The following is a 144179-nucleotide window of genomic DNA, read 5'->3' on the forward strand; positions in this document are numbered from 1 at the left end:
ACCATAGCCAAAGCAGCCATAGGCATTGCAGCCGCAGCCATATACGTAGCCATAGCACCCATAGCCAAGCCATAGCAGCCTTAGCCATAGCCACAGCAGCTATAGCCATACCCACAGCCATAGCAGCCATAGCCATAGCCATAGCAGTCATAGCCATGGCCATAGTAGCCATTGCCATAGCCATAGCAGCCACAGCCATAGCCATAGCAGCCAAAGCCATTGCCATAGCAGCCATACCCATAGCCATAGCCATAGCAGCCATAACCATAGCCATAGCAGACATAGCCGAAGCCATAGCCATAGCCATAGCAGCCATAGCCATAGCCATTGCCATATCAGCCATTGCCATAGCCACAGCAGCCATACCCATAGCCATAGCCATTGCAGCCATAGCCATAGTCTTAGCCATCATAGCTATTTCTATAGCAGCCATAGCGATAGCCACAGCCATAGCAGCCATAGACATAGCCATAGCCACAGCAGCCAATGCAGCTATAGCCGTAGCCAATGCAGCCATAGCTATAGCCACAGCAGCCTTAGCCATAGCCATAGCCATTGCAGCCATAGACATTTTCATACCCATAGCAGCCACAGCAGTAGCCATAGCGATAGCCATAGCAGCCATTGGCATAGCCATAGCAGCCATGGCCATAGTCATAGCATACATAGCCATAGCAGCCATAGCCATAGCCATAGCAGCCATAGCCATAGCAGCCATAGCCATAGCAGCAATGGCCATAGCAGCCATAGCCATAGCCATGGCAGCCAAAGCCATAGCCATAGCCATAGTAGCCATAGCAGCCATAGCCATAACAGCCATAGCCATGGCCATAGCCATAGAAGCCATAGCCATAGCAGCCATGGCCATTGCCATAGCCATAGCAGCCATAGCCATAGCCATAGCCATAGCAGCTATAGCCATAGCCAAACCAGTCACGGCAATAGCCATAGCACGCGTAGCCATTGTCATGGCGGCTATAGCCATAGCCATAGCAGCCATAGCCATAGCAGACGCAGCGATAGCCATAGCCATAGCAGACGTAGACATAGCCATAGCAGCCATAGCCATAGCAATAGCCATAGCAGCCAGAGCCATAGCCATAGCCATAGCAGTCCTCGCGGTAGCCGTAGCAGCCATAGCCAAAGCCATAGCAGCCATAGCCATTGCCATAGCAGCCATAGCCATAGCCATAGCAGACATATCCATAGCCATAGCAGCCATAGCCATAGCCAGAGCAGCCATAGCCATAGCCATAGCAGCAGTAACCACAGCCATAGCAGCCATAGCCATAGCCACAGCAGCCATAGCCATAGCAGCCACAGCCATTGTCATACCGATAGCAGCCAGAGCAATAGCAGCCATAGCCATAGCACTAGCAGCCATAGCCATAGCAGCCATAGCCATAGCCATAGCAGTCAAAGCCATGGCCATAGTAGCCATTGCCATAGCCATAGCAGCCATACCCATAGCCATAGCCACATCAGCAATAGCCAAAGCCATAGCAGCCATAGCCATAGCCATAGCCATAGCAGCCATAGCCATTGCCATACCTGCCGTAGCTATATCCATAGCACGCATAGTCATAGCCATAGCTGCCATAGCTATATCCACAGCAGCCATAGCCAGAGCCACAGCCATAGCAGCCATAGACATAGCCATAGCCACAGCAGCCAATGCAGCTATAGCACTGGCGAAAGCAGCCATAGCCATAGCCATAGCAGCCATAGCCATAGCAGCCGCAGCTATAGCCATAGCCAAAGCACCCATAGCCATAGCCATAGCAGCCATAGCCATAGCCATAGCAGCCATAGATATTTTCATAGCCATAGCAGCCATAGCAGTATCCATAGCGATAGCCATAGCAGCCATGGGCATAGCCATAGCAGCCATGGCCATAGCCGTAGCATATATAGCCATAGCAGCCATAGCCATAGCCATAGCAACCATAGCCATAGCAGCCATAGGCATAGCAGCAATGGCCATAGAAGCCATAGCCATAGACATAGCAGCCAACGCCATAGCCATAGCCATAGTAGCCATAGCAGCCACAGCCATAGCAGCCATAGCCATAGCAGCCATGGCCATTGCCATAGCCATAGCAGCCATAGCCATTGCCATAGCCATAGCAGCTATAGCCATAGCCAAACCAGTCACGGCCATAGCCATAGCACGCGTAGCCATTGTCATGGCGGCTATAGCCATAGCCATAGCAGCCATAGCCATAGCAGACGCAGCGATAGCCATAGCCATAGCAGACGTAGACATAGCCATAGCAGCCATAGCCATAGCAATAGCCATAGCAGCCAGAGCCATAGGCATAGCCATAGCAGTCCTCGCGGTAGCCGTAGCAGCCATAGCCAAAGCCATAGCAGCCATAGCCATAGCCATAGCAGCCATAGCCATAGCCATAGCAGACATAGCCATAGCCATAGCAGCCATATCCATAGCCATAGCAATAGCAGCCATAACCATAGCCAAACAAGTCACGGCCATAGCAATAGCACGCGTAGCCATTGTCATGGCGGCTATAGCCATAGCCATAGCAGCCATAGCCATAAGAGACGCAGCGATAGCCATAGCCATAGCAGACGTAGACACAGCCATAGCAGCCATAGCCATAGCAATAGCCATAGCAGACATAGCCATAGCCATAGCCATAGCAGTCATCGCGGTAGCCGTAGCAGCCATAGCCATAGCCATAGCAGCCATAGCCATGGCCATACCAGACCTAGCCGTAGCCATAGCAGCCATAACCATAGCCAAAGCAGCCATAGCCATTGCAGCCGCAGCCATAGCCATAGCCATAGCAGCCATTGCCTTAGGCATGGCGGCCCTAGCAGACATAGCCGTATCCATAGCCATTGCCATAGCAGCCATAGCAATAGCCATAGCAGCCATAGCCATAACCATAGCCATAGCAGCCATAGCCATAGCAATAGCCATAGTAGCCATAGCAGCCATAGCCATAGCAGCCAGTGCCATAGCCATAGCAGCCATAGCCATAGCCATAGCAGCCATAGCCATAGCCATAGCCATAGCAGTCATCGCGGTAGCCGTAGCAGCCATAGCCAAAGCCATAGCAGCCATAGCCATAGCCATAGCAGCCATAGCCATAGCAGCCATAGCCATAGCCATAGCAGCCATAGCCATAGCCATAGCCATAGCAGTCATCGCGGTAGCCGTAGCAGCCATAGCCAAAGCCATAGCAGCCATAGACATAGACATAGCCACAGCAGCCAATCCAGCTATACCCATAGCCAAAGCAGCCAGAGCCACAGCCATAGCAGCCATAGACATAGTCATAGCCACAGCAGCCAATGCAGCTATAGCCGTAGCCAATGCAGCCATAGCCATAGCCACAGCAGCCTTAGCCATAGCCATAGCCATAGCAGTCATAGCGAGAGCCACAGCAGCCGTAGCTATTTCTATAGCATCCATAGCGATAGCCACAGCCATAGCAGCCATAGACATAGACATAGCCACAGCAGCCAATCCAGCTATAGCCATAGCCAAAGCAGCCAGAGCCATAGCCATAGCAGCCATAGACATAGCCATAGCCATAGCAGCCATAGCCATAGCCATAGCAGCCATAGCCATAGCCATAGCGATATCCATAGCAGACATAGGCATGGCAGCCTTAGCCATTGCCATAGCCATAGCATACATAGCCATAGCAGCCATAGCCATAGCCATAGCAGCCATAGCCATAGCCATAGCAGCCATAGTAGACATAGCCAAAGCCACAGCAGCCATAGCCATAGCCATAGCAGTCGTAGCCATAGCCGTAGCAGCCATATCCATAGCCATAGCCATAGCAGCCATAACCATAGCCAAAGCAGCCATAGACATTGCAGCCGCAGCCATAGCCATAGCCATAGCAGCCATAGCCAAAGCAATAGCCATAGCAGCCAGAGCCATAGGCATAGCCATAGCAGTCCTCGCGGTAGCCGTAGCAGCCATAGCCAAAGCCATAGCAGCCATAGCCATAGCCATAGCAGCCATAGCCATAGCCATAGCAGACATAGCCATAGCCATAGCAGCCATATCCATAGCCATAGCAATAGCAGCCATAACCATAGCCAAACAAGTCACGGCCATAGCAATAGCACGCGTAGCCATTGTCATGGCGGCTATAGCCATAGCCATAGCAGCCATAGCCATAAGAGACGCAGCGATAGCCATAGCCATAGCAGACGTAGACATAGCCATAGCAGCCATAGCCATAGCAATAGCCATAGCAGACATAGCCATAGCCATAGCCATAGCAGTCATCGCGGTAGCCGTAGCAGCCATAGCCATAGCCATAGCAGCCATAGCCATGGCCATACCAGACCTAGCCGTAGCCATAGCAGCCATATCCATAGCCATAGCCATAGCAGCCATGGCCATAGCCATAGCAGCCATAGTAGCCATAGCCAAAGCCACAGCAGCCATAGCCATAGCCATAGCAGTCATAGCCATAGCCATAGCAGCCATATCCATAGCCATAGCAGTAGCAGCCATAACCATAGCCAAAGCAGCCATAGCCATTGCAGCCGCAGCCATAGCCATAGCCATAGCAGCCATTGCCTTAGCCATGGCGGCCCTAGCAGACATAGCCGTATCCATAGCCATTGCCATAGCAGCCATAGCAATAGCCATAGCAGCCATAGCCATAACCATAGCCATAGCAGCCATAGCCATAGCAATAGCCATAGTAGCCATAGCAGCCATAGCCATAGCAGCCAGTGCCATAGCCATAGCAGCCATAGCCATAGCCATAGCAGCCATAGCCATAGCCATAGCCATAGCAGTCATCGCGGTAGCCGTAGCAGCCATAGCCAAAGCCATAGCAGACATAGCCATAGCCATAGCGATATCCATAGCAGCCATAGGCATGGCCATAGCAGCCATAGCCATAACCATAGCCATAGCAGCTATAGCCATAGCCATTGCAGCCATAGACATTTTCATACCCACAGTAGCCATAGCAGTAGCCATAGCGATAGCCATAGCAGCCATAGGCATAGCCATAGCAGCCATGGCCATAGTCATAGCATACATAGCCATAGCAGCCATAGCCATAGCCATAGCAGCCATAGCCATAGCAGCCATAGCCATAGCAGCAATGGCCATAGCAGCCATAGCCATAGCCATGGCAGCCAAAGCCATAGCCATAGCCATAGTAGCCATAGCAGCCATAGCCATAGCAGCCATAGCCATAGCCATAGCCATAGAAGCCATAGCCATAGCAGCCATGGCCATTGCCATAGCCATAGCAGCCATAGCCATAGCCATAGCCATAGCAGCTATAGCCATAGCCAAACCAGTCACGGCCATAGCCATAGCACGCGCAGCCATTGTCATGGCGGCTATAGCCATAGCCATAGCAGCCATAGCCATAGCAGACGCAGCGATAGCCATAGCCATAGCAGACGTAGACATAGCCATAGCAGCCATAGCCATAGCAATAGCCATAGCAGCCAGAGCCATAGCCATAGCCATAGCAGTCCTCGCGGTAGCCGTAGCAGCCATAGCCAAAGCCATAGCAGCCATAGCCATAGCCATAGCAGCCATAGCCATAGCCATAGCAGACATATCCATAGCCATAGCAGCCATAGCCATAGCCAGAGCAGCCATAGCCATAGCCATAGCAGCAGTAACCACAGCCATAGCAGCCATAGCCATAGCCACAGCAGCCATAGCCATAGCAGCCACAGCCATTGTCATACCGATAGCAGCCAGAGCAATAGCAGCCATAGCCATAGCACTAGCAGCCATAGCCATAGCAGCCATAGCCATAGCCATAGCAGTCAAAGCCATGGCCATAGTAGCCATTGCCATAGCCATAGCAGCCATACCCATAGCCATAGCCACATCAGCAATAGCCAAAGCCATAGCAGCCATAGCCATAGCCATAGCCATAGCAGCCATAGCCATTGCCATACCTGCCGTAGCTATATCCATAGCACGCATAGTCATAGCCATAGCTGCCATAGCTATATCCATAGCAGCCATAGCCAGAGCCACAGCCATAGCAGCCATAGACATAGCCATAGCCACAGCAGCCAATGCAGCTATAGCACTGGCGAAAGCAGCCATAGCCATAGCCATAGCAGCCATAGCCATAGCAGCCGCAGCTATAGCCATAGCCAAAGCACCCATAGCCATAGCCATAGCAGCCATAGCCATAGCCATAGCAGCCATAGATATTTTCATAGCCATAGCAGCCATAGCAGTATCCATAGCGATAGCCATAGCAGCCATGGGCATAGCCATAGCAGCCATGGCCATAGCCATAGCATATATAGCCGTAGCAGCCATAGCCATAGCCATAGCAACCATAGCCATAGCAGCCATAGGCATAGCAGCAATGGCCATAGAAGCCATAGCCATAGACATAGCAGCCAAAGCCATAGCCATAGCCATAGTAGCCATAGCAGCCACAGCCATAGCAGCCATAGCCATAGCCATAGCCATAGAAGCCATAGCCATAACCATAGCCATAGCAGCCATAGCCATAGCAATAGCCATAGTAGCCATAGCAGCCATAGCCATAGCAGCCATAGCCATAGCAATAGCCATAGCAGCCAGAGACATAGGCATAGCCATAGCAGTCCTCGCGGTAGCCGTAGCAACCATAGCCAAAGCCATAGCAGCCATAGCCATAGCCATAGCAGCCATAGCCATAGCCATAGCAGACATAGCCATAGCCATAGCAGCCATATCCATAGCCATAGCAATAGCAGTCATAACCATAGCCAAACAAGTCACGGCCATAGCAATAGCACGCGTAGCCATTGTCATGGCGGTTATAGCCATAGCCATAGCAGCCATAGCCATAAGAGACGCAGCGATAGCCATAGCCATAGCAGACGTAGACATAGCCATAGCAGCCATAGCCATAGCAATAGCCATAGCAGACATAGCCATAGCCATAGCCATAGCAGTCATCGCGGTAGCCGTAGCAGCCATAGCCATAGCCATAGCAGCCATAGCCATGGCCTTACCAGACCTAGCCGTAGCCATAGCAGCCATATCCATAGCCATAGCCATAGCAGCCATGGCCATAGCCATAGCAGCCATAGTAGCCATAGCCAAAGCCACAGCAGCCATAGCCATAGCCATAGCAGTCATAGCCATAGCCATAGCAGCCATATCCATAGCCATAGCAATAGCAGCCATAACCATAGCAAAAGCAGCCATAGCCATTGCAGCCGCAGCCATAGCCATAGCCATAGCAGCCATTGCCTTAGCCATGGCGGCCCTAGCAGACATAGCCGTATCCATAGCCATTGCCATAGCAGCCATAGCAATAGCCATAGCAGTCATAGCCATAGGCATAGCCATAGCAGTCCTCGCGGTAGCCGTAGCAACCATAGCCAAAGCCATAGCAGCCATAGCCATAGCCATAGCAGCCATAGCCATAGCCATAGCAGACATAGCCATAGCCATAGCAGCCATATCCATAGCCATAGCAATAGCAGCCATAACCATAGCCAAACAAGTCACGGCCATAGCAATAGCACGCGTAGCCATTGTCATGGCGGCTATAGCCATAGCCATAGCAGCCATAGCCATAAGAGACGCAGCGATAGCCATAGCCATAGCAGACGTAGACATAGCCATAGCAGCCATAGCCATAGCAATAGCCATAGCAGACATAGCCATAGCCATAGCCATAGCAGTCATCGCGGTAGCCGTAGCAGCCATAGCCATAGCCATAGCAGCCATAGCCATGGCCATACCAGACCTAGCCGTAGCCATAGCAGCCATATCCATAGCCATAGCCATAGCAGCCATGGCCATAGCCATAGCAGCCATAGTAGCCATAGCCAAAGCCACAGCAGCCATAGCCATAGCCATAGCAGTCATAGCCATAGCCATAGCAGCCATATCCATAGCCATAGCCATAGCAGCCATAACCATAGCAAAAGCAGCCATAGCCATTGCAGCCGCAGCCATAGCCATAGCCATAGCAGCCATAGCCAAAGCAATAGCCATAGCAGCCAGAGCCATAGGCATAGCCATAGCAGTCCTCGCGGTAGCCGTAGCAGCCATAGCCAAAGCCATAGCAGCCATAGCCATAGCCATAGCAGCCATAGCCATAGCCATAGCAGACATAGCCATAGCCATAGCAGCCATATCCATAGCCATAGCAATAGCAGCCATAACCATAGCCAAACAAGTCACGGCCATAGCAATAGCATGCGTAGCCATTGTCATGGCGGCTATAGCCATAGCCATAGCAGCCATAGCCATAAGAGACGCAGCGATAGCCATAGCCATAGCAGACGTAGACATAGCCATAGCAGCCATAGCCATAGCAATAGCCATAGCAGACATAGCCATAGCCATAGCCATAGCAGTCATCGCGGTAGCCGTAGCAGCCATAGCCATAGCCATAGCAGCCATAGCCATGGCCATACCAGACCTAGCCGTAGCCATAGCAGCCATATCCATAGCCATAGCCATAGCAGCCATGGCCATAGCCATAGCAGCCATAGTAGCCATAGCCAAAGCCACAGCAGCCATAGCCATAGCCATAGCAGTCATAGCCATAGCCATAGCAGCCATATCCATAGCCATAGCAATAGCAGCCATAACCATAGCCAAAGCAGCCATAGCCATTGCAGCCGCAGCCATAGCCATAGCCATAGCAGCCATTGCCTTAGCCATGGCGGCCCTAGCAGACATAGCCGTATCCATAGCCATTGCCATAGCAGCCATAGCAATAGCCATAGCAATAGCCATAGCAGCCATAGCCATAACCATAGCCATAGCAGCCATAGCCATAGCAATAACCATAGTAGCCATAGCAGCCATAGCCATAGCAGCCAGTGCCATAGCCATAGCAGCCATAGCCATAGCCATAGCAGCCATAGCCATAGCCATAGCCATAGCAGTCTTCGCGGTAGCCGTAGCAGCCATAGCCAAAGCCATAGCAGACATAGCCATGGCCATAGCGATATCCATAGCAGCCATAGGCATGGCCATAGCAGCCATAGCCATAACCATAGCCATAGCAGCTATAGCCATAGCCATTGCAGCCATAGACATTTTCATACCCACAGCAGCCATAGCAGTAGCCATAGCGATAGCCATAGCAGCCATAGGCATAGCCATAGCAGCCATGGCCATAGTCATAGCATACATAGCCATAGCAGCCATAGCCATAGCCATAGCAGCCATAGCCATAGCAGCCATAGCCATAGCAGCAATGGCCATAGCAGCCATAGCCATAGCCATGGCAGCCAAAGCCATAGCCATAGCCATAGTAGCCATAGCAGCCATAGCCATAGCAGCCATAGCCATAGCCATAGCCATAGAAGCCATAGCCATAGCAGCCATGGCCATTGCCATAGCCATAGCAGCCATAGCCATAGCCATAGCCATAGCAGCTATAGCCATAGCCAAACCAGTCACGGCCATAGCCATAGCACGCGCAGCCATTGTCATGGCGGCTATAGCCATAGCCATAGCAGCCATAGCCATAGCAGACGCAGCGATAGCCATAGCCATAGCAGACGTAGACATAGCCATAGCAGCCATAGCCATAGCAATAGCCATAGCAGCCAGAGCCATAGGCATAGCCATAGCAGTCCTCGCGGTAGCCGTAGCAACCATAGCCAAAGCCATAGCAGCCATAGCCATAGCCATAGCAGCCATAGCCATAGCCATAGCAGACATAGCCATAGCCATAGCAGCCATATCCATAGCCATAGCAATAGCAGTCATAACCATAGCCAAACAAGTCACGGCCATAGCAATAGCACGCGTAGCCATTGTCATGGCGGCTATAGCCATAGCCATAGCAGCCATAGCCATAAGAGACGCAGCGATAGCCATAGCCATAGCAGACGTAGACATAGCCATAGCAGCCATAGCCATAGCAATAGCCATAGCAGACATAGCCATAGCCATAGCCATAGCAGTCATCGCGGTAGCCGTAGCAGCCATAGCCATAGCCATAGCAGCCATAGCCATGGCCATACCAGACCTAGCCGTAGCCATAGCAGCCATATCCATAGCCATAGCCATAGCAGCCATGGCCATAGCCATAGCAGCCATAGTAGCCATAGCCAAAGCCACAGCAGCCATAGCCATAGCCATAGCAGTCATAGTCATAGCCATAGCAGCCATATCCATAGCCATAGCAATAGCAGCCATAACCATAGCAAAAGCAGCCATAGCCATTGCAGCCGCAGCCATAGCCATAGCCATAGCAGCCATTGCCTTAGCCATGGCGGCCCTAGCAGACATAGCCGTATCCATAGCCATTGCCATAGCAGCCATAGCAATAGCCATAGCAGTCATAGCCATAGGCATAGCCATAGCAGTCCTCGCGGTAGCCGTAGCAACCATAGCCAAAGCCATAGCAGCCATAGCCATAGCCATAGCAGCCATAGCCATAGCCATAGCAGACATAGCCATAGCCATAGCAGCCATATCCATAGCCATAGCAATAGCAGCCATAACCATAGACAAACAAGTCACGGCCATAGCAATAGCACGCGTAGCCATTGTCATGGCGGCTATAGCCATAGCCATAGCAGCCATAGCCATAAGAGACGCAGCGATAGCCATAGCCATAGCAGACGTAGACATAGCCATAGCAGCCATAGCCATAGCAATAGCCATAGCAGACATAGCCATAGCCATAGCCATAGCAGTCATCGCGGCAGCCGTAGCAGCCATAGCCATAGCCATAGCAGCCATAGCCATGGCCATACCAGACCTAGCCGTAGCCATAGCAGCCATATCCATAGCCATAGCCATAGCAGCCATGGCCATAGCCATAGCAGCCATAGTAGCCATAGCCAAAGCCACAGCAGCCATAGCCATAGCCATAGCAGTCATAGCCATAGCCATAGCAGCCATATCCATAGCCATAGCAATAGCAGCCATAACCATAGCAAAAGCAGCCATAGCCATTGCAGCCGCAGCCATAGCCATAGCCATAGCAGCCATTGCCTTAGCCATGGCGGCCCTAGCAGACATAGCCGTATCCATAGCCATTGCCATAGCAGCCATAGCAATAGCCATAGCAGCCATAGCCATAACCATAGCCATAACAGCCATAGCCATAGCAATAGCCATAGTAGCCATAGCAGCCATAGCCATAGCAGCCAGTGCCATAGCCATAGCAGCCATAGCCATAGCCATAGCAGCCATAGCCATAGCCATAGCCATAGCAGTCATCGCGGTAGCCGTAGCAGCCATAGCCAAAGCCATAGCAGCCATAGCCATAGCCATAGCAGCCATAGCCATGGCCATACCAGACATAGCCGCATCCATAGCAGCCATATCCATAGCCATAGCCATAGCAGCCATAGCCATAGCCATAGCAGCCATAGTAGCCATAGCCAAAGCCACAGCAGCCATAGCCATAGCCATAGCAGTCGTAGCCATAGCCGTAGCAGCCATGTCCATAGCCATAGCCATAGCAGCCATAACCATAGCCAAAGCAGCCATAGGCATTGCAGCCGCAGCCATATACGTAGCCATAGCACCCATAGCCAAGCCATAGCAGCCTTAGCCATAGCCACAGCAGCTATAGCCATACCCACAGCCATAGCAGCCATAGCCATAGCCATAGCAGTCATAGCCATGGCCATAGTAGCCATTGCCATAGCCATAGCAGCCACAGTCATAGCCATGGCCATAGTAGCCATTGCCATAGCCATAGCAGCCACAGCCATAGCCATAGCAGCCAAAGCCATTGCCATAGCAGCCATACCCATAGCCATAGCCATAGCAGCCATAACCATAGCCATAGCAGACATAGCCGAAGCCATAGCCATAGCCATAGCAGCCATAGCCATAGCCATTGCCATATCAGCCATTGCCATAGCCACAGCAGCCATACCCATAGCCATAGCCATTGCAGCCATAGCCATAGTCTTAGCCATCATAGCTATTTCTATAGCAGCCATAGCGATAGCCACAGCCATAGCAGCCATAGACATAGCCATAGCCACAGCAGCCAATGCAGCTATAGCCGTAGCCAATGCAGCCATAGCTATAGCCACAGCAGCCTTAGCCATAGCCATAGCCATTGCAGCCATAGACATTTTCATACCCATAGCAGCCACAGCAGTAGCCATAGCGATAGCCATAGCAGCCATTGGCATAGCCATAGCAGCCATGGCCATAGTCATAGCATACATAGCCATAGCAGCCATAGCCATAGCCATAGCAGCCATAGCCATAGCAGCCATAGCCATAGCAGCAATGGCCATAGCAGCCATAGCCATAGCCATGGCAGCCAAAGCCATAGCCATAGCCATAGTAGCCATAGCAGCCATAGCCATAACAGCCATAGCCATGGCCATAGCCATAGAAGCCATAGCCATAGCAGCCATGGCCATTGCCATAGCCATAGCAGCCATAGCCATAGCCATAGCCATAGCAGCTATAGCCATAGCCAAACCAGTCACGGCAATAGCCATAGCACGCGTAGCCATTGTCATGGCGGCTAGAGCCATAGCCATAGCAGCCATAGCCATAGCAGACGCAGCGATAGCCATAGCCATAGCAGACGTAGACATAGCCATAGCAGCCATAGCCATAGCAATAGCCATAGCAGCCAGAGCCATAGCCATAGCCATAGCAGTCCTCGCGGTAGCCGTAGCAGCCATAGCCAAAGCCATAGCAGCCATAGCCATTGCCATAGCAGCCATAGCCATAGCCATAGCAGACATATCCATAGCCATAGCAGCCATAGCCATAGCCAGAGCAGCCATAGCCATAGCCATAGCAGCAGTAACCACAGCCATAGCAGCCATAGCCATAGCCACAGCAGCCATAGCCATAGCAGCCACAGCCATTGTCATACCGATAGCAGCCAGAGCAATAGCAGCCATAGCCATAGCACTAGCAGCCATAGCCATAGCAGCCATAGCCATAGCCATAGCAGTCAAAGCCATGGCCATAGTAGCCATTGCCATAGCCATAGCAGCCATACCCATAGCCATAGCCACATCAGCAATAGCCAAAGCCATAGCAGCCATAGCCATAGCCATAGCCATAGCAGCCATAGCCATTGCCATACCTGCCGTAGCTATATCCATAGCACGCATAGTCATAGCCATAGCTGCCATAGCTATATCCACAGCAGCCATAGCCAGAGCCACAGCCATAGCAGCCATAGACATAGCCATAGCCACAGCAGCCAATGCAGCTATAGCACTGGCGAAAGCAGCCATAGCCATAGCCATAGCAGCCATAGCCATAGCAGCCGCAGCTATAGCCATAGCCAAAGCACCCATAGCCATAGCCATAGCAGCCATAGCCATAGCCATAGCAGCCATAGATATTTTCATAGCCATAGCAGCCATAGCAGTATCCATAGCGATAGCCATAGCAGCCATGGGCATAGCCATAGCAGCCATGGCCATAGCCGTAGCATATATAGCCATAGCAGCCATAGCCATAGCCATAGCAACCATAGCCATAGCAGCCATAGGCATAGCAGCAATGGCCATAGAAGCCATAGCCATAGACATAGCAGCCAACGCCATAGCCATAGCCATAGTAGCCATAGCAGCCACAGCCATAGCAGCCATAGCCATAGCAGCCATGGCCATTGCCATAGCCATAGCAGCCATAGCCATTGCCATAGCCATAGCAGCTATAGCCATAGCCAAACCAGTCACGGCCATAGCCATAGCACGCGTAGCCATTGTCATGGCGGCTATAGCCATAGCCATAGCAGCCATAGCCATAGCAGACGCAGCGATAGCCATAGCCATAGCAGACGTAGACATAGCCATAGCAGCCATAGCCATAGCAATAGCCATAGCAGCCAGAGCCATAGGCATAGCCATAGCAGTCCTCGCGGTAGCCGTAGCAGCCATAGCCAAAGCCATAGCAGCCATAGCCATAGCCATAGCAGCCATAGCCATAGCCATAGCAGACATAGCCATAGCCATAGCAGCCATATGCATAGCCATAGCAATAGCAGCCATAACCATAGCCAAACAAGTCACGGCCATAGCAATAGCACGCGTAGCCATTGTCATGGCGGCTATAGCCATAGCCATAGCAGCCATAGCCATAAGAGACGCAGCGATAGCCATAGCCATAGCAGACGTAGACACAGCCATAGCAGCCATAGCCATAGCAATAGCCATAGCAGACATAGCCATAGCCATAGCCATAGCAGTCATCGCGGTAGCCGTAGCAGCCATAGCCATAGCCATAGCAGCCATAGCCATGGCCATACCAGACCTAGCCGTAGCCATAGCAGCCATAACCATAGCCAAAGCAGCCATAGCCATTGCAGCCGCAGCCATAGCCATAGCCATAGCAGCCATTGCCTTAGGCATGGCGGCCCTAGCAGACATAGCCGTATCCATAGCCATTGCCATAGCAGCCATAGCAATAGCCATAGCAGCCATAGCCATAACCATAGCCATAGCAGCCATAGCCATAGCAATAGCCATAGTAGCCATAGCAGCCATAGCCATAGCAGCCAGTGCCATAGCCATAGCAGCCATAGCCATAGCCATAGCAGCCATAGCCATAGCCATAGCCATAGCAGTCATCGCGGTAGCCGTAGCAGCCATAGCCAAAGCCATAGCAGCCATAGCCATAGCCATAGCAGCCATAGCCATAGCAGCCATAGCCATAGCCATAGCAGCCATAGCCATAGCCATAGCCATAGCAGTCATCGCGGTAGCCGTAGCAGCCATAGCCAAAGCCATAGCAGCCATAGACATAGACATAGCCACAGCAGCCAATCCAGCTATACCCATAGCCAAAGCAGCCAGAGCCACAGCCATAGCAGCCATAGACATAGTCATAGCCACAGCAGCCAATGCAGCTATAGCCGTAGCCAATGCAGCCATAGCCATAGCCACAGCAGCCTTAGCCATAGCCATAGCCATAGCAGTCATAGCGAGAGCCACAGCAGCCGTAGCTATTTCTATAGCATCCATAGCGATAGCCACAGCCATAGCAGCCATAGACATAGACATAGCCACAGCAGCCAATCCAGCTATAGCCATAGCCAAAGCAGCCAGAGCCATAGCCATAGCAGCCATAGACATAGCCATAGCCATAGCAGCCATAGCCATAGCCATAGCAGCCATAGCCATAGCCATAGCGATATCCATAGCAGACATAGGCATGGCAGCCTTAGCCATTGCCATAGCCATAGCATACATAGCCATAGCAGCCATAGCCATAGCCATAGCAGCCATAGCCATAGCCATAGCAGCCATAGTAGACATAGCCAAAGCCACAGCAGCCATAGCCATAGCCATAGCAGTCGTAGCCATAGCCGTAGCAGCCATATCCATAGCCATAGCCATAGCAGCCATAACCATAGCCAAAGCAGCCATAGACATTGCAGCCGCAGCCATAGCCATAGCCATAGCAGCCATAGCCAAAGCAATAGCCATAGCAGCCAGAGCCATAGGCATAGCCATAGCAGTCCTCGCGGTAGCCGTAGCAGCCATAGCCAAAGCCATAGCAGCCATAGCCATAGCCATAGCAGCCATAGCCATAGCCATAGCAGACATAGCCATAGCCATAGCAGCCATATCCATAGCCATAGCAATAGCAGCCATAACCATAGCCAAACAAGTCACGGCCATAGCAATAGCACGCGTAGCCATTGTCATGGCGGCTATAGCCATAGCCATAGCAGCCATAGCCATAAGAGACGCAGCGATAGCCATAGCCATAGCAGACGTAGACATAGCCATAGCAGCCATAGCCATAGCAATAGCCATAGCAGACATAGCCATAGCCATAGCCATAGCAGTCATCGCGGTAGCCGTAGCAGCCATAGCCATAGCCATAGCAGCCATAGCCATGGCCATACCAGACCTAGCCGTAGCCATAGCAGCCATATCCATAGCCATAGCCATAGCAGCCATGGCCATAGCCATAGCAGCCATAGTAGCCATAGCCAAAGCCACAGCAGCCATAGCCATAGCCATAGCAGTCATAGCCATAGCCATAGCAGCCATATCCATAGCCATAGCAGTAGCAGCCATAACCATAGCCAAAGCAGCCATAGCCATTGCAGCCGCAGCCATAGCCATAGCCATAGCAGCCATTGCCTTAGCCATGGCGGCCCTAGCAGACATAGCCGTATCCATAGCCATTGCCATAGCAGCCATAGCAATAGCCATAGCAGCCATAGCCATAACCATAGCCATAGCAGCCATAGCCATAGCAATAGCCATAGTAGCCATAGCAGCCATAGCCATAGCAGCCAGTGCCATAGCCATAGCAGCCATAGCCATAGCCATAGCAGCCATAGCCATAGCCATAGCCATAGCAGTCATCGCGGTAGCCGTAGCAGCCATAGCCAAAGCCATAGCAGACATAGCCATAGCCATAGCGATATCCATAGCAGCCATAGGCATGGCCATAGCAGCCATAGCCATAACCATAGCCATAGCAGCTATAGCCATAGCCATTGCAGCCATAGACATTTTCATACCCACAGTAGCCATAGCAGTAGCCATAGCGATAGCCATAGCAGCCATAGGCATAGCCATAGCAGCCATGGCCATAGTCATAGCATACATAGCCATAGCAGCCATAGCCATAGCCATAGCAGCCATAGCCATAGCAGCCATAGCCATAGCAGCAATGGCCATAGCAGCCATAGCCATAGCCATGGCAGCCAAAGCCATAGCCATAGCCATGGCAGCCAAAGCCATAGCCATAGCCATAGTAGCCATAGCAGCCATAGCCATAGCAGCCATAGCCATAGCCATAGCCATAGAAGCCATAGCCATAGCAGCCATGGCCATTGCCATAGCCATAGCAGCCATAGCCATAGCCATAGCCATAGCAGCTATAGCCATAGCCAAACCAGTCACGGCCATAGCCATAGCACGCGCAGCCATTGTCATGGCGGCTATAGCCATAGCCATAGCAGCCATAGCCATAGCAGACGCAGCGATAGCCATAGCCACAGCAGACGTAGACATAGCCATAGCAGCCATAGCCATAGCAATAGCCATAGCAGCCAGAGCCATAGCCATAGCCATAGCAGTCCTCGCGGTAGCCGTAGCAGCCATAGCCAAAGCCATAGCAGCCATAGCCATAGCCATAGCAGCCATAGCCATAGCCATAGCAGACATATCCATAGCCATAGCAGCCATAGCCATAGCCAGAGCAGCCATAGCCATAGCCATAGCAGCAGTAACCACAGCCATAGCAGCCATAGCCATAGCCACAGCAGCCATAGCCATAGCAGCCACAGCCATTGTCATACCGATAGCAGCCAGAGCAATAGCAGCCATAGCCATAGCACTAGCAGCCATAGCCATAGCAGCCATAGCCATAGCCATAGCAGTCAAAGCCATGGCCATAGTAGCCATTGCCATAGCCATAGCAGCCATACCCATAGCCATAGCCACATCAGCAATAGCCAAAGCCATAGCAGCCATAGCCATAGCCATAGCCATAGCAGCCATAGCCATTGCCATACCTGCCGTAGCTATATCCATAGCACGCATAGTCATAGCCATAGCTGCCATAGCTATATCCATAGCAGCCATAGCCAGAGCCACAGCCATAGCAGCCATAGACATAGCCATAGCCACAGCAGCCAATGCAGCTATAGCACTGGCGAAAGCAGCCATAGCCATAGCCATAGCAGCCATAGCCATAGCAGCCGCAGCTATAGCCATAGCCAAAGCACCCATAGCCATAGCCATAGCAGCCATAGCCATAGCCATAGCAGCCATAGATATTTTCATAGCCATAGCAGCCATAGCAGTATCCATAGCGATAGCCATAGCAGCCATGGGCATAGCCATAGCAGCCATGGCCATAGCCATAGCATATATAGCCGTAGCAGCCATAGCCATAGCCATAGCAACCATAGCCATAGCAGCCATAGGCATAGCAGCAATGGCCATAGAAGCCATAGCCATAGACATAGCAGCCAAAGCCATAGCCATAGCCATAGTAGCCATAGCAGCCACAGCCATAGCAGCCATAGCCATAGCCATAGCCATAGAAGCCATAGCCATAACCATAGCCATAGCAGCCATAGCCATAGCAATAGCCATAGTAGCCATAGCAGCCATAGCCATAGCAGCCAGTGCCATACCCATAGCAGCCATAGCCATAGCCATAGCAGCCATAGCCATAGCCATAGCCATAGCAGTCATCGCGGTAGCCGTAGCAGCCATAGCCAAAGCCATAGCAGCCATAGCCATAGCCATAGCAGCCATAGCCATGGCCATACCAGACATAGCCGCATCCATAGCAGCCATATCCATAGCCATAGCCATAGCAGCCATAGCCATAGCCATAGCAGCCATAGTAGCCATAGCCAAAGCCACAGCAGCCATAGCCATAGCCATAGCAGTCGTAGCCATAGCCGTAGCAGCCATATCCATAGCCATAGCCATAGCAGCCATAACCATAGCCAAAGCAGCCATAGCCATTGCAGCCGCAGCCATATACGTAGCCATAGCAGCCATAGCCAAGCCATAGCAGCCTTAGCCATAGCCACAGCAGCTATAGCCATACCCACAGCCATAGCAGCCATAGCCATAGCCATAGCAGTCATAGCCATGGCCATAGTAGCCATTGCCATAGCCATAGCAGCCACAGCCATAGCCATAGCAGCCAAAGCCATTGCCATAGCAGCCATACCCATAGCCATAGCCATAGCAGCCATAACCATAGCCATAGCAGACATAGCCGAAGCCATAGCCATAGCCATAGCAGCCATAGCCATAGCCATTGCCATATCAGCCATTGCCATAGCCACAGCAGCCATACCCATAGCCATAGCCACAGCAGCCCATGCAGCTATAGCCGTAGCCAATGCAGCCATAGCCATAGCCACAGCAGCCTTAGCCATAGCCATAGCCATTGCAGCCATAGCAGCCATAGCCATAGCAGCCAGTGCCATACCCATAGCAGCCATAGCCATAGCCATAGCAGCCATAGCCATAGCCATAGCCATAGCAGTCATCGCGGTAGCCGTAGCAGCCATAGCCAAAGCCATAGCAGCCATAGCCATAGCCATAGCAGCCATAGCCATGGCCATACCAGACATAGCCGCATCCATAGCAGCCATATCCATAGCCATAGCCATAGCAGCCATAGCCATAGCCATAGCAGCCATAGTAGCCATAGCCAAAGCCACAGCAGCCATAGCCATAGCCATAGCAGTCGTAGCCATAGCCGTAGCAGCCATATCCATAGCCATAGCCATAGCAGCCATAACCATAGCCAAAGCAGCCATAGCCATTGCAGCCGCAGCCATATACGTAGCCATAGCAGCCATAGCCATAGCAGCCAGTGCCATACCCATAGCAGCCATAGCCATAGCCATAGCAGCCATAGCCATAGCCATAGCCATAGCAGTCATCGCGGTAGCCGTAGCAGCCATAGCCAAAGCCATAGCAGCCATAGCCATAGCCATAGCAGCCATAGCCATGGCCATACCAGACATAGCCGCATCCATAGCAGCCATATCCATAGCCATAGCCATAGCAGCCATAGCCATAGCCATAGCAGCCATAGTAGCCATATCCAAAGCCACAGCAGCCATAGCCATAGCCATAGCAGTCGTAGCCATAGCCGTAGCAGCCATATCCATAGCCATAGCCATAGCAGCCATAACCATAGCCAAAGCAGCCATAGCCATTGCAGCCGCAGCCATATACGTAGCCATAGCAGCCATAGCCAAGCCATAGCAGCCTTAGCCATAGCCACAGCAGCTATAGCCATACCCACAGCCATAGCAGCCATAGCCATAGCCATAGCAGTCATAGCCATGGCCATAGTAGCCATTGCCATAGCCATAGCAGCCACAGCCATAGCCATAGCAGCCAAAGCCATGCCATAGCAGCCATACCCATAGCCATAGTCATAGCAGCCATAACCATAGCCATAGCAGACATAGCCGAAGCCATAGCCATAGCCATAGCAGCCATAGCCATAGCCATTGCCATATCAGCCATTGCCATAGCCACAGCAGCCATACCCATAGCCATAGCCACAGCAGCCCATGCAGCTATAGCCGTAGCCAATGCAGCCATAGCCATAGCCACAGCAGCCTTAGCCATAGCCATAGCCATTGCAGCCATAGCAGCCATAGCCATAGCAGCCAGTGCCATACCCATAGCAGCCATAGCCATAGCCATAGCAGCCATAGCCATAGCCATAGCCATAGCAGTCATCGCGGTAGCCGTAGCAGCCATAGCCAAAGCCATAGCAGCCATAGCCATAGCCATAGCAGCCATAGCCATGGCCATACCAGACATAGCCGCATCCATAGCAGCCATATCCATAGCCATAGCCATAGCAGCCATAGCCATAGCCATAGCAGCCATAGTAGCCATAGCCAAAGCCACAGCAGCCATAGCCATAGCCATAGCAGTCGTAGCCATAGCCGTAGCAGCCATATCCATAGCCATAGCCATAGCAGCCATAACCATAGCCAAAGCAGCCATAGCCATTGCAGCCGCAGCCATATACGTAGCCATAGCAGCCATAGCCAAGCCATAGCAGCCTTAGCCATAGCCACAGCAGCTATAGCCATACCCACAGCCATAGCAGCCATAGCCATAGCCATAGCAGTCATAGCCATGGCCATAGTAGCCATTGCCATAGCCATAGCAGCCATAGCCATAGCCATAGCAGCCATAGCCATAGCAGCAATGGCCATAGCAGCCATAGCCATAGCCATGGCAGCCAAAGCCATAGCCATATCCATAGTAGCCATAGCAGCCATAGCCATAACAGCCATAGCCATGGCCATAGCCATAGAAGCCATAGCCATAGCAGCCATGGCCATTGCCATAGCCATAGCAGCCATAGCCATAGCCATAGCCATAGCAGCTATAGCCATAGCCAAACCAGTCACGGCAATAGCCATAGCACGCGTAGCAATTGTCATGGCGGCTATAGCCATAGCCATAGCAGCCATAGCCATAGCAGACGCAGCGATAGCCATAGCCATAGCAGACGTAGACATAGCCATAGCAGCCATAGCCATAGCAATAGCCATAGCAGCCAGAGCCATAGCCATAGCCATAGCAGTCCTCGCGGTAGCCGTAGCAGCCATAGCCAAAGCCATAGCAGCCATAGCCATAGCCATAGCAGCCATAGCCATAGCCATAGCAGACATATCCATAGCCATAGCAGCCATAGCCATAGCCAGAGCAGCCATAGCCATAGCCATAGCAGCAGTAACCACAGCCATAGCAGCCATAGCCATAGCCACAGCAGCCATAGCCATAGCAGCCACAGCCATTGTCATACCGATAGCAGCCAGAGCAATAGCAGCCATAGCCATAGCACTAGCAGCCATAGCCATAGCAGCCATAGCCATAGCCATAGCAGTCAAAGCCATGGCCATAGTAGCCATTGCCATAGCCATAGCAGCCATACCCATAGCCATAGCCACATCAGCAATAGCCAAAGCCATAGCAGCCATAGCCATAGCCATAGCCATAGCAGCCATAGCCATTGCCATACCTGCCGTAGCTATATCCATAGCACGCATAGTCATAGCCATAGCTGCCATAGCTATATCCATAGCAGCCATAGCCAGAGCCACAGCCATAGCAGCCATAGACATAGCCATAGCCACAGCAGCCAATGCAGCTATAGCACTGGCGAAAGCAGCCATAGCCATAGCCATAGCAGCCATAGCCATAGCAGCCGCAGCTATAGCCATAGCCAAAGCACCCGTAGCCATAGCCATAGCAGCCATAGCCATAGCCATAGCAGCCATAGATATTTTCATAGCCATAGCAGCCATAGCAGTATCCATAGCGATAGCCATAGCAGCCATGGGCATAGCCATAGCAGCCATGGCCATAGCCATAGCATATATAGCCGTAGCAGCCATAGCCATAGCCATAGCAACCATAGCCATAGCAGCCATAGGCATAGCAGCAATGGCCATAGAAGCCATAGCCATAGACATAGCAGCCAAAGCCATAGCCATAGCCATAGTAGCCATAGCAGCCACAGCCATAGCAGCCATAGCCATAGCCATAGCCATAGAAGCCATAGCCATAGCAGCCATGGCCATTGCCATAGCCATTGCAGCCATAGCCATAGCCATAGCCATAGCCAAACCAGTCACGGCCATAGCCATAGCACGCGTAGCCATTGTCATGGCGGCTATAGCCATAGCCATAGCAGCCATAGCCATAGCAGACGCAGCGATAGCCATAGCCATAGCAGACGTAGACATAGCCATAGCAGCCATAGCCATAGCAATAGCCATAGCAGCCAGAGCCATAGCCATAGCCATAGCAGTCCTCGCGGTAGCCGTAGCAGCCATAGCCAAAGCCATAGCAGCCATAGCCATAGCCATAGCAGCCATAGCCATAGCCATAGCCATAGAAGCCATAGCCATAGCAGCCATGGCCATTGCCATAGCCATAGCAGCCATAGCCATTGCCATAGCCATAGCAGCTATAGCCATAGCCAAACCAGTCACGGCCATAGCCATAGCACGCGTAGCCATTGTCATGGCGGCTATAGCCATAGCCATAGCGGCCATAGCCATAGCAGACATAGCCATAGCCATAGCCATAGCAGCCATAGCCTTAGCCATAGCTGCCATAGCTATATCCATAGCAGGCATAGCCATAGCCATAGCTGCCATAGCTATATCCATAGCAGCCATAGCCAGAGCCACAGCCATAGCAGCCATAGACATAGCCATAGACACAGCAGCCAATGCTGCTATAGCCATAGCCAAAGCACACATAGCCATAGCCATAGCAGCCATAGCTATAGCCATAGCCATAGCAGCCATAGCCATAGCCACAGCAGCCATAGCCATAGCCATAGCCATAGCAGCCATAGCCATAGCCATAGCCACTGCAGTCATAGCCATAGCCATGACCATAGCCATATCAGCGATTGCAATAGCCACAGCAGCCATACCCATAGCCATAGCCATTGCAGCCATAGCCATAGCCTTAGCCGCCATAGCTAATTCTATAGCAGACATAGCGATAGCCACAGCCATACCAGCCATATACATAGCCATAGCCACAGCAGCCAATGCAGCTACAGCCATAGCCAAAGCAGCCATAGCCATAGCCATAGCAGCCATAGCCATAGCAGCCATAGCCATAGCCATAGCAGCTGTATCCATAGCCATAGTAGCCATAGTCATAGCCATAGCAGCCATAGTAGACATAGCCATAGCCACATCAGAGATAGCCATAGCCATAGCAGCCGTAGCCATAGTCATAGCCATATCAGCCATAGCCACAGCCACAGCAGCAGTAGCTATAGTCATAGCCATAGCAGCCATAGCCCTAGCCATAGCCGCCATAGCTATTTCCATTGCAGCCGAGCCATAGCCACAGCCATAGCAGCTATACACATAGCCATAGCCACAGCAGCCAATGTAGCTATAGCCATAGCCATAGCAGCCATAGCAGTAGCCATAGCGACAGCCATAGCAGCCATAGGCATAGCCATAGCAGCCATGGGCATAGCTGTAGCATACATAGCCATAGCACCCATAGCCATAGCCATAGCAACCATAGCCATAGCAGCCATAGCCATAGCAGCAATGGCCATAGCAGCCATAGCCATAGCCCTAGCAGCCACAGCCATAACCGTAGCCATAGCAGCCATAGCCATAGCAATAGCCATAGCAGACATAGCGGTAGCGATAGCCATAAAAGCCATAGCCATAGCAGCCGCAGCCATAGCCATAGCCATAGCAGCCATAGCCATAGCCATAGCCATATCAGCAATTGCAATAGCCACAGCAGCCGTACCCATAGCCAAAGCCATTGCAGCCATAGCCATAGCCATAGCCGCCATAGCTAATTCTATAGCAGACATAGCGATAGCCACAGCCATACCAGCCATATACATAGCTATAGCCACAGCAGCCAATGCAGCTACAGCCATAGCCAAAGCAGCCATAGCCATAGCCATAGCAGCCATAGCCATAGCAGCCATAGCCATAGCCATAGCAGCCGTATCCATAGCCATAGTAGCCATAGTCATAGCCATAGCAGCCATAGTAGACATAGCCATAGCCACAGCAGACATAGCCATAGCCATAGCAGCCGTAGCCATAGCCATAGCCATATCAGCCATAGCCACAGCCACAGCAGCAATAGCCATAGTCATAGCCATAGCAGCCATAGCCCTAGCCATAGCCGCCATAGCTATTTCCATAGCAGACGAGCCATAGCCACAGCCATAGCAGCTATACACATAGCCATAGCCACAGCAGCCAATGTAGCTATAGCCATAGCCATAGCAGCCATAGCAGTAGCCATAGCGACAGCCATAGCAGCCATAGGCATAGCCATAGCAGCCATGGCCATAGCCATAGCATACATAGCCATAGCAGCCATAGCCATAGCCATAGCAACCATAGCCATAGCAGCCATAGCCATAGCCATAGCCATAGCAGCTATTGCCATAGCCAAACCAGTCACGGCCATAGCAATAGCACGCGTAGCCATTGTCATGGCGGCCATAGCCATAGCCATAGCAGCCATAGCCATAGGAGACGCAGCGATAGCCATAGCCATAGCAGACGTAGACATAGCAGCCATAGCCATAGCCATAGCAGCCATGGCCATAGCCATAGCAGCCATAGCCTTAGCCATAGCCATATCAGCCATAGACATAGCCATAGCCATAGCAGCCAATGCAGCTATAGCCATAGCGATATCCGCCATAGTTATTTCCATAGAAGCCATAGCCATAACCACAGCCATAGCAGCCATAGACATAGCCATAGCCACAGCAGCCAATGCAGCTATAGCCATAGCCATAGCAGCCATAGCCATAGCCATAGCCATAGCAGCCATAGCCATAGCAGCCATAGCCATAGCCATAGCAGCCATACCCATAGCAGCCATAGCCATAGCCATAGCAATCATTGCCATAGCCATAGCAGCCATAGCCATAGCCATAGCCATAGCAGCCATAGCCATAGCCATAGCTACCATAGCTACTTCCATTGCAGCCATAGCCATAGCCACAGCCATAGCAGCCATAGACATAGACATAGCCACATCAGCCAATGCAGCTATAGCCATAGACAAAGCAGCCAGAGCCACAGCCATAGCAGCCATAGACATAGCCATAGCCACAGCAGCCAATGCAGCTATAGCCATAGCCAATGCAGCCATAGCCATAGCAGCCATATCCATAGCCATAGCCATAGCAGCCATAGCCATAGCCATAGCAGCCATACCCATAGCAGCCATAGCCATAGCCATAGCAATCATTGCCATAGCCATAGCAGCCATAGCCATAGCCATAGCCATAGCAGCCATAGCCATAGCCATAGCTACCATAGCTACTTCCATTGCAGCCATAGCCATAGCCACAGCCATAGCAGCCATAGACATAGACATAGCCACATCAGCCAATGCAGCTATAGCCATAGACAAAGCAGCCAGAGCCACAGCCATAGCAGCCATAGACATAGCCATAGCCACAGCAGCCAATGCAGCTATAGCCATAGCCAATGCAGCCATAGCCATAGCAGCCATATCCATAGCCATAGCCATAGCAGCCATAACCATAGCCAAAGCAGCCATAGCCATTGCAGCCGCAGCCATAGCCATAGCCATAGCAGCCATTGCCTTAGCCATGGTGGCCCTAGCAGCCATAGCCGTAGCCATAGCCATTGCCATAGCAGCCATAGCAATAGCCATAGCAGCCATGGCCATAGCCATAGCAGCCATAGCCTTAGCCATAGCCATATCAGCAATAGCCACAGCCACAGCAGCCATAGCCATAGCCATAGCCATAGCAGCTATAGCCATAGCCATAGCCGCCATAGATATTTCCTTAGCAGCCATAGCCATAGCCACAGCCATAGCAGCCATAGCCATAACCATGGCCATAGCAGCCATAGCCATGGTCATAGCCATAGCAGCCATAGCTGTAGCCATAGCGGTAGCCATAGCAGCCATAGCCATAGCCATAGCAGCCATAACCATAGCAGCCACAGCCATCGCCATAGCCATAGCATACATAGCCATAGCAGCCATAGCCATAGCCATAGCAGCCATAGCCATTGCAGCCATAGCCATAGCCACAGCAGCTATAGCCATACCCACAGCCATAGCAGCCATAGCCATAGCCGTAGCAGTCATAGCCATGGCCATAGTAGCCATTGCCATAGCCATAGAAGCCATAGCCATAGCCATAGCAGCCAAAGCCATTGCCATAGCAGCCATACCCATAGCCATAGTCATAGCAGCCATAACCATAGCCATAGCAGACATAGCCGAAGCCATAGCCATAGCCATAGCAGCCATAGCCACAGCCATTGCCATATCAGCCATTGCCATAACCACAGCAGCCATACCCATAGCCATAGCCATTGCAGCCATAGCCATAGCCTTAGCCGCCATAGCTATTTCTATAGCAGCCATAGCGATAGCCACAGCCATAGCAGCCATAGACATAGACATAGCCACAGCAGCCAATCCAGCTATAGCCATAGCCAAAGCAGCCATAGCCATAGCCATAGCAGCCATAGCCATAGCTGCCATAGCCATAGCCATAGCAGCCGTATCGATAGCCATAGTAGCCTCAGTCATAGCCATAGCAGCCATAGTAGACATAGCCATAGCAATAGCAGACATAGCCATAGCCATAGCAGCCATAGCCGCTGCCATAGCAGCCAAAGCCATAGCCATAGCCATAGTAGCCGTAGCAGCCATGGCCATAGCCATAGCCATAGCAGCAATAGCCATAGCCGTAGCCATAGCAGCCATAGACATAGCCATAGCCATAGCAGCCATAGCCATCGCCATAGCCATAGCCATAGCAGCCACAGCCAAAGCCATAGCAGCCATAGCCATAGCAGCCACAGACGTAGCCATAGCCATAGCAGACATAGCTATAGCCATAGCAGCTATTGCCATAACCATAGCATCAGCATCCATAGCCATAGCCATAGCAGTCATAACCATAGCCATAGTAGCCATTGCCATAGCCATAGCAGACATAGCCATAGCTATAGCCATATCAGCCATAGTCAAAGCCATAGCAGCCATAGCCATAGCCATAGCCATAGCAGCCATAGCCATAGCCACAGCCATAGCAGCCATTGCCATAGCCATGGTGGCCATAGCAGCCATAGCCGTAGCCATAGCAACCGTAGCCATAGCAGCCATAGCCATAGCCATAGCCATAATTAGCCATAGCCATTGCCATAGCCATAACCATAGCAGCCATAGCCATAGCAGCCAGTGCCATAGCCATAGCAGCCATAGCCATAGCCATAGCCATAGCAGCCATAGCCATAGCAATAGCCATAGCAGTCATAGCCGTAGCGATAGCCATAAAAGCCATAGCCATAGCAGCCGCAGCCATAGCCATAGCCATAGCAGCCATAGCCAAGCCATAGCCATATCGGCCATAACCATAGCCATAGCAGCCATAGCCATAGCCATAGCAGCCATAGCCATGGTCATAGCCATAGCAGCCATAGTTGTAGCCATAGCGGTAGCCATAGCAGCCATAGCCATAGCCATAGCAGCCATAACCATAGCAGCCACAGCCATTGCCATAGCCATAGGGCACAAAGCCATAGCAGCCATAGCCATAGCCATAGCAGCCATAGCCTTAGCCATAGCCATATCAGCAATAGCCACAGCCACAGCAGCCATAGCCATAGCCATAGCCATAGCAGCTATAGCCATAGCCATAGCCGCCATAGATATTTCCTTAGCAGCCATAGCCATAGCCACAGCCATAGCAGCCATAGCCATAGGAATAGCCATAGCAGTCATAGCCATAGCGATAGCCATAAAAGCCATAGCCATAGAAGCCATAGCCATAGCAGCCATAGCCATTGCCATAGCCATAGCAGCCATAGCCATAGCGGCCATAGCCATAGCCATAGCAGCCATAGCCATAGCCATAGCCATAGCAGCCATAGCCATAGCGATAGCCATAAAAGCCATAGCGATAGAAGCCATAGGCATAGCAGCCGTAGCCATAGCCATAGCCATAGCCATAGCAGTCATAGCCATAGCGATAGCCATAGAAGCCAATGCCATAGAAGCCACAGCCATAGCAGCCGTAGCCATTGCCATAGCCATAGCAGCCATAGCCACAGCAGCCATAGCCATAGCCATAGCAGCTATAACCATAGCAGCCATAGCCTTTGCCATAGCCATAGCATACATAGCCATAGCAGCCATAGCCATAGCCATAGCAGCCATAGCCATAGCAGCCACAGCCATAGCCACAGCAGCTATAGCCATACCCACAGCCATAGCAGCCATAGCCATAGCCATAGCAGTCATAGCCACGGCCATAGTAGCCATTGCCATAGCCATAGCAGACATAGCCATAGCCATAGCAGCCAAAGCCATAGCCATAGCAGCGATACGCATAGCCATAGTCATAGCAGCCATAACCATAGCTATAGCAGACATAGCCGTCGCCATAGCCATAGGCATAGCAGCCATAGCCATAGCCATAGCCATATCTGCCATTGCAATAGCCTCAGCAGCCATACCCATAGCCATAGCCATTGCAGCCATAGCCATAGCCTTAGCCGCCATAGCTATTTCTATAGCAGACATAGAGATAGCCACAGCCATAGCAGCCATATACATAGCCATAGCCACAGCAGCCAATGCAGCTACAGCCATAGCCAAAGCAGCCATAGCCATAGCCATAGCAGCCATAGCCATAGCTGCCATAGCCATAGCCATAGCAGCTGTATCGATAGCCATAGTAGCCTCAGTCATAGCCATAGCAGCCATAGTAGACATAGCCATAGCAATAGCAGACATAGCCATAGCAATAGCCATAGCAGTCATAGCCGTAGCGATAGCCATAAAAGCCATAGCCATAGCAGCCGCAGCCATAGCCATAGCCATAGCAGCAATAGCCATAGCCGTAGCCATAGCAGCCATAGACATAGCCATAGCCATAGCAGCCATAGCCATCGCCATATCCATAGCCATAGCAGCCACAGCCAAAGCCATAGCAGCCATAGGCATAGACATAGCCACAGCAGCCAATCCAGCAATAGCCATAGCCAAAGCAGCCAGAACCACAGCCATAGCAGCCATAGACATAGCCACAGCAGTCTTAGCCATAGCCACAGCCACAGCAGCCATAGCCATAGTCATAGCCATAGCAGCTATAGCCCTAGCCATAGCCGCCATAGCTATTTCCATAGCAGCCGAGCCATAGCCACAGCCATAGCAGCTATAGACATAGCCATAGCCACAGCAGCCAATGCAGCTATAGCCATAGCCATAGCAGCCATAACCAAGCCATAGCAGCCTTAGCCTTAGACATAGCCATAGAAGCCATAGCCATAGCCATAGCAGTCATAGCCGTAGCGATAGCCATAAAAGCCATAGCCATAGCAGCCGCAGCCATAGCCATAGCCATAGCAGCCATAGCCAAGCCATAGCCATATCGGCCATAACCATAGCCATAGCAGCCATAGCCATAGCCATAGCAGCCATAGCCATGGTCATAGCCATAGCAGCCATAGCTGTAGCCATAGCGGTAGCCATAGCAGCCATAGCCATAGCCATAATAGCCATAACCATAGCAGCCACAGCCATTGCCATAGCCATAGGGAACATAGCCATAGCAGCCATAGCCATAGCCATAGCAGCCGTAGCCATAGCCACAGCAGCTACAGCCATACCCACAGCCATAGCAGCCATAGCCATAGCCATAGCCGTCATAGCCATGGCCATAGTAGCCATTGCCATAGCCATAGCAGCCATAGACAAGCCATAGCAGCTATAGCCATAGACATAGCCATAGAAGCCATAGCCATAGTCATAGCGATATCCATAGCAGCCATGGGCATAGCCATAGCAGCCATAGCCATAACCATAGCCATAGCAGCCATAGCCATGGTCATAGCCATAGCAGCCATAGCTGTAGCCATAGCGGTAGCCATAGCAGCCATAGCCATAGCCATAGCAGCCATAACCATAGCAGCCACAGCCATCGCCATAGCCATAGCATACATAGCCATAGCAGCCATAGCCATAGCCATAGCAGCCATAGCCATAGCAGACATAGCCGTCGCCATAGCCATAGGCATAGCAGCCATAGCCATAGCCATAGCCATATCTGCCATTGCTATAGCCTCAGCAGACATACCCATAGCCATAGCCATTGCAGCCATAGCCATAGCCTTAGCCGCCATAGCTATTTCTATAGCAGACATAGAGATAGCCACAGCCATAGCAGCCATATACATAGCCATAGCCACAGCAGCCAATGCAGCTACAGCCATAGCCAAAGCAGCCATAGCCATAGCCATAGCAGCCATAGCCATAGCTGCCATAGCCATAGCCATAGCAGCCGTATCGATAGCCATAGTAGCCTCAGTCATAGCCATAGCAGCCATAGTAGACATAGCCATAGCAATAGCAGACATAGCCATAGCAATAGCCATAGCAGTCATAGCCGTAGCGATAGCCATAAAAGCCATAGCCATAGCAGCCGCAGCCATAGCCATAGCCATAGCAGCAATAGCCATAGCCGTAGCCATAGCAGCCATAGACATAGCCATAGCCATAGCAGCCATAGCCATCGCCATAGCCATAGCCATAGCAGCCACAGCCAAAGCCATAGCAGCCATAGCCATAGCAGCCACAGACGTAGCCATAGCCATAGCAGACATAGCTATAGCCATAGCAGCTATTGCCATAACCATAGCATCAGCATCCATAGCCATAGCCATAGCAGTCATAACCATAGCCATAGTAGCCATTGCCATAGCCATAGCAGACATAGCCATAGCTATAGCCATATCAGCCATAGTCAAAGCCATAGCAGCCATAGCCATAGCCATAGCCATAGCAGCCATAGCCATAGCCACAGCCATAGCAGCCATTGCCATAGCCATGGTGGCCATAGCAGCCATAGCCGTAGCCATAGCAACCGTAGCCATAGCAGCCATAGCCATAGCCATAGCCATAATTAGCCATAGCCATTGCCATAGCCATAGCCATAGCAGCCATAGCCATAGCAGCCAGTGCCATAGCCATAGCAGCCATAGCCATAGCCATAGCCATAGCAGCCATAGCCATAGCAATAGCCATAGCAGTCATAGCCGTAGCGATAGCCATAAAAGCCATAGCCATAGCAGCCGCAGCCATAGCCATAGCCATAGCAGCCATAGCCAAGCCATAGCCATATCGGCCATAACCATAGCCATAGCAGCCATAGCCATAGCCATAGCAGCCATAGCCATGGTCATAGCCATAGCAGCCATAGTTGTAGCCATAGCGGTAGCCATAGCAGCCATAGCCATAGCCATAGCAGCCATAACCATAGCAGCCACAGCCATTGCCATAGCCATAGGGCACAAAGCCATAGCAGCCATAGCCATAGCCATAGCAGCCGTAGCCATAGCCACAGCAGCTACAGCCATACCCACAGCCATAGCAGCCATAGCCATAGCCATAGCCGTCATAGCCATGGCCATAGTAGCCATTGCCATAGCCATAGCAGCCATAGAGAAGCCATAGCAGCTATAGCCATAGACATAGCCATAGAAGCCATAGCCATAGACATAGCGATATCCATAGCAGCCATAGGCATAGCCATAGCAGCCATAGCCATAACCATGGCCATAGCAGCCATAGCCATGGTCATAGCCATAGCAGCCATAGCTGTAGCCATAGCGGTAGCCATAGCAGCCATAGCCATAGCCATAGCAGCCATAACCATAGCAGCCACAGCCATCGCCATAGCCATAGCATACATAGCCATAGCAGCCATAGCCATAGCCATAGCAGCCATAGCCATTGCAGCCATAGCCATAGCCACAGCAGCTATAGCCATACCCACAGCCATAGCAGCCATAGCCATAGCCGTAGCAGTCATAGCCATGGCCATAGTAGCCATTGCCATAGCCATAGAAGCCATAGCCATAGCCATAGCAGCCAAAGCCATTGCCATAGCAGCCATACCCATAGCCATAGTCATAGCAGCCATAACCATAGCCATAGCAGACATAGCCGAAGCCATAGCCATAGCCATAGCAGCCATAGCCACAGCCATTGCCATATCAGCCATTGCCATAACCACAGCAGCCATACCCATAGCCATAGCCATTGCAGCCATAGCCATAGCCTTAGCCGCCATAGCTATTTCTATAGCAGCCATAGCGATAGCCACAGCCATAGCAGCCATAGACATAGACATAGCCACAGCAGCCAATCCAGCTATAGCCATAGCCAAAGCAGCCATAGCCATAGCCATAGCAGCCATAGCCATAGCTGCCATAGCCATAGCCATAGCAGCCGTATCGATAGCCATAGTAGCCTCAGTCATAGCCATAGCAGCCATAGTAGACATAGCCATAGCAATAGCAGACATAGCCATAGCCATAGCAGCCATAGCCGCTGCCATAGCAGCCAAAGCCATAGCCATAGCCATAGTAGCCGTAGCAGCCATGTCCATAGCCATAGCCATAGCAGCAATAGCCATAGCCGTAGCCATAGCAGCCATAGACATAGCCATAGCCATAGCAGCCATAGCCATCGCCATAGCCATAGCCATAGCAGCCACAGCCAAAGCCATAGCAGCCATAGCCATAGCAGCCACAGACGTAGCCATAGCCATAGCAGACATAGCTATAGCCATAGCAGCTATTGCCATAACCATAGCATCAGCATCCATAGCCATAGCCATAGCAGTCATAACCATAGCCATAGTAGCCATTGCCATAGCCATAGCAGACATAGCCATAGCTATAGCCATATCAGCCATAGTCAAAGCCATAGCAGCCATAGCCATAGCCATAGCCATAGCAGCCATAGCCATAGCCACAGCCATAGCAGCCATTGCCATAGCCATGGTGGCCATAGCAGCCATAGCCGTAGCCATAGCAACCGTAGCCATAGCAGCCATAGCCATAGCCATAGCCATAATTAGCCATAGCCATTGCCATAGCCATAGCCATAGCAGCCATAGCCATAGCAGCCAGTGCCATAGCCATAGCAGCCATAGCCATAGCCATAGCCATAGCAGCCATAGCCATAGCAATAGCCATAGCAGTCATAGCCGTAGCGATAGCCATAAAAGCCATAGCCATAGCAGCCGCAGCCATAGCCATAGCCATAGCAGCCATAGCCAAGCCATAGCCATATCGGCCATAACCATAGCCATAGCAGCCATAGCCATAGCCATAGCAGCTATAGCCATGGTCATAGCCATAGCAGCCATAGTTGTAGCCATAGCGGTAGCCATAGCAGCCATAGCCATAGCCATAGCAGCCATAACCATAGCAGCCACAGCCATTGCCATAGCCATAGGGCACAAAGCCATAGCAGCCATAGCCATAGCCATAGCAGCCGTAGCCATAGCCACAGCAGCTACAGCCATACCCACAGCCATAGCAGCCGTAGCCATAGCCATAGCCGTCATAGCCATGGCCATAGTAGCCATTGCCATAGCCATAGCAGCCATAGAGAAGCCATAGCAGCTATAGCCATAGACATAGCCATAGAAGCCATAGCCATAGTCATAGCGATATCCATAGCAGCCATAGGCATAGCCATAGCAGCCATAGCCATAACCATGGCCATAGCAGCCATAGCCATGGTCATAGCCATAGCAGCCATAGCTGTAGCCATAGCGGTAGCCATAGCAGCCATAGCCATAGCCATAGCAGCCATAACCATAGCAGCCACAGCCATCGCCATAGCCATAGCATACATAGCCATAGCAGCCATAGCCATAGCCATAGCAGCCATAGCCATTGCAGCCATAGCCATAGCCACAGCAGCTATAGCCATACCCACAGCCATAGCAGCCATAGCCATAGCCGTAGCAGTCATAGCCATGGCCATAGTAGCCATTGCCATAGCCATAGAAGCCATAGCCATAGCCATAGCAGCCAAAGCCATTGCCATAGCAGCCATACCCATAGCCATAGTCATAGCAGCCATAACCATAGCCATAGCAGACATAGCCGAAGCCATAGCCATAGCCATAGCAGCCATAGCCACAGCCATTGCCATATCAGCCATTGCCATAACCACAGCAGCCATACCCATAGCCATAGCCATTGCAGCCATAGCCATAGCCTTAGCCGCCATAGCTATTTCTATAGCAGCCATAGCGATAGCCACAGCCATAGCAGCCATAGACATAGACATAGCCACAGCAGCCAATCCAGCTATAGCCATAGCCAAAGCAGCCATAGCCATAGCCATAGCAGCCATAGCCATAGCTGCCATAGCCATAGCCATAGCAGCCGTATCGATAGCCATAGTAGCCTCAGTCATAGCCATAGCAGCCATAGTAGACATAGCCATAGCAATAGCAGACATAGCCATAGCCATAGCAGCCATAGCCTCTGCCATAGCAGCCAAAGCCATAGCCATAGCCATAGTAGCCGTAGCAGCCATGGCCATAGCAGCCATAGCCATAGCCATAGCAGATAGACGCAACAGCCATAGCAACCATAGCCATAGCCATAGCAGCAATAGCCATAGCCGTAGCCATAGCAGCCATAGACATAGCCATAGCCATAGCAGCCATAGCCATAGCAATAGCCATAGCCATAGCAGCCACAGCCAAAGCCATAGCAGCCATAGCCATAGCTGCCACAGACGTAGCCATAGCCATAGCAGACATAGCTATAGCCATAGCAGCTATTGCCATAACCATAGCATCAGCATCCATAGCCATAGCCATAGCAGTCATAACCATAGCCATAGTAGCTATTGCCATAGCCATAGCAGACATAGCCATAGCTATAGCCATATCAGCCATAGTCAAAGCCATAGCAGCCATAGCCATAGCCATAGCCATAGCAGCCATAGCCATAGCCACAGCCATAGCAGCCATTGCCATAGCCATGGTGGCCATAGCAGCCATAGCCGTAGCCATAGCCATAGCCATAGCAGACATAGCCATAGCCATAGCAGCCATAGCCATAGCCATAGCAACCGTAGCCATAGCAGCCATAGCCATAGCCATAGCCATAATTAGCCATAGCCATAGCAATAGCCATAGCAGTCATAGCCGTAGCGATAGCCATAAAAGCCATAGCCATAGCAGCCGCAGCCATAGCCATAGCCATAGCAGCCATAGCCAAGCCATAGCCATATCAGCCATAGCCACAGCCACAGCAGCCATAGCCATAGCCATAGCCATAGTAGCCATAGCCCTAGCCATAGCCGCCATAGCTATTTCCATAGCAGCCATAGCCATAGCCACAGCCATAGCAGCCATAGACATAGCCATAGCCACAGCAGCCAATGCAGCTAAAGCCTTAGCCAAAGCAGCCATAGCCATAGCGATAGCCATAGAAGCCATAGCCACAAAAGGCATAGCCATGGCAGCCATAGCCATAGCCATAGCAGACATAGCCATAACCATAGCCAGAGCAGCCGTATCCATAGCCATAGCAATAGCAGCCATAACCATAGCCAAAGCAGCCATAGCCATTGCAGCCGCAGACATAGCCATAGCCATAGCAGCCATTGCCTTAGCCATGGTGGCCCTAGCAGACATAGCCGTATCCATAGCCATTGCCATAGCAGCCATAGCAATAGCCATAGCAGCCATGGCCATAGCCATAGCAGCCATAGCCTTAGCCATAGCCATATCAGCCATAGACATAGCCATAGCCATAGCAGCCAATGCAGCTATAGCCATACCGATATCCGCGATAGTTATTTCCATAGAAGCCATAGCCATAACCACAGCCATAGCAGCCATAGACATAGCCATAGCCACAGCAGCCAATGCAGCTATAGCCATAGCCATAGCAGCCACAGCCAAGCCATAGCAGCCTTTGGCATAGACATAGCCATAGAAGCCATATTCATAGCCATAGCCATAGCAGCCATAGCCATAGGCATAGCTGCCATAGCCATAACCATAGCCATAGCAGCCATAGCCATAGCAATAGCCATAGTAGCCATAGCAGCCATAGCCATAGCCATAGCCATAGCAGTCATCGCAGTGGCCGTAGCAGCCATAGCCAAAGCCATAGCAGCCATAGCCATAGCCATAGCAGCCATAGCGAGAGCCACAGCAGCCGTAGCCATAGCCAGAGCAGTCATAGCCATAGCGGTAGCCATAGAAGCCATAGCCATGAAGGGCATAGCCATTGCAGCCGTATCCATAGCCATAGCAGCTGTAGCCATAGCGATAGCCATAGAAGCCATAGCCATAAAAGGCATAGCCATAGCCATAGCAGCCATAGCCATAACCATAGCCATAGCAGCCATAGCCATAGCAATAGCCATAGTAGCCATAGCAGCCATAGCCATAGCCATAGCCATAGCAGCCATAGCCATAGCAATAGCCATAGCAGTCATAGTCGTAGCGATAGCCATAAAAGCCATAGCCATAGCAGCCGCAGCCATATCCATAGCCATAGCAGCCATAGACATAGACATAGCCACAGCAGCCAATCCAGCTATAGCCATAGCCAAAGCAGCAAGAGCCACAGCCATAGCAGCCATAGACATAGCCACAGCAGTCTTAGCCATAGCCACAGCCACAGCAGCCATAGCCATAGTCATAGCCATAGCAGCTATAGCCCTAGCCATAGCCGCCATAGCTATTTCCATAGCATCCGAGCCATAGCCACAGCCATAGCAGCTATAGACATAGCCATAGCCACAGCAGCCAATGCAGCTATAGCCATAGCCATAGCAGCCATAACCAAGCCATAGCAGCCTTAGCCTTAGACATAGCCATAGAAGCCATAGCCATAGCCATAGCAGTCATAGCCGTAGCGATAGCCATAAAAGCCATAGCCATAGCAGCCGCAGCCATAGCCATAGCCATAGCAGCCATAGCCAAGCCATAGCCATATCGGCCATAACCATAGCCATAGCAGTCATAGCCATAGCCATAGCAGCCATAGCCATGGTCATAGCCATAGCAGCCATAGCTGTAGCCATAGCGGTAGCCATAGCAGCCATAGCCATAGCCATAGCAGCCATAACCATAGCAGCCATAGCCATTGCCATAGCCATAGGGTACATAGCCATAGCAGCCATAGCCATAGCCATAGCAGCCGTAGCCGTAGCCACAGCAGCTACAGCCATACCCACAGCCATAGCAGCCATAGCCATAGCCATAGCCGTCATAGCCATGGCCATAGCAGCCATTGCCATAGCCACAGCATCTATAGCCATACCCACAGCCATAGCAGCCATAGCCATAGCCGTAGCAGTCATAGCCATGGCCATAGTAGCCATTGCCATAGCCATAGAAGCCATAGCCATAGCCATAGCAGCCAAAGCCATTGCCATAGCAGCCATACCCATAGCCATAGTCATAGCAGCCATAACCATAGCCATGGCAGACATAGCCGAAGCCATAGCCATAGCCATAGCAGCCATAGCCACAGCCATTGCCATATCAGCCATAGTCAAAGCCATAGCAGCCATAGCCATAGCCATAGCCATAGCAGCCATAGCCATAGCCACAGCAGCCATAGCCGTAGCCATAGCCATAGCCATAGCAGACATAGCCACAGCCATAGCAGCCATAGACATAGCCATAGCCACAGCAGCCAATGCAGCTATAGCCATAGCCATAGCAGCCACAGCCAAGCCATAGCAGCCTTTGGCATAGACATAGCCATAGAAGCCATATTCATAGCCATAGCCATAGCAGCCATAGCCATAGGCATAGCTGCCATAGCCATAACCATAGCCATAGCAGCCATAGCCATAGCAATAGCCATAGTAGCCATAGCAGCCATAGCCATAGCCATAGCCATAGCAGTCATCGCAGTGGCCGTAGCAGCCATAGCCAAAGCCATAGCAGCCATAGCCATAGCCATAGCAGCCATAGCCATGGCCATACCAGACATAGCCGTAGCCATAGCAGCCATATCCATAGCCATAGCCATAGCAGCTATAGCCATAGCCATAGCAGCCATAGTAGCCATAGCCAAAGCCACAGCAGCCATAGCCATAGCCATAGCAGTCGTAGCCATTGCCGTAGCAGCCATATCCATAGCCATAGCCATAGCAGCCATAACAATAGCCAAAGCAGCCATAGCCATTGCAGCCGCAGCCATAGCCATAGCCATAGCAGGCATTGCCTTAGCCATGGTGGCCCTAGCAGCCATAGACGTAGCCATAGCCATTGCCATAGGAGCCATAGCAATAGCCATAGCAGCCATGGCCATGGCCATACCAGCCATAGCCTTAGCCATAGCCATATCAGCAATAGCCACAGCCACAGCAGCAATAGCCATAGCCATAGCCATAGCAGCTATAGCCATAGCCACAGCCGCCATAGATATTTCCATAGCAGCCATAGCCATAGCCACAGCCATAGCAGCCATAGACATAGCCATAGCCATAGCAACCAATGCAGCTATAGCCATAGCGATATCCGCCATAGTTATTTCCATAGAAGCCATAGTCATAACCACAGCCATAGCAGCCATAGCCATAGCCTTAGCCACTGCAGTCATAGCCGTAGCCATAACCATAGCAGCCATAGGCATAGCAGCCATAGCCATAGCCATAGAAGACATAGCCATGGCCATAGCAGCCATAGCCATAGCCATAGCAGCCATAGCCATAGCCATAGCCATATCAGCCATTGCAATAGCCACAGCAGCCATACCCATAGCCATAGCCATTGCAGCCATAGCCATAGCCTTAGCCGCCATAGCTATTTCTATAGCAGCCATAGCGATAGCCACAGCCATAGCAGCCATAGACATAGCCATAGCCACAGCAGCCAATGCAGCTATAGCCGTAGCCAATGCAGCCATTGCCATAGCCACAGCAGCCTTAGCCATAGCCATAGCCATAGCAGCCATAGCGAGAGCCACAGCAGCCGTAGCCATAGCCAGAGCAGTCATAGCCATAGCGGTAGCCATAGAAGCCATAGCCATGAAGGGCATAGCCATAGCAGCCGTATCCATAGCCATAGCAGCTGTAGCCACAGCGATAGCCATAGAAGCCATAGCCATAAAAGGCATAGTCATAGCCATAGCAGCCATAGCCATAACCATAGCCATAGCAGCCATAGCCATAGCAATAGCCATAGTAGCCATAGCAGCCATAGCCATAGCCATAGCCATAGCAGCCATAGCCATAGCAATAGCCATAGCAGTCATAGTCGTAGCGATAGCCATAAAAGCCATAGCCATAGCAGCCGCAGCCATATCCATAGCCATAGCAGCCATAGCCATAGCAATAGCCATAGTAGCCATAGCAGCCATAGCCATAGCCATAGCCATAGCAGTCATCGCAGTAGCCGTAGCAGCCATAGCCAAAGCCATAGCAGCCATAGCCATAGCCATAGCAGCCATAGCCATGGCCATACCAGACATAGCCGTAGCCATAGCAGCCATATCCATAGCCATAGACATAGCAGCCATAGCCATAGCCATAGAAGCCATAGTAGCCATAGCCAAAGCCACAGCAGCCATAGCCATAGCCATAGCAGTCGTAGCCATTGCCGTAGCAGCCATATCCATAGCCATAGCCATAGCAGCCATAACAATAGCCAAAGCAGCCATAGCCATTGCAGCCGCAGCCATAGCCATAGACATAGCAGCCATTGCCTTAGCCATGGTGGCCCTAGCAGCCATAGACGTAGCCATAGCCATTGCCATAGGAGCCATAGCAATAGCCATAGCAGCCATGGCCATGGCCATACCAGCCATAGCCTTAGCCATAGCCATATCAGCAATAGCCACAGCCACAGCAGCCATAGCCATAGCCATAGCCATAGCAGCTATAGCCATAGCCACAGCCGCCATAGATATTTCCATAGCAGCCATAGCCATAGCCACAGCCATAGCAGCCATAGACATAGCCATAGCCATAGCAACCAATGCAGCTATAGCCATAGCGATATCCGCCATAGTTATTTCCATAGAAGCCATAGTCATAACCACAGCCATAGCAGCCATAGCCATAGCCATAGCCACTGCAGTCATAGCCATAGCCATAACCATAGCAGCCATAGGCATAGCAGCCATAGCCATAGCAATAGAAGACATAGCCATGGCCATAGCAGCCATAGCCATAGCCATAGCAGCCATAGCCATAGCCATAGCCATATCAGCCATTGCAATAGCCACAGCAGCCATACCCTTAGCCATAGCCATTGCAGCCATAGCCATAGCCTTAGCCGCCATAGCTATTTCTATAGCAGCCATAGCGATAGCCACAGCCATAGCAGCCATAGACATAGCCATAGCCACAGCAGCCAATGCAGCTATAGCCGCAGCCAATGCAGCCATTGCCATAGCCACAGCAGCCTTAGCCATAGCCATAGCCATAAACATAGCCACAGCCATAGTAGCCATAGCCATAGCTATAGCCAATACAAGCCATAGCCAAAGCCATAGCAGCCATAGCCATAGCAGACATAGCCATAGCCACAGCAGCTATAGCCATACCCACAGCCATAGCAGCCATAGCCATAGCCATAGCAGTCATAGCCATGGCCATAGTAGCCATAGCCATAGCCATAGCAGATACAGCCAAAGCTATAGCAGCCATAGTCATAGCCATAGCAGTCATAGACATAGCCATAGCCATAGCTTATAGACGCAATAGCCATAGCCACCATAACCATAGCCATAGCAGCCATAGCCATAGCCATAGCAGCCATAGCAGCCATAGCCATAGCAGCCATAGCCATAGCCATAGCAGCCATAGACATAGCCATAGCAGCCATAGACACAGCCATAGCAGCCATATCCATAGCCATAGCAGCCATAGCCGTAGCCATAGCCATAGCAGTCATAGCCATGGCGATAGCCATAGAAGCCATAGCCATAGAAGCCATAGCCATCGCAACCATAGCCATAGCCATAGCACCCATAGCCATAGCAGCCATAGCCATAGCAACCATAGCCATAGCCATAGCCATAGCAGCCATAGGCATGGCCATAGCCATAGCAGCCATAACCATAGCCATTGCCATAGCAGCCATAGCCACAGCTATAGACATTAAAGCCATAGCGATAGAAGCGATAGGCATAGCAGCCATAGCCATAGCAGCCATTGAAATAGCCATAGCAGCCATAGCCATAGCAGCCATAGCCTTTGCCATAGCAGCTATAGCCATAACCATAGCCATAGCAGACATAGCCATAATCATAGCAGTCTTAGCCATAGACATAGCCATAGAAGCCATAGCAATAGCCATAGCCATAGCAGATAGACGGAATAGCCATAGCAACCATAGCCATAGCCATAGTCGCAATAGACATAGCCATAGCCATAGCAGCCATAGACATAGCCAGAGCCATAGTAGCCATAGCCATAGCAGCCATAGCCACAGCCATAGCAGCCATAGCCATAGCAGCCGTAGCCATAGCCATAGCAGCCATAGACATAGCCATAGCAGCCATAGACACAGCCATAGCAGACATATCGATCGCCATAGCAGCCATAGACATAGCAGCCGCAGCCATAGCCGTAGCCATCGCAGCCATAGCCATAACCATAGCCATAGCCATAGCAGCCATAGCCATAGCCATAGCCATAGCAGCAATAGCAATAGCCATAGCCATAGCAGCCATAAACATAGCCACAGCCATAGTAGCCATAGCCATAGCTATAGCCAATACAAGCCATAGCCAAAGCCATAGCAGCCATAGCCATAGCAGACATAGCCATAGCCACAGCAGCTATAGCCATACCCACAGCCATAGCAGCCATAGCCATAGCCATAGCAGTCATAGCCATGGCCATAGTAGCCATAGCCATAGTAGCCATAGCCATAGCCATAGCAGATACAGCCAAAGCTATAGCAGCCATAGTCATAGCCATAGCAGTCATAGACATAGCCGTAGCCATAGCTTATAGACGCAATAGCCATAGCCACCATAACCATAGCCATAGCAGCCATAGCCATAGCCATAGCAGCCATAGCAGCCATAGCCATAGCAGCCATAGCCATAACCATAGCCATAGAAGCCATAGCCATAGCAGCCATAGCCATTGCCATAGCCATAGCAGCCATAGCCATAGCAGCGATAGCCATAGCCATAGCAGCCATAGCAATAGCAGCCATAGCCATAGCAGCCATAGCCATAGCCATAGCAGCCATAGCCATAGCAGCCATAGCCGTAGCAGCCATAGCCATAGCCATAGCAGCCTTAACCATAGCAGAAAAAGCCATAGCCATAGAAGCCGTATCCATAGCCATAGTAGCCATAGTCGTAGCCATAGCAGCCATAGTAGACATAGCCATAGCCATAGCAGACATAGACACAGCCATAGCAGCCATATCCATAGCCATAGCAGCCATAGCCATAGCAGCCGCAGCCATAGCCACAGCCATCGCAGCCATTGCCATAGCCATCGTGGCCATAGCAGCCATAGCCGTAGCCATAGCCATAGCAGTCATAGCCATAGCGATAGCCATAGAAGCCATAGCGATTGAAGCCATAGCCATCGCAGCCATAGCCATAGCCATAGCAGCCATAGCCATAGCAGCCATAGCCATAACCATAGCCATAGAAGCCATTGCCATAGCAGCCATAGCCATTGCCATAGCCATAGCAGCCATAGCCATAGCAGCGATAGCCATAGAAATAGCAGCCATAGCCATAGCAGCCATAGCCATAGCAGCCATAGCCATAGCCATAGCCATAGCAGCCATAGCCATAGCCATAGCCATAGCAGCAATAGCAATAGCCATAGCCATAGCAGCCATAAACATAGCCACAGCCATAGTAGCCATAGCCATAGCTATAGCCAATACAAGCCATAGCCAAAGCCATAGCAGCCATAGCCATAGCAGACATAGCCATAGCCACAGCAGCTATAGCCATACCCACAGCCATAGCAGCCATAGCCATGGCCATAGCAGGCATAGCCATAGCAGCCATAGCCATAGCAACCATAGCCATAGCCATAGGCATAGCAGCCATAGCCATAGACATAGCCATAGCCATAGCAGCCATTGCCATAGCCATAGCCATAGCAGTCATAGCCATAGCCGTAGCAGCCATAGCCATAGCAGCCATAGGCATTGCCATAGCCATAGCATACATAGCCATCGCAGCCATAGCCATAGCCATAGCAGGCATAGCCATAGCAGCCATAGCTATAGCAACCATAGCCATAGACATAGCCATAGCAGCCATAGCCATGGCCATAGCCATAGCAGCCATAGCCATAGCCATTGCCATAGCAGCCATAGCCATAGCGATAGACATAAAAGCCATAGCGATAGAAGCGACAGGCATAGCAGCCATAGCCATAGCCATAGCCATTGCAGCCATAGCCATACCAGCCATAGCCATAGCAGCCATAGCCAAATCCATAGCAGCCATAGCCATAGCAGCCACAGACGTAGCCATAGCCATAGCAGCCATAGCCATAGCCATAGCAGCTATAGCCATAACCATAGCTATAGCAGCCATTGCCATAGCCATAGCAGCCATAGCCATGGCCATAGTAGCCATTGCCATAGCCATACCAGCCATAGCCATAGCCATAGCAGCCATAGCCATAGCCATAGCCGTAGCCATCGCATACATAGCCATCGCAGCCATAGCCATAGCCATAGCAGCCATAGCCATAGCAACCATAGCCATAGCCATAGCAGCCATAGCCATGGCCATAGCCATAGCAGTCATAGCCATAGCCATTGCCAGAGCAGCCATAGCCATAGCGATAGCCATAAAAGCCATAGCGATAGAAGCGATAGGTATAGCGGCCATAGCCATAGCCGTAGCCATAGCAGCCATAGCCATAGCCATAGCAGCCATAGCCATTGCAGCCATAGCCATAGCCATAGCCATATCAGCCATAGCCATAGCCACAGCAGCCATACCAATAGCCATAGCCATAGCAGCCATAGCCATAGCCATAGCCGCCATAGCTATTTCCATAGCAGCCATAGACATAGCCACAGCAATAGCGGCCATAGCCATAGCCATACCCAATACAAGCCATAGCCAAAGCCATAGCAGCCATAGCCATAGCAGCCATAGCCATAGCCACAGCAGCTATAGCCATACCCACAGCCATAGCAGCCATAGCCATAGCCATAGCAGCCATAGCCATGGCCATACTAGCCATTGCCATAGCCATTGTAGCCGTAGCCATAGAACCCATAGCCATAGAAGCCATAGCCAAAGCCACAGCAGCCACAGCCATAGCAACCACAGACGTAGCCATAGCCATAGCAGCCATAGCCATAGCCATAGCAGCCATAGCCATAGCCATAGCAGTCATAGCCATGGCCATAGTAGCCATTGCCATAGCCATAGCAGCCATAGCCATAGCCATAGCAGCCAAAGCCATAGCCATAGCAGCCATACCCATAGCCATAGTCATAGCAGCCATAACCATAGCCATAGCAGCCATAGCCATAGCCATAGCAGATACAGCCATAGCTATAGCAGCCATAGTCATAGCCATAGCAGTCATAGACATAGCCATAGCCATAGCTTATAGACGCAATAGCCATAGCCACCATAACCATAGCCATAGCTGCCATAGCCATAGCCATAGCCATAGCAGCCATAGCAGCCATAGTCATAGCAGCCATAGCCATAACCATAGCCATAGAAGCCACAGCCACAGCAGCCATAGCCATTGCCATAGCCATAGCAGCCATAGCCACAGCGATAGCCATAAAAGCCATAGCGATAGAAGCGATAGGCATAGCAGCCATAGTCATAGCCATAGCCATAGCAGCCATAGCCATAGCAGCCATAGCCACAGCCATAGCAGCCATAGCCATAGCAGCCGTAGCCATAGCCATAGCAGCCATAGACGTAGCCATAGCAGCCATAGACACAGCCATAGCAGACATATCCGTAGCCATAGCAGCCATAGACATAGCAGCCGCAGCCATAGCCATAGCCATCGCAGCCATAGCCATAGCCATAGCCATAGCCATAGCAGCCATAGCCATAGCCATAGGAGTTACAGCCATAGCCATAGAAGCCATAGCCATAGCCATAGCCATAGCCATAGCAGCCATTGCCATAGCCATAGCCATAGCAGTCATAGCCATAGCCATTGCCAGAGCAGCCATAGCCATAGCGATAGCCATAAAAGCCATAGCGATAGAAGCGATAGGCATAGCGGCCATAGCCATAGCCATAGCCACAGCAGCCATACCCATAGCCATAGCCATAGCAGCCATAGCCATAGCCATAGCCGCCATAGCTATTTCCATAGCAGCCATAGACATAGCCACAGCAATAGCGGCCATAGCCATAGCCATACCCAATACAAGCCATAGCCAAAGCCATAGCAGCCATATCCATAGCAGCCATAGCCATAGGCACTGCAGCTATAGACATACCCACAGCCATAGCAGCCATCGCCATAGCCATAGCAGCCATAGCCATGGCCATACTAGCCATTGCCATAGCCATTGTAGCCGTAGCCATAGCCATAGCAGCCATAGCCATAGGCATAGCAGCTATAGCCATAACCATAGCCATAGCAGGCATAGCCATAGCCATAGGAGTTATAGCCATAGCCATAGAAGCCATAGCCATAGCCATAGCCATAGCCATAGCAGCCATAGCCATAGCCATAGCCATAGCACTCATAGCCAGAGCGATAGCCATAGAACCTATAGCCATAGAAGCCATAGCCAAAGCCACAGCAGCCACAGCCATAGCAACCACAGACGTAGCCATAGCCATAGCAGCCATAGCCATAGCCATAGCAGCCATAGCCATAGCCATAGCAGTCATAGCCATGGCCATAGTTGCCATTGCCATAGCCATAGCAGCCATAGCCATAGCCATAGCAGCCAAAGCCATAGCCATAGCAGCCATACCCATAGCCATAGTCATAGCAGCCATAACCATAGCCATAGCAGCCATAGCCATAGCCATAGCAGATACAGCCATAGCTATATCAGCCATAGTCATAGCCATAGCAGTCATAGCCATGGCCATAGTAGCCATTGCCATAGCCATAGCAGCCATAGCCATAGCCATAGCAGCCAAAGCCATAGCCATAGCAGTCATACCCATAGCCATAGTCATAGCAGCCATAACCATAGCCATAGCAGCCATAGCCATAGCCATAGCAGATACAGCCAAAGCTATAGCAGCCATAGTCATAGCCATAGCAGTCATAGACATAGCCATAGCCATAGCTTATAGACGCAATAGCCATAGCCACCATAACCATAGCCATAGCAGCCATAGCCATAGCCATAGCCATAGCAGCCATAGCAGCCATAGCCATAGCAGCCATAGCCATAACCATAGCCATAGAAGCCATAGCCATAGCAGCCATAGCCATAGCCATAGCCATAGCAGTCATAGCCATAGCGATAGCCATAGTAGTCGTAGCCATAGAAGACATAGCCATAGCAGCCGTAGCCATTGCCATAGGCATAGCAGCCATAGCCATAGCAGCCATAGCCATAGCCGTAGCAGCCATAGCCATAGCAGCCATAGGCATTGCCATAGCCATAGCACACATAGCCTTCGCAGCCATAGCCATAGCCATAGCAGGCATAGCCATAGCAGCCATAGCCATAGCAACCATAGCCATAGCCATAGCCATAGCAGCCATAGCCATGGCCATAGCCATAGCAGCCATAGCCATAGCCATTGCCATAGCAGCCATAGCTATAGCGATAGACATAAAAGCCATAGCGATAGAAGCGACAGGCATAGCAGCCATAGCCATAGCCATAGCCATTGCAGCCATAGCCATACCAGCCATAGCCATAGCAGCCATAGCCAAATCCATAGCAGCCATAGCCATAGCAGCAACAGACGTAGCCATAGCCATAGCAGCCATAGCCATAGCCATAGCAGCTATAGCCATAACCATAGCTATAGCAGCCATTGCCATAGCCATAGCAGCCATAGCCATGGCCATAGTAGCCATTGCCATAGCCATACCAGCCATAGCCATAGCCATAGCAGCCATAGCCATAGCCATAGCCATAGCCATCGCATACATAGCCATCGCAGCCATAGCCATAGCCATAGCAGCCATAGCCATAGCGACCATAGCCATAGCCATCGCAGCCATAGCCATGGCCATAGCCATAGCAGTCATAGCCATAGCCATTGCCAGAGCAGCCATAGCCATAGCGATAGCCATAAAAGCCATAGCGATAGAAGCGATAGGCATAGCGGCCATAGCCATAGCCATAGCCATAGCAGCCATAGCCATAGCCATAGCAGCCATAGCGATAGCAGCCATAGCCATAGCCATAGCAGCTATAGCCATAAACATAGCTATAGCAGCCATTGCCATAGCCATAGCAGCCATAGCCATGGCCGTAGTAGCCATTGCCATAGCCATACCAGCCATAGCCATAGCCATAGCAGCTATAGCCATAAACATAGCTATAGGAGCCATTGCCATAGCCATAGCAGCCATAGCCATGGCCATAGTAGCCATTGCCATAGCCATACCAGCCATAGCCATAGCCATAGCAGCCATATCCATAGCCATAGCCATAGCCATCGCATACATAGCCATCGCAGCCATAGCCATAGCCATAGCAGCCATAGCCATAGCAAAACTAGCCATAGCCATAGCAGCCATAGCCATGGCCATAGCCATAGCAGTCATAGCCATAGCCATTGCTAGAGCAGCCATAGCCATAGCGATAGCCATAAAAGCCATAGCGATAGAAGCGATAGGCATAGCGGCCATAGCCATAGCCATAGCCATAGCTGCCGTAGCCATAGCCATAGCAGCCATAGCCATAGCAGCTATAGCCACACCCACAGCCATAGCAGCCATAGCCATTGCCATAGCAGCCATAGCCATGGCCATACTAGCCATTGCCATAGCCATAGCAGCCATAGCCATAGCCATAGCAGCCATAGCCATAGCCATAGCAGCCATAGCCATAGCAACCATAGCCATAGCAGCCATAGCCATAGCCATAGCCATAGCAGCCATAGCCATAGCAGCCATAGCCGTAGCAGCCATAGCCATAGCCATAGCAGCCATAGCCATAGCAGAAACAGCCATAGCCATAGCAGCCGTACCCATAGCCATAGTAGCCATAGCCATAGCCATACCATCCATAGCCATAGCCATAGCAGCCATAGCCATAGCCATAGCCATAGCCATCGCATACATAGCCATCGCAGCCATAGCCATAGCAGCCATAGCCATAGGGATAGCAGCTATAGCCATAACCATAGCCATAGCAGGCATAGCCATAGCCATAGGAGTTATAGCCATAGCCATAGAAGCCATAGTCGTAGCCATAGCAGCCATAGTAGACATAGCCATAGCCATAGCAGACATAGCCATAGTAGACATAGCCATAGCCATAGCAGACATAGCCATAGTAGACATAGCCATAGCCATAGCAGGCATGGCCATAGCCATAGCAGCCATAGCCATAGCCATAGCAGCCATAGACATAGCCATAGCAGCCATAGACACAGCCATAGCAGCCATATCCATAGCCATAGCAGCCATAGCCGTAGCCATAGCCATAGCAGTCATAGCCACAGCGATAGCCATAAAAGCCATAGCGATAGAAGCGATAGGCATAGCAGCCATAACCATAGCCATAGCCATAGCAGCCATAGCCATAGCAGCCATAGCCACAGCCATAGCAGCCATAGCCATAGCAGCCGTAGCCATAGCCATAGCAGCCATAGACATAGCCATAGCAGCCATAGACACAGCCATAGCAGACATATCCGTAGCCATAGCAGCCATAGACATAGCAGCCGCAGCCATAGCCGTAGCCATCGCAGCCATAGCCATAGCCATAGCCATAGCCATAGCAGCCATAGCCATAGCCATAGCCATAGCAGCAATAGCAATAGCCATAGCCATAGCAGCCATAAACATAGCCACAGCCATAGTAGCCATAGCCATAGCTATAGCCAATACAAGCCATAGCCAAAGCCATAGCAGCCATAGCCATAGCAGACATAGCCATAGCCACAGCAGCTATAGCCATACCCACAGCCATAGCAGCCATAGCCATAGCCATAGCAGTCATAGGCATGGCCATAGTAGCCATAGCCATAGCCATAGCAGATACAGCCAAAGCTATAGCAGCCATAGTCATAGTCATAGCAGTCATAGACATAGCCATAGCCATAGCTTATAGACGCAATAGCCATAGCCACCATAACCATAGCCATAGCAGCCATAGCCATAGCCATAGCCATAGCAGCCATAGCAGCCATAGCCATAGCAGCCATAGCCATAACCATAGCCATAGAAGCCATAGCCATAGCAGCCATAGCCATAGCCATAGCCATAGCAGTCATAGCCATAGCGATAGCCATAGCCATAGCCGTAGCAGCCATAGCCATAGCAGCCATAGGCTTTGCCATAGCCATAGCATACATAGCCATCGCAGCCATAGCCATAGCCATAGCAGGCATAGCCATAGCAGCCATAGCCATAGCAACCATAGCCATAGCCATAGCCATAGCAGCCATAGCCATGGCCATAGCCATAGCAGCCATAGCCATAGCCATTGCCATAGCAGCCATAGCTATAGCGATAGACATAAAAGCCATAGCGATAGAAGCGACAGGCATAGCAGCCATAGCCATAGCCATAGCCATTGCAGCCATAGCCATACCAGCCATAGCCATAGCAGCCATAGCCAAATCCATAGCAGCCATAGCCATAGCAGCAACAGACGTAGCCATAGCCATAGCAGCCATAGCCATAGCCATAGCAGCTATAGCCATAACCATAGCTATAGCAGCCATTGCCATAGCCATAGCAGCCATAGCCATGGCCATAGTAGCCATTGCCATAGCCATACCAGCCATAGCCATAGCCATAGCAGCCATAGCCATAGCCATAGCCATCGCATACATAGCCATCGCAGCCATAGCCATAGCCATAGCAGCCATAGCCATAGCAACCATAGCCATAGCCATAGCAGCCATAGCCATGGCCATAGCCATAGCAGTCATAGCCATAGCCATTGCCAGAGCAGCCATAGCCATAGCGATAGCCATAAAAGCCATAGCGATAGAGGCGATAGGCATAGCGGCCATAGCCATAGCCATAGCCATAGCAGCCATAGCCATAGCCATAGCAGCCATAGCCATAGCAGCCATAGCCATAGCCATAGCAGCTATAGCCATAAACATAGCTATAGCAGCCATTGCCATAGCCATAGCAGCCATAGCCATGGCCGTAGTAGCCATTGCCATAGCCATACCAGCCATAGCCATAGCCATAGCAGCTATAGCCATAAACATAGCTATAGCAGCCATTGCCATAGCCATAGCAGCCATAGCCATGGCCATAGTAGCCATTGCCATAGCCATACCAGCCATAGCCATAGCCATAGCAGCCATATCCATAGCCATAGCCATAGCCATCGCATACATAGCCATCGCAGCCATAGCCATAGCCATAGCAGCCATAGCCATAGCAAAAATAGCCATAGCCATAGCAGCCATAGCCATGGCCATAGCCATAGCAGTCATAGCCATAGCCATTGCTAGAGCAGCCATAGCCATAGCGATAGCCATAAAAGCCATAGCGATAGAAGCGATAGGCATAGCGGCCATAGCCATAGCCATAGCCATAGCTGCCGTAGCCATAGCCATAGCAGCCATAGCCATAGCAGCTATAGCCACACCCACAGCCATAGCAGCCATAGCCATTGCCATAGCAGCCATAGCCATGGCCATACTAGCCATTGCCATAGCCATAGCAGCCATAGCCATAGCCATAGCAGCCATAGCCATAGCCATAGCAGCCATAGCCATAGCAACCATAGCCATAGCAGCCATAGCCATAGCCATAGCCATAGCAGCCATAGCCATAGCAGCCATAGCCGTAGCAGCCATAGCCATAGCCATAGCAGCCATAGCCATAGCAGAAACAGCCATAGCCATAGCAGCCGTACCCATAGCCATAGTAGCCATAGCCATAGCCATACCATCCATAGCCATAGCCATAGCAGCCATAGCCATAGCCATAGCCATAGCCATCGCATACATAGCCATCGCAGCCATAGCCATAGCAACCATAGCCATAGCCATAGCAGCCATAGCCATGGCCATAGCCATAGCAGCCATAGCCATAGCAGCCATAGCCATAGCCATAGCCATATCAGCCATAGCCATAGCCACAGCAGCTATAGCCATACCCACAGCCATAGCAGCCATAGCCATAGCCATAGCAGCCATAGCCATGGCCATACTAGCCATTGCCATAGCCATTGTAGCCGGAGCCATAGCCATAGCAGCCATAGCCATAGGCATAGCAGCTATAGCCATAACCATTGCCATAGCAGGCATAGCCATAGCCATAGGAGTCATAGCCATAGCCATAGAAGCCATAGCCATAGCCATAGCCATAGCCATAGCAGCCATAGCCATAGCAACCATAGCCATAGCAGCCATAGCCATAGCCATAGCCATAGCAGCCACAGCCATAGCAGCCATAGCCGTAGCAGCCATAGCCATAGCCATAGCAGCCATAGCCATAGCAGAAACAGCCATAGCCATAGCAGCCGTATCCATAGCCATAGTAGCCATAGTCGTAGCCATAGCAGCCATAGTAGACATAGCCATAGCCATAGCAGACATAGACATAGCCATAGCAGCCATAGCCATAGCCATAGCAGCCATAGACATGGCCATAGCAGCCATAGACACAGCCATAGCAGCCATATCCATAGCCATAGCAGCCATAGCCGTAGCCATAGCCATAGCAGTCATAGCCATAGCGATAGCCTTAGAAGCCATAGCCATAGAAGCCATAGCCATCGCAGCCATAGTCATAGCCATAGCAGCCATAGCCATAGCAGCCATAGCCGTAGCAGCCATAGCCATAGCCATAGCCATAGCAGCCATAGCCATGGCCATAGCCATAGCAGCCATAACCATAGCCATTGCCATAGCAGCCATAGCCACAGCGATAGCCATAAAAGCCATAGCGATAGAAGCGATAGGCATAGCAGCCATAGCCATAGCCATAGCCATAGCAGCCATAGCCATAGCAGCCATTGCCATAGCCATAGCAGCCATAGCCATAGCAGCCATAGCCTTTGCCATAGCAGCTATAGCCATAACCATAGCCATAGCAGCCATAGCCATAACCATAGCAGCCTTAGCCATAGACATAGCCATAGAAGCCATAGCAATAGCCATAGCCATAGCAGATGGACGCAATAGCCATAGCAACCATAGCCATAGCCATAGTCGCAATAGACATAGCCATAGCCATAGCAGTCATAGACATAGCCAGAGCCATAGTAGCCATAGCCATAGCCATATCCAGAGCCATAGCAGCCATAGCCATAGCAGCCACAGACGTAGCCATAGCCATTAGAGCCATAGCCATAGCCATAGCAGCCATAGCCATTGCCACAGCCATAGCAGCCATAGCCATAGCAGCCATAGCCATGGCCATAGCAGCCATAGCCATAGCAGCCATAGCCATTGCCATAGCCATAGCATACATAGCCATCGCAGCCATAGCCAAAGCCACAGCAGCCACAGCCATAGCAACCACAGACGTAGCCATAGCCATAGCAGCCATAGCCATAGACATAGCAGCCATAGCCATAGCCATAGCAGTCATAGCCATGGCCATAGTAGCCATTGCCATAGCCATAGCAGCCATAGCCATAGCCATAGCAGCTAAAGCCATAGCAGCCATAGCCATAGCCATAGCCATAGCAGCAATAGTCATAGCCATAGCCATAGCCATAGCAGCCATAGCCATAGCAGCCATAGCCATTGCCATAGCCATAGCATACATAGCCATCGTAGCCATAGCCACAGCCATAGCAGGCATAGCCATAGCAGCCATAGCCATAGCCATAGCCATAGCCATAGCAGCCATAGCCATAGCCATAGCCATAGCAGCAACAGTCATAGCCATAGCCATAGCACCCATAAACATAGCCACAGCCATAGTAGCCATAGCCATAGCTATAGCCAATACAAGCCATAGCCAAAGCCATAGCATCCATAGCCATAGCAGACATAGCCATAGCTACAGCAGTTATAGCCATACCCACAGCCATAGCAGCCATAGCCATAGCCATAGCAGTCATAGCCATGGCCATAGTAGCCATTGCCATAGCCATAGCAGCCATAGCCATAGCCATAGCAGCCAAAGCCATAGCCATAGCAGCCATACCCATAGCCATAGTCATAGCAGCCATAACCATAGCCATAGCAGCCATAGCCATAGCCATAGCCATAGCAGCCATAGCAGCCATAGCCATAGCAGTCATAGACATAGCCATAGCCATAGCTTATAGACGCAATAGCCATAGCCACCATAACCATAGCTATAGCAGCCATAGCCATAGCCATAGCCAGAGCCATAGCAGCCATAGCCATAGCCATAGCCATAGCAGTCATAGCCATAGCGATAGCCATAGAAGCCATAGCCATAGAAACCATAGCCATCGCAGCCATAGCCATAGCCATAGCAGCCATAGCCATAGCAGCCATAGCCATAGCAACCATAGCCATAGCCACAGCCATAGCAGCCATAGCCATAGCAGCCGTATCCATAGCCATAGTAGCCATAGTCGTAGCCATAGCAGCCATAGTAGACATAGCCATAGCCATAGCAGACATAGTCATAGCCATAGCAGCCATAGCCATAGCCATAGCAGCCATAGACATGGCCATAGTAGCCATAGACACAGCCATAGCAGCCATATCCATAGCCATAGCAGCCATAGCCGTAGCCATAGCCATAGCAGTCATAGCCATAGCGATAGCCTTAGAAGCCATAGCCATAGAAGCCTTAGCCATCGCAGCCATAGTCATAGCCATAGCAGCCATAGCCATAGCAGCCATAGCCATAGCAGCCATAGCCATAGCGACAGACGCCATAGACATAGCCATAGCAGGCATAGTCACAGCCATAGCAGCCATATCCGTAGCCATAGCAGCCATAGACGTAGCAGCCGCAGCCATAGCCAGAGCCATCGCAGCCATTGCCATAGCCATAGCAGCCATAGCCATAGCCATAGCCATAGCAGCCATAGCCATAGCAGCCATAGCCACAGCCATAGCAGCCATAGCTATAGCAGCCGTAGCCAGAGCCATAGCAGCCATAGACATAGCCATAGCAGCCATAGACACAGCCATAGCAGACATATCCGTAGCCATAGCAGCCATAGACATAGCAGCCGCAGCCATAGCCGTAGCCATCGCAGCCATAGCCATAGCCATAGCCATAGCCATAGCAGCCATAGCCATAGCCATAGCCATAGCAGCAATAGCAATAGCCATAGCCATAGCAGCCATAAACATAGCCACAGCCATAGTAGCCATAGCCATAGCTATAGCCAATACAAGCCATAGCCAAAGCCATAGCAGCCATAGCCATAGCAGACATAGCCATAGCCACAGCAGCTATAGCCATACCCACAGCCATAGCAGCCATAGCCATAGCCATAGCAGTCATAGCCATGGCCATAGTAGCCATAGCCATAGCCATAGCAGATACAGCCAAAGCTATAGCAGCCATAGTCATAGCCATAGCAGTCAAAGACATAGCCATAGCCATAGCTTATAGACGCAATAGCCATAGCCACCATAACCATAGCCATAGCAGCCATAGCCATAGCCATAGCCATAGCAGCCATAGCAGCCATAGCCATAGCAGCCATAGCCATAACCATAGCCATACAAGCCATAGCCATAGCAGCCATAGCCATTGCCATAGCCATAGCAGCCATAGCCATAGCAGCGATAGCCATAGCCATAGCAGCCATAGCCATAGCAGCCATAGCCATAGCAGCCATAGCCATAGCCATAGCCATAGCAGCCATAGCGATAGCATCCATAGCCGTAGCAGCCATAGCCATAGCCATAGCAGCCATAACCATAGCAGAAATAGCCATAGCCATAGCAGCCGTATCCATAGCCATAGTAGCCATAGTCGTAGCCATAGCAGCCATAGTAGACACAGCCATAGCCATAGCAGACATAGACACAGCCATAGCAGCCATATCCATAGCCATAGCAGCCACAGCCATAGCAGCCGCAGCCATAGCCACAGCCATCGCAGCCATTGCCATAGCCATGGTGGCCATAGCAGCCATAGCCGTAGCCATAGCCATAGCCATAGCAGACATAGCCATAGCTATAGCAGCCATAGCCGTAGCCATAGCCATAGCCATATCAGCCATAGCCATAGCCATAGCCATAGCACTCATAGCCATTGCGATAGCCATAGAAGCCATAGCGATTGAAGCCATAGCCATCGCAGCCATAGCCATAGCCCTAGCAGTCATAGCCATAGCGATAGCCATAGTAGTCATATCCATAGAAGAAATAGCCGTAGCAGCCGTAGCCATTGCCAAAGCCACAGCAGCCACAGCCATAGCAACCACAGACGTAGCCATAGCCATAGCAGCCATAGCCATAGACATAGCAGCCATAGCCATAGCCATAGCAGTCATAGCCATGGCCATAGTAGCCATTGCCATAGCCATAGCAGCCATAGCCATAGCCATAGCAGCTAAAGCCATAGCAACCATAGCCATAGCCATAGCCATAGCAGCAATAGTCATAGCCATAGCCATAGCCATAGCAGCCATAGCCATAGCAGCCATAGCCATTGCCATAGCCATAGCATACATAGCCATCGTAGCCATAGCCACAGCCATAGCAGGCATAGCCATAGCAGCCATAGCCATAGCCATAGCCATAGCCATAGCAGCCATAGCCATAGCCATAGCCATAGCAGCAATAGTCATAGCCATAGCCATAGCACCCATAAACATAGCCACAGCCATAGTAGCCATAGCCATAGCTATAGCCAATACAAGCCATAGCCAAAGCCATAGCAGCCATAGCCATAGCAGACATAGCCATAGCTACAGCAGTTATAGCCATACCCACAGCCATAGCAGCCATAGCCATAGCCATAGCAGTCATAGCCATGGCCATAGTAGCTATTGCCATAGCCATAGCAGCCATAGCCATAGCCATAGCAGCCAAAGCCATAGCCATAGCAGCCATACCCATAGCCATAGTCATAGCAGCCATAACCATAGCCATAGCAGCCATAGCCATAGCCATAGCCATAGCAGCCATAGCAGCCATAGCCATAGCAGTCATAGACATAGCCATAGCCATAGCTTATAGACGCAATAGCCATAGCCACCATAACCATAGCTATAGCAGCCATAGCCATAGCCATAGCCAGAGCCATAGCAGCCATAGCCATAGCCATAGCCATAGCAGTCATAGCCATAGCGATAGCCATAGAAGCCATAGCCATAGAAACCATAGCCATCGCAGCCATAGCCATAGCCATAGCAGCCATAGCCATAGCAGCCATAGCCATAGCAACCATAGCCATAGCCACAGCCATAGCAGCCATAGCCATAGCAGCCGTATCCATAGCCATAGTAGCCATAGTCGTAGCCATAGCAGCCATAGTAGACATAGCCATAGCCATAGCAGACATAGTCATAGCCATAGCAGCCATAGCCATAGCCATAGCAGCCATAGACATGGCCATAGTAGCCATAGACACAGCCATAGCAGCCATATCCATAGCCATAGCAGCCATAGCCGTAGCCATAGCCATAGCAGTCATAGCCATAGCGATAGCCTTAGAAGCCATAGCCATAGAAGCCTTAGCCATCGCAGCCATAGTCATAGCCATAGCAGCCATAGCCATAGCAGCCATAGCCATAGCAGCCATAGCCATAGCCATAGCCATAGCAGCCATAGCCATGGCCATAGCCATAGCAGCCATAACCATAGCCATTGCCATAGCAGCCATAGCCACAGCGATAGCCATAAAAGCCATAGCGATAGAAGCGATAGGCATAGCAGCCATAGCCATAGCCATAGCCATAGCAGCCATAGCCATAGCAGCCATTGCCATAGCCATAGCAGCCATAGCCATAGCAGCCATAGCCTTTGCCATAGCAGCTATAGCCATAACCATAGCCATAGCAGCCATAGCCATAACCATAGCAGCCTTAGCCATAGACATAGCCATAGAAGCCATAGCAATAGCCATAGCCATAGCAGATGGACGGAATAGCCATAGCAACCATAGCCATAGCCATAGTCGCAATAGACATAGCCATAGCCATAGCAGTCATAGACATAGCCAGAGCCATAGTAGCCATAGCCATAGCCATGTCCAGAGCCATAGCAGCCATAGCCATAGCAGCCACAGACGTAGCCATAGCCATTAGAGCCATAGCCATAGCCATAGCAGCCATAGCCATTGCCACAGCCATAGCAGCCATAGCCATAGCAGCCATAGCCATAGCCATAGCAGCCATAGCCATAGCAGCCATAGCCATTGCCATAGCCATAGCATACATAGCCATCGCAGCCATAGCCAAAGCCACAGCAGCCACAGCCATAGCAACCACAGACGTAGCCATAGCCATACCAGCCATAGCCATAGACATAGCAGCCATAGCCATAGCCATAGCAGTCATAGCCATGGCCATAGTAGCCATTGCCATAGCCATAGCAGCCATAGCCATAGCCATAGCAGCCAAAGCCATAGCAGCCATAGCCATAGCCATAGCCATAGCAGCAATAGTCATAGCCATAGCCATAGCCATAGCAGCCATAGCCATAGCAGCCATAGCCATTGCCATAGCCATAGCATACATAGCCATCGTAGCCATAGCCACAGCCATAGCAGGCATAGCCATAGCAGCCATAGCCATAGCCATAGCCATAGCCATAGCAGCCATAGCCATAGCCATAGCCACAGCAGCTATAGCCATACCCACAGCCATAGCAGCCATAGCCATAGCCATAGCAGTCATAGCCATGGCCATAGTAGCCATAGCCATAGCCATAGCAGATACAGCCAAAGCTATAGCAGCCATAGTCATAGCCATAGCAGTCATAGACATAGCCATAGCCATAGCTTATAGACGCAATAGCCATAGCCACCATAACCATAGCCATAGCAGCCATAGCCATAGCCATAGCCATAGCAGCCATAGCAGCCATAGCCATAGCAGCCATAGCCATAACCATAGCCATACAAGCCATAGCCATAGCAGCCATAGCCATTGCCATAGCCATAGCAGCCATAGCCATAGCAGCGATAGCCATAGCCATAGCAGCCATAGCCATAGCAGCCATAGCCATAGCAGCCATAGCCATAGCCATAGCCATAGCAGCCATAGCGATAGCATCCATAGCCGTAGCAGCCATAGCCATAGCCATAGCAGCCATAACCATAGCAGAAATAGCCATAGCCATAGCAGCCGTATCCATAGCCATAGTAGCCATAGTCGTAGCCATAGCAGCCATAGTAGACACAGCCATAGCCATAGCAGACATAGACACAGCCATAGCAGCCATTGTCATAGCCATAGCAGCCATAGCCATAGCAGCCATAGCCTTTGCCATAGCAGCTATAGCCATAACCATAGCCATAGCAGCCATAGCCATAACCATAGCAGCCTTAGCCATAGACATAGCCATAGAAGCCATAGCAATAGCCATAGCCATAGCAGATGGACGGAATAGCCATAGCAACCATAGCCATAGCCATAGTCGCAATAGACATAGCCATAGCCATAGCAGTCATAGACATAGCCAGAGCCATAGTAGCCATAGCCATAGCCATGTCCAGAGCCATAGCAGCCATAGCCATAGCAGCCACAGACGTAGCCATAGCCATTAGAGCCATAGCCATAGCCATAGCAGCCATAGCCATTGCCACAGCCATAGCAGCCATAGCCATAGCAGCCATAGCCATAGCCATAGCAGCCATAGCCATAGCAGCCATAGCCATTGCCATAGCCATAGCATACATAGCCATCGCAGCCATAGCCAAAGCCACAGCAGCCACAGCCATAGCAACCACAGACGTAGCCATAGCCATACCAGCCATAGCCATAGACATAGCAGCCATAGCCATAGCCATAGCAGTCATAGACATGGCCATAGTAGCCATTGCCATAGCCATAGCAGCCATAGCCATAGCCATAGCAGCCAAAGCCATAGCAGCCATAGCCATTGCCATAGCCATAGCAGCCATAGACATAGCCATAGCAGCCATAGACACAGCCATAGCAGCCATATCCATAGCCATAGCAGCCATAGCCGTAGCCATAGCCATAGCAGTCATAGGACCAGCGATAGCCATAAAAGCCATAGCGATAGAAGCGATAGGCATAGCAGCCATAGCCATAGCCATAGCCATAGCAGCCATAGCCATAGCAGCCATAGCCACAGGCATAGCAGCCATAGCCATAGCAGCCGTAGCCAGAGCCATAGCAGCCATAGACATAGCCATAGCAGCCATAGACACAGCCATAGCAGACATATCCGTAGCCATAGCAGCCATAGACATAGCAGCCGCAGCCATAGCCGTAGCCATCGCAGCCATAGCCATAGCCATAGCCATAGCCATAGCAGCCATAGCCATAGCCATAGCCATAGCAGCAATAGCAATAGCCATAGCCATAGCAGCCATAAACATAGCCACAGCCATAGTAGCCATAGCCATAGCTATAGCCAATACAAGCCATAGCCAAAGCCATAGCAGCCATAGCCATAGCAGACATAGCCATAGCCACAGCAGCTATAGCCATACCCACAGCCATAGCAGCCATAGCCATAGCCATAGCAGTCATAGCCATGGCCATAGCAGCCATAGCCATAGCCATAGCCATAGCAGTCATAGCCATAGCGATAGCCATAGTAGTCGTAGCCATTGCCATAGGCATAGCAGCCATAGCCATAGCAGCCATATCCATAGCCGTAGCAGCCATAGCCATAGCAGCCATAGGCATTGCCATAGCCATAGCATACATAGCCATCGCAGCCATAGCCATAGCCATAGCAGGCATAGCCATAGCAGCCATAGCCATATCAACCATAGCCATAGCCATAGCCATAGCAGCCATAGCCATGGCCATAGCCATAGCAGCCATAGCCATAGCCATTGCCATAGCAGCCATAGCTATAGCGATAGACATAAAAGCCATAGCGATAGAAGCGACAGGCATAGCAGCCATAGCCATAGCCATAGCCATTGCAGCCATAGCCATACCAGCCATAGCCATAGCAGCCATAGCCAAATCCATAGCAGCCATAGCCATAGCAGCCACAGACGTAGCCATAGCCATAGCAGCCATAGCCATAGCCATAGCAGCTATAGCCATAACCATAGCTATAGCAGCCATTGCCATAGCCATAGCAGCCATAGCCATGGCCATAGTAGCCATTGCCATAGCCATACCAGCCGTAGCCATAGCCATAGCAGCCATAGCCATAGCCATAGCCATAGCCATCGCATACATAGCCATCGCAGCCATAGCCATAGCCATAGCAGCCATAGCCATAGCAACCATAGCCATAGCCATAGCAGCCATAGCCATGGCCATAGCCATAGCAGTCATAGCCATAGCCATTGCCAGAGCAGCCATAGCTATAGCGATAGCCATAAAAGCCATAGCGATAGAAGCGATAGGCATAGCGGGCATAGCCATAGCCATAGCAGCCATAGCCATAGCCATAGCAGCCATAGCCATAGCAGCCATAGCCATAGCCATAGCAGCTATAGCCATAAACATAGCTATAGCAGCCATTGCCATAGCCATAGCAGCCATAGCCATGGCCGTAGTAGCCATTGCCATAGCCATACCAGCCATAGCCATAGCCATAGCAGCTATAGCCATAAACATAGCTATAGCAGCCATTGCCATAGCCATAGCAGCCATAGCCATGGCCATAGTAGCCATTGCCATAGCCATACCAGCCATAGCCATAGCCATAGCAGCCATATCCATAGCCATAGCCATAGCCATCGCATACATAGCCATCGCAGCCATAGCCATAGCCATAGCAGCCATAGCCATAGCAAAAATAGCCATAGCCATAGCAGCCATAGCCATGGCCATAGCCATAGCAGTCATAGCCATAGCCATTGCCAGAGCAGCCATAGCCATAGCAAAAATAGCCATAGCCATAGCAGCCATAGCCATGGCCATAGCCATAGCAGTCATAGCCATAGCCATAGCCATAGCAGCCATAGTCATAGCAGCTATAGCCACACCCACAGCCATAGCAGCCATAGCCATTGCGATAGCAGCCATAGCCATGGCCATACTAGCCATTGCCATAGCCATAGCAGCCATAGCCATAGCCATAGCAGACATAGACGTAGCCATAGCAGCCATAGCCATAGCCATAGCAGCCATAGACATAGCCATAGCAGCCATAGACACAGCCATAGCAGCCATATCCATTGCCATAGCAGCCATAGCCGTAGCCATAGCCATAGCAGTCATAGCCATAGCGATAGCCTTAGAAGCCATAGCCATAGAAGCCATAGCCATCGCAGCCATAGTCATAGCCATAGCAGCCATAGCCATAGCAGCCATAGCCATAGCAACCATAGCCATAGCCATAGCCATAGCAGCCATAGCCATAGCAGCTGCAGCCATAGCCATAGCCATCGCAGCCATTGCCATAGCCGTAGCCATAGCCACAGCCATAATAGTCATAGCCATAGCGATAGCCATAGTAGTCGTAGCCATAGAAGACATAGCCATAGCAGCCGTAGCCATTGCCATAGGCATAGCAGCCATAGCCATAGCAGCCATAGCCATAGCCGTAGCAGCCATAGCCATAGCAGCCATAGCCATTGCCATAGCCATAGCATACATAGCCATCGCAGCCATAGCCATAGCCATAGCAGGCATAGCCATAGCAGCCATAGCCATAGCAACCATAGCCATAGCCATAGCCATAGCAGCCATAGCCATGGCCATAGCCATAGCAGCCATAGCCATAGCCATTGCCATAGCAGCCATAGCCATAGCGATAGACATAAAAGCCATAGCGATAGAAGCGATAGGCATATTAGCCATAGCCATAGCCAAATCCATAGCAGCCATAGCCATAGCAGCCACAGACGTAACAATAGCCATAGCAGCCATAGCCATAGCCATAGCAGATATAGCCATAAACATAGCTATAGCAGCCATTGCCATAGCCATAGCAGCCATAGCCATGGCCATAGTTGCTATTGCCATAGCCATACCATCCATAGCCATAGCCATAGCAGCCATAGCCATAGCCATAGCCATAGCCATCGCATACATAGCCATCGCAGCCATAGCCATAGCAACCATAGCCATAGCCATAGCAGCCATAGCCATGGCCATAGTTGCCATTGCCATAGCCATACCATCCATAGCCATAGCCATAGCAGCCATAGCCATAGCCATAGCCATAGCCATCGCATACATAGCCATCGCAGCCATAGCCATAGCAACCATAGCCATAGCCATAGCAGCCATAGCCATGGCCATAGCCATAGCAGCCATAGCCATAGCAGCCATAGCCATAGCCATAGCCATATCAGCCATAGCCATAGCCACAGCAGCTATAGCCATACCCACAGCCATAGCAGCCATAGCCATAGCCATAGCAGCCATAGCCATGGCCATACTAGCCATTGCCATAGCCATTGTAGCCGGAGCCATAGCCATAGCAGCCATAGCCATAGCCATAGCAGCTATAGCCATAACCATTGCCATAGCAGGCATAGCCATAGCCATAGGAGTCATAGCCATAGCCATAGAAGCCATAGCCATAGCCATAGCCATAGCCATAGCAGCCATAGCCATAGCAACCATAGCCATAGCAGCCATAGCCATAGCCATAGCCATAGCAGCCACAGCCATAGCAGCCATAGCCGTAGCAGCCATAGCCATAGCCATAGCAGCCATAGCCATAGCAGAAACAGCCATAGCCATAGCAGCCGTATCCATAGCCATAGTACCCATAGTCGTAGCCATAGCAGCCATAGTAGACATAGCCATAGCCATAGCAGACATAGACATAGCCATAGCAGCCATAGCCATATCCATAGCAGCCATAGACATGGCCATAGCAGCCATAGACACAGCCATAGCAGCCATATCCATAGCCATAGCAGCCATAGCCGTAGCCATAGCCATAGCAGTCATAGCCATAGCGATAGCCTTAGAAGCCATAGCCATAGAAGCCATAGCCATCGCAGCCATAGTCATAGCCATAGCAGCCATAGCCATAGCAGCCATAGCCATAGCAGCCATAGCCATAGCAGCCATAGCAGCCATAGCCATAGCAGCCATAGCCATGGCCATAGCCATAGCAGCCATAACCATAGCAACGATAGCCATAACCACAGCCATAGCAGCCATAGCCATAGCAGCCATAGCCATAGCCACAGACGCCATAGACATTGCCATAGCAGGCATAGTCACAGCCATAGCAGCCATATCCGTAGCCATAGCAGCCATAGACGTAGCAGCCACAGCCATAGCCATAGCCATCGCAGCCATTGGCATAGCCGTAGCCATAGCCATAGCCATAGCAGACATAGCCATAGCTATAGCAGCCATACCCATAGCCATAGCCATAGCCATAGCAGCCATAGCCGTGGCCATACTAGCCATTGCCATAGCCATTGCAGCCGTAGCCATAGCCATAGCAGCCATAGCCATAGGCATAGCAGCTATAGCCATAACCATAGCCATAGCAGCCATAGCCATAGCTATAGGAGTCATAGCCATAGCCATAGAAGCCATAGCCATAGCCATAGGCATAGCAGCTATAGCCATAACCATAGCCATAGAAGCCATAGCCATAGAAGCCATAGCCAAAGCCACAGCAGCCACAGCCATAGCAACCACAGACGTAGCCATAGCCATAGCAGCCATAGCCATAGCCACAGCAGCCATAGCCGTAGCAGCCATAGCCATAGCCATAGCCATATCAGCCATAGCCATAGCCACAGTAGCCATAGCCATAGCCATAGCCATAGCAGCCATAGCCATAGCCATAGCTGCCGTAGCTATTTCCATGGCAGCCGTAGCCATAGGCACAGCCATAGCAGCGATAGACATAGCCATAGCCACAGCAGCCAATGCAGCTATAGCCATAGCCAAAGCAGACATAGCCATAGCCATAGCAGCCTTAGCCATAGACATAGCCATAGAAGCCATAGCCATATCCATAGGAGTCATAGCCATAGCCATAGAAGCCATAGCCATAGCCATAGCAGCCATAGCCATAGCCATTGCCATAGTAGCCATTGCCATAGCCATAGCAGCCATAGCCATAGCCATAGCAGCCAAAGCCATTGCCATAGCAGCCATACACATAGCCATAGCCATAGCAGCCATAACCATAGCCATAGCAGACATAGCCGAAGCCATAGCCATAGCCATAGCAGCCATAGCCATAGCCATTGCCATATCAGCCATTGCCATAGCCACAGCAGCCATACCCATAGCCATAGCCATTGCAGCCATAGCCATAGTCTTAGCCATCATAGCTATTTCTATAGCAGCCATAGCGATAGCCACAGCCATAGCAGCCATAGACATAGACATAGCCACAGCAGCCAATCCAGCTATAGCCATAGCCAAAGCAGCCAGAGCCACAGCCATAGCAGCCATAGACATAGCCATAGCCACAGCAGCCAATGCAGCTATAGCCGTAGCCAATGCAGCCATAGCAATAGCCACAGCCATAGCAGCCATAGCCATAGCCATAGCAGCCATAGCCATAGCCATAGCAGCCATAGCCATAGCCATAGCAGCCATAGCCATAGCCATAGCAGCCATAGCCATAGCCATAGCGATATCCATAGCAGCTATAGGCATGGCCATAGCAGCCATAGCCATAACCATAGCCATAGCAGCCATAGCCATAGCCATTGCAGCCATAGACATTTTCATACCCATAGCAGCCATAGCAGTAGCAATAGCGATAGCCATAGCAGCCATAGGCATAGCCATAGCAGCCATGGCCATAGTCATAGCATACATAGCCATAGCAGTCATAGCCATAGCCATAGCAGCCATAGCCATAGCAGCCATAGCCATAGCAGCAATGGCCATTGCAGCCATAGCCATAGCCATGGCAGCCAAAGCCATAGCCATAGCCTTAGTAGCCATAGCAGCCATAGCCATAGCAGCCATAGCCATAGCCGTAGCCATAGCCATAGAAGCCATAGCCATAGCAGCCATGGCCATTGCCATAGCCATAGCAGCCATAGCCATAGCCATAGCCATAGCAGCTATAACCATAGCCAAACCAGTCACGGCCATAGCCATAGCACGCGTAGCCATTGTCATGGCGCCTATAGCCATAGCCATAGCAGCCAGAGCCATAGCCATAGCCATAGCAGTCCTCGCGGTAGCCGTAGCAGCCATAGCCAAAGCCATAGCAGCCATAGCCATAGCCATAGCCATAGCAGCCATAGCCATAGCCATAGCCGTAGCCTTAGCCGCCATAGCTAATTCTATAGCAGACATAGCGATAGCCACAGCCATAGCAGCCATATACATAGCCATAGCCACAGCAGCCAATGCAGCTACAGCCATAGCCAAAGCAGCCATAGCCATAGCCATAGCAGCCATAGCCATAGCAGCCATAGCCATAGCCATAGCAGCCGTATCCATAGCCATAGTAGCCATAGTCATAGCCATAGCAGCCATAGTAGACATAGCCATAGCCATAGCAGACATAGCCATAGCCATAGCAGCCATAGCCGCAGCCATAGCAGCCAAAGCCATAGCCATAGCCATAGTAGCCATAGCAGCCATAGCCATAGCAGCCATAGCCATAGCCATAGCAGATAGACGCAATAGCCATAGCAACCATAGCCATAGCCATAGTAGCAATAGCCATAGCCGTAGCCATAGCAGCCATAGACATAGCCATAGCCATAGCAGCCACAGCCATAGCCATCGCCATAGCCATAGCAGCCATAGCCAAAGCCATAGCAGCCATAGCCATAGCAGCCACAGACGTAGCCATAGCCATAGCAGACATAGCTATAGCCATAGCAGCTATAGCCATAACCATAGCGATAGCAGACATAGCCATAGCCATAGCAGTCATAACCATAACCATAGTAGCCATTGCCATAGCCATAGCAGACATAGACATAGCCATAGCCATATCAGCCATAGCCATAGCCATAGCAGCGATTGCCATAGCCGTTGCTGCCATAGCTATTTCCATAGCAGCCATAGCCATAGCCACAGCCATAGCAGCCATAGCCATAGCCATAGCCAGAGCAGCCGTATCCATAGCCATAGTAGCCATAGCCATAGCAATAACAGCCATAGTAGCCATAGCCAAAGCCAGAGCAGGGATAGCCATAGCCATAGTAGCCATAGCCATAGCAATAACAGCCATAGTAGCCATAGCCAAAGCCAGAGCAGCCATAGCCATAGCCATAGCAGACATAGCCATAGCCAGAGCAGCCATAGACATAGCCATAGAAGCCGTAACCACAGCCATAGCAGCCATAGCCATAGCCACAGCAGCCATAGCCATAGCAGCCATAGCCATTGCCATAGCCATTGCAGCCAGAGCAATAGCAGCCATAGCCATAGCCCTAGAAGCCATAGCTATAGCAGCCATAGCCATAGCCATAGCGGTCATAGCCATGGCCATAGTAGCCATTGCCATAGCCATAGCAGCCATACACGTAGGCATAGACATATCAGCCATAGCCAAAGCCATAGCAGCCATAGACATAGACATTGCCATATCAGCCATAGCCATAGCCATACCTGCCATAGCTATATCCATAGCAGGCATAGTCATAGCTATAGCTGCTATAGCTATATCCATAGCAGCCATAGCCAGAGCCACAGCCATAGCAGCCATAGACATAGCCATGGTGGCCATAGCAGACATAGCCATAGCCATAGCAGCCATAGCCATAGCCATTGCTGCCATAACTATTTCCATAGCAGCCATAGCCACAGCAATAGCAGCCATAGACATAGCCATAGCCACAGCAGCCAATGCAGCTATAGCCATAGCTAATGCAGCCATAGCCATAGCAGCCATATCCATAGCCATAGCCATAGCCACCATAACCATAGCCAAAGCAGCCATAGCCATTGCAGCCGCAGCCATAGCCATAGCCATAGCAGCCATTGCCTTAGCCATGGTGGCCCTAGCAGCCATAGCCGTAGCCATAGCCATTGCCATAGCAGCCATAGCAATAGCCATAGCAGCCATGGCCATAGCCATAGCAGCCATGGCCATAGCCATAGCAGCCATAGCCTTAGCCATAGCCATATCAGCAATAGCCACAGCCACAGCAGCCATAGCCATTGCCATAGCCATAGCAGCTATAGCCATAGCCATAGCCGCCATAGATATTTCCTTAGCAGCCATAGCCATAGCCACATCCATAGCAGCCATAGCCATAGCAATAGCCATAGCAGTCATAGCCATAGTGATAGCCATAAAAGCCATAGCCGTAGAAGCCATAGCCATAGCAGCCATAGCCATTGCCATAGCAGGCATAGCCATAGCAGCCATAGCCATAGCAACCATAGCCATAGCCATAGCCATAGCAGCCATAGCCATGGCCATAGCCATAGCAGCCATAGCCATAGCCATTGCCATAGCAGCCATAGCTATAGCGATAGACATAAAAGCCATAGCGATAGAAGCGACAGGCATAGCAGCCATAGCCATAGCCATAGCCATTGCAGCCATAGCCATACCAGCCATAGCCATAGCAGCCACAGCCAAATCCATAGCAGCCATAGCCACAGCAGCCACAGACGTAGCCATAGCCATAGCAGCCATAGCCATAGCCATAGCAGCTATAGCCATAACCATAGCTATAGCAGCCATTGCCATAGCCATAGCAGCCATAGCCATGGCCATAGTAGCCATTGCCATAGCCATACCAGCCATAGCCATAGCCATAGCAGCCATAGCCATAGGCATAGCCATAGCCATCGCATACATAGCCATCGCAGCCATAGCCATAGCCATAGCAGCCATAGCCATAGCAACCATAGCCATAGCCATAGCAGCCATAGCCATGGCCATAGCCATAGCAGTCATAGCCATAGCCATTGCCAGAGCAGCCATAGCCATAGCGATAGCCATAAAAGCCATAGCGATAGAAGCGATAGGCATAGCGGCCATAGCCAGAGCCATAGCCATAGCAGCCGTAGCCATAGCCATAGCAGCCATAGCCATAGCAGCTATAGCCACACCCACAGCCATAGCAGCCATAGCCATTGCCATAGCAGCCATAGCCATGGCCATACTAGCCATTGCCATAGCCATAGCAGCCATAGCCATAGCCATAGCAGCCATAGCCATAGCCATAGCAGCCATAGCCATAGCAACCATAGCCATAGCAGCCATAGCCATAGCCATAGCCATAGCAGCCATAGCCATAGCAGCCATAGCCGTAGCAGCCATAGCCATAGCCATAGCAGCCATAGCCATAGCAGAAACAGCCATAGCCATAGCAGCCGTACCCATAGCCATAGTAGCCATAGTCGTAGCCATAGCAGTCATAGTAGACATAGCCATAGCCATAGCAGACATAGACGTAGCCATAGCAGCCATAGCCATAGCCATAGCAGCCATAGACATAGCCATAGCAGCCATAGACACAGCCATAGCAGCCATATCCATTGCCATAGCAGCCATAGCCGTAGCCATAGCCATAGCAGTCATAGCCATAGCGATAGCATTAGAAGCCATAGCCATAGAAGCCATAGCCATCGCAGCCATAGTCATAGCCATAGCAGCCATAGCCATAGCAGCCATAGCCATAGCAACCATAGGCATAGCCATAGCCATAGCAGCCATAGCCATAGCAGCTGCAGCCATAGCCATAGCCATCGCAGCCATTGCCATAGCCGTAGCCATAGCCATAGCCATAGCAGTCATAGCCATAGCGATAGCCATAGTAGTCGTAGCCATAGAAGACATAGCCATAGCAGCCGTAGCCATTGCCATAGGCATAGCAGCCATAGCCATAGCAGCCATAGCCATAGCCGTAGCAGCCATAGCCATAGCAGCCATAGCCATTGCCATAGCCATAGCATACATAGCCATCGCAGCCATAGCCATAGCCATAGCAGGCATAGCCATATCAGCCATAGCCATAGCAACCATAGCCATAGCCATAGCCATAGCAGCCATAGCCATGGCCATAGCCATAGCAGCCATAGCCATAGCCATTGCCATAGCAGCCATAGCCATAGCAGCCACAGACGTAACAATAGCCATAGCAGCCATAGCCATAGCCATAGCAGATATAGCCATAAACATAGCTATAGCAGCCATTGCCATAGCCATAGCAGCCATAGCCATAGCCATAGCAGCCATAACCATAGCCATTGCCATAGCAGCCATAGCCACAGCGATAGCCATAAAAGCCATAGCGATAGAAGCGATAGGCATAGCAGCCATAGCCATAGCCATAGCCATAGCAGCCATAGCCATAGCAGCCATTGCCATAGCCATAGCAGCCATAGCCATAGCAGCCATAGCCTTTGCCATAGCAGCTATAGCCATAACCATAGCCATAGCAGCCATAGCCATAGCCATAGCAGCCATAGGCAAAGCCATAGCAGCCATAGCCATAGCAGCCACAGACGTAGCCATAGTCAGAACAGCCATAGCCACAGCCATAGCAGCCATAGACATAGCCATAGCCACAGCAGCCAATGCAGCTATAGCCATAGCCAAAGCAGCCATAGCCATAGCCATAGCAGCCATAGCCATTGCCATAGCAGCCATATCCATAGCCATAGCCATAGCAGCCATAGCCATAGCCATAGCAGCCATAGGCAAAGCCACAGCAGCCATAGCCAAAGCAGCCACAGACGTAGCCATTGCCATAGCAGCCATAGCCATAGACATAGCAGCCATAGCCATAGCCATAGCAGCCATAGCCATAGCCATAGCCATAGCCATAGCAGCTATAGCCAGAGCCATAGCCGCCATAGATATTTCCATAGCAGCCATAGCCATAGCCACAGCCATAGCAGCCATAGACATAGCCATAGCCATAGCAGCCGATGCAGCTATAGCCATAGCGATATCCGCCATAGCTATTTCCATAGAAGCCGTAGCCATAACCACAGCCATAGCAGCCATAGACATAGCCATAGCCACAGCAGCCAATGTAGCTATAGCCATAGCCATAGCAGCCATAGCCAAGCCATAGCAGCCTTAGCCATAGACATAGCCATAGAAGCCATATCCACAGCCATAGCCATAGCAGATAGACGCAATAGCCATTGCAACCACAACCATAGCCATAGCAGTCATAGCCATAGCCGTAGCAGACATAGCCATTGCCATAGCCATAGCAGCCATAGCCATAGCCATAGCCATAGCTGCCATAGCCGTAGCCATAGCGATAGCCATAGCAGCCATAGCCATAGCCATAGCAGCAATAGCCATAGCCATAGCAGCCATAGCCATAGCCACAGCCATAGCAGCCATAGACATAGCCATAGCCACAGCAGCCAATGTAGCTAAAGCCATAGCCAAAGCAGCCATAGCCATAGCGACAGCCATAGAAGCCATAGCCACAAAAGGCACAGCCATGGCAGCCATAGACATAGCCATAGCAGACATAGCCATAGCCATAGCCAGAGCAGCCGTATCCATAGCCATAGTAGCCATAGCCATAGCAATAACAGCCATAGTAGCCATTGCCAAAGCCAGAGCAGGGATAGCCATAGCCATAGTAGCCATAGCCATAGCAATAACAGCCATAGTAGCCATAGCCGAAGCCAGAGCAGCCATAGCCATGGCCATAGCAGACATAGCCATAGCCAGAGCAGCCATAGACATAGCCATAGAAGCCGTAACCACAGCCATAGCAGCCATAGCCATAGCCACAGCAGCCATAGCCATAGCAGCCATAGCCATGGCCATAGCCATTGCAGCCAGAGCAATAGCAGCCATAGCCATAGCCCTAGAAGCCATAGCTATAGCAGCCATAGCCATAGCCATAGCAGTCATAGCCATGGCCATAGTAGCCATTGCCATAGCCATAGCAGCCATACACGTAGGCATAGACATATCAGCCATAGCCAAAGCCTTAGCAGCCATAGACATAGACATAGCCATATCAGCCATAGCCATAGCCATACCTGCCATAGCTATATCCATAGCAGGCATAGTCATAGCTATAGCTGCTATAGCTATATCCATAGCAGCCATAGCCAGAGCCACAGACATAGCAGCCATAGACATAGCCATAGCCACAGCAGCGAATGCAGCTATAGCCATAGCCAATGCAGCCATAGCCATAGACACAACAGCCAATGCAGCTATAGCCATATCCAAAGCAGCCATAGCAATAGCCATAGCAGCCTTAGCCATAGACATAGCCATAGAAGCCATAGCCATAGCCATAGCAGCTATAGCCATAACCATAGCCATAGCAGCCATAGCCATAGCCATAGCAGCCATGGCCATAGCCATAGCTGCCATAGCCATAGCAGCCATAGCCATTGCCATAGCCATAGCATACATAACAATAGCAGCCATAGCCATAGCCATAGCAGTCATACCCATAGCGATAGCCATAAAAGCCATAGCCATAGCAGCCCCAGCCATAGCCATAGCCATAGCAGGCATTGCCATAGCAACGGTGGCGATAGCAGTCATGGCCGTAGCCATAGCCATAGCCATAGCAGCAATAGCCATAGCCATAGCAGCCATAGCCATAGCCATAGCAGCCATTGCCATGGCCATGGTGGCCATAGCAGCCATAGCCATAGCCATAGCAGAAATAGCCATAGCCATTGCTGCCATAGCTATTTCCATAGCAGCCATAGCCATAGCCACAGCCATAGCAGCCATAGCCATAGCCATAGCCAGAGCAGCCGTATCCATAGCCATAGTAGCCATAGCCATAGCAATAACAGCCATAGTAGCCATAGCCAAAGCCAGAGCAGGGATAGCCATAGCCATAGTAGCCATAGCCATAGCAATAACAGCCATAGTAGCCATAGCCAAAGCCAGAGCAGCCATAGCCATAGCCATAGCAGACATAGCCATAGCCAGAGCAGCCATAGACATAGCCATAGAAGCCGTAACCACAGCCATAGCAGCCATAGCCATAGCCACAGCAGCCATAGCCATAGCAGCCATAGCCATTGCCATAGCCATTGCAGCCAGAGCAATAGCAGCCATAGCCATAGCCCTAGAAGCCATAGCTATAGCAGCCATAGCCATAGCCATAGCGGTCATAGCCATGGCCATAGTAGCCATTGCCATAGCCATAGCAGCCATACACGTAGGCATAGACATATCAGCCATAGCCAAAGCCATAGCAGCCATAGACATAGACATTGCCATATCAGCCATAGCCATAGCCATACCTGCCATAGCTATATCCATAGCAGGCATAGTCATAGCTATAGCTGCTATAGCTATATCCATAGCAGCCATAGCCAGAGCCACAGCCATAGCAGCCATAGACATAGCCATGGTGGCCATAGCAGACATAGCCATAGCCATAGCAGCCATAGCCATAGCCATTGCTGCCATAACTATTTCCATAGCAGCCATAGCCACAGCCATAGCAGCCATAGACATAGCCATAGCCACAGCAGCCAATGCAGCTATAGCCATAGCTAATGCAGCCATAGCCATAGCAGCCATATCCATAGCCATAGCCATAGCCACCATAACCATAGCCAAAGCAGCCATAGCCATTGCAGCCGCAGCCATAGCCATAGCCATAGCAGCCATTGCCTTAGCCATGGTGGCCCTAGCAGCCATAGCCGTAGCCATAGCCATTGCCATAGCAGCCATAGCAATAGCCATAGCAGCCATGGCCATAGCCATAGCAGCCATAGCCTTAGCCATAGCCATATCAGCAATAGCCACAGCCACAGCAGCCATAGCCATTGCCATAGCCATAGCAGCTATAGCCATAGCCATAGCCGCCATAGATATTTCCTTAGCAGCCATAGCCATAGCCACATCCATAGCAGCCATAGCCATAGCAATAGCCATAGCAGTCATAGCCATAGCGATAGCCATAAAAGCCATAGCCGTAGAAGCCATAGCCATAGCAGCCATAGCCATTGCCATAGCAGGCATAGCCATAGCAGCCATAGCCATAGCAACCATAGCCATAGCCATAGCCATAGCAGCCATAGCCATGGCCATAGCCATAGCAGCCATAGCCATAGCCATTGCCATAGCAGCCATAGCTATAGCGATAGACATAAAAGCCATAGCGATAGAAGCGACAGGCATAGCAGCCATAGCCATAGCCATAGCCATTGCAGCCATAGCCATACCAGCCATAGCCATAGCAGCCACAGCCAAATCCATAGCAGCCATAGCCACAGCAGCCACAGACGTAGCCATAGCCATAGCAGCCATAGCCATAGCCATAGCAGCTATAGCCATAACCATAGCTATAGCAGCCATTGCCATAGCCATAGCAGCCATAGCCATGGCCATAGTAGCCATTGCCATAGCCATACCAGCCATAGCCATAGCCATAGCAGCCATAGCCATAGCCATAGCCATAGCCATCGCATACATAGCCATCGCAGCCATAGCCATAGCCATAGCAGCCATAGCCATAGCAACCATAGCCATAGCCATAGCAGCCATAGCCATGGCCATAGCCATAGCAGTCATAGCCATAGCCATTGCCAGAGCAGCCATAGCCATAGCCATAGCAGCCATAGCCATAGCAGCCATAGCCACAGCCATAGCAGCTATAGCCATAAACATAGCTATAGCAGCCATTGCCATAGCCATAGCAGCCATAGCCATGGCCGTAGTAGCCATTGCCATAGCCATACCAGCCATAGCCGTAGCCATAGCAGCTATAGCCATAAACATAGCTATAGCAGCCATTGCCATAGCCATAGCAGCCATAGCCATGGCCATAGTAGCCATTGCCATAGCCATACCAGCCATAGCCATAGCCATAGCAGCCATATCCATAGCCATAGCCATAGCCATCGCATACATAGCCATCGCAGCCATAGCCATAGCCATAGCAGCCATAGCCATAGCAAAAATAGCCATAGCCATAGCAGCCATAGCCATGGCCATAGCCATAGCAGTCATAGCCATAGCCATTGCCAGAGCAGCCATAGCCATAGCGATAGCCATAAAAGCCATAGCGATAGAAGCGATAGGCATAGCGGCCATAGCCAGAGCCATAGCCATAGCAGCCGTAGCCATAGCCATAGCAGCCATAGCCATAGCAGCTATAGCCACACCCACAGCCATAGCAGCCATAGCCATTGCCATAGCAGCCACAGCCATGGCCATACTAGCCATTGCCATAGCCATAGCAGCCATAGCCATAGCCATAGCAGCCATAGCCATAGCCATAGCAGCCATAGCCATAGCAACCATAGCCATAGCAGCCATAGCCATAGCCATAGCCATAGCAGCCATAGCCATAGCAGCCATAGCCGTAGCAGCCATAGCCATAGCCATAGCAGCCATAGCCATAGCAGAAACAGCCATAGCCATAGCAGCCGTACCCATAGCCATAGTAGCCATAGTCGTAGCCATAGCAGTCATAGTAGACATAGCCATAGCCATAGCAGACATAGACGTAGCCATAGCAGCCATAGCCATAGCCATAGCAGCCATAGACATAGCCATAGCAGCCATAGACACAGCCATAGCAGCCATATCCATTGCCATAGCAGCCATAGCCGTAGCCATAGCCATAGCAGTCATAGCCATAGCGATAGCATTAGAAGCCATAGCCATAGAAGCCATAGCCATCGCAGCCATAGTCATAGCCATAGCAGCCATAGCCATAGCAGCCATAGCCATAGCAACCATAGGCATAGCCATAGCCATAGCAGCCATAGCCATAGCAGCTGCAGCCATAGCCATAGCCATCGCAGCCATTGCCATAGCCGTAGCCATAGCCATAGCCATAGCAGTCATAGCCATAGCGATAGCCATAGTAGTCGTAGCCATAGAAGACATAGCCATAGCAGCCGTAGCCATTGCCATAGGCATAGCAGCCATAGCCATAGCAGCCATAGCCATAGCCGTAGCAGCCATAGCCATAGCAGCCATAGCCATTGCCATAGCCATAGCATACATAGCCATCGCAGCCATAGCCATAGCCATAGCAGGCATAGCCATAGCAGCCATAGCCATAGCAACCATAGCCATAGCCATAGCCATAGCAGCCATAGCCATGGCCATAGCCATAGCAGCCATAGCCATAGCCATTGCCATAGCAGCCATAGCCATAGCAGCCACAGACGTAACAATAGCCATAGCAGCCATAGCCATAGCCATAGCAGATATAGCCATAAACATAGCTATAGCAGCCATTGCCATAGCCATAGCAGCCATAGCCATAGCCATAGCAGCCATAACCATAGCCATTGCCATAGCAGCCATAGCCACAGCGATAGCCATAAAAGCCATAGCGATAGAAGCGATAGGCATAGCAGCCATAGCCATAGCAGCCATAGCCATTGCCATAGCCATAGCATACATAGCCATCATAGCCATAGCCACAGCCATAGCAGGCATAGCCATAGCAGCCATAGCCATAGCCTTAGCCATAGCCATAGCAGCCATAGCCATAGCCATAGCCATAGCAGCAATAGTCATAGCCATAGCCATAGCACCCATAAACATAGCCACAGCCATAGTAGCCATAGCCATAGCTATAGCCAATACAAGCCATAGCCAAAGCCATAGCAGCCATAGCCATAGCAGACATAGCCATAGCTACAGCAGTTATAGCCATACCCACAGCCATAGCAGCCATAGCCATAGCCATAGCAGTCATAGCCATGGCCATAGTAGCCATTGCCATAGCCATAGCAGCCATAGCCATAGCCATAGCAGCCAAAGCCATAGCCATAGCAGCCATACCCATAGCCATAGTCATAGCAGCCATAACCATAGCCATAGCAGCCATAGCCATAGCCATAGCCATAGCAGCCATAGCAGCCATAGCCATAGCAGTCATAGACATAGCCATAGCCATAGCTTATAGACGCAATAGCCATAGCCACCATAACCATAGCTATAGCAGCCATAGCCATAGCCATTGCCAGAGCCATAGCAGCCATAGCCATAGCCATAGCCATAGCAGTCATAGCCATAGCGATAGCCATAGAAGCCATAGCCATAGAAACCATAGCCATCCCAGCCATAGCCATAGCCATAGCAGCCATAGCCATAGCAGCCATAGCCATAGCAACCATAGCCATAGCCATAGCCATAGCAGCCATAGCCATGGCCATAGCCATAGCAGCCATAACCATAGCCATTGCCATAGCAGCCATAGCCATAGCGATAGCCATAAAAGCCATAGCGATAGAAGCGATAGGCATAGCAGCCATAGCCATAGCCATAGCCATAGCAGCCATAGCCATAGCAGCGATAGCCACAGCCATAGCAGCCATAGACATAGCAGCCATAGCCATAGCCACAGACGCCATAGACATAGCCATAGCAGGCTTAGTCACAGCCATAGCAGCCATATCCGTAGCCATAGCAGCCATATCCATAGCCATAGCAATAGCAGCCATAGCCATAGCCATAGCAGCCATAGTAGACATAGCCAAAGCCACAGCAGCTATAGCCATAGCAATAGCCATAGCAGTCATAGCCATAGCGAAAGCCATAAAAGCCATAGCCATAGAAGCCATAACCATAGCCAAAGCAGCCATAGCCATTGCAGCCGCAGCCATAGCCATAGCCATAGCAGCCATTGCCTTAGCCATGGTGGCCCTAGCAGCCATAGCCGTAGCCATAGCCATTGCCATAGCAGCCATAGCAATAGCCACAGCAGCCATGGCCATGGCCATACCAGCCATAGACTTAGCCATAGCCATATCAGAAATAGCCACAGCCACAGCAGCCATAGCAATAGCCATAGCCATAGCAGCTATAGCCATAGTCATCGCCATAGCCATAGCAGCCATAGCCAAAGCCATAGCAGCCATAGCCATAGCAGCCATAGCCATAGCCATAGCAGCCGTATCCATAGCCATAGTAGCCATAGTCATAGCCATAGCAGCCATAGTAGACAAAGCCATAGCCATAGCAGACATAGCCATAGCCATAGCAGCCATAGCCGCAGCCATAGCAGCCAAAGCCATAGCCATAGCCATAGTAGCCATAGCAGCCATAGCCATAGCAGCCATAGCCATAGCCATAGCAGATAGACGCAATAGCCATAGCAACCACAGCCATAGCCATAGTAGCAATAGCCACAGCCGTAGCCATAGCAGCCATAGACATAGCCATAGCCATAGCAGCCACAGCCATAGCCATCGCCATAGCCATAGCAGCCATAGCCAAAGCCATAGCAGCCATAGCCATAGCAGCCACAGACGTAGTCATAGCCATAGCAGACATAGCTATAGCCATAGCAGCTATAGCCATAACCATAGCGATAGCAGACATAGCCATAGCCATAGCAGTCATAACCATAGCCATAGTAGCCATTGCCATAGCCATTGCAGCCATAGACATAGCCATAGCCATATCAGCCATAGCCATAGCCATAGCAGCCATTGCCATAGCCGTTGCTGCCATAGCTATTTCCATAGCAGCCATAGCCATAGCCACAGCCATAGCAGCCATAGACATAGCCATAGCCACAGCAGCCAATGCAGCTAAAGCCATAGCCAAAGCAGCCATAGCCATAGCGATAGCCATAGAAGCCATAGCCAGAAAAGGCATAGCCATGGCAGCCATAGCCATAGCCATTGCAGACATAGCCAGAGCCATAGCCAGAGCAGCCGTATCCATAGCCATAGTAGCCATAGCCATAGCAATAACAGCCATAGTAGCAATAGCCAAAGCCACAGCAGCCATAGCCATAGCCATAGCAGCCATAGCCATAGCCAGAGCAGCCATAGCCATAGCCATAGCAGCAGTAACCACAGCCATAGCAGCCATAGCCATAGCCACAGCAGCCATAGCCACAGCAGCCACAGCCATTGTCATAGCGATAGCAGCCAGAGCAATAGCAGCCATAGCCATAGCCATAGCAGCCATTGCCTTAGCCATGGTGGCCCTAGCAGCCATAGCCGTAGCCATAGCCATTGCCATAGCAGCCATAGCAATAGCCACAGCAGCCATGGCCATGGCCATACCAGCCATAGACTTAGCCATAGCCATATCAGAAATAGCCACAGCCACAGCAGCCATAGCAATAGCCATAGCCATAGCAGCTATAGCCATAGTCATCGCCATAGCCATAGCAGCCATAGCCAAAGCCATAGCAGCCATAGCCATAGCAGCCATAGCCATAGCCATAGCAGCCGTATCCATAGCCATAGTAGCCATAGTCATAGCCATAGCAGCCATAGTAGACAAAGCCATAGCCATAGCAGACATAGCCATAGCCATAGCAGCCATAGCCGCAGCCATAGCAGCCAAAGCCATAGCCATAGCCATAGTAGCCATAGCAGCCATAGCCATAGCAGCCATAGCCATAGCCATAGCAGATAGACGCAATAGCCATAGCAACCACAGCCATAGCCATAGTAGCAATAGCCACAGCCGTAGCCATAGCAGCCATAGACATAGCCATAGCCATAGCAGCCACAGCCATAGCCATCGCCATAGCCATAGCAGCCATAGCCAAAGCCATAGCAGCCATAGCCATAGCAGCCACAGACGTAGTCATAGCCATAGCAGACATAGCTATAGCCATAGCAGCTATAGCCATAACCATAGCGATAGCAGACATAGCCATAGCCATAGCAGTCATAACCATAGCCATAGTAGCCATTGCCATAGCCATTGCAGCCATAGACATAGCCATAGCCATATCAGCCATAGCCATAGCCATAGCAGCCATTGCCATAGCCGTTGCTGCCATAGCTATTTCCATAGCAGCCATAGCCATAGCCACAGCCATAGCAGCCATAGACATAGCCATAGCCACAGCAGCCAATGCAGCTAAAGCCATAGCCAAAGCAGCCATAGCCATAGCGATAGCCATAGAAGCCATAGCCAGAAAAGGCATAGCCATGGCAGCCATAGCCATAGCCATTGCAGACATAGCCATAGCCATAGCCAGAGCAGCCGTATCCATAGCCATAGTAGCCATAGCCATAGCAATAACAGCCATAGTAGCAATAGCCAAAGCCACAGCAGCCATAGCCATAGCCATAGCAGCCATAGCCATAGCCAGAGCAGCCATAGCCATAGCCATAGCAGCAGTAACCACAGCCATAGCAGCCATAGCCATAGCCACAGCAGCCATAGCCACAGCAGCCACAGCCATTGTCATAGCGATAGCAGCCAGAGCAATAGCAGCCATAGCCATAGCACTAGCAGCCATAGCCATAGCAGCCATAGCCATAGCCATAGCAGACAAAGCCATTGCCATAGTAGCCATTGCCATAGCCATAGCAGCCATACCCATAGCCATAGCCATATCAGCCATAGCCAAAGCCATAGCAGCCATAGCCATAGCCATAGCCATTGCCATACCTGCCATAGCTATATCCATAGCACGCATAGTCATAGCCATAGCTGCCATAGCTATATCCATAGCAGCCATAGCCAGAGCCACAGCCATAGCAGCCATAGACATAGCCATAGCCACAGCAGCCAATGCAGCTATAGCCCTGGCGAATGCAGCCATAGCCATAGCCATAGCAGCCATAGACATAGCAGCCGCAGCTATAGCCATAGCCGAAGCACCCATAGCCATAGCCATAGCAGCCATAGCCATAGCCATAGCAGCCATAGATATTTTCATAGCCATAGCAGCCATAGCAGTATCCATAGCGATAGCCATTGCAGCCATAGGCATAGCCATAGCAGCCATGGCCATAGCCATAGCATATATAGCCATAGCAGCCATAGCCATAGCCATAGCAACCATATCCATAGCAGCCATAGGCATAGCCATAGCAGCCATAGCCATAACCATAGCCATAGCAGCCATAGCCATGGCCATACCATACATAGCCGTGGCCATAGCAGCCAAATCCATTGCCATAGCCATAGCAGCAATAGCCATAGCCATAGCAGCCATCGTAGCCACAGCCAAAGCCACAGCAGCCATAGCCATAGCCATAGCAGCCATAGCTATAGCCAGAGCAGCCATAGCCATAGCCATAGCAGCCATAGCCATAGCCATAGCCATAGCAGCCATAGGCAAAGCCATAGCAGCCATAGCCATAGCAGCCACAGACGTAGCCATAGTCAGAACAGCCATAGCCACAGCCATAGCAGCCATAGACATAGCCATAGCCACAGCAGCCAATGCAGCTATAGCCATAGCCAAAGCAGCCATAGCCATAGCCATAGCAGCCATAGCCATAGCCATAGCAGCCATATCCATAGCCATAGCCATAGCAGCCATAGCCATAGCAATAGCAGCCATAGGCAAAGCCACAGCAGCCATAGCCAAAGCAGCCACAGACGTAGCCATTGCCATAGCAGCCATAGCCATAGACATAGCAGCCATAGCCATAGCCATAGCAGCCACAGCCATAGCGGCCACAGCCACAGCCATAGCAGCCATAGCCATAGCCATAGCAGCCATAGCCATGACCATACTAGCCATTGCCATAGCCATTGCAGCCGTAGCCATAGCCATAGCAGCCATAGCCATAGGCATAGCAGCTATAGCCATAACCATAGCCATAGCAGCCATAGCCATAGCAGCCATTGCCATAGCCATAGCAGCCATTGCCTTAGCCGTAGCAGCCATAGCCATAGCCATAGCCATAGCAGCCATAGCCATAGCCATAGCTGCCATAGCTACTTCCTTTGCAGCCATAGCCATAGCCACAGCCAAAGCAGCCATAGACATTGACATAGCCTCAGCAGACAATGCAGCTATAGCCATAGACAAAGCAGCCAGGGCCACAGACATAGCAGCCATAGACATAGCCATAGCCACAGCAGCGAATGCAGCTATAGCCATAGCCAATGCAGCCATAGCCATAGACACAGCAGCCAATGCAGCTATAGCCATATCCAAAGCAGCCATAGCAATAGCCATAGCAGCCTTAGCCATAGACATAGCCATAGAAGCCATAGCCATAGCCATAGCAGCTATAGCCATAACCATAGCCATAGCAGCCATAGCCATAGCCATAGCAGCCATGGCCATAGCCATAGCTGCCATAGCCATAGCAGCCATAGCCATTGCCATAGCCATAGCATACATAACAATAGCAGCCATAGCCATAGCCATAGCAGTCATACCCATAGCGATAGCCATAAAAGCCATAGCCATAGCAGCCCCAGCCATAGCCATAGCCATAGCAGGCATTGCCATAGCAACGGTGGCGATAGCAGTCATGGCCGTAGCCATAGCCATAGCCATAGCAGCAATAGCCATAGCCATAGCAGCCATAGCCATAGCCATAGCAGCCATTGCCATGGCCATGGTGGCCATAGCAGCCATAGCCATAGCCATAGCAGAAATAGCCATAGCCATTGCTGCCATAGCTATTTCCATAGCAGCCATAGCCATAGCCACAGCCATAGCAGCCATAGCCATAGCCATAGCCAGAGCAGCCGTATCCATAGCCATAGTAGCCATAGCCATAGCAATAACAGCCATAGTAGCCATAGCCAAAGCCAGAGCAGGGATAGCCATAGCCATAGTAGCCATAGCCATAGCAATAACAGCCATAGTAGCCATAGCCAAAGCCAGAGCAGCCATAGCCATAGCCATAGCAGACATAGCCATAGCCAGAGCAGCCATAGACATAGCCATAGAAGCCGTAACCACAGCCATAGCAGCCATAGCCATAGCCACAGCAGCCATAGCCATAGCAGCCATAGCCATTGCCATAGCCATTGCAGCCAGAGCAATAGCAGCCATAGCCATAGCCCTAGAAGCCATAGCTATAGCAGCCATAGCCATAGCCATAGCGGTCATAGCCATGGCCATAGTAGCCATTGCCATAGCCATAGCAGCCATACACGTAGGCATAGACATATCAGCCATAGCCAAAGCCATAGCAGCCATAGACATAGACATTGCCATATCAGCCATAGCCATAGCCATACCTGCCATAGCTATATCCATAGCAGGCATAGTCATAGCTATAGCTGCTATAGCTATATCCATAGCAGCCATAGCCAGAGCCACAGCCATAGCAGCCATAGACATAGCCATGGTGGCCATAGCAGACATAGCCATAGCCATAGCAGCCATAGCCATAGCCATTGCTGCCATAACTATTTCCATAGCAGCCATAGCCACAGCCATAGCAGCCATAGACATAGCCATAGCCACAGCAGCCAATGCAGCTATAGCCATAGCTAATGCAGCCATAGCCATAGCAGCCATATCCATAGCCATAGCCATAGCCACCATAACCATAGCCAAAGCAGCCATAGCCATTGCAGCCGCAGCCATAGCCATAGCCATAGCAGCCATTGCCTTAGCCATGGTGGCCCTAGCAGCCATAGCCGTAGCCATAGCCATTGCCATAGCAGCCATAGCAATAGCCATAGCAGCCATGGCCATAGCCATAGCAGCCATAGCCTTAGCCATAGCCATATCAGCAATAGCCACAGCCACAGCAGCCATAGCCATTGCCATAGCCATAGCAGCTATAGCCATAGCCATAGCCGCCATAGATATTTCCTTAGCAGCCATAGCCATAGCCACATCCATAGCAGCCATAGCCATAGCAATAGCCATAGCAGTCATAGCCATAGCGATAGCCATAAAAGCCATAGCCGTAGAAGCCATAGCCATAGCAGCCATAGCCATTGCCATAGCAGGCATAGCCATAGCAGCCATAGCCATAGCAACCATAGCCATAGCCATAGCCATAGCAGCCATAGCCATGGCCATAGCCATAGCAGCCATAGCCATAGCCATTGCCATAGCAGCCATAGCTATAGCGATAGACATAAAAGCCATAGCGATAGAAGCGACAGGCATAGCAGCCATAGCCATAGCCATAGCCATTGCAGCCATAGCCATACCAGCCATAGCCATAGCAGCCACAGCCAAATCCATAGCAGCCATAGCCACAGCAGCCACAGACGTAGCCATAGCCATAGCAGCCATAGCCATAGCCATAGCAGCTATAGCCATAACCATAGCTATAGCAGCCATTGCCATAGCCATAGCAGCCATAGCCATAGCCATAGCCATAGCCATCGCATACATAGCCATCGCAGCCATAGCCATAGCCATAGCAGCCATAGCCATAGCAACCATAGCCATAGCCATAGCAGCCATAGCCATGGCCATAGCCATAGCAGTCATAGCCATAGCCATTGCCAGAGCAGCCATAGCCATAGCGATAGCCATAAAAGCCATAGCGATAGAAGCGATAGGCATAGCGGCCATAGCCATAGCCATAGCCATAGCAGCCATAGCCATAGCCATAGCAGCCATAGCCATAGCAGCCATAGCCATAGCCATAGCAGCTATAGCCATAAACATAGCTATAGCAGCCATTGCCATAGCCATAGCAGCCATAGCCATGGCCGTAGTAGCCATTGCCATAGCCATACCAGCCATAGCCGTAGCCATAGCAGCTATAGCCATAAACATAGCTATAGCAGCCATTGCCATAGCCATAGCAGCCATAGCCATGGCCATAGTAGCCATTGCCATAGCCATACCAGCCATAGCCATAGCCATAGCAGCCATATCCATAGCCATAGCCATAGCCATCGCATACATAGCCATCGCAGCCATAGCCATAGCCATAGCAGCCATAGCCATAGCAAAAATAGCCATAGCCATAGCAGCCATAGCCATGGCCATAGCCATAGCAGTCATAGCCATAGCCATTGCCAGAGCAGCCATAGCCATAGCGATAGCCATAAAAGCCATAGCGATAGAAGCGATAGGCATAGCGGCCATAGCCAGAGCCATAGCCATAGCAGCCGTAGCCATAGCCATAGCAGCCATAGCCATAGCAGCTATAGCCACACCCACAGCCATAGCAGCCATAGCCATTGCCATAGCAGCCATAGCCATGGCCATACTAGCCATTGCCATAGCCATAGCAGCCATAGCCATAGCCATAGCAGCCATAGCCATAGCCATAGCAGCCATAGCCATAGCAACCATAGCCATAGCAGCCATAGCCATAGCCATAGCCATAGCAGCCATAGCCATAGCAGCCATAGCCGTAGCAGCCATAGCCATAGCCATAGCAGCCATAGCCATAGCAGAAACAGCCATAGCCATAGCAGCCGTACCCATAGCCATAGTAGCCATAGTCGTAGCCATAGCAGTCATAGTAGACATAGCCATAGCCATAGCAGACATAGACGTAGCCATAGCAGCCATAGCCATAGCCATAGCAGCCATAGACATAGCCATAGCAGCCATAGACACAGCCATAGCAGCCATATCCATTGCCATAGCAGCCATAGCCGTAGCCATAGCAGCCATAGCCATGGCCATAGTAGCCATTGCCATAGCCATACCAGCCATAGCCATAGCCATAGCAGCCATAGCCATAGCCATAGCCATAGCCATCGCATACATAGCCATCGCAGCCATAGCCATAGCCATAGCAGCCATAGCCATAGCAACCATAGCCATAGCCATAGCAGCCATAGCCATGGCCATAGCCATAGCAGTCATAGCCATAGCCATTGCCAGAGCAGCCATAGCCATAGCGATAGCCATAAAAGCCATAGCGATAGAAGCGATAGGCATAGCGGCCATAGCCATAGCCATAGCCATAGCAGCCATAGCCATAGCCATAGCAGCCATAGCCATAGCAGCCATAGCCATAGCCATAGCAGCTATAGCCATAAACATAGCTATAGCAGCCATTGCCATAGCCATAGCAGCCATAGCCATGGCCGTAGTAGCCATTGCCATAGCCATACCAGCCATAGCCGTAGCCATAGCAGCTATAGCCATAAACATAGCTATAGCAGCCATTGCCATAGCCATAGCAGCCATAGCCATGGCCATAGTAGCCATTGCCATAGCCATACCAGCCATAGCCATAGCCATAGCAGCCATATCCATAGCCATAGCCATAGCCATCGCATACATAGCCATCGCAGCCATAGCCATAGCCATAGCAGCCATAGCCATAGCAAAAATAGCCATAGCCATAGCAGCCATAGCCATGGCCATAGCCATAGCAGTCATAGCCATAGCCATTGCCAGAGCAGCCATAGCCATAGCGATAGCCATAAAAGCCATAGCGATAGAAGCGATAGGCATAGCGGCCATAGCCAGAGCCATAGCCATAGCAGCCGTAGCCATAGCCATAGCAGCCATAGCCATAGCAGCTATAGCCACACCCACAGCCATAGCAGCCATAGCCATTGCCATAGCAGCCATAGCCATGGCCATACTAGCCATTGCCATAGCCATAGCAGCCATAGCCATAGCCATAGCAGCCATAGCCATAGCCATAGCAGCCATAGCCATAGCAACCATAGCCATAGCAGCCATAGCCATAGCCATAGCCATAGCAGCCATAGCCATAGCAGCCATAGCCGTAGCAGCCATAGCCATAGCCATAGCAGCCATAGCCATAGCAGAAACAGCCATAGCCATAGCAGCCGTACCCATAGCCATAGTAGCCATAGTCGTAGCCATAGCAGTCATAGTAGACATAGCCATAGCCATAGCAGACATAGACGTAGCCATAGCAGCCATAGCCATAGCCATAGCAGCCATAGACATAGCCATAGCAGCCATAGACACAGCCATAGCAGCCATATCCATTGCCATAGCAGCCATAGCCGTAGCCATAGCCATAGCAGTCATAGCCATAGCGATAGCATTAGAAGCCATAGCCATAGAAGCCATAGCCATCGCAGCCATAGTCATAGCCATAGCAGCCATAGCCATAGCAGCCATAGCCATAGCAACCATAGGCATAGCCATAGCCATAGCAGCCATAGCCATAGCAGCTGCAGCCATAGCCATAGCCATCGCAGCCATTGCCATAGCCGTAGCCATAGCCATAGCCATAGCAGTCATAGCCATAGCGATAGCCATAGTAGTCGTAGCCATAGAAGACATAGCCATAGCAGCCGTAGCCATTGCCATAGGCATAGCAGCCATAGCCATAGCAGCCATAGCCATAGCCGTAGCAGCCATAGCCATAGCAGCCATAGCCATTGCCATAGCCATAGCATACATAGCCATCGCAGCCATAGCCATAGCCATAGCAGGCATAGCCATAGCAGCCATAGCCATAGCAACCATAGCCATAGCCATAGCCATAGCAGCCATAGCCATGGCCATAGCCATAGCAGCCATAGCCATAGCCATTGCCATAGCAGCCATAGCCATAGCAGCCACAGACGTAACAATAGCCATAGCAGCCATAGCCATAGCCATAGCAGATATAGCCATAAACATAGCTATAGCAGCCATTGCCATAGCCATAGCAGCCATAGCCATAGCCATAGCAGCCATAACCATAGCCATTGCCATAGCAGCCATAGCCACAGCGATAGCCATAAAAGCCATAGCGATAGAAGCGATAGGCATAGCAGCCATAGCCATAGCCATAGCCATAGCAGCCATAGCCATAGCAGCCATTGCCATAGCCATAGCAGCCATAGCCATAGCAGCCATAGCCTTTGCCATAGCAGCTATAGCCATAACCATAGCCATAGCAGCCATAGCCATAACCATAGCAGCCTTAGCCATAGACATAGCCATAGAAGCCATAGCAATAGCCATAGCCATAGCAGATGGACGCAATAGCCATAGCAACCATAGCCATAGCCATAGTCGCAATAGACATAGCCATAGGCATAGCAGTCATAGACATAGCCAGAGCCATAGTAGCCATAGCCATAGCCATATCCAGAGCCATAGCAGCCATAGCCATAGCAGCCACAGACGTAGCCATAGCCATTAGAGCCATAGCCATAGCCATAGCAGCCATAGCCATAGCCATAGCAGTCATAGCCATGGCCATAGTAGCCATTGCCATAGCCATAGCAGCCATAGCCATAGCCATAGCAGCCAAAGCCATAGCAGCCATAGCCATAGCCATAGCCATAGCAGTCATAGCCATGGCCATAGTAGCCATTGCCATAGCCATAGCAGCCATAGCCATAGCCATAGCAGCCAAAGCCATAGCAGCCATAGCCATAGCCATAGCCATAGCAGCAATAGTCATAGCCATAGCCATAGCCATAGCAGCCATAGCCATAGCAGCCATAGCCATTGCCATAGCCATAGCATACATAGCCATCATAGCCATAGCCACAGCCATAGCAGGCATAGCCATAGCAGCCATAGCCATAGCCATAGCCATAGCCATAGCAGCCATAGCCATAGCCATAGCCATAGCAGCAATAGTCATAGCCATAGCCATAGCACCCATAAACATAGCCACAGCCATAGTAGCCATAGCCATAGCTATAGCCAATACAAGCCATAGCCAAAGCCATAGCAGCCATAGCCATAGCAGACATAGCCATAGCTACAGCAGTTATAGCCATACCCACAGCCATAACAGCCATAGCCATAGCCATAGCAGTCATAGCCATGGCCATAGTAGCCATTGCCATAGCCATAGCAGCCATAGCCATAGCCATAGCAGCCAAAGCCATAGCCATAGCAGCCATACCCATAGCCATAGTCATAGCAGCCATAACCATAGCCATAGCAGCCATAGCCATAGCCATAGCCATAGCAGCCATAGCAGCCATAGCCATAGCAGTCATAGACATAGCCATAGCCATAGCTTATAGACGCAATAGCCATAGCCACCATAACCATAGCTATAGCAGCCATAGCCATAGCCATTGCCAGAGCCATAGCAGCCATAGCCATAGCCATAGCCATAGCAGTCATAGCCATAGCGATAGCCATAGAAGCCATAGCCATAGAAACCATAGCCATCCCAGCCATAGCCATAGCCATAGCAGCCATAGCCATAGCAGCCATAGCCATAGCAACCATAGCCATAGCCATAGCCATAACAGCCATAGCCATGGCCATAGCCATAGCAGCCATAACCATAGCCATTGCCATAGCAGCCATAGCCATAGCGATAGCCATAAAAGCCATAGCGATAGAAGCGATAGGCATAGCAGCCATAGCCATAGCCATAGCCATAGCAGCCATAGCCATAGCAGCGATAGCCACAGCCATAGCAGCCATAGACATAGCAGCCATAGCCATAGCCACAGACGCCATAGACATAGCCATAGCAGGCTTAGTCACAGCCATAGCAGCCATATCCGTAGCCATAGCAGCCATAGACGTAGCAGCCGCAGCCATAGCCATAGCCATCGCAGCCATTGCCATAGCCGTAGCCATAGCCATAGCCATAGCAGACATAGCCATAGCTATAGCAGCCATAGCCATAGCCATAGCCATAGCCATAGCAGCCATAGCTATTTCCATGGCAGCCGTAGCCATAGGCACAGCCATAGCAGCGATAGACATAGACATAGCCACTGCAGCCAATGCAGCTATAGCCATAGCCAAAGCAGACATAGCCATAGCCATAGCAGACTTAGCCATAGACATAGCCATAGAAGCCATAGCCATATCCATAGGAGTCATAGCCATAGCCATAGAAGCCATAGCCATAGCCATAGCAGCCATAGCCATAGCCATAGCCAAAGCCATAGCAGCCATAGCCATAGTCATAGCCATAGCACTCATAGCCATAGCGATAGAAGCCATAGCCATAGCAGCCATAGCCATAGCAATAGCCATAGTAGCCATAGCAGCCATAGCCATAGCAGCCAGTGCCATTGCCATAGCAGCCATAGCCGTAGCCATAGCCATACCAGCCATAGCCATAGCAATAGCCATAGCAGTCATAGCCGTAGCGATAGCCATAAAAGCCATAGCCATAGCAGCCGCAGCCATAGCCATAGCCATAGCAGCCATAGCCAAGCCATAGCCATATCAGCCATAACCATAGCCATAGCAGCCATAGCCATAGCCATAGCAGCCATAGCCATGGTCATAGCCATAGCAGCCATAGCTGTAGCCATGGCGGTAGCCATAGCAGCCATAGACATAGCCATAGCAGCCATAGCCATAGCCATAGCAGCCATAGCCATAGCCATAGCGATATCCATAGCAGCTATAGGCATGGCCATAGCAGCCATAGCCATAACCATAGCCATAGCAGCCATAGCCATAGCCATTGCAGCCATAGACATTTTCATACCCATAGCAGCCATAGCAGTAGCAATAGCGATAGCCATAGCAGCCATAGGCATAGCCATAGCAGCCATGGCCATAGTCATAGCATACATAGCCATAGCAGTCATAGCCATAGCCATAGCAGTCACGGCCATAGCCATAGCACGCGTAGCCATTGTCATGGCGGCTATAGCCATAGCCATAGCAGCCATAGCCATAGCAGACGCAGCGACAGCCATAGCCATAGCAGACGTAGACATAGCCATAGCAGCCATAGCCATAGCAATAGCCATAGCAGCCAGAGCCATAGCCATAGCCATAGCAGTCCTCGCGGTAGCCGTAGCAGCCATAGCCAAAGCCATAGCAGCCATAGCCATAGCCATAGCAGCCATAGCCATAGCCATAGCAGACATAGCCATGGCCATACCAGACATAGCCGTAGCCATAGCAGCCATATCCATAGCCATAGCAATAGCAGCCATAGCCATAGCCATAGCAGCCATAGTAGACATAGCCAAAGCCACAGCAGCTATAGCCATAGCAATAGCCATAGCAGTCATAGCCATAGCGAAAGCCATAAAAGCCATAGCCAAAGAAGCCATAACCATAGCCAAAGCAGCCATAGCCATTGCAGCCGCAGCCATAGCCATAGCCATAGCAGCCATTGCCTTAGCCATGGTGGCCCTAGCAGCCATAGCCGTAGCCATAGCCATTGCCATAGCAGCCATAGCAATAGCCACAGCAGCCATGGCCATGACCATACCAGCCATAGACTTAGCCATAGCCATATCAGAAATAGCCACAGCCACAGCAGCCATAGCAATAGCCATAGCCATAGCAGCTATAGCCATAGTCATAGCCGCCATAGATATTTCCATAGCAGACATAGCCATAGCCACAGCCATAGCAGCCATAGACATAGCCATAGCCATAGCAGCCAATGCAGCTATAGCCATAGCGATATCCGCCATAGTTATTTCCATAGAAGCCATAGTCATAACCACAGCCATAGCAGCCATAGACATAGCCATAGCCACAGCAGCGAATGTAGCTATAGCCATAGCCATAGCAGCCATAGCCAAGCCATAGCAGCCATAGCCAATCCATAGCAGCCTTAGCCATAGACATAGCCATAGAAGCCATATCCACAGCCATAGCCATAGCAGATAGAAGCAATAGCAATTGCAACCACAACCATAGCCATAGCAGCCACAGCCATAGCCATAGCAGACATAGCCATAGCAGCCATAGCCATAGCCATAGCAGCCGTATCCATAGCCATAGTAGCCATAGTCATTGCCATAGCAGCCATAGTAGACATAGCCATAGCCATAGCAGACATAGGCATAGCCATAGCAGCCATAGCCATAGCCATAGCCATAGCAGCCATAGCCATAGCCATAGCCGTAGCCTTAGCCGCCATAGCTAATTCTATAGCAGACATAGCGATAGCCACAGCCATAGCAGCCATATACATAGCCATAGCCACAGCAGCCAATGCAGCTACAGCCATAGCCAAAGCAGCCATAGCCATAGCCATAGCAGCCATAGCCATAGCAGCCATAGCCATAGCCATAGCAGCCGTATCCATAGCCATAGTAGCCATAGTCATAGCCATAGCAGCCATAGTAGACAAAGCCATAGCCATAGCAGACATAGCCATAGCCATAGCAGCCATAGCCGCAGCCATAGCAGCCAAAGCCATAGCCATAGCCATAGTAGCCATAGCAGCCATAGCCATAGCAGCCATAGCCATAGCCATAGCAGATAGACGCAATAGCCATAGCAACCATAGCCATAGCCATAGTAGCAATAGCCACAGCCGTAGCCATAGCAGCCATAGACATAGCCATAGCCATAGCAGCCACAGCCATACCCATCGCCATAGCCATAGCAGCCATAGCCAAAGCCATAGCAGCCATAGCCATAGCAGCCACAGACGTAGCCATAGCCATAGCAGACATAGCTATAGCCATAGCAGCTATAGCCATAACCATAGCGATAGCAGACATAGCCATAGCAGACATAGCTATAGCCATAGCAGCTATAGCCATAACCATAGCGATAGCAGACATAGCCATAGCCATAGCAGTCATAACCATAGCCATAGTAGCCATTGCCATAGCCATTGCAGCCATAGACATAGCCATAGCCATATCAGCCATAGCCATAGCCATAGCAGCCATTGCCATAGCCGTTGCTGCCATAGCTATTTCCATAACAGCCATAGCCATAGCCACAGCCATAGCAGCCATAGACATAGCCATAGCCACAGCAGCCAATGCAGCTAAAGCCATAGCCAAAGCAGCCATAGCCATAGCGATAGCCATAGAAGCCATAGCCATAAAAGGCATAGCCATGGCAGCCATAGCCATAGCCATTGCAGACATAGCCATAGCCATAGCCAGAGCAGCCGTATCCATAGCCATAGTAGCCATAGCCATAGCAATAACAGCCATAGTAGCAATAGCCAAAGCCACAGCAGCCATAGCCATAGCCATAGCAGCCATAGCCATAGCCAGAGCAGCCATAGCCATAGCCATAGCAGCAGTAACCACAGCCATAGCAGCCATAGCCATAGCCACAGCAGCCATAGCCACAGCAGCCACAGCCATTGTCATAGCGATAGCAGCCAGAGCAATAGCAGCCATAGCCATAGCACTAGCAGCCATAGCCATAGCAGCCATAGCCATAGCCATAGCAGACAAAGCCATTGCCATAGTAGCCATTGCCATAGCCATAGCAGCCATACCCATAGCCATAGCCATATCAGCCATAGCCAAAGCCATAGCAGCCATAGCCATAGCCATAGCCATTGCCATACCTGCCATAGCTATATCCATAGCACGCATAGTCATAGCCATAGCTGCCATAGCTATATCCATAGCAGCCATAGCCAGAGCCACAGCCATAGCAGCCATAGACATAGCCATAGCCACAGCAGCCAACGCAGCTATAGCCCTGGCGAATGCAGCCATAGCCATAGCCATAGCAGCCATAGCCATAGCAGCCGCAGCTATAGCCATAGCCGAAGCACCCATAGCCATAGCCATAGCAGACATAGCCATAGCCATAGCAGCCATAGATATTTTCATAGCCATAGCAGCCATAGCAGTATCCATAGCGATAGCCATTGCAGCCATAGGCATAGCCATAGCAGCCATGGCCATAGCCATAGCATATATAGCCATAGCAGCCATAGCCATAGCCATAGCAACCATATCCATAGCAGCCATAGGCATAGCCATAGCAGCCATAGCCATAACCATAGCCATAGCAGCCATAGCCATGGCCATACCATACATAGCCGTGGCCATAGCAGCCAAATCCATTGCCATAGCCATAGCAGCCATAGCCATAGCCATAGCAGCCATCGTAGCCACAGCCAAAGCCACAGCAGCCATAGCCATAGCCATAGCAGCCATAGCTATAGCCAGAGCAGCCATAGCCATAGCCATAGCAGCCATAGCCATAGCCATAGCCATAGCAGCCATAGGCAAAGCCATAGCAGCCATAGCCATAGCAGCCACAGACGTAGCCATAGTCAGAACAGCCATAGCCACAGCCATAGCAGCCATAGACATAGCCATAGCCACAGCAGCCAATGCAGCTATAGCCATAGCCAAAGCAGCCATAGCCATAGCCATAGCAGCCATAGCCATAGCCATAGCAGCCATATCCATAGCCATAGCCATAGCAGCCATAGCCATAGCAATAGCAGCCATAGGCAAAGCCACAGCAGCCATAGCCAAAGCAGCCACAGACGTAGCCATTGCCATAGCAGCCATAGCCATAGACATAGCAGCCATAGCCATAGCCATAGCAGCCATAGCCTTAGCCATAGCCATATCAGCAATAGCCACAGCCACAGCAGCCATAGCCATAGCCATAGCCATAGCCATAGCAGCTATAGCCAGAGCCATAGCCGCCATAGATATTTCCATAGCAGCCATAGCCATAACCACAGCCATAGCAGCCATAGACATAGCCATAGCCATAGCAGCCGATGCAGCTATAGCCATAGCGATATTCGCCATAGCTATTTCCATAGAAGCCGTAGCCATAACCACAGCCATAGCAGCCGCAGCCATAGCCATAGCCATCGCAGCCATTGCCATAGCCGTAGCCATAGCCATAGCCATAGCAGACATAGCCATAGCTATAGCAGCCATAGCCATAGCCATAGCCATAGCCATAGCAGCCATAGCTATTTCCATGGCAGCCGTAGCCATAGGCACAGCCATAGCAGCGATAGACATAGCCATAGCCACAGCAGCCAATGCAGCTATAGCCATAGCCAAAGCAGACATAGCCATAGCCATAGCAGCCTTAGCCATAGACATAGCCATAGAAGCCATAGCCATATCCATAGGAGTCATAGCCATAGCCATAGAAGCCATAGCCATAGCCATAGCAGCCATAGCCATAGCCATAGCCAAAGCCATAGCAGCCATAGCCATAGTCATAGCCATAGCACTCATAGCCATAGCGATAGAAGCCATAGCCATAGCAGCCATAGCCATAGCAATAGCCATAGTAGCCATAGCAGCCATAGCCATTGCAGCCAGTGCCATAGCCATAGCAGCCATAGCCGTAGCCATAGCCATACCAGCCATAGCCATAGCAATAGCCATAGCAGTCATAGCCGTAGCGATAGCCATAAAAGCCATAGCCATAGCAGCCGCAGCCATAGCCATAGCCATAGCAGCCATAGCCAAGCCATAGCCATATCAGCCATAACCATAGCCATAGCAGCCATAGCCATAGCCATAGCAGCCATAGCCATGGTCATAGCCATAGCAGCCATAGCTGTAGCCATGGCGGTAGCCATAGCAGCCATAGCCATAGCCATAGCAGCCATAACCATAGCAGCCATAGCCATTGCCATAGCCATAGCATACATAGCCATAGCAGCCATAGCCATAGCCATAGCAGCCATAGCCATAGCCACAGCAGCTATAGCCATACCCACAGCCATAGCAGCCATAGCCATAGCCATAGCAGTCATAGCCATGGCCATAGTAGCCATTGCCATAGCCATAGCAGCCATAGCCATAGCCATAGCAGCCAAAGCCATTGCCATAGCAGCCATACCCATAGCCATAGCCATAGCAGCCATAACCATAGCCATAGCAGACATAGCCGAAGCCATAGCCATAGCCATAGCAGCCATAGCCATAGCCATTGCCATATCAGCCATTGCCATAGCCACAGCAGCCATACACATAGCCATAGCCACTGCAGCCATAGCCATAGTCTTAGCCATCATAGCTATTTCTATAGCAGCCATAGCGATAGCCACAGCCATAGCAGCCATAGCCATAGCCATAGCCATAGCAGCTATAGCCATAGCCAAACCAGTCACGGCCATAGCCATAGCACGCGTAGCCATTGTCATGGCGGCTATAGCCATAGCCATAGCAGCCATAGCCATAGCAGACGCAGCGATAGCCATAGCCATAGCAGACGTAGACATAGCCATAGCAGCCATAGCCATAGCAATAGCCATAGCAGCCAGAGCCATAGCGATAGCCATAGCAGTCCTCGCGGTAGCCGTAGCAGCCATAGCCAAAGCCATAGCAGCCATAGCCATAGCCATAGCAGCCATAGCCATAGCCATAGCAGACATAGCCATGGCCATACCAGACATAGCCGTAGCCATAGCAGCCATATCCATAGCCATAGCAATAGCAGCCATAGCCATAGCCATAGCAGCCATAGTAGCCATAGCCAAAGCCACAGCAGCTATAGCCATAGCAATAGCCATAGCAGTCATAGCCATAGCGAAAGCCATAAAAGCCATAGCCATAGAAGCCATAACCATAGCCAAAGCAGCCATAGCCATTGCAGCCGCAGCCATAGCCATAGCCATAGCAGCCATTGCCTTAGCCATGGTGGCCCTAGCAGCCATAGCCGTAGCCATAGCCATTGCCAAAGCAGCCATAGCAATAGCCACAGCAGCCATGGCCATGGCCATACCAGCCATAGACTTAGCCATAGCCATATCAGAAATAGCCACAGCCACAGCAGCCATAGCAATAGCCATAGCCATAGCAGCTATAGCCATAGCCATAGCCGCCATAGATATTTCCATAGCAGACATAGCCATAGCCACAGCCATAGCAGCCATAGACATAGCCGTAGCCATAGCAGCCAATGCAGCTATAGCCATAGCGATATCCGCCATAGTTATTTCCATAGAAGCCATAGTCATAACCACAGCCATAGCAGCCATAGACATAGCCATAGCCACAGCAGCCAATGTAGCTATAGCCATAGCCATAGCAGCCATAGCCAAGCCATAGCAGCCATAGCCAATCCATAGCAGCCTTAGCCATAGACATAGCCATAGAAGCCATATCCACAGCCATAGCCATAGCAGATAGAAGCAATAGCCATTGCAACCACAACCATAGCCATAGCAGCCACAGCCATAGCCATAGCAGACATAGCCATAGCAGCCATAGCCATAGCCATAGCAGCCGTATCCATAGCCATAGTAGCCATAGTCATTGCCATAGCAGCCATAGTAGACATAGCCATAGCCATAGCAGACATAGGCATAGCCATAGCAGCCATAGCCATAGCCATAGCCATAGCAGCCATAGCCATAGCCATAGCAGTCAAAGCCATGGCCATAGTAGCCATTGCCATAGCCATAGCAGCCATACCCATAGCCATAGCCATATCAGCCATAGCCAAAGCCATAGCAGCCATAGCCATAGCCATAGCCATTGCCATACCTGCCATAGCTATATCCATAGCACGCATAGTCATAGCCATAGCTGCCATAGCTATATCCATAGCAGCCATAGCCAGAGCCACAGCCATAGCAGCCATAGACATAGCCATAGCCACAGCAGCCAATGCAACTATAGCCCTGGCGAAAGCAGCCATAGCCATAGCCATAGCAGCCATAGCCGTAGCAGCCGCAGCTATAGCCATAGCCGAAGCACCCATAGCCATAGCCATAGCAGCCATAGCCATAGCCATAGCCATAGCAGCCATAGGCAAAGCCATAGCAGCCATAGCCATAGCAGCCACAGACGTAGCCATAGTCAGAACAGCCATAGCCACAGCCATAGCAGCCATAGACATAGCCATAGCCACAGCAGCCAATGCAGCTATAGCCATAGCCAAAGCAGCCATAGCCATAGCCATAGCAGCCATAGCCATAGCCATAGCAGCCATATCCATAGCCATAGCCATAGCAGCCATAGCCATAGCAATAGCAGCCATAGGCAAAGCCACAGCAGCCATAGCCAAAGCAGCCACAGACGTAGCCATTGCCATAGCAGCCATAGCCATAGACATAGCAGCCATAGCCATAGCCATAGCAGCCATAGCCTTAGCCATAGCCATATCAGCAATAGCCACAGCCACAGCAGCCATAGCCATAGCCATAGCCATAGCCATAGCAGTCAAAGCCATGGCCATAGTAGCCATTGCCATAGCCATAGCAGCCATACCCATAGCCATAGCCAGAGCAGCCGTATCCATAGCCATAGTAGCCATAGCCATAGCAATAACAGCCATAGTAGCAATAGCCAAAGCCACAGCAGCCATAGCCATAGCCATAGCAGCCATAGCCATAGCCAGAGCAGCCATAGCCATAGCCATAGCAGCAGTAACCACAGCCATAGCAGCCATAGCCATAGCCACAGCAGCCATAGCCACAGCAGCCATAGCCACAGCAGCCAGAGCCATTGTCATAGCGATAGCAGCCAGAGCAATAGCAGCCATAGCCATAGCACTAGCAGCCATAGCCATAGCAGCCATAGCCATAGCCATAGCAGTCAAAGCCATGGCCATAGTAGCCATTGCCATAGCCATAGCAGCCATACCCATAGCCATAGCCATATCAGCCATAGCCAAAGCCATAGCAGCCATAGCCATAGCCATAGCCATTGCCATACCTGCCATAGCTATATCCATAGCACGCATAGTCATAGCCATAGCTGCCATAGCTATATCCATAGCAGCCATAGCCAGAGCCACAGCCATAGCAGCCATAGACATAGCCATAGCCACAGCAGCCAATGCAGCTATAGCCCTGGCGAAAGCAGCCATAGCCATAGCCATAGCAGCCATAGCCATAGCAGCCGCAGCTATAGCCATAGCCGAAGCACCCATAGCCATAGCCATAGCAGCCATAGCCATAGCCATAGCCATAGCAGCCATAGCCATAGCAGCCACAGACGTAGCCATAGTCAGAACAGCCATAGCCACAGCCATAGCAGCCATAGACATAGCCATAGCCACAGCAGCCAATGCAGCTATAGCCATAGCCAAAGCAGCCATAGCCATAGCCATAGCAGCCATAGCCATAGCCATAGCAGCCATATCCATAGCCATAGCCATAGCAGCCATAGCCATAGCAATAGCAGCCATAGGCAAAGCCACAGCAGCCATAGCCAAAGCAGCCACAGACGTAGCCATTGCCATAGCAGCCATAGCCATAGACATAGCAGCCATAGCCATAGCCATAGCAGCCATAGCCTTAGCCATAGCCATATCAGCAATAGCCACAGCCACAGCAGCCATAGCCATAGCCATAGCCATAGCCATAGCAGCTATAGCCAGAGCCATAGCCGCCATGGATATTTCCATAGCAGCCATAGCCATAACCACAGCCATAGCAGCCATAGACATAGCCATAGCCATAGCAGCCGATGCAGCTGTAGCCATAGCGATATCCGCCATAGCTATTTCCATAGAAGCCGTAGCCATAACCACAGCCATAGCAGCCGCAGCCATAGCCATAGCCATCGCAGCCATTGCCATAGCCGTAGCCATAGCCATAGCCATAGCAGACATAGCCATAGCTATAGCAGCCATAGCCATAGCCATAGCCATAGCCATAGCAGCCATAGCTATTTCCATGGCAGCCGTAGCCATAGGCACAGCCATAGCAGCGATAGACATAGCCATAGCCACAGCAGCCAATGCAGCTATAGCCATAGCCAAAGCAGACATAGCCATAGCCATAGCAGCCTTAGCCATAGACATAGCCATAGAAGCCATAGCCATATCCATAGGAGTCATAGCCATAGCCATAGAAGCCATAGCCATAGCCATAGCAGCCATAGCCATAGCCATAGCCAAAGCCATAGCAGCCATAGCCATATTCATAGCCATAGCACTCATAGCCATAGCGATAGAAGCCATAGCCATAGCAGCCATAGCCATAGCAATAGCCATAGTAGCCATAGCAGCCATAGCCATAGCAGCCAGTGCCATAGCCATAGCAGCCATAGCCGTAGCCATAGCCATACCAGCCATAGCCATAGCAATAGCCATAGCAGTCATAGCCGTAGCGATAGCCATAAAAGCCATAGCCATAGCAGCCGCAGCCATAGCCATAGCCATAGCAGCCATAGCCAAGCCATAGCCATATCAGCCATAACCATAGCCATAGCAGCCATAGCCATAGCCATAGCAGCCATAGCCATGGTCATAGCCATAGCAGCCATAGCTGTAGCCATGGCGGTAGCCATAGCAGCCATAGCAATAGCCATAGCAGCCATAACCATAGCAGCCATAGCCATTGCCATAGCCATAGCATACATAGCCATAGCAGCCATAGCCATAGCCATAGCAGCCATAGCCATAGCCACAGCAGCTATAGCCATACCCACAGCCATAGCAGCCATAGCCATAGCCATAGCAGTCATAGCCATGGCCATAGTAGCCATTGCCATAGCCATAGCAGCCATAGCCATAGCCATAGCAGCCAAAGCCATTGCCATAGCAGCCATACCCATAGCCATAGCCATAGCAGCCATAACCATAGCCATAGCAGACATAGCCGAAGCCATAGCCATAGCCATAGCAGCCATAGCCATAGCCATTGCCATATCAGCCATTGCCATAGCCGCAGCAGCCATACCCATAGCCATAGCCATTGCAGCCATAGCCATAGTCTTAGCCATCATAGCTATTTCTATAGCAGCCATAGCGATAGCCACAGCCATAGCAGCCATAGACATGGACATAGCCACAGCAGCCAATCCAGCTATAGCCATAGCCAAAGCAGCCAGAGCCACAGCCATAGCAGCCATAGACATAGCCATAGCCACAGCAGCCAATGCAGCTATAGCCGTAGCCAATGCAGCCATAGCCATAGCCACAGCAGCCTTAGCCATAGCCATAGCCATAGCAGCCATAGCGAGAGCCACAGCAGCCGTAGCCATAGCCACAGCAGTCATAGCCATAGCGATAGCCATAGAAGCCATAGCCATAAAAGGCATAGCCATGGCAGCCATATCCATAGCCATAGCAGCCATAGCCATAGCCATAGCCGTAGCCTTAGCCGCCATAGCTAATTTTATAGCAGACATAGCGATAGCCACAGCCATAGCAGCCATATACATAGCCATAGCCACAGCAGCCAATGCAGCTACAGCCATAGCCAAAGCAGCCATAGCCATAGCCATAGCAGACATAGCCATAGCAGCCATAGCCATAGCCATAGCAGCCGTATCCATAGCCATAGTTGCCATAGTCATAGCCATAGCAGCCATAGTAGACATAGCCATAGCCATAGCAGACATAGCCATAGCCATAGCAGCCATAGCCGCAGCCATAGCAGCCAAAGCCATAGCCATAGCCATAGTAGCCATAGCAGCCATAGCCATAGCTGCCATAGCCATAGCCATAGCAGATAGACGCAATAGCCATAGCAACCATAGCCATAGCCATAGTAGCAATAGCCATAGCCGTAGCCATAGCAGCCATAGACATAGCCATAGCCATAGCAGCCACAGCCATAGCCATCGCCATAGCCATAGCAGCCATAGCCAAAGCCATAGCAGCCATAGCCATAGCAGCCACAGACGTAGCCATAGCCATAGCAGACATAGCTATAGCCATAGCAGCTATAGCCATAACCATAGCGATAGCAGACATAGCCATAGCCATAGCAGTCATAACCATAGCCATAGTAGCCATTGCCATAGCCATAGCAGCCATAGACATAGCCATAGCCATATCAGCCATAGCCATAGCCATAGCAGCCATTGCCATAGCCGTTGCTGCCATAGCTATTTCCATAGCAGCCATAGCCATAGCCACAGCCATAGCAGCCATAGACATAGCCATAGCCACAGCAGCCAATGCAGCTAAAGCCATAGCCAAAGCAGCCACAGCCATAGCGATAGCCATAGAAGCCATAGCCATAAAAGGCATAGCCATGGCAGCCATAGCCATAGCCATTGCAGACATAGCCATAACCATAGCCAGAGCAGCCGTATCCATAGCCATAGTAGCCATAGCCATAGCAATAACAGCCATAGTAGCAATAGCCAAAGCCACAGCAGCCATAGCCATAGCCATAGCAGCCATAGCCATAGCCAGAGCAGCCATAGCCATAGCCATAGCAGCAGTAACCACAGCCATAGCAGCCATAGCCATAGCCACAGCGGCCATAGCCACAGCAGCCACAGCCATTGTCATAGCGATAGCAGCCAGAGCAATAGCAGCCATAGCCATAGCACTAGCAGCCATAGCCATAGCAGCCATAGCCATAGCCATAGCAGTCAAAGCCATGGCCATAGTAGCCATTGCCATAGCCATAGCAGCCATACCCATAGCCATAGCCATATCAGCCATAGCCAAAGCCATAGCAGCCATAGCCATAGCCATAGCCATTGCCATACCTGCCATAGCTATATCCATAGCACGCATAGTCATAGCCATAGCTGCCATAGCTATATCCATAGCAGCCATAGCCAGAGCCACAGCCATAGCAGCCATAGACATAGCCATAGCCACAGCAGCCAATGCAGCTATAGCCCTGGCGAAAGCAGCCATAGCCATAGCCATAGCAGCCATAGCCATAGCAGCCGCAGCTATAGCCATAGCCGAAGCACCGATAGCCATAGCCATAGCAGCCATAGCCATAGCCATAGCAGCCATAGATATTTTCATAGCCATAGCAGCCATAGCAGTATCCATAGCGATAGCCATAGCAGCCATAGGCATAGCCATAGCAGCCATGGCCATAGCCATAGCATATATAGCCATAGCAGCCATAGCCATAGCCATAGCAACCATAGCCATAGCAGCCATAGGCATAGCAGCAATGGCCATAGCAGCCATAGCCATAGACATAGCAGCCAAAGCCATAGCCATAGCCATAGTAGCCATAGCAGCCATAGCCATTGCAGCCATAGCCATAGCCATAGCCATAGAAGACATAGCCACAGCAGCCATAGCCGTTGCCATAGCCATAGCAGCAATAGCCATAGCCATAGCCATAGCAGCTATAGCCATATCCAAACCAGTCACGGCCATAGCCATAGCACGCATAGCCATTGTCATGGCGGCCATAGCCATAGCCATAGCAGCCATACCTATAGCAGACGCAGCGATAGCCATAGCCATTGCAGACGTAGACATAGCCATAGCAGCCATAGAGGCGGCCATAGAACCTATAGCCACAGCCACAGTAGTAGCCATAGCAGCCGTATCCATAGCCATAGTAGCCATAGCCATAGAAGCCATAGCCATAGCCATAGCAGCCATAGCCATAGCCATAGCAGCCATAGCCATAGCCAGAGCAGCCATAGCCATAGCCATAGCAGCCATAGCCAAGCCATAGCAGCCTTAGCCATAGACATAGCCATAGAAGCCATAGCCATAGCCATAGCGATATCCATAGCAGCCATAGGCATAGCCATAGCAGCCATAGCCATAACCATAGCCATAGCAGCCATAGCCATGGCCATACCATACATAGCCGTGGCCATAGCAGCCAAATCCATTGGCATAGCCATAGCAGCCATAGCCATAGCCATAGCAGCCATCGTAGCCACAGCCAAAGCCACAGCAGCCATAGCCATAGCCATAGCAGCCATAGCTATAGCCAGAGCAGCCATAGCCATAGCCATAGCAGCCATAGCCATAGCCATAGCCATAGCAGCCATAGGCAAAGCCATAGCAGCCATAGCCATAGCAGCCACAGACGTAGCCATAGTCAGAACAGCCATAGCCACAGCCATAGCAGCCATAGACATAGCCATAGCCACAGCAGCCAATGCAGCTATAGCCATAGCCAAAGCAGCCATAGCCATAGCCATAGCAGCCATAGCCATAGCCATAGCAGCTATATCCATAGCCATAGCCATAGCAGCCATAGCCATAGCCATAGCAGCCATAGGCAAAGCCACAGCAGCCATAGCCAAAGCAGCCACAGACGTAGCCATTGCCATAGCAGCCATAGCCATAGACATAGCAGCCATAGCCATAGCCATAGCAGCCATAGCAGCCATAGCCTTAGCCATAGCCATATCAGCAATAGCCACAGCCACAGCAGCCATAGCCATAGCCATAGCCATAGCCATAGCAGCTATAGCCAGAGCCATAGCCGCCATAGATATTTCCATAGCAGCCATAGCCATAACCACAGCCATAGCAGCCATAGACATAGCCATAGCCATAGCAGCCGATGCAGCTATAGCCATAGCGATATCCGCCATAGCTATTTCCATAGAAGCCGTAGCCATAACCACAGCCATAGCAGCCATAGACATAGCCATAGCCACAGCAGCCAATGTAGCTATAGCCATAGCCATAGCAGCAATAGCCATAGCCATAGCAGCCATAGCCATAGCCACAGCCATAGCAGCCATAGACATAGCCATAGCCACAGCAGCCAATGTAGCTAAAGCCATAGCCAAAGCAGCCATAGCCATAGCGACAGCCATAGAAGCCATAGCCACAAAAGGCACAGCCATGGCAGCCATAGCCATAGCCATAGCAGACATAGCCATGGCCATAGCCAGAGCAGCCGTATCCATAGCCATAGTAGCCATAGCCATAGCAATAACAGCCATAGTAGCCATAGCCAAAGCCAGAGCAGGGATAGCCATAGCCATAGTAGCCATAGCCATAGCAATAACAGCCATAGTAGCCATAGCCGAAGCCAGAGCAGCCATAGCCATGGCCATAGCAGACATAGCCATAGCCAGAGCAGCCATAGACATAGCCATAGAAGCCGTAACCACAGCCATAGCAGCCATAGCCATAGCCATAGGCATAGCAGCTATAGCCATAACCATAGCCATAGAAGCCATAGCCATAGAAGCCATAGCCAAAGCCACAGCAGCCACAGCCATAGCAACCACAGACGTAGCCATAGCCATAGCAGCCATAGCCATAGCCATAGCAGTTATAGCCATAACCATAGCCATAGCAGCCAATGCAGCTATAGCCATAGCCAAAGCAGACATAGCCATAGCCATAGCAGCCTTAGCCATAGACATAGCCATAGAAGCCATAGCCATATCCATAGGAGTCATAGCCATAGCCATAGAAGCCATAGCCATAGCCATAGCAGCCATAGCCATATCAGCCATAGCCATAGCCACAGTAGCCATAGCCATAGCCATAGCCATAGCAGCCATAGCCATAGCAGCCATAGCAATAGCCATAGCCATATCAGCCATAGCCATAGCCACAGCAGCTATAGCCATACCCACAGCCATAGCAGCCATAGCCATAGCCATAGCAGCCATAGCCATGGCCATACTAGCCATTGCCATAGCCATTGTAGCCGGAGCCATAGCCATAGCAGCCATAGCCATAGGCATAGCAGCTATAGCCATAACCATTGCCATAGCAGGCATAGCCATAGCCATAGGAGTCATAGCCATAGCCATAGAAGCCATAGCCATAGCCATAGCAGGCATAGCCATAGCCATAGGAGTCATAGCCATAGCCATAGAAGCCATAGCCATAGCCATAGCCATAGCAGCCATAGCCATGGCCATACTAGCCATTGCCATAGCCATTGTAGCCGGAGCCATAGCCATAGCAGCCATAGCCATAGGCATAGCAGCTATAGCCATAACCATTGCCATAGCAGGCATAGCCATAGCCATAGGAGTCATAGCCATAGCCATAGAAGCCATAACCATTGCCATAGCAGGCATAGCCATAGCCATAGGAGTCATAGCCATAGCCATAGAAGCCATAGCCATAGCCATAGCCATAGCCATAGCAGCCATAGCCATAGCAACCATAGCCATAGCAGCCATAGCCATAGCCATAGCCATAGCAGCCACAGCCATAGCAGCCATAGCCGTAGCAGCCATAGCCATAGCCATAGCAGCCATAGCCATAGCAGAAACAGCCATAGCCATAGCAGCCGTATCCATAGCCATAGTAGCCATAGTCGTAGCCATAGCAGCCATAGTAGACATAGCCATAGCCATAGCAGACATAGACATAGCCATAGCAGCCATAGCCATAGCCATAGCAGCCATAGACGTGGCCATAGCAGTCATAGACACAGCCATAGCTGCCATATCCATAGCCATAGCAGCCATAGCCGTAGCCATAGCCATAGCAGTCATAGCCATAGCGATAGCCTTAGAAGCCATAGCCATAGAAGCCATAGCCATCGCAGCCATAGTCATAGCCATAGCAGCCATAGCCATAGCAGCCATAGCCATAGCAGCCATAGCCATAGCCATAGCAGCCATAACCATAGCCATTGCCATAGCAGCCATAGCCACAGCGATAGCCATAAAAGCCATAGCGATAGAAGCGATAGGCATAGCAGCCATAGCCATAGCCATAGCCATAGCAGCCATAGCTATAGCAGCCATTGCCATAGCCATAGCAGCCATAGCCATAGCAGCCATAGCCTTTGCCATAGCAGCTATAGCCATAACCATAGCCATAGCAGCCATAGCCATAACCATAGCAGCCTTAGCCATAGACATAGCCATAGAAGCCATAGCAATAGCCATAGCCATAGCAGATGGACGCAATAGCCATAGCAACCATAGCCATAGCCATAGTCGCAATAGACATAGCCATAGCCATAGCAGTCATAGACATAGCCAGAGCCATAGTAGCCATAGCCATAGCCATATCCAGAGCCATAGCAGCCATAGCCATAGCAGCCACAGACGTAGCCATAGCCATTAGAGCCATATCCATAGCCATAGCAGCCATAGCCATTGCCACAGCCATAGCAGCCATAGCCATAGCAGCCATAGCCATAGCCATAGCAGCCATAGCCATAGCAGCCATAGCCATTGCCATAGCCATAGCATACATAGCCATCGCAGCCATAGCCAAAGCCACAGCAGCCACAGCCATAGCAACCACAGACGTAGCCATAGCCATAGCAGCCATAGCCATAGACATAGCAGCCATAGCCATAGCCATAGCAGTCATAGCCATGGCCATAGTAGCCATTGCCATAGCCATAGCAACCATAGCCATAGCAGCCATAGCCATAGCCATAGCCATAGCAGCCACAGCCATAGCAGCCATAGCCGTAGCAGCCATAGCCATAGCCATAGCAGCCATAGCCATAGCAGAAACAGCCATAGCCATAGCAGCCGTATCCATAGCCATAGTAGCCATAGTCGTAGCCATAGCAGCCATAGTAGACATAGCCATAGCCATAGCAGACATAGACATAGCCATAGCAGCCATAGCCATAGCCATAGCAGCCATAGACGTGGCCATAGCAGCCATAGACACAGCCATAGCAGCCATTTCCATAGCCATAGCAGCCATAGCCGTAGCCATAGCCATAGCAGTCATAGCCATAGCGATAGCCTTAGAAGCCATAGCCATAGAAGCCATAGCCATCGCAGCCATAGTCATAGCCATAGCAGCCATAGCCATAGCAGCCATAGCCATAGCAGCCATAGCCATAGCCATAGCAGCCATAACCATAGCCATTGCCATAGCAGCCATAGCCACAGCGATAGCCATAAAAGCCATAGCGATAGAAGCGATAGGCATAGCAGCCATAGCCATAGCCATAGCCATAGCAGCCATAGCCATAGCAGCCATTGCCATAGCCATAGCAGCCATAGCCATAGCAGCCATAGCCTTTGCCATAGCAGCTATAGCCATAACCATAGCCATAGCAGCCATAGCCATAACCATAGCAGCCTTAGCCATAGACATAGCCATAGAAGCCATAGCAATAGCCATAGCCATAGCAGATGGACGCAATAGCCATAGCAACCATAGCCATAGCCATAGTCGCAATAGACATAGCCATAGCCATAGCAGTCATAGACATAGCCAGAGCCATAGTAGCCATAGCCATTGCCATAGCCATAGCATACATAGCCATCGCAGCCATAGCCAAAGCCACAGCAGCCACAGCCATAGCAACCACAGACGTAGCCATAGCCATAGCAGCCATAGCCATAGACATAGCAGCCATAGCCATAGCCATAGCAGTCATAGCCATAGCAACCATAGCCATAGCAGCCATAGCCATAGCCATAGCCATAGCAGCAATAGTCATAGCCATAGCCATAGCACCCATAAACATAGCCACAGCCATAGTAGCCATAGCCATAGCTATAGCCAATACAAGCCATAGCCAAAGCCATAGCAGCCATAGCCATAGCAGACATAGCCATAGCTACAGCAGTTATAGCCATACCCACAGCCATAGCAGCCATAGCCATAGCCATAGCAGTCATAGCCATGGCCATACTAGACATTGCCATAGCCATTGTAGCCGGAGCCATAGCCATAGCAGCCATAGCCATAGGCATAGCAGCTATAGCCATAACCATTGCCATAGCAGGCATAGCCATAGCCATAGGAGTCATAGCCATAGCCATAGAAGCCATAGCCATAGCCATAGCCATAGCCATAGCAGCCATAGCCATAGCAACCATAGCCATAGCAGCCATAGCCATAGCCATAGCCATAGCAGCCACAGCCATAGCAGCCATAGCCGTAGCAGCCATAGCCATAGCCATAGCAGCCATAGCCATAGCAGAAACAGCCATAGCCATAGCAGCCGTATCCATAGCCATAGTAGCCATAGTCGTAGCCATAGCAGCCATAGTAGACATAGCCATAGCCATAGCCATAGCAGTCATAGCCATAGCGATAGCCATAGAAGCCATAGCCATAGAAACCATAGCCATCGCAGCCATAGCCATAGCCATAGCAGCCATAGCCATAGCAGCCATAGCCATAGCAACCATAGCCATAGCCACAGCCATAGCAGCCATAGCCATAGCAGCCGTATCCATAGCCATAGTAGCCATAGTCGTAGCCATAGCAGCCATAGTAGACATAGCCATAGCCATAGCAGACATAGACATAGCCATAGCAGCCATAGCCATAGCCATAGCAGCCATAGACATGGCCATAGCAGCCATAGACACAGCCATAGCAGCCATATCCATAGCCATAGCAGCCATAGCCGTAGCCATAGCCATAGCAGTCATAGCCATAGCGATAGCCTTAGAAGCCATAGCCATAGAAGCCATAGCCATCGCAGCCATAGTCATAGCCATAGCAGCCATAGCCATAGCAGCCATAGCCATAGCAGCCATAGCCATAGCCATAGCCATAGCAGCCATAGCCATGGCCATAGCCAAAGCAGCCATAACCATAGCCATTGCCATAGCAGCCATAGCCACTGCGATAGCCATAAAAGCCATAGCGATAGAAGCGATAGGCATAGCAGCCATAGCAATAGCCATAGCCATAGCAGCAATAGTCATAGCCATAGCCATAGCCATAGCAGCCATAGCCATAGCAGCCATAGCCATAGCCATAGCCATAGCAGCCAAAGCCATAGCAGCCATAGCCATAGACATAGCCATAGCAGCAATAGTCATAGCCATAGCCATAGCCATAGCAGCCATAGCCATAGCAGCCATAGCCATTGCCATAGCCATAGCATACATAGCCATCGTAGCCATAGCCACAGCCATAGCAGGCATAGCCATAGCAGCCATAGCCATAGCCATAGCCATAGCCATAGCAGCCATAGCCATAGCCATAGCCATAGCAGCAATAGTCATAGCCATAGCCATAGCACCCATAAACATAGCCACAGCCATAGTAGCCATAGCCATAGCTATAGCCAATACAAGCCATAGCCAAAGCCATAGCAGCCATAGCCATAGCCATATCCAGAGCCATAGCAGCCATAGCCATAGCAGCCACAGACGTAGCCATAGCCATTAGAGCCATAGCCATAGCCATAGCAGCCATAGCCATTGCCACAGCCATAGCAGCCATAGCCATAGCAGCCATAGCCATAGCCATAGCAGCCATAGCCATAGCAGCCATAGCCATTGCCATAGCCATAGCATACATAGCCATCGCAGCCATAGCCAAAGCCACAGCAGCCACAGCCATAGCAACCACAGACGTAGCCATAGCCATAGCAGCCATAGCCATAGACATAGCAGCCATAGCCATAGCCATAGCAGTCATAGCCATGGCCATAGTAGCCATTGCCATAGCCATAGCAGCCATAGCCATAGCCATAGCAGCCAAAGCCATAGCAGCCATAGCCATAGCCATAGCCATAGCAGCAATAGTCATAGCCATAGCCATAGCCATAGCAGCCATAGCCATAGCAGCCATAGCCATTGCCATAGCCATAGCATACATAGCCATCGTAGCCATAGCCACAGCCATAGCAGGCATAGCCATAGCAGCCATAGCCATAGCCATAGCCATAGCCATAGCAGCCATAGCCATAGCCATAGCCATAGCAGCAATAGTCATAGCCATAGCCATAGCACCCATAAACATAGCCACAGCCATAGTAGCCATAGCCATAGCTATAGCCAATACAAGCCATAGCCAAAGCCATAGCAGCCATAGCCATAGCAGACATAGCCATAGCTACAGCAGTTATAGCCATACCCACAGCCATAGCAGCCATAGCCATAGCCATAGCAGTCATAGCCATGGCCATACTAGACATTGCCATAGCCATTGTAGCCGGAGCCATAGCCATAGCAGCCATAGCCATAGGCATAGCAGCTATAGCCATAACCATTGCCATAGCAGGCATAGCCATAGCCATAGGAGTCATAGCCATAGCCATAGAAGCCATAGCCATAGCCATAGCCATAGCCATAGCAGCCATAGCCATAGCAACCATAGCCATAGCAGCCATAGCCATAGCCATAGCCATAGCAGCCACAGCCATAGCAGCCATAGCCGTAGCAGCCATAGCCATAGCCATAGCAGCCATAGCCATAGCAGAAACAGCCATAGCCATAGCAGCCGTATCCATAGCCATAGTAGCCATAGTCGTAGCCATAGCAGCCATAGTAGACATAGCCATAGCCATAGCCATAGCAGTCATAGCCATAGCGATAGCCATAGAAGCCATAGCCATAGAAACCATAGCCATCGCAGCCATAGCCATAGCCATAGCAGCCATAGCCATAGCAGCCATAGCCATAGCAACCATAGCCATAGCCACAGCCATAGCAGCCATAGCCATAGCAGCCGTATCCATAGCCATAGTAGCCATAGTCGTAGCCATAGCAGCCATAGTAGACATAGCCATAGCCATAGCAGACATAGACATAGCCATAGCAGCCATAGCCATAGCCATAGCAGCCATAGACATGGCCATAGCAGCCATAGACACAGCCATAGCAGCCATATCCATAGCCATAGCAGCCATAGCCGTAGCCATAGCCATAGCAGTCATAGCCATAGCGATAGCCTTAGAAGCCATAGCCATAGAAGCCATAGCCATCGCAGCCATAGTCATAGCCATAGCAGCCATAGCCATAGCAGCCATAGCCATAGCAGCCATAGCCATAGCCATAGCCATAGCAGCCATAGCCATGGCCATAGCCATAGCAGCCATAACCATAGCCATTGCCATAGCAGCCATAGCCACTGCGATAGCCATAAAAGCCATAGCGATAGAAGCGATAGGCATAGCAGCCATAGCCATAGCCATAGCCATAGCAGCAATAGTCATAGCCATAGCCATAGCCATAGCAGCCATAGCCATAGCAGCCATAGCCATAGCCATAGCCATAGCAGCCAAAGCCATAGCAGCCATAGCCATAGACATAGCCATAGCAGCAATAGTCATAGCCATAGCCATAGCCATAGCAGCCATAGCCATAGCAGCCATAGCCATTGCCATAGCCATAGCATACATAGCCATCGTAGCCATATCCACAGCCATAGCAGGCATAGCCATAGCAGCCATAGCCATAGCCATAGCCATAGCCATAGCAGCCATAGCCATAGCCATAGCCATAGCAGCAATAGTCATAGCCATAGCCATAGCACCCATAAACATAGCCACAGCCATAGTAGCCATAGCCATAGCTATAGCCAATACAAGCCATAGCCAAAGCCATAGCAGCCATAGCCATAGCAGACATAGCCATTGCTACAGCAGTTATAGCCATACCCACAGCCATAGCAGCCATAGCCATAGCCATAGCAGTCATAGCCATGGCCATAGTAGCCATTGCCATAGCCATAGCAGCCATAGCCATAGCCATAGCCATAGCAGCAATAGTCATAGCCATAGCCATAGCACCCATAAACATAGCCACAGCCATAGTAGCCATAGCCATAGCTATAGCCAATACAAGCCATAGCCAAAGCCATAGCAGCCATAGCCATAGCAGACATAGCCATTGCTACAGCAGTTATAGCCATACCCACAGCCATAGCAGCCATAGCCATAGCCATAGCAGTCATAGCCATGGCCATAGTAGCCATTGCCATAGCCATAGCAGCCATAGCCATAGCCATAGCAGCCAAAGCCATAGCCATAGCAGCCATACCCATAGCCATAGTCATAGCAGCCATAACCATAGCCATAGCAGCCATAGCCATAGCCATAGCCATAGCAGCCATAGCAGCCATAGCCATAGCAGTCATAGACATAGCCATAGCCATAGCTTATAGACGCAATAGCCATAGCCACCATAACCATAGCTATAGCAGCCATAGCCATAGCCATAGCCAGAGCCATAGCAGCCATAGCCATAGCCATAGCCATAGCAGTCATAGCCATAGCGATAGCCATAGAAGCCATAGCCATAGAAACCATAGCCATCGCAGCCATAGCCATAGCCATAGCAGCCATAGCCATAGCAGCCATAGCCATAGCAACCATAGCCATAGCCACAGCCATAGCAGCCATAGCCATAGCAGCCATAGCCATAGCCACAGACGCCATAGACATAGCCATAGCAGGCATAGTCACAGCCATAGCAGCCATATCCGTAGCCATAGCAGCCATAGACGTAGCAGCCGCAGCCATAACCAGAGCCATCGCAGCCATTGCCATAGCCATAGCAGCCATAGACATAGCCATAGCAGCCATAGACACAGCCATAGCAGCCATATCCATAGCCATAGCAGCCATAGCCGTAGCCATAGCCATAGCAGTCATAGGAACAGCGATAGCCATAAAAGCCATAGCGATAGAAGCGATAGGCATAGCAGCCATAGCCATAGCCATAGCCATAGCAGCCATAGCCATAGCAGCCATAGCCACAGCCATAGCAGCCATAGCCATAGCAGCCGTAGCCATAGCCATAGCAGCCATAGACATAGCCATAGCAGCCATAGACACAGCCATAGCAGACATATCCGTAGCCATAGCAGCCATAGACGTGGCCATAGCAGCCATAGACACAGCCATAGCAGCCATATCCATAGCCATAGCAGCCATAGCCGTAGCCATAGCCATAGCAGTCATAGCCATAGCGATAGCCTTAGAAGCCATAGCCATAGAAGCCATAGCCATCGCAGCCATAGTCATAGCCATAGCAGCCATAGCCATAGCAGCCATAGCCATAGCAGCCATAGCCATAGCCATAGCAGCCATAACCATAGCCATTGCCATAGCAGCCATAGCCACAGCGATAGCCATAAAAGCCATAGCGATAGAAGCGATAGGCATAGCAGCCATAGCCATAGCCATAGCCATAGCAGCCATAGCCATAGCAGCCATTGCCATAGCCATAGCAGCCATAGCCATAGCAGCCATAGCCTTTGCCATAGCAGCTATAGCCATAACCATAGCCATAGCAGCCATAGCCATAACCATAGCAGCCTTAGCCATAGACATAGCCATAGAAGCCATAGCAATAGCCATAGCCATAGCAGATGGACGCAATAGCCATAGCAACCATAGCCATAGCCATAGTCGCAATAGACATAGCCATAGCCATAGCAGTCATAGACATAGCCAGAGCCATAGTAGCCATAGCCATAGCCATATCCAGAGCCATAGCAGCCATAGCCATAGCAGCCACAGACGTAGCCATAGCCATTAGAGCCATAGCCATAGCCATAGCAGCCATAGCCATTGCCACAGCCATAGCAGCCATAGCCATAGCAGCCATAGCCATAGCCATAGCAGCCATAGCCATAGCAGCCATAGCCATTGCCATAGCCATAGCATACATAGCCATCGCAGCCATAGCCAAAGCCACAGCAGCCACAGCCATAGCAACCACAGACGTAGCCATAGCCATAGCAGCCATAGCCATAGACATAGCAGCCATAGCCATAGCCATAGCAGTCATAGCCATGGCCATAGTAGCCATTGCCATAGCCATAGCAGCCATAGCCATAGCCATAGCAGCCAAAGCCATAGCAGCCATAGCCATAGCCATAGCCATAGCAGCAATAGTCATAGCCATAGCCATAGCCATAGCAGCCATAGCCATAGCAGCCATAGCCATTGCCATAGCCATAGCATACATAGCCATCGTAGCCATAGCCACAGCCATAGCAGGCATAGCCATAGCAGCCATAGCCATAGCCATAGCCATAGCCATAGCAGCCATAGCCATAGCCATAGCCATAGCAGCAATAGTCATAGCCATAGCCATAGCACCCATAAACATAGCCACAGCCATAGTAGCCATAGCCATAGCTATAGCCAATACAAGCCATAGCCAAAGCCATAGCAGCCATAGCCATAGCAGACATAGCCATAGCTACAGCAGTTATAGCCATACCCACAGCCATAGCAGCCATAGCCATAGCCATAGCAGTCATAGCCATGGCCATAGTAGCCATTGCCATAGCCATAGCAGCCATAGCCATAGCCATAGCAGCCAAAGCCATAGCCATAGCAGCCATACCCATAGCCATAGTCATAGCAGCCATAACCATAGCCATAGCAGCCATAGCCATAGCCATAGCCATAGCAGCCATAGCAGCCAAAGCCATAGCAGCCATAGCCATAGCCATAGCCATAGCAGCAATAGTCATAGCCATAGCCATAGCCATAGCAGCCATAGCCGTAGCAACGATAGCCATAGCCATAGCCATAGCAGCCATAGCCATGGCCATAGCCATTGCAGCCATAGCCATAGCAGCCATTGCCATAGCCATAGCAGCCACAGCCATAGCAGCCACAGCCACAGCCATAGCAGCCATAGCCATAGCCATAGCAGCCATAGCCATGACCATACTAGCCATTGCCATAGCCATTGCAGCCGTAGCCATAGCCATAGCAGCCATAGCCACAGGCATAGCAGCTATAGCCATAACCATAGCCATAGCAGCCATAGCCATAGCCATAGGAGTCATAGCCATAGCCATAGAAGCCATAGCCATAGCCATAGGCATAGCAGCTATAGCCATAACCATAGCCATAGAAGCCATAGCCATAGAAGCCATAGCCAAAGCCACAGCAGCCACAGCCATAGCAACCACAGACGTAGCCATAGCCATAGCAGCCATAGCCATAGCCATAGCAGTTATAGCCATAACCATAGCCATAGCAGCCAATGCAGCTATAGCCATAGCCAAAGCAGACATAGCCATAGCCATAGCAGCCTTAGCCATAGACATAGCCATAGAAGCCATAGCCATATCCATAGGAGTCATAGCCATAGCCATAGAAGCCATAGCCATAGCCATAGCAGCCATAGCCATATCAGCCATAGCCATAGCCACAGTAGCCATAGCCATAGCCATAGCCATAGCAGCCATAGCCATAGCAGCCATAGCCATAGCCATAGCCATATCAGCCATAGCCATAGCCACAGCAGCTATAGCCATACCCACAGCCATAGCCGCCATAGCCATAGCCATAGCAGCCATAGCCATGGCCATACTAGCCATTGCCATAGCCATTGTAGCCGGAGCCATAGCCATAGCAGCCATAGCCATAGGCATAGCAGCTATAGCCATAACCATTGCCATAGCAGGCATAGCCATAGCCATAGGAGTCATAGCCATAGCCATAGAAGCCATAGCCATAGCCATAGCCATAGCCATAGCAGCCATAGCCATAGCAACCATAGCCATAGCAGCCATAGCCATAGCCATAGCCATAGCAGCCACAGCCATAGCAGCCATAGCCGTAGCAGCCATAGCCATAGCCATAGCAGCCATAGCCATAGCAGAAACAGCCATAGCCATAGCAGCCGTATCCATAGCCATAGTAGCCATAGTCGTAGCCATAGCAGCCATAGTAGACATAGCCATAGCCATAGCCATAGCAGTCATAGCCATAGCGATAGCCATAGAAGCCATAGCCATAGAAACCATAGCCATCGCAGCCATAGCCATAGCCATAGCAGCCATAGCCATAGCAGCCATAGCCATAGCAACCATAGCCATAGCCACAGCCATAGCAGCCATAGCCATAGCAGCCGTATCCATAGCCATAGTAGCCATAGTCGTAGCCATAGCAGCCATAGTAGACATAGCCATAGCCATAGCAGACATAGACATAGCCATAGCAGCCATAGCCATAGCCATAGCAGCCATAGACATGGCCATAGCAGCCATAGACACAGCCATAGCAGCCATATCCATAGCCATAGCAGCCATAGCCGTAGCCATAGCCATAGCAGTCATAGCCATAGCGATAGCCTTAGAAGCCATAGCCATAGAAGCCATAGCCATCGCAGCCATAGTCATAGCCATAGCAGCCATAGCCATAGCAGCCATAGCCATAGCAGCCATAGCCATAGCCATAGCCATAGCAGCCATAGCCATGGCCATAGCCATAGCAGCCATAACCATAGCCATTGCCATAGCAGCCATAGCCACTGCGATAGCCATAAAAGCCATAGCGATAGAAGCGATAGGCATAGCAGCCATAGCCATAGCCATAGCCATAGCAGCCATAGCCATAGCAGCCATTGCCATAGCCATAGCAGCCATAGCCATAGCAGCCATAGCCTTTGCCATAGCAGCTATAGCCATAACCATAGCCATAGCAGCCATAGCCATAACCATAGCAGCCTTAGCCATAGACATAGCCATAGAAGCCATAGCAATAGCCATAGCCATAGCAGATGGACGCAATAGCCATAGCAACCATAGCCATAGCCATAGTCGCAATAGACATAGCCATAGCCATAGCAGTCATAGACATAGCCAGAGCCATAGTAGCCATAGCCATAGCCATGTCCAGAGCCATAGCAGCCATAGCCATAGCAGCCACAGACGTAGCCATAGCCATTAGAGCCATAGCCATAGCCATAGCAGCCATAGCAATTGCCACAGCCATAGCAGCCATAGCCATAGCAGCCATAGCCATAGCCATAGCAGCCATAGCCATAGCAGCCATAGCCATTGCCATAGCCATAGCATACATAGCCATCGCAGCCATAGCCAAAGCCACAGCAGCCACAGCCATAGCAACCACAGACGTAGCCATAGCCATAGCAGCCATAGCCATAGACATAGCAGCCATAGCCATAGCCATAGCAGTCATAGCCATGGCCATAGTAGCCATTGCCATAGCCATAGCAGCCATAGCCATAGCCATAGCAGCCAAAGCCATAGCAGCCATAGCCATAGACATAGCCATAGCAGCAATAGTCATAGCCATAGCCATAGCCATAGCAGCCATAGCCATAGCAGCCATAGCCATTGCCATAGCCATAGCATACATAGCCATCGTAGCCATAGCCACAGCCATAGCAGGCATAGCCATAGCAGCCATAGCCATAGCCATAGCCATAGCCATAGCAGCCATAGCCATAGCCATAGCCATAGCAGCAATAGTCATAGCCATAGCCATAGCACCCATAAACATAGCCACAGCCATAGTAGCCATAGCCATAGCTATAGCCAATACAAGCCATAGCCAAAGCCATAGCAGCCATAGCGATAGCAGACATAGCCATTGCTACAGCAGTTATAGCCATACCCACAGCCATAGCAGCCATAGCCATAGCCATAGCAGTCATAGCCATGGCCATAGTAGCCATTGCCATAGCCATAGCAGCCATAGCCATAGCCATAGCAGCCAAAGCCATAGCCATAGCAGCCATACCCATAGCCATAGTCATAGCAGCCATAACCATAGCCATAGCAGCCATAGCCAGAGCCATAGCCATAGCAGCCATAGCAGCCAAAGCCATAGCAGCCATAGCCATAGCCATAGCCACAGCAGCAATAGTCATAGCCATAGCCATAGCCATAGCAGCCATAGCCATAGCAACCATAGCCATAGCCATAGCCATAGCAGCCATAGCCATGGCCATAGCCATTGCAGCCATAGCCATAGCAGCCATTGCCATAGCCATAGCAGCCACAGCCATAGCAGCCACAGCCACAGCCATAGCAGCCATAGCCATAGCCATAGCAGCCATAGCCATGACCATACTAGCCATTGCCATAGCCATTGCAGCCGTAGCCATAGCCATAGCAGCCATAGCCACAGGCATAGCAGCTATAGCCATAACCATAGCCATAGCAGCCATAGCCATAGCCATAGGAGTCATAGCCATAGCCATAGAAGCCATAGCCATAGCCATAGGCATAGCAGCTATAGCCATAACCATAGCCATAGAAGCCATAGCCATAGAAGCCATAGCCAAAGCCACAGCAGCCACAGCCATAGCAACCACAGACGTAGCCATAGCCATAGCAGCCATAGCCATAGCCATAGCAGTTATAGCCATAACCATAGCCATAGCAGCCAATGCAGCTATAGCCATAGCCAAAGCAGACATAGCCATAGCCATAGCAGCCTTAGCCATAGACATAGCCATAGAAGCCATAGCCATATCCATAGGAGTCATAGCCATAGCCATAGAAGCCATAGCCATCGCCATAGCAGCCATAGCCATATCAGCCATAGCCATAGCCACAGTAGCCATAGCCATAGCCATAGCCATAGCAGCCATAGCCATAGCAGCCATAGCCATAGCCATAGCCATATCAGCCATAGACATAGCCACAGCAGCTATAGCCATACCCACAGCCATAGCAGCCATAGCCATAGCCATAGCAGCCATAGCCATGGCCATACTAGCCATTGCCATAGCCATTGTAGCCGGAGCCATAGCCATAGCAGCCATAGCCATAGGCATAGCAGCTATAGCCATAACCATTGCCATAGCAGGCATAGCCATAGCCATAGGAGTCATAGCCATAGCCATAGAAGCCATAGCCATAGCCATAGCCATAGCCATAGCAGCCATAGCCATAGCAACCATAGCCATAGCAGCCATAGCCATAGCCATAGCCATAGCAGCCACAGCCATAGCAGCCATAGCCGTAGCAGCCATAGCCATAGCCATAGCAGCCATAGCCATAGCAGAAACAGCCATAGCCATAGCAGCCGTATCCATAGCCATAGTAGCCATAGTCGTAGCCATAGCAGCCATAGTAGACATAGCCATAGCCATAGCCATAGCAGTCATAGCCATAGCGATAGCCATAGAAGCCATAGCCATAGAAACCATAGCCATCGCAGCCATAGCCATAGCCATAGCAGCCATAGCCATAGCAGCCATAGCCATAGCAACCATAGCCATAGCCACAGCCATAGCAGCCATAGCCATAGCAGCCGTATCCATAGCCATAGTAGCCATAGTCGTAGCCATAGCAGCCATAGTAGACATAGCCATAGCCATAGCAGACATAGACATAGCCATAGCAGCCATAGCCATAGCCATAGCAGCCATAGACATGGCCATAGCAGCCATAGACACAGCCATAGCAGCCATATCCATAGCCATAGCAGCCATAGCCGTAGCCATAGCCATAGCAGTCATAGCCATAGCGATAGCCTTAGAAGCCATAGCCATAGAAGCCATAGCCATCGCAGCCATAGTCATAGCCATAGCAGCCATAGCCATAGCAGCCATAGCCATAGCAGCCATAGCCATAGCCATAGCCATAGCAGCCATAGCCATGGCCATAGCCATAGCAGCCATAACCATAGCCATTGCCATAGCAGCCATAGCCACTGCGATAGCCATAAAAGCCATAGCGATAGAAGCGATAGGCATAGCAGCCATAGCCATAGCCATAGCCATAGCAGCCATAGCCATAGCAGCCATTGCCATAGCCATAGCAGCCATAGCCATAGCAGCCATAGCCTTTGCCATAGCAGCTATAGCCATAACCATAGCCATAGCAGCCATAGCCATAACCATAGCAGCCTTAGCCATAGACATAGCCATAGAAGCCATAGCAATAGCCATAGCCATAGCAGATGGACGCAATAGCCATAGCAACCATAGCCATAGCCATAGTCGCAATAGACATAGCCATAGCCATAGCAGTCATAGACATAGCCAGAGCCATAGTAGCCATAGCCATAGCCATGTCCAGAGCCATAGCAGCCATAGCCATAGCAGCCACAGACGTAGCCATAGCCATTAGAGCCATAGCCATAGCCATAGCAGCCATAGCAATTGCCACAGCCATAGCAGCCATAGCCATAGCAGCCATAGCCATAGCCATAGCAGCCATAGCCATAGCAGCCATAGCCATTGCCATAGCCATAGCATACATAGCCATCGCAGCCATAGCCAAAGCCACAGCAGCCACAGCCATAGCAACCACAGACGTAGCCATAGCCATAGCAGCCATAGCCATAGACATAGCAGCCATAGCCATAGCCATAGCAGTCATAGCCATGGCCATAGTAGCCATTGCCATAGCCATAGCAGCCATAGCCATAGCCATAGCAGCCAAAGCCATAGCAGCCATAGCCATAGACATAGCCATAGCAGCAATAGTCATAGCCATAGCCATAGCCATAGCAGCCATAGCCATAGCAGCCATAGCCATTGCCATAGCCATAGCATACATAGCCATCGTAGCCATAGCCACAGCCATAGCAGGCATAGCCATAGCAGCCATAGCCATAGCCATAGCCATAGCCATAGCAGCCATAGCCATAGCCATAGCCATAGCAGCAATAGTCATAGCCATAGCCATAGCACCCATAAACATAGCCACAGCCATAGTAGCCATAGCCATAGCTATAGCCAATACAAGCCATAGCCAAAGCCATAGCAGCCATAGCCATAGCAGACATAGCCATTGCTACAGCAGTTATAGCCATACCCACAGCCATAGCAGCCATAGCCATAGCCATAGCAGTCATAGCCATGGCCATAGTAGCCATTGCCATAGCCATAGCAGCCATAGCCATAGCCATAGCAGCCAAAGCCATAGCCATAGCAGCCATACCCATAGCCATAGTCATAGCAGCCATAACCATAGCCATAGCAGCCATAGCCATAGCCATAGCCATAGCAGCCATAGCAGCCATAGCCATAGCAGTCATAGACATAGCCATAGCCATAGCTTATAGACGCAATAGCCATAGCCACCATAACCATAGCTATAGCAGCCATAGCCATAGCCATAGCCAGAGCCATAGCAGCCATAGCCATAGCCATAGCCATAGCAGTCATAGCCATAGCGATAGCCATAGAAGCCATAGCCATAGAAACCATAGCCATCGCAGCCATAGCCATAGCCATAGCAGCCATAGCCATAGCAGCCATAGCCATAGCAACCATAGCCATAGCCACAGCCATAGCAGCCATAGCCATAGCAGCCATAGCCATAGCCACAGACGCCATAGACATAGCCATAGCAGGCATAGTCACAGCCATAGCAGCCATATCCGTAGCCATAGCAGCCATAGACGTAGCAGCCGCAGCCATAGCCAGAGCCATCGCAGCCATTGCCATAGCCATAGCAGCCATAGACATAGCCATAGCAGCCATAGACACAGCCATAGCAGCCATATCCATAGCCATAGCAGCCATAGCCGTAGCCATAGCCATAGCAGTCATAGGAACAGCGATAGCCATAAAAGCCATAGCGATAGAAGCGATAGGCATAGCAGCCATAGCCATAGCCATAGCCATAGCAGCCATAGCCATAGCAGCCATAGCCACAGCCATAGCAGCCATAGCCATAGCAGCCGTAGCCATAGCCATAGCAGCCATAGACATAGCCATAGCAGCCATAGACACAGCCATAGCAGACATATCCGTAGCCATAGCAGCCATAGACATAGCAGCCGCAGCCATAGCCGTAGCCATCGCAGCCATAGCCATAGCCATAGCCATAGCCATAGCAGCCATAGCCATAGCAGCCATAGCCATAGCAACCATAGCCATAGCCACAGCCATAGCAGCCATAGCCATAGCAGCCGTATCCATAGCCATAGTAGCCATAGTCGTAGCCATAGCAGCCATAGTAGACATAGCCATAGCCATAGCAGACATAGACATAGCCATAGCAGCCATAGCCATAGCCATAGCAGCCATAGACATGGCCATAGCAGCCATAGACACAGCCATAGCAGCCATATCCATAGCCATAGCAGCCATAGCCGTAGCCATAGCCATAGCAGTCATAGCCATAGCGATAGCCTTAGAAGCCATAGCCATAGAAGCCATAGCCATCGCAGCCATAGTCATAGCCATAGCAGCCATAGCCATAGCAGCCATAGCCATAGCAGCCATAGCCATAGCCATAGCCATAGCAGCCATAGCCATAGCAGCTGCAGCCATAGCCATAGCCATCGCAGCCATTGCCATAGCCGTAGCCATAGCCATAGCCATAGCAGTCATAGACATAGCGATAGCCATAGTAGTCGTAGCCATAGAAGACATAGCCATAGCAGCCGTAGCCATTGCCATAGGCATAGCAGCCATAGCCATAGCAGCCATAGCCATAGCCGTAGCAGCCATAGCCATAGCAGCCATAGCCATTGCCATAGCCATAGCATACATAGCCATCGCAGCCATTGCCATAGCCATAGCAGGCATAGCCATAGCAGCCATAGCCATAGCAACCATAGCCATAGCCATAGCCATAGCAGCCATAGCCATGGCCATAGCCATAGCAGCCATAGCCATAGCCATTGCCATAGCAGCCATAGCCATAGCGATAGACATAAAAGCCATAGCGATAGAAGCGATAGGCATAGCAGCCATAGCCATAGCCAAATCCATAGCAGCCATAGCCATAGCAGCCACAGACGTAACAATAGCCATAGCAGCCATGGCCATAGCCATAGCAGATATAGCCATAAACATAGCTATAGCAGCCATTGCCATAGCCATAGCAGCCATAGCCATGGCCATAGTTGCCATTGCCATAGCCATACCATCCATAGCCATAGCCATAGCAGCCATAGCCATAGCCATAGCCATAGCCATCGCATACATAGCCATCGCAGCCATAGCCATAGCAACCATAGCCATAGCCATAGCAGCCATAGCCATGGCCATAGCCATAGCAGCCATAGCCATAGCAGAGATAGCCATAGCCATAGCCATATCAGCCATAGCCATAGCCACAGCAGCTATAGATATACCCACAGCCATAGCAGCCATAGCCATAGCCATAGCAGCCATAGCCATGGCCATACTAGCCATTGCCATAGCCATTGTAGCCGGAGCCATAGCCATAGCAGCCATAGCCATAGGCATAGCAGCTATAGCCATAACCATTGCCATAGCAGGCATAGCCATAGCCATAGGAGTCATAGCCATAGCCATAGAAGCCATAGCCATAGCCATAGCCATAGCCATAGCAGCCATAGCCATAGCAACCATAGCCATAGCAGCCATAGCCATAGCCATAGCCATAGCAGCCACAGCCATAGCAGCCATAGCCGTAGCAGCCATAGCCATAGCCATAGCAGCCATAGCCATAGCAGAAACAGCCATAGCCATAGCAGCCGTATCCATAGCCATAGTAGCCATAGTCGTAGCCATAGCAGCCATAGTAGACATAGCCATAGCCATAGCAGACATAGACATAGCCATAGCAGCCATAGCCATAGCCATAGCAGCCATAGACATGGCCATAGCAGCCATAGACACAGCCATAGCAGCCATATCCATAGCCATAGCAGCCATAGCCGTAGCCATAGCCATCGCAGTCATAGCCATAGCGATAGCCTTAGAAGCCATAGCCATAGAAGCCATAGCCATCGCAGCCATAGTCATAGCCATAGCAGCCATAGCCATAGCAGCCATAGCCATAGCAGCCATAGCCATAGCCATAGCCATAGCAGCCATAGCCATAGCCATAGCCATTGCAGCCATAGACATTTTCATACCCATAGCAGCCATAGCAGTAGCAATAGCGATAGCCATAGCAGCCATAGGCATAGCCATAGCAGCCATGGCCATAGTCATAGCATACATAGCCATAGCAGTCATAGCCATAGCCATAGCAGCCATAGCCATAGCAGCCATAGCCATAGCAGCAATGGCCATAGCAGCCATAGCCATAGCCATGGCAGCCAAAGCCATAGCCATAGCCATAGTAGCCATAGCAGCCATAGCCATAGCAGCCATAGCCATAGCCATAGCCATAGCCATAGAAGCCATAGCCATAGCAGCCATGGCCATTGCCATAGCCATAGCAGCCATAGCCATAGCCATAGCCATAGCAGCTATAGCCATAGCCAAACCAGTCACGGCCATAGCCATAGCACGCGTAGCCATTGTCATGGCGCCTATAGCCATAGCCATAGCAGCCATAACCATAGCAGACGCAGCGATAGCCATAGCCATAGCAGACGTAGACATAGCCATAGCAGCCATAGCCATAGCAATAGCCATAGCAGCCAGAGCCATAGCCATAGCCATAGCAGTCCTCGCGGTAGCCGTAGCAGCCATAGCCAAAGCCATAGCAGCCATAGCCATAGCCATAGCCATAGCAGCCATAGCCATAGCCATAGCCGTAGCCTTAGCCGCCATAGCTAATTCTATAGCAGACATAGCGGTAGCCACAGCCATAGCAGCCATATACATAGCCATAGCCACAGCAGCCAATGCAGCTACAGCCATAGCCAAAGCTGCCATAGCCATAGCCATAGCAGCCATAGCCATAGCAGCCATAGCCATAGCCATAGCAGCCGTATCCATAGCCATAGTAGCCATAGTCATAGCCATAGCAGCCACAGCCATAGCCATCGCCATAGCCATAGCAGCCATAGCCAAAGCCATAGCAGCCATAGCCATAGCAGCCACAGACGTAGCCACAGCCATAGCAGACATAGCTATAGCCATAGCAGCTATAGCCATAACCATAGCAGCCATAGCCATAGCCAGAGCAGCCATAGCCATAGCCATAGCAGCCATAGCCAAGCCATAGCAGCCTTAGCCATAGACATAGCCATAGAAGCCATAGCCATAGCCATAGCGATATCCATAGCAGCCATAGGCATAGCCATAGCAGCCATAGCCATAACCATAGCCATAGCAGCCATAGCCATGGCCATACCATACATAGCCGTGGCCATAGCAGCCAAATCCATTGCCATAGCCATAGCAGCCATAGCCATAGCCATAGCAGCCATTGTAGCCACAGCCAGAGCCACAGCAGCCATAGCCATAGCCATAGCAGCCATAGCTATAGCCAGAGCAGCCATAGCCATAGCCATAGCAGCCATAGCCATAGCCATAGCCATAGCAGCCATAGGCAAAGCCATAGCAGCCATAGCCATAGCAGCCACAGACGTAGCCATAGTCAGAACAGCCATAGCCACAGCCATAGCAGCCATAGACATAGCCATAGCCACAGCAGCCAATGCAGCTATAGCCATAGCCAAAGCAGCCATAGCCATTGCCATAGCAGCCATAGCCATAGACATAGCAGCCATAGCCATAGCCATAGCAGCCATAGCCTTAGCCATAGCCATAGCCATAGCAGCTATAGCCAGAGCCATAGCCGCCATAGATATTTCCATAGCAGCCATAGCCATAGCCACTGCCATAGCAGCCATAGACATAGCCATAGCCACAGCAGCCAATGCAGCTATAGCCATAGCCAAAGCAGCCATAGCCATAGCCATAGCAGCCATAGCCATAGCCATAGCAGCCATATCCATAGCCATAGCCATAGCAGCCATAGCCATAGCCATAGCAGCCATAGGCAAAGCCACAGCAGCCATAGCCAAAGCAGCCACAGACGTAGCCATTGCCATAGCAGCCATAGCCATAGACATAGCAGCCATAGCCATAGCCATAGCAGCCATAGCCTTAGCCATAGCCATATCAGCAATAGCCACAGCCACAGCAGCCATAGCCATAGCCATAGCCATAGCCATAGCAGCTATAGCCAGAGCCATAGCCGCCATAGATATTTCCATAGCAGCCACAGCCATAGCCACAGCCATGGCAGCCATAGACATAGCCATAGCCATAGCAGCCAATGCAGCTATAGCCATAGCGATATCCGCCATAGCTATTTCCATAGAAGCCGTAGCCATAACCACAGCCATAGCAGCCATAGACATAGCCATAGCCACAGCAGCCAATGTAGCTATAGCCATAGCCATAGCAGCCATAGCCAAGCCATAGCAGCCTTAGCCATAGACATAGCCATAGAAGCCATATCCACAGCCATAGCCATAGCAGATAGACGCAATAGCCATTGCAACCACAACCATAGCCATAGCAGCCATAGCCATAGCCGTAGCAGACATAGCCATTGCCATAGCCATAGCAGCCATAGCCATAGCCATAGCAGCCATAGCCATAGCAGCCATTGCCATAGCCATAGCAGCCATTGCCTTAGCCGTAGCAGCCATAGCCATAGCCATAGCCATAGCAGCCATAGCCATAGCCATAGCTGCCATAGCTACTTCCTTTGCAGCCATAGCCATAGCCACAGCCAAAGCAGCCATAGACATTGACATAGCCTCAGCAGACAATGCAGCTATAGCCATAGACAAAGCAGCCAGAGCCACAGACATAGCAGCCATAGACATAGCCATAGCCACAGCAGCGAATGCAGCTATAGCCATAGCCAATGCAGCCATAGTCATAGCCACAGCAGCCAATGCAGCTATAGCCATATCCAAAGCAGCCATAGCAATAGCCATAGCAGCCTTAGCCATAGACATAGCCATAGAAGCCATAGCCACAGCCATAGCAACTATAGCCATAACCATAGCCATAGCAGCCATAGCCATAGCCATAGCAGCCATGGCCATAGCCATAGCTGCCATAGCCATAGCAGCCATAGCCATTGCCATAGCCATAGCATACATAACAATAGCAGCCATAGCCATAGCCATAGCAGTCATACCCATAGCGATAGCCATAAAAGCCATAGCCATAGCAGCCCCAGCCATAGCCATAGCCATAGCAGGCATTGCCATAGCAACGGTGGCGATAGCAGTCATGGCCGTAGCCATAGCCATAGCCATAGCAGCAATAGCCATAGCCATAGCAGCCATAGCCATAGACATAGCAGCCATAGCCATAGCCATAGCAGCCATAGCCTTAGCCATAGCCATAGCGATAGCAGCTATAGCCAGAGCCATAGCCGCCATAGATATTTCCATAGCAGCCATAGCCATAGCCACAGCCATAGCAGCCATAGACATAGCCATAGCCATAGCAGCCGATGCAGCTATAGCCATAGCGATATCCGCCATAGCTATTTCCATAGAAGCCGTAGCCATAACCACAGCCATAGCAGCCATAGACATAGCCATAGCCACAGCAGCCAATGTAGCTATAGCCATAGCCATAGCAGCCATAGCCAAGCCATAGCAGCCTTAGCCATAGACATAGCCATAGAAGCCATATCCACAGCCATAGCCATAGCAGCCATAGCCATAGCCGTAGCAGACATAGCCATTGCCATAGCCATAGCAGCCATAGCCATAGCCATAGCCATAGCTGCCATAGCCGTAGCCATAGCGATAGCCATAGCAGCCATAGCCATAGCCATAGCAGCAATAGCCATAGCCATAGCAGCCATAGCCATAGCCACAGCCATAGCAGCCATAGACATAGCCATAGCCACAGCAGCCAATGTAGCTAAAGCCATAGCCAAAGCAGCCATAGCCATAGCGACAGCCATAGAAGCCATAGCCACAAAAGGCACAGCCATGGCAGCCATAGACATAGCCATAGCAGACATAGCAATAGCCATAGCCAGAGCAGCCGTATCCATAGCCATAGTAGCCTTAGCCATAGCAATAACAGCCATAGTAGCCATAGCCAAAGCCAGAGCAGGGATAGCCATAGCCATAGTAGCCATAGCCATAGCAATAACAGCCATAGTAGCCATAGCCGAAGCCAGAGCAGCCATAGCCATGGCCATAGCAGACATAGCCATAGCCAGAGCAGCCATAGACATAGCCATAGAAGACGTAACCACAGCCATAGCAGCCATAGCCATAGCCACAGCAGCCATAGCCATAGCAGCCATAGCCATGGCCATAGCCATTGCAGCCAGAGCAATAGCAGCCATAGCCATAGCCCTAGAAGCCATAGCTATAGCAGCCATAGCCATAGCCATAGCAGTCATAGCCATGGCCATAGTAGCCATTGCCATAGCCATAGCAGCCATACACGTAGGCATAGACATATCAGCCATAGCCAAAGCCTTAGCAGCCATAGACATAGACATAGCCATATCAGCCATAGCCATAGCCATACCTGCCATAGCTATATCCATAGCAGGCATAGTCATAGCTATAGCTGCTATAGCTATATCCATAGCAGCCATAGCCAGAGCCACAGCCATAGCAGCCATAGACATAGCCATGGTGGCCATAGCAGCCATAGCCATAGCCATAGCAGCCATAGCCATAGCCATTGCTGCCATAACTATTTCCATAGCAGCCATAGTCATAGCCATAGCCATAGCAGCCATAGCCATAGCCATAGCCATAGCAGTCATAGCCATAGCGATAGCTATTGTAGTCATAGCCATAGAAGACATAGCCATAGCAGCCGTAGCCATTGCCATAGCCATAGCAGCCATAGCCATAGCAGCCATACCCATAGCCATAGCAGCCATATCCATAGCAGCCATAGCCATTGCCATAGCCATAGCAAACATAGCCATCGCAGCCATAGCCATAGCCATAGCAGGCATAGCCATAGCAGCCATAGCCATAGCAACCATAGCCATAGCCATAGCCATAGCAGCCATAGCCATGGCCATAGCCATTGCGGCCATAGCCATAGCAGCCATTGCCATAGCCATAGCAGCCACAGCCATAGCGGCCACAGCCACAGCCATAGCAGCCATAGCCATAGCCATAGCAGCCATAGCCATGACCATACTAGCCATTGCCATAGCCATTGCAGCCGTAGCCATAGCCATAGCAGCCATAGCCAGAGGCATAGCAGCTATAGCCATAACCATAGCCATAGCAGCCATAGCCATAGCCATAGGAGTCACAGCCATAGCCATAGAAGCCATAGCCATAGCCATAGGCATAGCAGCTATAGCCATAACCATAGCCATAGAAGCCATAGCCAAAGAAGCCATAGCCAAAGCCACAGCAGCCACAGCCATAGCAACCACAGACGTAGCCATAGCCATAGCAGCCATAGCCATAGCCATGGCAGTTATAGCCATAACCATAGCCATAGCAGCCAATGCAGCTATAGCCATAGCCAAAGCAGACATAGCCATAGCCATAGCAGCCTTAGCCATAGACATAGCCATAGAAGCCATAGCCATATCCATAGGAGTCATAGCCATAGCCATAGAAGCCATAGCCATAGCCATAGCAGCCATAGCCATATCAGCCATAGCCATAGCCACAGTAGCCATAGCCATAGCCATAGCCATAGCAGCCATAGCCATAGCCATAGCTGCCATAGCTATTTCCATGGCAGCCGTAGCCATAGGCACAGCCATAGCAGCGATAGACATAGCCATAGCCACAGCAGCCAATGCAGCTATAGCCATAGCCAAAGCAGACATAGCCATAGCCATAGCAACCTTAGCCATAGACATAGCCATAGAAGCCATAGCCATATCCATAGGAGTCATAGCCATAGCCATAGAAGCCATAGCCATAGCCATAGCAGCCATAGCCATAGCAGCCATAGCCATAGCCATAGCCAAAGCCATAGCAGCCATACCCATAGCCATATCCATAGCACTCATAGCCATAGCGATAGAAGCCATAGCCATAGAAGCCATAGCCAAAGCCACAGCAGCCATAGCCACAGCAGCCACAGACGTAGCCATAGCCATAGCAGCCATAGCCATAGCCACAGCAGCCAAAGCCATAGCCATAGCAGCCATACCCATAGCGGTAGTCATAGCAGCCATAACCATAGCCATAGCAGCCATAGCCATAGCCATAGCAGATACAGCCATAGCAATAGCAGCCATAGCCATAACCATAGCCATAGCAGCCATAGCCATAGCAATAGCCATAGTAGCCATAGCAGCCATAGCCATGGCAGCCAGTGCCATAGCCATAGCAGCCATAGCCATAGCAATAGCCATAGTAGCCATAGCAGCCATAGCCATGGCAGCCAGTGCCATAGCCATAGCAGCCATAGCCATAGCCATAGCCATAGCAGCCATAGCCATAGCAATAGCCATAGCAGTCATAGCCGTAGCGATAGCCATAAAAGCCATAGCCATAGCAGCCGCAGCCATAGCCATAGCCATAGCAGCCATAACCAAGCCATAGCCATATCAGCCATAGCCACAGCCACAGCAGCCATAGCCATAGTCATAGCCATAGCAGCCATAGCCCTAGCCATAGCCGCCATAGCTGTTTCCATAGCAGCTGAGCCATAGCCACAGCCATAGAAGCCATAGCCATAGCAGCCATAGCCATTGCCATAGCCATAGCAGCCATAGGCAAAGCCATAGCAGCCATAGCCATAGCAGCCACAGACGTAGCCATAGTCAGAACAGCCATAGCCACAGCCATAGCAGCCATAGACATAGCCATAGCCACAGCAGCCAATGCAGCTATAGCCATAGCCAAAGCAGCCATAGCCATAGCCATAGCAGCCATAGCCATAGCCATAGCAGCCATATCCATAGCCATAGCCATAGCAGCCATAGCCATAGCCATAGCAACCATAGGCAAAGCCACAGCAGCCATAGCCAAAGCAGCCACAGACGTAGCCATTGCCATAGCAGCCATAGCCATAGACATAGCAGCCATAGCCATAGCCATAGCAGCCATAGCCTTAGCCATAGCCATATCAGCAATAGCCACAGCCACAGCAGCCATAGCCATAGCCATAGCCATAGCCATAGCAGCTATAGCCAGAGCCATAGCCGCCATAGATATTTCCATAGCAGCCACAGCCATAGCCACAGCCATAGCAGCCATAGACATAGCCATAGCCATAGCAGCCAATGCAGCTATAGCCATAGCGATATCCGCCATAGCTATTTCCATAGAAGCCGTAGCCATAACCACAGCCATAGCAGCCATAGACATAGCCATAGCCACAGCAGCCAATGTAGCTATAGCCATAGCCATAGCAGCCATAGCCAAGCCATAGCAGCCTTAGCCATAGACATAGCCATAGAAGCCATATCCACAGCCATAGCCATAGCAGATAGACGCAATAGCCATTGCAACCACAACCATAGCCATAGCAGCCATAGCCATAGCCGTAGCAGACATAGCCATTGCCATAGCCATAGCAGCCATAGCCATAGCCATAGCAGCCATAGCCATAGCAGCCATAGCCATAGCAGCCATTGCCATAGCCATAGCAGCCATTGCCTTAGCCGTAGCAGCCATAGCCATAGCCATAGCCATAGCAGCCATAGCCATAGCCATAGCTGCCATAGCTACTTCCTTTGCAGCCATAGCCATAGCCACAGCCAAAGCAGCCATAGACATTGACATAGCCTCAGCAGACAATGCAGCTATAGCCATAGACAAAGCAGCCAGAGCCACAGACATAGCAGCCATAGACATAGCCATAGCCACAGCAGCGAATGCAGCTATAGCCATAGCCAATGCAGCCATAGCCATAGCCACAGCAGCCAATGCAGCTATAGCCATATCCAAAGCAACCATAGCAATAGCCATAGCAGCCTTAGCCATAGACATAGCCATAGAAGCCATAGCCATAGCCATAGCAGCTATAGCCATAACCATAGCCATAGCAGCCATAGCCATAGCCATAGCAGCCATGGCCATAGCCATAGCTGCCATAGCCATAGCAGCCATAGCCATTGCCATAGCCATAGCATACATAACAATAGCAGCCATAGCAGCCATAGCCATTGCCATAGCCATAGCATACATAACAATAGCAGCCATAGCCATAGCCATAGCAGTCATACCCATAGCGATAGCCATAAAAGCCATAGCCATAGCAGCCCCAGCCATAGCCATAGCCATAGCAGGCATTGCCATAGCAACGGTGGCGATAGCAGTCATGGCCGTAGCCATAGCCATAGCCATAGCAGCAATAGCCATAGCCATAGCAGCCATAGCCATAGCCATAGCAGCCATTGCCATGGCCATGGTGGCCATAGCAGCCATAGCCATAGCCATAGCAGAAATAGCCATAGCCATTGCTGCCATAGCTATTTCCATAGCAGCCATAGCCATAGCCACAGCCATAGCAGCCATAGCCATAGCCATAGCCAGAGCAGCCGTATCCATAGCCATAGTAGCCATAGCCATAGCAATAACAGCCATAGTAGCCATAGCCAAAGCCAGAGCAGGGATAGCCATAGCCATAGTAGCCATAGCCATAGCAATAACAGCCATAGTAGCCATAGCCAAAGCCAGAGCAGCCATAGCCATAGCCATAGCAGACATAGCCATAGCCAGAGCAGCCATAGACATAGCCATAGAAGCCGTAACCACAGCCATAGCAGCCATAGCCATAGCCACAGCAGCCATAGCCATAGCAGCCATAGCCATTGCCATAGCCATTGCAGCCAGAGCAATAGCATCCATAGCCATAGCCCTAGAAGCCATAGCTATAGCAGCCATAGCCATAGCCATAGCGGTCATAGCCATGGCCATAGTAGCCATTGCCATAGCCATAGCAGCCATACACGTAGGCATAGACATATCAGCCATAGCCAAAGCCATAGCAGCCATAGACATAGACATAGCCATATCAGCCATAGCCATAGCCATACCTGCCATAGCTATATCCATAGCAGGCATAGTCATAGCTATAGCTGCTATAGCTATATCCATAGCAGCCATAGCCAGAGCCACAGCCATAGCAGCCATAGACATAGCCATGGTGGCCATAGCAGCCATAGCCATAGCCATAGCAGCCATAGCCATAGCCATTGCTGCCATAACTATTTCCATAGCAGCCATAGCCACAGCCATAGCAGCCATAGACATAGCCATAGCCACAGCAGCCAATGCAGCTATAGCCATAGCTAATGCAGCCATAGCCATAGCAGCCATATCCATAGCCATAGCCATAGCCACCATAACCATAGCCAAAGCAGCCATAGCCATTGCAGCCGCAGCCATAGCCATAGCCATAGCAGCCATTGCCGTAGCCATGGTGGCCCTAGCAGCCATAGCCGTAGCCATAGCCATTGCCATAGCAGCCATAGCAATAGCCATAGCAGCCATGGCCATAGCCATAGCAGCCATAGCCTTAGCCATAGCCATATCAGCAATAGCCACAGCCACAGCAGCCATAGCCATTGCCATAGCCATAGCAGCTATAGCCATAGCCATAGCCGCCATAGATATTTCCTTAGCAGCCATAGCCATAGCCACATCCATAGCAGCCATAGCCATAGCAATAGCCATAGCAGTCATAGCCATAGCGATAGCTATAAAAGCCATAGCCGTAGAAGCCATAGCCATAGCAGCCATAGCCATTGCCATAGCAGGCATAGCCATAGCAGCCATAGCCATAGCAACCATAGCCATAGCCATAGCCATAGCAGCCATAGCCATGGCCATAGCCATAGCAGCCATAGCCATAGCCATTGCCATAGCAGCCATAGCTATAGCGATAGACATAAAAGCCATAGCGATAGAAGCGACAGGCATAGCAGCCATAGCCATAGCCATAGCCATTGCAGCCATAGCCATACCAGCCATAGCCATAGCAGCCACAGCCAAATCCATAGCAGCCATAGCCATAGCAGCCACAGACGTAGCCATAGCCATAGCAGCCATAGCCATAGCCATAGCAGCTATAGCCATAACCATAGCTATAGCAGCCATTGCCATAGCCATAGCAGCCATAGCCATGGCCATAGTAGCCATTGCCATAGCCATACCAGCCATAGCCATAGCCATAGCAGCCATAGCCATAGCCATAGCCATAGCCATCGCATACATAGCCATCGCAGCCATAGCCATAGCCATAGCAGCCATAGCCATAGCAACCATAGCCATAGCCATAGCAGCCATAGCCATGGCCATAGCCATAGCAGTCATAGCCATAGCCATTGCCAGAGCAGCCATAGCCATAGCGATAGCCATAAAAGCCATAGCGATAGAAGCGGTAGGCATAGCGGCCATAGCCATAGCCATAGCCATAGCAGCCATAGCCATAGCCATAGCAGCCATAGCCATAGCAGCCATAGCCATAGCCATAGCAGCTATAGCCATAAACATAGCTATAGCAGCCATTGCCATAGCCATAGCAGCCATAGCCATGGCCGTAGTAGCCATTGCCATAGCCATACCAGCCATAGCCATAGCCATAGCAGCTATAGCCATAAACATAGCTATAGCAGCCATTGCCATAGCCATAGCAGCCATAGCCATGGCCATAGTAGCCATTGCCATAGCCATACCAGCCATAGCCATAGCCATAGCAGCCATATCCATAGCCATAGCCATAGCCATCGCATACATAGCCATCGCAGCCATACCCATAGCCATAGCAGCCATAGCCATAGCAAAAATGGCCATAGCCATAGCAGCCATAGCCATGGCCATAGCCATAGCAGTCATAGCCATAGCCATTGCCAGAGCAGCCATAGCCATAGCGATAGCCATAAAAGCCATAGCGATAGAAGCGATAGGCATAGCGGCCATAGCCATAGCCATAGCCATAGCAGCCGTAGCCATAGCCATAGCAGCCATAGCCATAGCAGCCATATCCATTGCCATAGCAGCCATAGCCGTAGCCATAGCCATAGCAGTCATAGCCATAGCGATAGCATTAGAAGCCATAGCCATAGAAGCCATAGCCATCGCAGCCATAGTCATAGCCATAGCAGCCATAGCCATAGCAGCCATAGCCATAGCAACCATAGCCATAGCCATAGCCATAGCAGCCATAGCCATAGCAGCTGCAGCCATAGCCATAGCCATCGCAGCCATTGCCATAGCCGTAGCCATAGCCATAGCCATAGCAGTCATAGCCATAGCGATAGCCATAGTAGTCGTAGCCATAGAAGACATAGCCATAGCAGCCGTAGCCATTGCCATAGGCATAGCAGCCATAGCCATGGCAGCCATAGCCATAGCCGTAGCAGCCATAGCCATAGCAGCCATAGCCATTGCCATAGCCATAGCATACATAGCCATCGCAGCCATAACCATAGCCATAGCAGGCATAGCCATAGCAGCCATAGCCATAGCAACCATAGCCATAGCCATAGCCATAGCAGCCATAGCCATAGCCATAGCCATAGCAGCAATAGTCATAGCCATAGCCATAGCACCCATAAACATAGCCACAGCCATAGTAGCCATAGCCATAGCTATAGCCAATACAAGCCATAGCCAAAGCCATAGCAGCCATAGCCATAGCAGACATAGCCATAGCTACAGCAGTTATAGCCATACCCACAGCCATAGCAGCCATAGCCATAGCCATAGCAGTCATAGCCATGGCCATAGTAGCCATTGCCATAGCCATAGCAGCCATAGCCATAGCCATAGCAGCCAAAGCCATAGCCATAGCAGCCATACCCATAGCCATAGTCATAGCAGCCATAACCATAGCCATAGCAGCCATAGCCATAGCCATAGCCATAGCAGCCATAGCAGCCATAGCCATAGCAGCCACAGACGTAACAATAGCCATAGCAGCCATAGCCATAGCCATAGCAGATATAGCCATAAACATAGCTATAGCAGCCATAGCCATAGCCATAGCAGCCATAGCCATAGCCATAGCAGCCATAACCATAGCCATTGCCATAGCAGCCATAGCCACAGCGATAGCCATAAAAGCCATAGCGATAGAAGCGATAGGCATAGCAGCCATAGCCATAGCCATAGCCATAGCAGCCATAGCCATAGCAGCCATTGCCATAGCCATAGCAGCCATAGCCATAGCAGCCATAGCCTTTGCCATAGCAGCTATAGCCATAACCATAGCCATAGCAGCCATAGCCATAACCATAGCAGCCTTAGCCATAGACATAGCCATAGAAGCCATAGCAACAGCCATAGCCATAGCAGATGGACGCAATAGCCATAGCAACCATAGCCATAGCCATAGTCGCAATAGACATAGCCATAGCCATAGCAGTCATAGACATAGCCAGAGCCATAGTAGCCATAGCCATAGCCATATCCAGAGCCATAGCAGCCATAGCCATAGCAGCCACAGACGTAGCCATAGCCATTAGAGCCATAGCCATAGCCATAGCAGCCATAGCCATTGCCACAGCCATAGCAGCCATAGCCATAGCAGCCATAGCCATAGCCATAGCAGCCATAGCCATAGCAGCCATAGCCATTGCCATAGCCATAGCATACATAGCCATCGCAGCCATAGCCAAAGCCACAGCAGCCACAGCCATAGCAACCACAGACGTAGCCATAGCCATAGCAGCCATAGCCATAGACATAGCAGCCATAGCCATAGCCATAGCAGTCATAGCCATGGCCATAGTAGCCATTGCCATAGCCATAGCAGCCATAGCCATAGCCATAGCAGCCAAAGCCATAGCCGCCATAGCCATAGCCATAGCCATAGCAGCAATAGTCATAGCCATAGCCATAGCCATAGCAGCCATAGCCATAGCAGCCATAGCCATTGCCATAGCCATAGCATACATAGCCATCGTAGCCATAGCCACAGCCATAGCAGGCATAGCCATAGCAGCCATGGCCATAGCCATAGCCATAGCCATAGCAGCCATAGCCATAGCCATAGCCATAGCAGCAATAGTCATAGCCATAGCCATAGCACCCATAAACATAGCCACAGCCATAGTAGCCATAGCCATAGCTATAGCCAATACAAGCCATAGCCAAAGCCATAGCAGCCATAGCCATAGCAGACATAGCCATAGCTACAGCAGTTATAGCCATACCCACAGCCATAGCAGCCATAGCCATAGCCATAGCAGTCATAGCCATGGCCATAGTAGCCATTGCCATAGCCATAGCAGCCACAGCCATAGCCATAGCAGCCAAAGCCATAGCCATAGCAGCCATACCCATAGCCATAGTCATAGCAGCCATAACCATAGCCATAGCAGCCATAGCCATAGCCATAGCCATAGCAGCCATAGCAGCCATAGCCATAGCAGTCATAGACATAGCCATAGCCATAGCTTATAGACGCAATAGCCATAGCCACCATAACCATAGCTATAGCAGCCATAGCCATAGCCATAGCCAGAGCCATAGCAGCCATAGCCATAGCCATAGCCATAGCAGTCATAGCCATAGCGATAGCCATAGAAGCCATAGCCATAGAAACCATAGCCATCGCAGCCATAGCCATAGCCATAGCAGCCATAGCCATAGCAGCCATAGCCATAGCAACCATAGCCATAGCCATAGCCATAGCAGCCATAGCCATGGCCATAGCCATAGCACCCATAACCATAGCCATTGCCATAGCAGCCATAGCCATAGCGATAGCCATAAAAGCCATAGCGATAGAAGCGATAGGCATAGCAGCCATAGCCATAGCCATAGCCATAGCAGCCATAGCCATAGCAGAGATAGCCACAGCCATAGCAGCCATAGCCATAGCAGCCATAGCCATAGCCACAGACGGCATAGACATAGCCATAGCAGGCTTAGTCACAGCCATAGCAGCCATATCCGTAGCCATAGCAGCCATAGACGTAGCAGCCGCAGCCATAGCCATAGCCATCGCAGCCATTGCCATAGCCGTAGCCATAGCCATAGCCATAGCAGACATAGCCATAGCTATAGCAGCCATAGCCATAGCCATAGCCATAGCCATAGCAGCCATAGCTATTTCCATGGCAGCCGTAGCCATAGGCACAGCCATAGCAGCGATAGACATAGCCATAGCCACAGCAGCCAATGCAGCTATAGCCATAGCCAAAGCAGACATAGCCATAGCCATAGCAGCCTTAGCCATAGACATAGCCATAGAAGCCATAGCCATAGCCATAGCCGTAGCCTTAGCCGCCATAGCTAATTCTATAGCAGACATAGCGATAGCCACAGCCATAGCAGCCATATACATAGCCATAGCCACAGCAGCCAATGCAGCTACAGCCATAGCCAAAGCAGCCATAGCCATAGCCATAGCAGCCATAGCCATAGCCATAGCAGCCATAACCATAGCCATTGCCATAGCAGCCATAGCCACAGCGATAGCCATAAAAGCCATAGCGATAGAAGCGATAGGCATAGCAGCCATAGCCATAGCCATAGCCATAGCAGCCATAGCCATAGCAGCCATTGCCATAGCCATAGCAGCCATAGCCATAGCAGCCATAGCCTTTGCCATAGCAGCTATAGCCATAACCATAGCCATAGCAGCCATAGCCATAACCATAGCAGCCTTAGCCATAGACATAGCCATAGAAGCCATAGCAACAGCCATAGCCATAGCAGATGGACGCAATAGCCATAGCAACCATAGCCATAGCCATAGTCGCAATAGACATAGCCATAGCCATAGCAGTCATAGACATAGCCAGAGCCATAGTAGCCATAGCCATAGCCATATCCAGAGCCATAGCAGCCATAGCCATAGCAGCCACAGACGTAGCCATAGCCATTAGAGCCATAGCCATAGCCATAGCAGCCATAGCCATTGCCACAGCCATAGCAGCCATAGCCATAGCAGCCATAGCCATAGCCATAGCAGCCATAGCCATAGCAGCCATAGCCATTGCCATAGCCATAGCATACATAGCCATCGCAGCCATAGCCAAAGCCACAGCAGCCACAGCCATAGCAACCACAGACGTAGCCATAGCCATAGCAGCCATAGCCATAGACATAGCAGCCATAGCCATAGCCATAGCAGTCATAGCCATGGCCATAGTAGCCATTGCCATAGCCATAGCAGCCATAGCCATAGCCATAGCAGCCAAAGCCATAGCCGCCATAGCCATAGCCATAGCCATAGCAGCAATAGTCATAGCCATAGCCATAGCCATAGCAGCCATAGCCATAGCAGCCATAGCCATTGCCATAGCCATAGCATACATAGCCATCGTAGCCATAGCCACAGCCATAGCAGGCATAGCCATAGCAGCCATGGCCATAGCCATAGCCATAGCCATAGCAGCCATAGCCATAGCCATAGCCATAGCAGCAATAGTCATAGCCATAGCCATAGCACCCATAAACATAGCCACAGCCATAGTAGCCATAGCCATAGCTATAGCCAATACAAGCCATAGCCAAAGCCATAGCAGCCATAGCCATAGCAGACATAGCCATAGCTACAGCAGTTATAGCCATACCCACAGCCATAGCAGCCATAGCCATAGCCATAGCAGTCATAGCCATGGCCATAGTAGCCATTGCCATAGCCATAGCAGCCATAGCCATAGCCATAGCAGCCAAAGCCATAGCCATAGCAGCCATACCCATAGCCATAGTCATAGCAGCCATAACCATAGCCATAGCAGCCATAGCCATAGCCATAGCCATAGCAGCCATAGCAGCCATAGCCATAGCAGTCATAGACATAGCCATAGCCATAGCTTATAGACGCAATAGCCATAGCCACCATAACCATAGCTATAGCAGCCATAGCCATAGCCATAGCCAGAGCCATAGCAGCCATAGCCATAGCCATAGCCATAGCAGTCATAGCCATAGCGATAGCCATAGAAGCCATAGCCATAGAAACCATAGCCATCGCAGCCATAGCCATAGCCATAGCAGCCATAGCCATAGCAGCCATAGCCATAGCAACCATAGCCATAGCCATAGCCATAGCAGCCATAGCCATGGCCATAGCCATAGCACCCATAACCATAGCCATTGCCATAGCAGCCATAGCCATAGCGATAGCCATAAAAGCCATAGCGATAGAAGCGATAGGCATAGCAGCCATAGCCATAGCCATAGCCATAGCAGCCATAGCCATAGCAGAGATAGCCACAGCCATAGCAGCCATAGCCATAGCAGCCATAGCCATAGCCACAGACGGCATAGACATAGCCATAGCAGGCTTAGTCACAGCCATAGCAGCCATATCCGTAGCCATAGCAGCCATAGACGTAGCAGCCGCAGCCATAGCCATAGCCATCGCAGCCATTGCCATAGCCGTAGCCATAGCCATAGCCATAGCAGACATAGCCATAGCTATAGCAGCCATAGCCATAGCCATAGCCATAGCCATAGCAGCCATAGCTATTTCCATGGCAGCCGTAGCCATAGGCACAGCCATAGCAGCGATAGACATAGCCATAGCCACAGCAGCCAATGCAGCTATAGCCATAGCCAAAGCAGACATAGCCATAGCCATAGCAGCCTTAGCCATAGACATAGCCATAGAAGCCATAGCCATATCCATAGGAGTCATAGCCATAGCCATAGAAGCCATAGCCATAGCCATAGCAGCCATAGCCATAGCCATAGCCAAAGCCATAGCAGCCATAGCCATAGTCATAGCCATAGCACTCATAGCCATAGCGATAGAAGCCATAGCCATAGCAGCCATAGCCATAGCAATAGCCATAGTAGCCATAGCAGCCATAGCCATAGCAGCCAGTGCCATAGCCATAGCAGCCATAGCCGTAGCCATAGCCATACCAGCCATAGCCATAGCAATAGCCATAGCAGTCATAGCCGTAGCGATAGCCATAAAAGCCATAGCCATAGCAGCCGCAGCCATAGCCATAGCCATAGCAGCCATAGCCAAGCCATAGCCATATCAGCCATAACCATAGCCATAGCAGCCATAGCCATAGCCATAGCAGCCATAGACATGGTCATAGCCATAGCAGCCATAGCTGTAGCCATGGCGGTAGCCATAGCAGCCATAGCCATAGCCATAGCAGGCAGAGCCATAGCCATAGCAGCCATAGCCATAGCCATAGCGATATCCATAGCAGCTATAGGCATGGCCATAGCAGCCATAGCCATAACCATAGCCATAGCAGCCATAGCCATAGCCATTGCAGCCATAGACATTTTCATACCCATAGCAGCCATAGAAGTAGCAATAGCGATAGCCATAGCAGCCATAGGCATAGCCATAGCAGCCATGGCCATAGTCATAGCATACATAGCCATAGCAGTCATAGCCATAGCCATAGCAGTCACGGCCATAGCCATAGCACGCGTAGCCATTGTCATGGCGGCTATAGCCATAGCCATAGCAGCCATAGCCATAGCAGACGCAGCGATAGCCATAGCCATAGCAGACGTAGACATAGCCATAGCAGCCATAGCCATAGCAATAGCCATAGCAGCCAGAGCCATAGCCATAGCCATAGCAGTCCTCGCGGTAGCCGTAGCAGCCATAGCCAAAGCCATAGCAGCCATAGCCATAGCCATAGCAGCCATAGCCATAGCCATAGCAGACATAGCCATGGCCATACCAGACATAGCCGTAGCCATAGCAGCCATATCCATAGCCATAGCAATAGCAGCCATAGCCATAGCCATAGCAGCCATAGTAGACATAGCCAAAGCCACAGCAGCTATAGCCATAGCAATAGCCATAGCAGTCATAGCCATAGCGAAAGCCATAAAAGCCATAGCCATAGAAGCCATAACCATAGCCAAAGCAGCCATAGCCATTGCAGCCGCAGCCATAGCCATAGCCATAGCAGCCATTGCCTTAGCCATGGTGGCCCTAGCAGCCATAGCCGTAGCCATAGCCATTGCCATAGCAGCCATAGCAATAGCCACAGCAGCCATGGCCATGGCCATACCAGCCATAGACTTAGCCATAGCCATATCAGAAATAGCCACAGCCACAGCAGCCATAGCAATAGCCATAGCCATAGCAGCTATAGCCATAGCCATAGCCGCCATAGATATTTCCATAGCAGACATAGCCATAGCCACAGCCATAGCAGCCATAGACATAGCCATAGCCATAGCAGCCAATGCAGCTATAGCCATAGCGATATCCGCCATAGTTATTTCCATAGAAGCCATAGTCATAACCACAGCCATAGCAGCCATAGACATAGCCATAGCCACAGCAGCCAATGTAGCTATAGCCATAGCCATAGCAGCCATAGCCAAGCCATAGCAGCCATAGACAATCCATAGCAGCCTTAGCCATAGACATAGCCATAGAAGCCATATCCACAGCCATAGCCATAGCAGATAGAAGCAATAGCCATTGCAACCACAACCATAGCCATAGCAGCCACAGCCATAGCCATAGCAGACATAGCCATAGCAGCCATAGCCATAGCCATAGCAGCCGTATCCATAGCCATAGTAGCCATAGTCATTGCCATAGCAGCCATAGTAGACATAGCCATAGCCATAGCAGACATAGGCATAGCCATAGCAGCCATAGCCATAGCCATAGCCATAGCAGCCATAGCCATAGCCATAGCCGTAGCCTTAGCCGCCATAGCTAATTCTATAGCAGACATAGCGATAGCCACAGCCATAGCAGCCATATACATAGCCATAGCCACAGCAGCCAATGCAGCTACAGCCATAGCCAAAGCAGCCATAGCCATAGCCATAGCAGCCATAGCCATAGCAGCCATAGCCATAGCCATAGCAGCAGTATCCATAGCCATAGTAGCCATAGTCATAGCCATAGCAGCCATAGTAGACATAGCCATAGCCATAGCAGACATAGCCATAGCCATAGCAGCCATAGCCGCAGCCATAGCAGCCAAAGCCATAGCCATAGCCATAGTAGCCATAGCAGCCATAGCCATAGCAGCCATAGCCATAGCCATAGCAGATAGACGCAATAGCCATAGCAACCATAGCCATAGCCATAGTAGCAATAGCCATAGCCGTAGCCATAGCAGCCATAGACATAGCCATAGCCATAGCAGCCACAGCCATAGCCATCGCCATAGCCATAGCAGCCATAGCCAAAGCCATAGCAGCCATAGCCATAGCAGCCACAGACGTAGCCATAGCCATAGCAGACATAGCTATAGCCATAGCAGCTATAGCCATAACCATAGCGATAGCAGACATAGCCATAGCCATAGCAGTCATAACCATAGCCATAGTAGCCATTGCCATAGCCATAGCAGCCATAGACATAGCCATAGCCATATCAGCCATAGCCGTAGCCATAGCAGCCATTGCCATAGCCGTTGCTGCCATAGCTATTTCCATAGCAGCCATAGCCATAGCCACAGCCATAGCAGCCATAGACATAGCCATAGCCACAGCAGCCAATGCAGCTAAAGCCATAGCCAAAGCAGCCATAGCCATAGCGATAGCCATAGAAGCCATAGCCATAAAAGGCATAGCCATGGCAGCCATAGCCATAGCCATTGCAGACATAGCCATAGCCATAGCCAGAGCAGCAGTAACCACAGCCATAGCAGCCATAGCCATAGCCACAGCAGCCATAGCCACAGCAGCCACAGCCATTGTCATAGCGATAGCAGCCAGAGCAATAGCAGCCATAGCCATAGCACTAGCAGCCATAGCCTTAGCAGCCATAGCCATAGCCATAGCAGTCAAAGCCATGGCCATAGTAGCCCTTGCCATAGCCATAGCAGCCATACCCATAGCCATAGCCATATCAGCCATAGCCAAAGCCATAGCAGCCATAGCCATAGCCATAGCCATTGCCATACCTGCCATAGCTATATCCATAGCACGCATAGTCATAGCCATAGCTGCCATAGCTATATCCATAGCAGCCATAGCCAGAGCCACAGCCATAGCAGCCATAGACATAGCCATAGCCACAGCAGCCAATGCAGCTATAGCCCTGGCGAAAGCAGCCATAGCCATAGCCATAGCAGCCATAGCCATAGCAGTCGCAGCTATAGCCATAGCCGAAGCACCCATAGCCATAGCCATAGCAGCCATAGCCATAGCCATAGCAGCCATAGATATTTTCATAGCCATAGCAGCCATAGCAGTATCCATAGCGATAGCCATAGCAGCCATAGGCATAGCCATAGCAGCCATGGCCATAGCCATAGCATATATAGCCATAGCAGCCATAGCCATAGCCATAGCCATAGCAACCATAGCCATAGCAGCCATAGGCATAGCAGCAATGGCCATAGCAGCCATAGCCATAGACATAGCAGCCAAAGCCATAGCCATAGCCATAGTAGCCATAGCAGCCATAGCCATTGCAGCCATAGCCATAGCCATAGCCATAGAAGACATAGCCACAGCAGCCATAGCCATTGCAGCCATAGCCATAGCCATAGCCATAGAAGACATAGCCACAGCAGCCATAGCCGTTGCCATAGCCATAGCAGCAATAGCCATAGCCATAGCCATAGCAGCTATAGCCATATCCAAACCAGTCACGGCCATAGCCATAGCACGCATAGCCATTGTCATGGCGGCCATAGCCATAGCCATAGCAGCCATACCTATAGCAGACGCAGCGATAGCCATAGCCATTGCAGACGTAGACATAGCCATAGCAGCCATAGAGGCGCCATAGAACCTATAGCCACAGCCACAGTAGTAGCCATAGCAGCCGTATCCATAGCCATAGTAGCCATAGCCATAGAAGCCATAGCCATAGCCATAGCAGCCATAGCCATAGCCATAGCAGCCATAGCCATAGCCAGAGCAGCCATAGCCATAGCCATAGCAGCCATAGCCAAGCCATAGCAGCCTTAGCCATAGACATAGCCATAGAAGCCATAGCCATAGCCATAGCGATATCCATAGCAGCCATAGGCATAGCCATAGCAGCCATAGCCATAACCATAGCCATAGCAGACATAGCCATGTCCATACCATACATAGCCGTGGCCATAGCAGCCAAATGCATTGCCATAGCCATAGCAGCCATAGCCATAGCCATAGCAGCCATCGTAGCCACAGCCAAAGCCACAGCAGCCATAGCCATAGCCATAGCAGCCATAGCTATAGCCAGAGCAGCCATAGCCATAGCCATAGCAGCCATAGCCATAGCCATAGCCATAGCAGCCATAGGCAAAGCCATAGCAGCCATAGCCATAGCAGCCACAGACGTAGCCATAGTCAGAACAGCCATAGCCACAGCCATAGCAGCCATAGACATAGCCATAGCCACAGCAGCCAATGCAGCTATAGCCATAGCCAAAGCAGCCATAGCCATTGCCATAGCAGCCATAGCCATAGACATAGCAGCCATAGCCATAGCCATAGCAGCCATAGCCTTAGCCATAGCCATAGCCATAGCAGCTATAGCCAGAGCCATAGCCGCCATAGATATTTCCATAGCAGCCATAGCCATAGCCACAGCCATAGCAGCCATAGACATAGCCATAGCCACAGCAGCCAATGTAGCTAAAGCCATAGCCAAAGCAGCCATAGCCATAGCGACAGCCATAGAAGCCATAGGCACAAAAGGCACAGCCATGGCAGCCATAGACATAGCCATAGCAGACATAGCCATAGCCATAGCCAGAGCAGCCGTATCCATAGCCATAGTAGCCATAGCCATAGCAATAACAGCCATAGTAGCCATAGCCAAAGCCAGAGCAGGGATAGCCATAGCCATAGTAGCCATAGCCATAGCAATAACAGCCATAGTAGCCATAGCCGAAGCCAGAGCAGCCATAGCCATGGCCATAGCAGACATAGCCATAGCCAGAGCAGCCATAGACATAGCCATAGAAGCCGTAACCACAGCCATAGCAGCCATAGCCATAGCCACAGCAGCCATAGCCATAGCAGCCATAGCCATGGCCATAGCCATTGCAGCCAGAGCAATAGCAGCCATAGCCATAGCCCTAGAAGCCATAGCTATAGCAGCCATAGCCATAGCCATAGCAGTCATAGCCATAGCAGCCACAGACGTAGCCATAGCCATAGCAGCCATAGCCATAGCCATAGCAGCTATAGCCATAACCATAGCTATAGCAGCCATTGCCATAGCCATAGCAGCCATAGCCATGGCCATAGTAGCCATTGCCATAGCCATACCAGCCATAGCCATAGCCATAGCAGCCATAGCCATAGCCATAGCCATAGCCATCGCATACATAGCCATCGCAGCCATAGCCATAGCCATAGCAGCCATAGCCATAGCAACCATAGCCATAGCCATAGCAGCCATAGCCATGGCCATAGCCATAGCAGTCATAGCCATAGCCATTGCCAGAGCAGCCATAGCCATAGCGATAGCCATAAAAGCCATAGCGATAGAAGCGATAGGCATAGCGGCCATAGCCATAGCCATAGCCATAGCAGCCATAGCCATAGCCATAGCAGCCATAGCCATAGCAGCCATAGCCATAGCCATAGCAGCTATAGCCATAAACATAGCTATAGCAGCCATTGCCATAGCCATAGCAGCCATAGCCATGGCCGTAGTAGCCATTGCCATAGCCATACCAGCCATAGCCATAGCCATAGCAGCTATAGCCATAAACATAGCTATAGC

This window comes from Calliopsis andreniformis, unplaced genomic scaffold (assembly GCF_051401765.1).
Source record: "Calliopsis andreniformis isolate RMS-2024a unplaced genomic scaffold, iyCalAndr_principal scaffold0047, whole genome shotgun sequence".
Classification (NCBI taxonomy): Eukaryota; Metazoa; Arthropoda; class Insecta; order Hymenoptera; family Andrenidae; genus Calliopsis; species Calliopsis andreniformis.